Source organism: Argopecten irradians, chromosome 3 (genome assembly GCF_041381155.1).
Source record: "Argopecten irradians isolate NY chromosome 3, Ai_NY, whole genome shotgun sequence".
NCBI lineage: Eukaryota > Metazoa > Mollusca > Bivalvia > Pectinida > Pectinidae > Argopecten > Argopecten irradians.
In genome coordinates, this window is record NC_091136.1 from 22,672,863 (window position 1) to 22,817,041 (window position 144,179).

The 144,179-nt window shown below is 34.4% G+C and overlaps 5 protein-coding genes, 1 long non-coding RNA gene and 1 pseudogene across 6 annotated transcripts; 3 read left to right on the top strand and 4 right to left on the bottom strand.

The window, feature by feature from the left end:
• Positions 1-4,020: 4,020 nt before the first annotated feature.
• Positions 4,021-7,568, bottom strand: LOC138319980 (uncharacterized). The gene is made up of 4 exons (XM_069263085.1): positions 7,434-7,568; positions 6,216-6,305; positions 5,846-6,050; positions 4,021-4,823 (listed from the first exon to the last, which is right to left on the bottom strand). Exons 2-4 carry the CDS (start codon positions 6,243-6,245, stop codon positions 4,453-4,455), a joined length of 606 nt encoding a protein of 201 aa, XP_069119186.1. The 5' UTR covers positions 6,246-6,305; positions 7,434-7,568; the 3' UTR covers positions 4,021-4,452.
• A 695-nt stretch (positions 7,569-8,263) lies between these two features.
• On the top strand, positions 8,264-15,724 carry LOC138317881 (uncharacterized). Its single transcript, XR_011207818.1, has 3 exons — positions 8,264-10,202; positions 14,856-15,002; positions 15,359-15,724. It is a non-coding gene; the product is annotated as an uncharacterized lncRNA (long non-coding RNA).
• Positions 15,725-21,723: 5,999 nt separating this feature from the next.
• Positions 21,724-60,967, bottom strand: LOC138319567 (von Willebrand factor D and EGF domain-containing protein-like). Its single transcript, XM_069262718.1, has 16 exons — positions 60,826-60,967; positions 56,109-56,297; positions 55,431-55,621; positions 54,169-54,245; positions 52,035-52,098; positions 49,380-49,580; positions 30,307-30,539; positions 29,516-29,651; positions 28,788-28,890; positions 27,420-27,592; positions 26,515-26,783; positions 25,447-25,552; positions 24,874-24,985; positions 22,795-22,922; positions 22,201-22,321; positions 21,724-21,899 (listed from the first exon to the last, which is right to left on the bottom strand). The coding sequence occupies exons 1-16, from the start codon at positions 60,965-60,967 to the stop codon at positions 21,724-21,726; spliced, it is 2,421 nt and encodes an 806-aa protein (XP_069118819.1).
• On the bottom strand, positions 30,832-47,082 carry LOC138317882 (uncharacterized). Its single transcript, XM_069259856.1, has 13 exons — positions 46,253-47,082; positions 45,546-45,603; positions 42,895-43,003; positions 42,472-42,539; positions 41,976-42,091; positions 41,293-41,380; positions 40,678-40,802; positions 39,571-39,706; positions 38,811-38,942; positions 35,453-38,257; positions 34,863-34,949; positions 34,066-34,119; positions 30,832-33,875 (listed from the first exon to the last, which is right to left on the bottom strand). Exons 2-13 carry the CDS (start codon positions 45,601-45,603, stop codon positions 33,661-33,663), a joined length of 3,993 nt encoding a protein of 1,330 aa, XP_069115957.1. The 5' UTR covers positions 46,253-47,082; the 3' UTR covers positions 30,832-33,660.
• A 33,180-nt stretch (positions 60,968-94,147) lies between the features above and the next one.
• Positions 94,148-104,395, bottom strand: LOC138319568 (pre-mRNA-splicing factor 18-like). Its single transcript, XM_069262720.1, has 5 exons — positions 104,384-104,395; positions 103,698-103,808; positions 102,135-102,206; positions 95,338-95,451; positions 94,148-94,342 (listed from the first exon to the last, which is right to left on the bottom strand). Exons 1-5 carry the CDS (start codon positions 104,393-104,395, stop codon positions 94,163-94,165), a joined length of 489 nt encoding a protein of 162 aa, XP_069118821.1. The 3' UTR covers positions 94,148-94,162.
• A 5,257-nt stretch (positions 104,396-109,652) lies between these two features.
• On the top strand, positions 109,653-128,452 carry LOC138317883 (sodium-coupled monocarboxylate transporter 2-like). The gene is made up of 14 exons (XM_069259857.1): positions 109,653-109,794; positions 110,958-111,025; positions 111,394-111,474; positions 112,153-112,232; positions 120,589-120,726; positions 121,020-121,155; positions 122,388-122,476; positions 123,240-123,352; positions 124,668-124,738; positions 125,224-125,310; positions 125,798-126,033; positions 126,838-126,941; positions 127,605-127,714; positions 128,129-128,452. The coding sequence occupies exons 1-14, from the start codon at positions 109,728-109,730 to the stop codon at positions 128,186-128,188; spliced, it is 1,440 nt and encodes a 479-aa protein (XP_069115958.1). The 5' UTR covers positions 109,653-109,727; the 3' UTR covers positions 128,189-128,452.
• Positions 128,453-131,122: 2,670 nt separating this feature from the next.
• LOC138319981 (sodium-coupled monocarboxylate transporter 1-like) lies at positions 131,123-141,904 on the top strand (annotated as a pseudogene).
• Positions 141,905-144,179: the final 2,275 nt, after the last annotated feature.

The window sequence follows — 144,179 nt, forward strand, 5'->3', positions numbered from 1 at the left end:
TTTTTTTAACACAATAACTCGTAAAAGTTCACAACTGTATGAATTAAATTAGAAAGAACTCAAAAGTAGGATACAGGTATGGTATTTTTAATAATACAGATTGGAAAATGGTGATGAACTGGCTGAGTTTCAGTTTCATAACAGGATATTGGTTATCTTCCTAAGGTTGACACACACTGATGTCCATATATATATGTGGTTGTACAAGCATCAAATGAAATGTATGGTACTCTCTAAGTAACTCCCCCCCCCCCCCAAAAAAAAAAAAAAAAAAAAAAAAAAACCTTGATCCATCACACAGGGACCAACATCTTTGCTCTTACCTTTGCAGTAATACAATCTAGCAGTTTTCTCAAAGTTTTACTAATCCTCCATTAAAATTTCTGGTTGGCAGTTTATTCAATAACTGATCATTACAGGTAAGAAAAAAATCCTGAAAAGAAGATGAAATATTCATGTCAGATTTGATCATTTTTTTTACATTACTCTCATTTCAAAAGGCTTGGACATATTAGAGACTGAAAAACATAATACAGTATGAAAAATCTTATTCAGCTATTGCAGATACATTGGTGTTTTTAATCTGGTCAGGTATTCCATCCATATATATAAAGTTCAGGTACTGAATCTTTTAAAATGTTTGAAATTAAAAATAAAATCACCATTCCAGTTTCCATCTGGATAGCAAGATTATTCTGGTTCCAATGACTCTAGATCTATTGCCAGACTAAGTGAAGTGACATATCATACTATAGAATGTGGTGTTAGAGTTGGAAGAAACTGGTTACTCTGAGCATCAGGTGCAGATTACATGTATTTTTATTTTATCTTTTTCTTCACAATTTAACTAATGTAATATAATATGTTTTTCTTGTAAATAATTCCTCTGGGTATCAATTTCTGGTATTCTATAGTAAATAATGAAGAGACAGATCATTGAAGTACATTTTTGTGAACCTTGAACTGAAGGATTGATCAACTGCAAATTTGAATACCGCCTACAAATATATACATGGTCCATGTACACCGTACTTGTACATCTTACCAGTTATATATATAATATCACTGAAACTATATACAATTGTGCATATGCACTGTACATCTACTACTTAATTATTTATACTTGTATATTCCATTTCAGAACACTATGACTTGGAAATTTTCATATATTGCTTGAATTTGGACAAAGACATATGCATGGATATTCTGTACATAAATAAATCAACCAAAGGCCAAAGATACAAGATATATGTATGTGTCTACAATTCAGACAAGTCACAACACATATGTGCATGTACATAGACACCACAGGACTTTGGTTCTATAGATATACGGACACCTCATATATGTGTAACACAGTATTGCCCGTAAACAGAGGTGTCTAAGGCCTGTGGTAGACGCCATATATATATATATATCTTGTTTGTTTTGAGTTTGGTATAACTGCAGTATGATCAAGTACAACAGTACGATGTACATGATATGTAGATTACATGAATGTGGTATCAAAGAAAAAAATGGACAAAGACATATATATTTTACGGTGCGAGTGATATCTTACAAAGTACACGAAGTACACAAAACACATGTACGCATTTGTATGGTAGATACATATTGTCTTGTCAAGACATATCATCTAAATATTCTAGTGTGTGTATTCAGACATGTTGTGACACATGTCCCTATGGTGTATTTAATGAGTTTAAGCATGGGTGAGTCCATGGTCCTCTATAAAGTTAGCAGCCCTGCATAGTATAGCTACAAGTAAAAAATGCTATATACATGTTTAATGTAGAGCATTGTAGCAGCAATGCATAAAAATTTAACCTTGATGGTGTGATAAACATTGATAAGTATATATAATAAATGCTTTTATTTTCTGTTTTTGGGTAAAGGTAGCAGGTAACATGCATATTGTGGTTTTCCACTATACATGCATAGTCCCAGACTGTTAACAAAACTGTTTGAGGATTTGTACAACCATAATCTTCTGTATGATGTATTAGTGATACTGTAGTTTTGTTTTCTAAAGTATAAGACAAAGAGTTGAGAACTAGGTTTTCAAAGATAGAAATTGATGTTGCGCCTTAGTGTAACAAGTAAATATACTGGCAGATGTGCACTCATATGTGAATGAGTACGGACATTGCAATTTCGTGTGATTATATCCATATGTAAACCCTATGCGAAACTGATCATACATTAATTGCGAAACACATACGCTAACTGCATTACTAACATATGGACGGAATAGTGTAAGAAATGCATGATAGAACATTATACATGTAATGTTTGAAATAAATATTGACATCCAAAGAACTCTTCTAAAAATAAATATACTGGTGAGCATAAAGTATAAAATATGTTAATGTTAGGTTAAACAGTTAATGGGGACAATAACAAAAAGTGTTGTGTACACATAATAAAAAGATATCTTTTCCTTGTTTCATTCGGACTGGAGAACTCACAGTAAATGAATCTATAATCAGAAATAAAATTCATTTTTGTGTTTTGGGCGCACTTTCGAGTTGCCATGGTTAACAAGTATGAGAACCAAAACAAAAATTAATTTGGTCATCTAAATGACCACGCTCTCTTCAAAACTCAATTATTGCATGTTGAAATGTAACCAAATTTATAAGATACAAATACAATTTTGCTACAATGATAGCTAAGACCGATAACAGCGAGAAATTAAAAAAAAAATTGCAAAAAATCATATGGTCTTTGAATTTTTCGTTGCGTAGACCAAACGTAAACAACCCTAAAACTAAATTGAAAAGGTGACATCCAATGGAACTTCAATCTCTTATTTACTGATATACTTGATTATTAAGTTGTTACATGAACATAAAAATCACTTTCATCGGCTTAAGAGCTTTACATGTAAGAAACTTTAACATTTTTATGAAAGTCCCAAATTCCGGTTGCTATGGTAACGTCATTAACGCAAAAACATAATTTTTCACAGAAAATCGGAAAAGGGTGTGATCTGAAGTTTCTAAATATATATATGGGTTGAATATCAAAAATGTTGACGCAAAAGGGTGAAAAATCACTTTGAAACAAAATATTCGATTTCCGTGGAGTTCCACAAAAAATTCTTGGGAGTTAAGGGGTTAAATCAGAATATTTTCATCAAATAGTAAAAAAGACACACGACTACGTAACGAATCAAAATAATGTTATTTTACTTACATAGGTTACGCTAAGAGGCAACAGTTGGTCCTCCTGGAAGTGTGGCCAGACCGAATTCATTTTTTCGATGATTCCCTGCCAATGGTCTTTTCTTTCTTCCTCCGGTACTTGGTCCCATTTGTTAGCGATGAATAAGACTTTTGCGGGGTCAAACGAAGGGATTTTCCCTTCTTCACGCAGACGTTTAATTTCGTCTAGTATCACAACCCCCTTGGAAAAACGAATAATGAATTCGGACCTTTATTGAGAGAATGCGTAACTATACATCTACAAATAATTATCAAAACAAATGATGATGAATATTTCAGTAATAATCGTTGCAGTATTACACTTTATAAAGCACCTTATGCGATATACTCACTCTGTCATCGGCAATTCCGAGGGACACTGTAGCGTTGAGAATAAAGATGATCCCTATAGCTTTGGGTAGGTACTTCACCAGTGACTTCGTCAATTGTTCATTTTCACCGAATCCAGGTGTGTCCACGAGGTACACATTGTCCTTAAAACATAGTATGGTAATTAAAAAGGTTAGAAATCAAATACTTATCTGATATGAACAAAGATATTAATTGTCATATTTTATGTTAATCCATTCGAGTATCTTCATCAAAATATTGCCAACAGATTTTACGTTCGAAAGAGAATCATCTTAAACTTACTCGACCCTGGAGGCTCATTTTAGATATATGTTCATTTTTTGATTTCAGTGTGGTTTTGTGAAACAGTGATTTTATCTAAGGGTAAAAAAACATTGAATGTATGCATTAGAAAAAAAGTTTGAAATGAAATGCAAATTTCTGGAGAAAAATTAATGCCACTAAAAATCTGTAAATTAATAATGTCATCATTTTAAAGAAATACGGTAAGCACGATGAACAATATAAAATGACTCCAAGATAACAAAGGAAAAACGTAACCAAGACACAAAAGAGCAACGACAAGTCTAAATAGAATAAAATTTGTAAATAATGGTTTAGATTTAATATTTTTTGTTCTATTGTAACGATGATATCAGTATTTGTTGAAGAACATGATATAGTATGTGTTGTTCTACGTAATGTCCTTCGGCAATATGAAGTTAGACTTGTTCTTTGCTTTATAGTTTAGATATTGGGTCCAGTTCGAAAAAGGAGAAACTGTTTACTATTTCGGAGCATCTGAATCTTTATGCGTTTTGTTATATTTTAGGCTTTTTCTTTCTTTATTCCTTTTTAAACACATATTTCCAGTTTTGTGAAATTTAAGATGTGATTATATTCCCATATATGATAGGCTATGAGTTTGGAATACTATTCCTTTTTTGTATCTATTGCTCTTTCTAGTTTTTACCTCTAGTATGGAACTGGGCACTAAAACATCAATACATCTGTCTGCCTCTTCACAATTGTTTTTGTTCACAAGCTCTTTTAAGTCGTCTTGGAACTCCTTTTCAGATTTACCGACCCCACTGATGATTCGGGGCTCGCTCGATTTAGAGCCATCAAACGAGCTGACGTGTGCCTCAATTTCCTTGCCTTTTGTAATGCGACACATACAGTGGGTACAGGGACGGGTTAACACTGGAAGGACTTTTCTTCCTATCAGTAAATTAAGGAAACTACTTTTCCCAGCACTGGTTTCTCCTTTAAATATAAATAAAAAGCACGTAACATCATTATGCAAAATAGTTGTAATAACTTTTTTTTCAAAATCGAATACGCAAATTCCGTCTATTTTACAAGGCACTGAGTTCGGTAAAAATAAATATCAAAATGTAATATTTGGTGGTGTTATCCTGAGTTTTCGAATGCATATGAATAGAAACTTCTTGACTGACGTTGTTGATTTAAATTACTACATGCATTTAATACAAAACATTGTTTATTTGTACAGAAAAAGAATTTAAGAAGTTGTTTAAGTTAGTATCATATAGATAGAGAATACATGGTTATTATCTTACAGTACAAGGTTTATTTTGGTGCGAGACTTAGGAAAGCCGAGATGATGAGGCTTTGCCGAGTCATCTCGGCTTTCTGTGTCAAGCACCAAAATAAAACTTGTATTGTAAGATATTAACCGTGTATTCTGTGTATCCTGCAACCATTATAGCATTCAAAACAAAAGCAAATTGACAGTTATTTACTTTGTTTCGCTCGAAGCGAGACGCTTCTTTGAAGTAAAGATTCATTCACTAAACCAAATGAGAGTGTACTTCTTTTTACTGCCGGGGGAAAATAAGCGCAATCACAAACAGTATCCGTAATCCTATTCAGTGTGATTTGTCACTGAAACAAAATGAAAATACTCAAAAAACAATAAATACCATTAAAGAATTACTTCACAATACACATTTTTGCCATGAGTCAAGACAAAGACGACATCGCCATATGAGATTTTCGATATCGTAAAAATGACCTCATTCCGGTTAATATGACGTCACGTTTTAGCGGGACTGAATGCCGTTTCATTCACCGGAAGGTTCAAGTTCTGGATCAAGTAAGAAAAAGTCAGATATGGAACAAATTCACGTAAACGTATTGACGGATAAAGCACAAGTTTATCCGGCAGTAGTTATCTGTCAGTATGTGGGACAGTTGCAGGATAAATATATATATTAAAAATGAAATCATGCTATCCTTTATTTAGAAGGTAGGTAATTAGTTACCAATGACAAGAATTGGTCGGATGGCTTCTTTTAGATCGATGATGGCTTGACGCACATGTTCAAAGAATTCAGGATCAAATTGCAGTACATTTTCCCTGACCATTGAAATACTTTCTGCATAAAACGCTAAGTGGTTGTAAATATAAAGTAGTAGTGCGCAGTCTCTGTCATCTTTCTCTAGTGATTGTTTCAGCTTTCGTTGGAACTAGATACAATACAAAATATAAATAAGGAAATCAGTATTCGTAATAGTTCAATGAAGTATTATAATCAATACAATTTCTATTATAGATTGTCATATATATTCATAGATAATATAATTCAAAATCGTTTTTTTGGGGAAAAGGAGGAGGAGAACATGTTGATTTACCTCTGTTTCTGTGACAGCTACTTGGACCATGCTGAGAGTTTTAAACAGTCGACCAGCAACGTGATGCAGGGCACCCTAACTTTAAACTTTCTGTAATAACAAAGTTATTAATTTATAATAAAAGTTGTTAATATATGATTGTAATTCTTGTATGAAATATAATATATCAAAATATTCAACAGTATTTCATTAATGTAAGAGTCTGAAATTCACTTTCTTAGCTAAACTCATATGTTCAGACAGGAAACCTGTATGACATATTTAAAGAATATCAAAAATCTTACTCACATGCTCAGGCACAAAATTGTACGACGTGTTTGACGAACACCAAGTAGGATATTTACGATTAAATAGTTTTAAAAGGAAGAAATTTAATCAGGTTAAACAAGGCGGTCCAATAAGCTACATGTATGTATGCATTATATGGTTACCTGTGGTCTATCAAATGCAACAATTGTATTTGAAGTCATTCCCAGTTTCATTTTAGATTTTATCCAGGATGAACATACAACCGAGTTCTTTCTTCACCATGTAAACTCTTGTCGTGAGCTCATATTGTATATACTAGTAATCAATAACATGTCGTGCTTATGTCTGTGCGTTATCTAAAGTAAAGACACAACTATACGGAATGTTATTCTTATACAGATCAGCGATCAATAATTTGAAGGGACCTTTGACCTATGAACAAAACATTAGCTTGATTTCGTATGGCGAGAAAAAAACGATCACCATATATGGACGAACCCCAATCGAATACCAAGAAGCGTCTTATCGTGTGAGGTCTAAGTTTACCTATCTCGTCCACGTACATAACACACATACGTCATGTTACTATGTACATCCACAGTAAGACTGAACCTTAGACAGAACACTATAAACACATTCACTGTTAAACCTTATAATATGTCAGATACTGTATAACATGAAATATTCGTGGGTAATTTCTGTCGTGGTTTGAAGATTTGATATAATTTCGTGGATTGAGATATTCGTGGTTCCGATGGAACAAAAGTTACGATGATATAAAAACCAAAATTCGTTGTTTTTATTTTCGTGGTTTTACGGCAACGACGAAAACAACAAAAGTTTCTACAGAATGAACATTTCATTTTATCCTGATGGTTGTCTAAATAGATATTTTGTAACCTGACAAAATTGTAATTTGAACAAAAATTTTGGGTGGGGGGGGGGGAATGAGCAAATGTGTTGATTTACCTTTGTCTTTTTTATTGTTCCTTATCTCGTGCTGACAATTTTATCCAGTCGATCTGAAAAGTGATGAAATGAACCCTATATTGAAAACATTCTTTAATTCAAATGTATTTATTTGTTATACATGTAGTTCATATGTCATTGCAATGCAATTTCTTGACTCACATATATGATATCAAAATAATTCATTCATGAAAGATTCAGAAACTCAATCTCATTTTTAACTTAAGCTTTTTCTTAAACTTACATCTTCAGGTACGACTGCATAACCAAGAAGCCTATTTAACCGATCTAACAATTTTATAGGTAATAAAGTAATATAATTATATTCAATATACCCCATACACCGATTGCATTTTAAGCTATTTCATGGGTTTCTGACCATTTAGATCGGACGCCAGGTGAACATACAACTGAGTACTTCCTACACAATGTAAACTCTTTTTCTCATTGTATATCCAACGAACATTATGTCTGTGCATTTATCTAAAGTACAGTAAAACCCCATATAGCTCGAATAGCAGGGAACCAGATCAATAGTTCGAGGAATACAAGGTATTCGACTCATCCGAGTTTGGTCACGATCGATTATCCACAGTCAAATTGCCTGCTCTGAAACTATGACAAACAATGCATGTCAATGGCGTTTTAATTACCGTAATTTCTAGCATTTTGAATTTTTTCGAAAGTGGTTTTTGATAGCAATATCAAATTGAAAACATATGTATAACATAAAAATAACATTAGTATGGAATTTCATGAAAAATTCATGCAATGCATGCACGACCAGAGTAGACATGTTACGGGACCGCAGAATCAAACCAAAAAAAGATTCCTGGAAATCCCCTTTTAGGCACAAGATTTCATAGAGAGGTGAATGTTTCGGAGCCTGCTGATTGGGTATTCAGGGCGCATCAGTTTCAAATATTCAATGTGTGGGTTGGGCAATACATGTAAATGTAAAATATGTAAAGAAATTTTAAAATTCTGTCAAGTGTGTGTCTGACAGGGGAAGGTAATCAATATTGGAATTTCGTGAATATTTTGGTAAAGTTTTGGTGCGGTATTCAACATAAGATGCCCCCCCACACACACACACACACACATAAAAGTTAGATCTTAATTTCGTTTTATTCACAGATATGCGAGATGCCATTCTTCAAAATTAGTGATAGGCGACCAGACTTGAAAACTCCATTTAACCTGGACAGTGGCAAACGTTAATATATCGTATATGGCGAAATCATTTGGTTCTGCGGTCTCTACAACAGTTACTGTGCTGACATATTCAGTGTCAAGGGTGGTTGAAAGCCTTACATGTAGCTGTAGATTAGTTACACAATAGCCATAGTTAGCACTGTATATCAGAGTGCCATGTTGAAGTAAGAGAAACACCTCAATTGCCTTCGGGCCACGCATTGTCCATTATCTTGACTAATCTACAGTTTGAGGTGTTTCTCCTATACGTAATCTGAAAAGCTGATCGGCAAAATTAACGACCTCTATTTCTACCGCTTAACGTTTTATAATTATGAACTACCGAAAGAATACCTTTATATATTTGACTGATATAAATCAGTGGTACCGATCTGCCAATTTACGTTATAAATCGGCTGTAAGTTGGTGGAAAGTCCGCCAGTAAGTAACGCTTCGCTGGTTAGTCATATTAATCATCGATATCGGAATTTAGTGTAAAAAAGGTTTTTACCGAGAAAAACATGCTGAAGCTACTTTCATCTTACTTATTTCTCACACTGTTTGAATTGTTAGATTGCCTCGTCCATATCTCTATATAGCCGTGTTCATCTGTTCAATGTGAACGGCGTAATCTAACAAATCCGGCATTGCGTTAACGAAATAAGATGATACATAGCTTCAATATGTTTGTCAGGGCTTCATGTCATGTAAAAACGTAAAAATCAACAGAATTTCAGCTGATATCTAGTACCGACAGACCTTAATATACTTTTCTGGAATCATGGACATCGCATATAACCATCCATACACGGCTTAATAATTTTAAATTTGCCTCTGTTCAGTTGCCATTCATATTCGCTATGAATGCAAACTGAAAGACGTTCAATGCTTATATTTACAATTGGCTACAAATTTATGATGAAATCCCAAGGGATTTTGCATCTATAATGAAATAATCATTCGTTATCGTCATGGATGGAACAGCCATTTGAACAGCCACCACTTTCCGTAATCGCTGGCACGACAATTGTGACGTCACAATGATAATGACGTCATAATGAGCGATTGAAGTTCATAGTTGACTGACAACTGGGCTCGGTAAGGTTTCATAATGAGACTGTAGTGAAAATGTAAATATATACTTTTTATTACCATTTGGACCGAACGTTGTACAAATAATTTACCCGTTTTTTTTGTAAACAAAATACTATACATTTTTTTTTCTTTTTTGGAATTAATCAACGAAAGAAAATTAATCCCCCGATCTTATAAAAACATAAACATTTCAAACACCTTTATCAAACCATATTTTGTTAAAAAAAGTATTATCAATGCAAAAAAGCTTTGCTCCATAAAGGAAGTCTTAAAATTCAGTTTTTACCTGTACTGCTTTAGATAGTTTAACCCATTCCTAGAAAACATGCTTTTTTTTGCTTTCAGATTGTGCAAGGACAAAAAAAAAGCGGATGACCCTGATGACTATAGATCTATGTTGGAAGATTACAGAAATGTTCTTCATAAAATTGAGGAAACAGTTCAATGTTGTGCTTACGCCAGATCAAAAGCAAACAAAAGGTAAGATTAGAGACAAAGTTATTGAATATAACCAATTAAACACAATCATGCGAAACTGTAGATGCATGTAAGTTTCTATAATCTAACTGTTAGCTAGTGGAATCGTTATAATGATTTAGTTTTTTTATCTATCTTTATAAAACTTCATAAAACTCCGCTTTATTGAAACTCTGGTTTCTGTCATCTGGCTGACACGCCATACTCCTTAACCGTTTAGCATAAAAGGGGTAGTTAGGTTACTGCTTTTCCCGTTGTATGTATAATGTGACCGGATGGAATGTGCTGTTTGGTGTTATATTTTTCGAGTGAAAATATCAGTTTTTATTTTTTCAATCAATATTGATCAATCAGAACACAGTATTTACAGTGAAAATAATGTTTTGGTTTTTTTAAATATCAAACCAAAAATATATATTACATGCATCTTTCCATATTTTTTTTTTAATTTTAATTGCTGGAACATACATGTATTGTACATGTATAAGATTATTTTATGTTATGTTTATTTTACGCCAGTGCTATATTATCTCCCCTTTTACTATTATGACGTCATAATCCATCAACTATGATATGACGTCATAATACAGTAAGTAGCTAGGACGCTTGAAGATGCCCAGGAGGGCTGAAAACGTTAGCGGCGAAATAACATTGTTGTTCGATTTAAAGGTGATTTGTGTTTCCTTCATAAAAAAATATAAAAAGATTGATACAAACAAAGATGCATATTGTTAATCGAACATTATCTAAATATATACAATGGTCCTTAAATGTATTGTAATATTCCTCGATGACCAGAACAGCTTTAAAAGGTAGGATACCACGGTTTACCATGCGTATTTCGCCTGTTCTTATTGTAAAAGTTTATATATTGTCTTGGTAAGAAGAATTGGATAATAAAAAAATCAATACTGGAATATGCCAATATTATAAAATTAAACACTGTAATTTTTGTTATTATATTTCACAATAAGTCATTCATGACGACTCAAAATTATTACTTACCTTTGTGTTAAATTAAATTCTTGTTTCTGATTCTGAGTCGCATTTTGATGAATACAGAAGTAATACATAAAGTAGTGTCTTACAAGACAACGATATTAAAGTTGAGATGCTCGACACGTAAAGCCGAGATGACTCGGCTATTAATTTTAGCTATGTGATGAAAGATCGGACACTGCCATGCGATGATTTGTTTCGATATCATAATCATACATTTCGGAGATCTTATTCTCCTTCTTTTCAATTCCTAACTTAGCTTTCTTGCAGTTTCTGGCTCGTTCTGTAACTGCTTAACATACAGGGCTGGTTTAGCCCTTTGTCAGTATAATAGATACCGGTGTGGGGATGAGGGGGAAGCGGTGTGATGCTTAGGGCTTCTTCGGGCAGCATACTTCAGTGATATAACACTAATAAAAAGGGCAACATTTCCGATACACACAGAACGATACAACACGAAACATACCGCAGTGTGTCCCAAAACAGACACCGTCACCGCATACATGGAAAAGCCGTCCCTTGCATAGGTCCTGGCAGTGTAGTATAAGGAAGTTAATTAATCAACCAAACAAACTGTAATTAATGATACATTCATATCTATACTCAAATCTTATTTGCTTTAAGAGGCCGTGCCAATAAGCATCAAGCTTTAGGTGGAAAGTGAAAAAATAACAATTCAAATATATACTTGAAAGTAACCCCCTTTGGCTTAGAAACATATTCCATAAAGAATTAAGTTGTTTGGAAGGCCATTTTTACTAATTGGCATGCACATTTGGTTGTCACGATAACAAGGTCGCATAATTGGAAAAATGTTGAAAAAGAAGAATATATGTATGGAAAATTCAAACAGTTATAAAAATGACATTAGTATCAAAAAATATATATATTCATAATATGAAGTATATTTGATTAAAATAAATCATCAATAAACAATCCAAAATTATAGGATGGTTTGCTATGGTAACAGTAATAGCCAAATCCCTACATTTCAAAAAATTTGATGAAAAATATTACTTTTTTCATTGGTAAAAAAATCATAAGGAAAAATCCGTGCATTTGCCATGCAATTTAATATGCTGAGGATCATAAATAGGATATTTAAGAAAGAGAAGAAAAAGAATAAAATTTGGCAGAAAAATATTATCGCGTTTTTTCGTTATTGGATGACTTGAAATTAAGGTCCCTCATCCAGCTCCTCAAAACTGTATATTTATAATATTAATGTTTAACTCAGTCCAGGTCCCGCTCACACTGAGAAATTTCATAAGATATATGTCCTCGGTCAGTCCTCTAACTGTAAATTTATATGATAATGGCCCTCATCAGTCCTAAAACTGTCAATTTATTCTTTGCCCTCATTAGTCTCCTCACAATTAAAAAAAATACTATCAATGATAAATAGATTAACAGGTCGCTGCAATATACCAACAATACTGAGGAATATTATAACTCGATTATGGACCTAATCAGTCGAGAAAAACTCGGTAAATTTATTAAATTATGTAATAATTGTCCCCAATCAGTCCCTCGACACTAAAGAATGTATTGTCCCTCATACAGTCATCAGCAATCTTTAGGAACATTTACTTACCTCGATACAGTCCGCTTACAGATAATATGATATAATAAGAAAATGGCCTCATCTGTTCCAAAAAACATGATAAATCTATAAGATGATGACCGGCATTCCGTCATCATCAGCACTGCGAAACTTAAGGTCCCCATTAGTTCACCAAACAGTATCACTTGTATGGACCACCATTCAAAATACGCTCCACCAGACCTTCATTAAAATCATTCCTTTCACAACATTTCAATGTCCATCAATAAAAAAATCCACTAAAATGCTATATCCTATCACTTCATTCGTGAAAGTATCCGTTTCCAAAACTGAGACTTAACATCTAATACACCAGTTCCACTTTAAAGCTGATTTAGCTTTAATCTGAATTAAAAAACATGACTTTGTGTCTTTTGATATCATACACTTCAAACCAATACTGTCTTGGACCAGTTTATAAGTTAAAATTCTACAGAACATATCTATGGCTTTGGTGAAGGAAATGAGTATGATATAATGTCCTGCTAAACAGTAAACTTCCATGTAACAATCTCCTTTCGATGGTATGTACAATTACTATGGGTCTCTTACTGGTATGTAGTGGAAATATCTCATCTTGACAATTGGTCATTCAGCTATTTAAAATGTCAAAATATCAATTATTCTTCTTAAGAGAACAATCAGTAACCTATTGGAGTACTTGAAATTATTTCTGTTGTGTCTGACACTACATACAAATATTACTGTATGTAAATGTTTCTATAAAGGAGATGTAGTGCATTCATATACATAATAAATAATCCATGTAACACTTAAGAAATAACAGTAACAAGTAACTGTACAGTACTAAAAGGTATGTACAGGAACTGAGAAACAGGAATGAAATCAATCAAACAATATATTAATAATTAAATTAATTACTTACCTTTAGACTAAGAGGTTCTACTAATCATTGCCTTTTTTTGGAATTTTCATTTCTCAAAAATCCTGAAATACAAAAGGTTAGTATGTATGTTTGATTACTAAAAACCAAGATTATTCTAGATAATATGAAATAATCAGTTTCCTCAAGATTCATCAATTTACCATATACCCCCCTTGACTTTTCTTTGAATCTGCCACTGCTTCATGTACTCTCATCAAACTATATGCAAATATTAAGGTTATGTTATGAAGATAAGTATTTCAGTCAAGTAAATAAAAATATTAGACCTAGGTTACTAGAAATGTATTCAATATTGCAAAAAACACTGGTACAATGTACCAGCAGCAATAATTAATAATTGAGAATAATAATTGATTTTATGTTGGAATTTGTTCAATTTCCAATTTTCAATTCTCCACGCATATTAAGGCCAAAAAATACTTTACAGCAACTAAAAGCAGGCTTGAAAACATGCTGTTCAGTAAATAGATCACTTTTTGTTGTTTTATGAATGGAGAGTGCCAGGCAAGGGAGATAATTATATACTCAATCACTGGCAAGGGAGATAATCCAAATGCTAAATTTCTGAAAATTCACAGCAAAGAAAAATATCATTTTTTCTTTCTGTTTCATTTTTCTACCCAATTCTATTATTGAATATTTTTAACCAATTAACGCTTTATATTTTAGTATAAATAACATTATCAAGCAATGCATGGATTTTGAAAAAAAATTAAATGATTTTAGCAACATTTTAACATATTTTAACTAATATTTTGGGGGTTTCCAGCCTCTTGGATCTTAAGAAAAAAATATGAAAACATATGCTTTGGTTTATTCACACGCCATAAGGATTCAATCTGCTCTATGAAACATGGCATAAATTTTAAGAAATTTCGTTATTTTTAGATTTATGCATTTTTTCACATACATAATTGTATATATACCCCCGGTTGCCATGGATACATGATTTTTTAAACATATCAACCAATTTTTGTATGATTACTTCTTTTATATGTAACAAATAAACAAACAAACATCAACTTCTGTGATTTTCACACTTTCCACTAATATAGTGTACGAAGCTCGATGCTTATTGGCACGGCCTCTTAAATATAATGCTTAATTTTCATTTTGTATTTATTTGTTATATTACTGGTTAATTTAGATACTTGGACAAGATAATGACATATTAAAATCTCGTCATGGACTTATCGGAAACATTTAATCAAGTTAAAAAGCTACGAGGAAAAACACGAGATGCTCAAAACTCTGAAAGAAAACGTAGAAAGTGTGGGGGTCAAATTGCAATAAGGTACTAGAAAATTTACGGTTTTTAATCATTTCACTCTGTCTGCTTTAAGTTTAACCACGCCATCCGGTAGCGCAACTGTTTAGATGTATTTATCTCTGAAATATTTGACATATAAGTTATCGAATTTAAGTTGGTAACTGAGAAAACATTTTTATATTTCAACGTTCATATTTATCATTCTGACTCTTTTCGCAATGATTACGTTAAAATCAATTTACAAATATCTAAATACTTTCCTTTATTTATATCTAGCTAACGTATTTAATGTTTTGATGCGCAAAAAACACGTAAACAGTACACTGATGTAACGTATGGCATATTTGTATCTGTTTTATTGGTATGTGATATTGTTGTAGTGGAAAGCAACGATTGACAACTTCTTTCATCATGCCAAAACCGTTCTGTCGGAGGAAGTTCATCAATATCTCAATAAACCCGAAAACAGGAGAAATATTGTTGCCTGGGTATCCCGCTTCCCGTTGGGAAATTCTTACCGTGATGTAGCACAGAAGGCGTGCATTTACATTCGAAAATTCATTATAGAAGCCATATCTAAATACAAAGCAAAGTCCTTGGTGCACGTGGAACATTTAGGTAGCAAGCTCTATGAATTTACTTTAGAGATGAAAGAAGATTGCCGAAGAATCGAAAAGGATTTGGAAGCCATGACAGGATACTCCATAAACCTCTTGTTTTATGAACCATTACTGGATAAGAGAGCGGAAAAGCCATGAACCATTGAGCTGGATAAGAGAGCGGAAAAGACTAGCAAAAGCAAGATCATGGCAGTTGTTTTATCATATTTAACAGCACCTCTTTGGATTCCACTTAGCATTGCTGGGTTAGTAGCTGCCGTACCTGTAGCTGTCTTAACTAATCATCGGCGGGATAAAGCCAAACTGAAACATTACAGGGAAAATAGTAAAACTTACATTGAAAAATGGACAAATATTATTCTTCAAGAAGAATACTCTACTGAACAACTTGGCCGCATTTTATTTAATAATCTAGCCAAGGACATATCTGTAGAAATGAAAATAATTCATCAGTTCATATCAAGATGCAGATGTATATTAGAATACCTCGAGCAGCAGTTAGAAAAGGAACATGTACCTCTAGCCTTTTCTGGTATGAGAGACTTCTGCTCCTCAGTTGGCGCCTTATTAGACAACATACAGATGAATACTGTTGAATTATAATCTAGGAACAATTCGACTGTCTAGCCAACCAGTGGATGTTTTGAGCTATGTTTCATAACGTATAAAGAGTTCGTTAATATAGATGTTAAACCAGATGATAATTATATTAAATATCAAAATAATGTCACATGGGTCTGTTAAGTGGACAGGGATTTCTCTTAAATTCCCATTATGTTTTCGATATATATTGAATCTGAAAAAAATACCAAATTCAATCAAATGAAAGAAATTATATCCTCATGGCGATATTTCTTAACTAAAATATCATAATTAATCAGGATTGTAGCAATGATGGGTGATTCCGTTGTTACGCTCTGTTGGTGCCACAGTCCACAAGTAGGTAAACATCATATATGAAAACCGTTTGTATAACCTTTGAACCAAGGTATGTTTGTCAACTGATATATATTGACAGACGACGCTAATGCAGTGTCATTTTATTTTCGTCGTTTCTATAAATGGATCTCTTTAAACATTAATTAAAATCCTACTTAAAATCTTTAAATCCTTAAAAAAACTATTATCAGAGATCGGTCATATGAAAATAGTTAGGGAGTTAACCATTGAAAGTCAATTAATTGGTAATGAGTAAGTATTGTAATAAACGTAGGACTTGTTATTTACCAGTAATGTTTATACTCTGGCCATTTGCAATGTGCGTGTGTGTCATGAGACATTCTGATTGTTATTAAGAGCTTAGGATACCAAATTACTGTACATTGGAAATGTTTTGAGTCAGGACATATATTGTACGTATATATATTCACTTAATAGTAATACTTTATCGATAATCATAGATGTGATGCATCTAAGTGGATTTTCTTGGACGACATGGATTCGTGAACTGAAGTGGAGTCGCAGTAACAAAGTTAGTTAATCTTGTTATTTTACATCAAAATAGACTTTCGTCAGTTGGAAGGACTTCTACATACTTGTGCTATTGGATTCTCATGATTATACTACAACATGTGAAGTGTTACTGAGGCATTATAGCCAGTCTATGCGCGATTACCAGAGTTGTCCGATTCGCGGGCGCCTTCTTTGTTTACGTAGCGACTAAGTAGCAGAATAGGGATAAAGAAAGCCTTGTTAAATAACTTATTGTACTATGTAGTAATATCGTAAGAGTGAAATTTGAAAGAATGTTGTATCAAAGTGTGAGAACTATGCGTAGTGTAACGCATACATTTACAGTAAAGTCTGCGGACTATATTTCGTGTCAGAGAGCATCAGTGTACTTGTGGTACTTATTTAGTTACTATACCAAAGTGCCGGACACGTTAGTAGAAATATTGCTATTGTGTACATTCTGACGGACACGTCATATTCTAGTACTTTAATATGTGTAAATTAATCGTAGATCAAACGGACATGCGATAGTTAATAATTTAGATATTTTGTCATGTTATAGATTTTATTGTCCGACGAAGAGATTATTGTACGGCGCCGGACAAGCGGTATTTGGTCAGATTCGGTCACGTGATCGCTGGAAAGTTTATATAAGCGCGCGATTTCAACTGTCTTGTCATATTTGCTCAGCCAGCGACAGCAGTATATACTAATACGGCAAGGTACTTTGCCTAACATCATGGCTTGGGATTTTTGGATATTTTATATGTATTCAATAGGTTTTTATATACCTATATATAAATGAGTCAAAGAGAAAGTAACTAAATCCTAAATAAGATGAATATTTCCTCATAATTCGTGGATTTATCTCCCATTTACTAATACTATATACCGAGGTGGTACATCCGGTCATTCTACGTTTCTATATTTAAAACTATAATGGTATCTGACCAGTCAGCACGGCCGTATATTCGTCATATGTCAATTACAATGCTGTAGAGCAATCTCCTACTACACTAGCGACTTTGAGAGAGACTTAGAGGATGGCCAACACTGTTATGTAATTTTAAACATGTTCCACCTAAATAAATTGATAGACTAAAAAGAAGTTTGTCTATTGTCTTTGAGAAACGGCCTTTGAGGGATCAACGAATCGGCTAGTTCCTGTTACAGTATTAAGCGAACAAACAGTTTTGCACGAGACCATACAATGCACTCTACACAGGTAAGAGCGAGGTGGATACACGCGCTCGATTAAGAGGCAACTGAGGGGTATCCTCTACTTAGTAATACTTCGCTCTTTTGTATTTTTTGCGTACAAGTGCGTGTTTAAAGTCGTCAGAATGGAGTATACAGTTCTACTAAAATATTGTGTGTTTTTTTTTGTGTGTTTTTTTGGAAAGAAGAACCAGTTTTATAAGGATGAACAATGTAAAACATTGAATAAATCTAAACATGTTCTAAATTTCCCCGTGCTGTCGCTGGGGTTTGCTTGGTGATCATCCGGGTACGTACAGGCACGTAGGCTATTTTCAGACAGACACATTTACTTGTTCTATTTATATATATTTTTAATATGCATTTTTGTCGAAAGTGTACATATTTGAACAAAATTTAGTAAAGATAAATTCATAAGGATCATCGATGTTTAGTTTGTAGAGCATTCATAAAAATATAATGGGACTTTAACCCGGACAGGGATATTCGTAATTTTTTTATCTCACCTCTCTTGAGTGAGACAGGATATCGCAACCCTCGGGATAAGAATTTTTAATTGTCAAACATTCGATAAAGCCTCGTATTTGACAACTTAAGATTATTACCCTCTGTTATTTTAGTTCTCTTGTCTCACACCGAAAAGGGTTAAAGATTCTATTAATCTCAATCCAAATAAAAGATTTTGATCCATAAACACAATGCCTTTCGAGTGTTAACAGCCAAACTATTTCACGATGATAGAGATACCTCCGTTCACTTGACAGACGCAATTTTAGCTCACCTAGCCCGAAGAACCGGCGAGCTTATGACATATCGCAGCGCTCGCCATCCGTCCACTTTTCACAAAAAACAACCTAATTATCATATATAAATTGATCTGAAGCTACCGAATTTGTGTAAATGGTGTGTCTTGTCCCCTGGTTCCCGGAGGCCTGAATGACGGAGCCCAATAAGTGAAAATTATTTTTAATGTAGCAAATTCTTTAAAATATTTCATATTCTGTAGGAGTGAAAGAATTTCGTTCAAAGGTTTGAAGCTTTCTTGGGTAACGAGGAATCAATTTTGTACAAACAGATGATCTGGCCCTCCTGCAGGTAGGGCGTAAGAATTGTACCTGCTGTCCCTATTGCATGATCGTAAAAGGCGACTATATTTAGGATCTTATCTTTTCTCTTCTTCCTAACTGACTTTATCTTTCCTAATGCCTCCCTTGGCACCGCCTCACTTTTGGCCTTGAGTTGAGCGTTCGCCCCTGTGAGGAAGGCTCTGGGTTCTATCCCCTGGCCAAGACACACCAAAGTCTATAAAAGTGGTAGTTTCTGCTCCTGTTTAGCGCTCAGCATACATGGAGTGGGACGACTGGTTCGCCCGTTGTCAGTATAATGTTACCGGGTGGAGTGTGCTGCTTGGTGTCTTCGGCGGCATGTTTCAGTGATATAGCACTTTAAAAAGGACAACAGTTCCACTATACAAGAAGACACAACATGAATATACCGCAGTCTCCCAAAACATGCACCCAGAACAACATACACGCAATACACCGCATACATGGGAGGCCGTCCTCACATGACCATAGCTGTTAGTAGGACGTTAATTAATCAAACAAACAAACAAATATTCAGCGGCATGGCCCAAATGGGAAAATCAGCAAAGTCTTAAAATCTGGAGGAATGAAAGAATTTCGTTCAAACTAGGTCTTAAGTTTCCTTGGGAGAAAGAACACCAATTTTGTATAAACGATTGGTATTGCCCTCCAGGGGCCTGAGGGTCTGGGCGCAATCTTCTGTAGGGATGAAGGGATTTTGTTCTTATCTAGTCGAAAGCTTCCTTTGGTAAAGAGGAGCCAATTTTGTGTACATGGTGGTTCTGCTTTCCCAGGGGCTTGAGGGACGAGGCCCAATAAGGGAAATACAGCAATTTCTTAAGAAATCATTCTTCTTCTGTAGGAATAAACGGCTTTGGTTCTAATTTGGTCTGAAGCTTCCTTAGGTGAAGGTCAAGCAAATTTGTATAAATGGTAGGTCTGATCTCCCAGGGGCTTGAGGGTCGGGGCCCAATAAGGAATATGTAGCATACTATTTAAAATCCTTCTTCTTCCGTCTGAAGCTTCCTCGGGTGAAGGGAATACTTTTGTATAATGATGGATCTAGCCCAGGGGTTTGAGGAGCGACACTCTATAGGGGAAATGAAGCAAATTCATTAAAATCCGCCTTTCGTCTTACTGGGGCCCATGTTGCATTTGCCGCTGTCCATTTGATATCCATACTCCCATAGTTGCCAACTGAATGCAGTACAATGTTTAAATGACGGAAACAAATGGGTTAATCAGAAAGTAAGATTCGGCATGAGAACAAAGATTTTTTTATATATTTAGCATATTCAAATAAATCAGAATGGTATAGAAAAATACAGAAAGATTGGTTAAATTGAAATACAGTTGTTACATTGAAATACAATAACTGTAAAATGATTGAAATGTAACATATTAGTCGTCAACATGCTATCATTTTTCCATCCTGTTATAATGAAAATTTACCGAGTACTGTCTCAATATAACTAAGTTCGAATGTATACAGCTACAAAATCATTTCATATTGATACACTTTTTATCAGCCATATAATCAAAGCAGCAAGTGTCTTTACTTAAAATGATGTGGACAGTAAGCCAAATGGTTTTGACCCTAATATGTTAAAAGAGGAATGGAACAGATATCAGCGATATTGACCAAGACTGCTGCTAAACATATTGATCAACACATGTTTTATACATGTAATTGACAATTTTATACTTACATAAATTGAGCACTTTCTAACAATTGTTGAGTATTGTGCATGTTACTTTCATGACGTTCCAAGGACAATGGCCATCAAGACAATATTCACACTAAACCACAATTGTTCAATTGTCGTGTTCGTGTCGTGTCGTGTCGTGTACTCTTGTAGACATTTATCTTTAGTGTAGTTAAAGTTTTAATGGGGAAAAGGCGATGAAAAAATAATTAAGATTGAACGTTTGATATCTACTGTATTATTTTTTCGATTTTAATAATTTACCTCAACCTTTTTCATTATAAATGCGTTTTAATTTAACGGGTACGTTGAGCATAGTTTGTGCATTAATTTAATTCAGAAAATATCCCGATAATATAGATTGAGATCTGAATCAAAAAGTAATATCTTGAATCTTTTGGTTAGTGTTGTTTAATACATAAGCCTCTACGTGTAGTGTTTTAAACTTCATAATAATTTTTAATATTTGAATTTGAATATGCGTCCTTACTATCTTGTTATAACGAGATGACCTATTTCGTTAGTTATCAAGTTGGTTATCTCGTTATTATAACAAGATAGTTAGAACGCGTATTGAAATTCAAATATTAAAAAGAATTATACAGTTGAATAATAAAATCAATATGAAACACGACTATAAAACGTTTTATATTTTATACTTTATTTATACAATAATATCAGGGTAAGAAGAGCAGGAAGCCAGGTCCTCACACACAGTACATAGGTGGGGTTTGACCTGTCCGCACTGACAGCCACTGTTTTTACAACAGGCACAGTCAAACTTAGTCTTATCATAGCCGCACTGACAGCCAGACCTGGAGGCTGTGAATGAGTTGATATCTGTAGAGAAAGGTTTTATAAATTAAACTTGATGCATATGACTTTTTTTATCAAAAACGTAAACCGCAAACAAATTTAAGGTAGCTTTAGGTCTGATATGGCTTAATTAGCATGGAAAGGTTTTGGTTTGTCACATCGGAATTTATTTCGATTTTTTTTTCAAAAAAATAATAGAAGATAAAAATGAATTTCAAATGGATCATTAAGCGTCTGATCATATACATTTTTCCTCGTCTACCTTGACTTGTTTCACTAACGAAACAATTCTTTTATTTTTGATTGATACCGGACTCTATTTTACCAATGAGAGCGTCGTCTTTGGTCCAGCTATGGGGGTTTGTGGACGGTGAACAATAACTGGTACGGTCATAATTCTGCTCGCCAGAAACCTTACAGGAGTTCTCAATGAGGCAAGTGTTGGCCTACAATACATTACAAAACAGACCATGGTAGCATCACTCTTAATTATTTTATAGACACGAAGAAGCATCTATATACGTACGTCACGTTAACATTATGGTTTACGATATTAACCATGTGGCATACAATGTATTGAATTTACAAATTCTAAATTGCTTACAATATCGGTAAAGACTTCAAAATACATAGTACAAGTACAAATTTAATATTCGTTGGGATTTAATTTCGCTGAATTCGTAGATTCATCTAAAATATGCAAAATCTATCCCCACACAAAAATATGTTTCGTAAATAATAACATATTGGCGCTTGTAGATGCTGCACAAAGGATTCGTGAAAATAACTACCCGCGGAAAAGTACCAAACAGTAAATCGCTAAATTTTCCACACAAGAACAACGATACAGTACTAAAACTTAAAACATGTACATATATCCTTAACAACTTTTGATGAAAAGAACGTAATCGATACTTACCTTGATAGTACAATTACCAGTGACGTCACATACTTGGCAGGTACCGTCGTAGACGACGAAGGGGTGTGGGGTACTGTACCTATGTCCGTCAGCTGTCACTGACACCATGAATCCGGCGACAGTGCTGTCTAGATTGAAGAATTGGTGAAGCACTAATTATCACAAGGGTCGTATACAAAATACAATGTGAATAACGAGGCTTCTAAGGCCATCTCATTCCTATTTGCTCACACATGCAGGGATATTGAAAGTGTAATCAATACAAGTTTTATATGACAGTAATGCTGTAAATGTACATATTTTAGCGGTAATGGTATTGTAGCGCTTATCGCGCCAGAATCATTGCGCTAAAATTTTATTGTGCTAAATGATTTTCTACGTAAGTTTTAAAAAGCTTATTTATCCGCTAAAGATTGTGCCAAAACAAGAATGTTAACAGTATATTGAAGCCCTATATTCTGTACAGCCTCAGTATTTCCTGATGACGTTAACACATAAAGCAATGACGTGACATCATGGCGACAACGAAATTGTCACATGCATATTGAACTCCAATCTTCAAAATAGCGTTCGGTATAGCAAACCAAAGAGATAAGCAACTTGAAAACTTTTGAAATTTTGTTTCAATCCTTGATTATCTTTTTTACATTGAAATGGACTTGCGAAACGTGTAAGACGTTATTATAGCAGTATTTTCAACGTGTGAATATCGTATGTTTGAATGGTAAGAATTACAGTATAACTTGTCTAAACCGAACCCTGTATGAACCGGAAACTTGTTTATACCGATTAATTTGTTTGGTCCCGGCAAATTTCTTAATAAACTATAGTACCCAAAACCTGCATAATCCGGAACCTGTCTACTCTGAAAACCGGAACTGTCTAGGTAATGTTACTATACCTTTCTTTGTAAAATTAACTTGGACAAACCGGCAGCAATGTTTTCACATCATTGGACTGATCATGAGGCGCCTAAGGGGATTTACCTGTACCGATATACTAAGGGCTAGATAATGACAACTTTTCACTTTTCATTCGACGGTTTTGTTACATGTACAATGTATTTGTGAATACTTTTCACGGTCAATTCTAACAATAAAACATACACATAACTTCTGAGAGTTCATTTAAATGTAGCACGCAGAGAGAAATGGATCGTACATGTATACACCTCAGAAACCAAGAGAACAGTAGGATGGAATTCTTTGTTCTACCATGTACATATGTGAGAATAAATGTTTGTGCTGTAATAAAAATAATCTTCTGGTGATTTTCATGTGAACATATTGTGATAAGGTTCTATCCTCTATAAACCGGACACCTGTTTAAACCGAACAAATAGACTGGTCCCGTTGACATCCGGTTTAGACAAGTTATACTGTACATTGAAATGGACTTGCGAAACGTGTAACACGTTATTATAGCAGTATTTTCAATGTGTGAATATCGTATGTTTGAATGGTAAGAATTGAAATGAAAAAATAACACGTGAGATAAGTACTCTGTTATATGTGGTATCGGTGTTAAAAAATTCTACATCCGGGATCACGAAAAAATGTGATAAAGAAACGCGTACCACTGGAATACACGTTCCTAACAAATGTTATAACAAGTAAAACGGATACAATTAAATATTCCGTTCATTCCCCGAATGTTCTCCGGACAGATCCTAATCTTAATCTATTTTCAGTGTTAAATGTTCCACCATTCGTTTTAATTAAAATCTGTGAATCATTTCAATTGGTAATTTCGCTACTTTATTAAATGTTTCTTGGTTATCTCTTTACAACCAAAAGCAAGTCAAAATTGAAATGCTTAATTCATTTAATCTAACCAAATTTGATATTGCTTTTCATAATCAATACTATTTTTATTGGCCATCAATGTTAACTCGAAAGTTAAATATCAATGGAAATCGGGGGGAAATTGTCCTATCTGTTCCCAATTACATTTGATGTGAAAACTACGTAAAATGTGTCGCAGGCAGTTACCATTAATTTGAAACTTTGACTTTCAAAGTATCATCATTGATAATGTGTATTGAAACGAGATGTGTAATGAGAAACAGAGACGACTAACCATGAGAAGAAACTCCAGTTGGAGGCAGTGTACATTCCACTTCAAGGAAGCTTACAAACTTGGCTGGTGCCTCGATCACGGAACCAACTGGGTGAAGACTTCCATCACGAACCTGAATAATCAAATATCTAGATGTTGTTTAATGTAACCAATATAAGCCGATCATACTACGATCGATAATGGTCTGTTCTCGTGCTGAATATTTCGAGTAGTTTAAGGGGAATATTGCAAACATGAGATATACATTTGAATTGAATAATGTATATTTTTATGTACATACGCAATGTTAGTATATTACAAAAGCCCTGTACAAGTTTTTGCACTCGGGAGAAAAGGTCGCATACAGAATACCATTAGCGTTGTGAATGGATATAATGGATATAACATTTACATGGCCTCCCACCCAAATAGTACAATGATTGCTCTTTGCATTATGTTACTTAGTAGAGATAAAAATGACAACGCTTGTCTTGTAATGATATATTTAAACTATATTTAATCTATATTATAATTTATTGTTTTTTTAACAAATATATACAAACTACTGATAATATATTAAAAAAGAGTACTTACCTCGATATTTTGGTAACGACATTTTAGTCCTGGTCCATCTATCAAATGCTGGGCTATAACCTGAACCTTCATACAGGCCCGATCTCTGACGTCACAAACTCCGTCTCTATAGCAAAATATAATCACAAAGTCCATCAATTTACAGGTACGATTTATGTAACATGTGTTGTCTCTATAGAAACATGCTGTACATTTTGGTATACATGCCAGATCTCTGACCTCACAATCACCGTCTCTATAGCAACAGATAATACATTTCTTATACAGCTCGATCTCTGATGTCACGTATACCGTCTATACAGTAACATATAACATAAATTTTGTTAAAGGGCCCGATCGCTGATGTCATAATAGCATATACATTGTCTCTATAGTAACGGATAATAATACAGATATATCTCTTGATCACACATACCCCTCAATTGCAGCCTATTCTTATTTTCATTTTGTCGCGTGAACTGGATTCGACCTATACTTTTATGGCATTGCTGTTCACTCTCCCAGAGAACATATTTATTTCTCTCACCACTCACTGATGTGTCACCGTTTTTAGCCGTGGATATTACTCTGCCAACCAAAAAGGTATGACATCTTGCATGCGCTAATCTTTCGAACCGGATGTACGGGCAAACCTATTTTACGATACAATGAATGCATGCGGCATTACCGTGGCGTACATAACGTAGACAACGTCATTAATTTTGAGGTGCAGTCGACCGTGATCATGTGGCATCTGCGTACACATCTTAATTTAAAATGTCCTACAATTTTTCCATTTGGTTAGAAGGTTAAACTGTACTCTTACCACTCAGTTTTTGCATACTTCGTATTATAAAGGTCAGCGTCCGTGATTTAATCACGAATTATCAGAGAGAAGCATACACGTATATATTTTAGATAAATATATATGAGATAACATTCAGAACTAAGCAGAGCTAAGAACAAAAAATAACATAGTAGACATCAATAAAACTTGAAGTAAAATAACACCAGTTTATTAGTGTCAATTATTTGAAGATAATAAAGTGGGCATATTCATGAGTAAATATGAAAAAAAACATAACATACCCGCGAATATGACTGACGACCGGAGCGACACCTACTGGCACGGAGCAGTCAGGACCTGTATATCCGGTTTGACATGCGCAAGTGCCCTGATGACATGTTCCACGTTTGCTACACTGATTGGGACAAATGTGAGTTGTGACGTCAGCTGGTGGGATTCTCTCACGATTTGGACCAATGGAGTAGTTTGTAACATTACGCATCACAGTGTCCTGGCATTCAGTATCATAGGCGTTCATGTGGACAATGTTGAAGTCATCACCATCGGCATACTGAAGTGAAAAGGAAATAATTGAAGTTTAATATTGTCTGTTTAGAAACGTGTAAAAGATTGAGCATTGAGCTTTATAGTTACTAAAATAAGATACCAGGTTTATAGGGTTCAGGCAATAAGTTCATAATGTCCAGAAAAAATATATCTAGTATCTACAATAGCATGACAGATGTCTAGAACAATATGACCATTGTCAAAAGGCTAACAACACTAGTGTGAACATGTGCAGGTCAATAGTTTATGCATCATCTATTGTCTAAAATCGACGCATGCTTGGCGAACAGCAATCTTTAAAATAGCCTACATGTACCACAGACATAAGTAACCAAAAGCTTTTTTAATTTTTTGTTTTGATTCTCATTTCATATTGAATTGTATTAGCGAAAGATGTAAAGCGTTACTAATACAGAATTTTCCGATTATTTTCCAGTTTTTATATAGCTGATAAAGATGATGCGATATTTATGCGAGACAAAACTTGACAAATGACTTCAAAATTCGACAGAAGTCATTTTGTAGAGAATTGGTAGTTTGTTGAGGACGCCACGAAAACGTTTGTTTCATAACATGATTGGCAAAATAATTTGACTAATGAAAACTGCCTTACGACCAAAATTATTTTTGATTGGCTTACCAACATATCCTCTACGCACGCGTCAATGTAGTGCTGTGTCGACTCGGGTGAAAGAACAGTTCGGCAGCGGCTGAACAGGGAGGACATCTGTATATCGTGAGTACAGCTAGAGGTGGCCATCGCTTGGGTAATACCGCTCGGTGTTGGGAATGAAGACCTCTTTGCAATATGTACTGCAGGGAGTGCCAATATAAAAAGAATAATAAACACTGTATAGACTTTCTGTGGAGATTGTCTTTCTAAGGTGATAATTTTGTTAAGATCGTATTTCTGTGGTGGTAATTTTGTCGAGATGGTAATTTTGTTGGGGTAATTTTGTCGAGATGGTATTTTTGTAAGGACGGTATTCTTGTGGAGATGATGTTTTTGTGTTGATGATGTTTTTGTGTTGATGATGTTTTTGTGTTGATGATGTTTTTGTTGTGATATTTTGGGGTTTTTTGTTGTTTGTTTTTGCGGTGACAGTAATTTTGTTATTTTGCAGACAACTGATCGACGTAGTAGTGACAACTTGATGTGTGAAATGATTAAAAATTGATATATGGTATACTATCTAATTGTGAGATCACGATATCTAAATCCGTTAAAAATGTATTGCAATTATTATCAACAAAATCAAAACAAAATCACTGAAATCTACAGAAGCTGACTCAATACTATTTTTGAAATCATGTCTAACATTTCCTCCTCTCAACATTCTACTTCATTTGGGTATTATAGATAAAATATGTACAAACTTATTTCTTTTTTAAATTTTTAAACTTGGATGTAAATATCAATTTTAAAATAAATCAAAATTAAAACATAAATCAGTAGACAATTACGACCTTGATCGATAAATGACTGATATCTACTTATAAGTATGAGACTAATAAGTGTTAGTTATGCTTAGAAGGTTATTTAGTTAAAAAAATCGCAATTGCTCCAAGAAATAAGTCGAAGAATAATCGTATACCAGAAGCCGCTTATTGTCGTATGAATGGTAATTTCGTGACGTAGCAGTTCATCGGCATGGACGCGAAATTTTGATCCGTGAAATATCAAGATTTCATTTTATTATATATACACATAAGTTAAATCGCGAAATTTTTATTAGATTCCCTAAAATTAATTTTGTAGTTTTAATTCCAAATTTCGAAATGGTTTACCAACGAAAATTGCCGGCTATACAGTACTGTAAACGTGGTTATTTTCATTATGTCGTAATTTGCATGAATAAAACTTTCAGCGTGTTGTTATTTTCGTGATAGATACAATAAACATGTAAAAAAAATCTTACGCGAATTTTTTTGTGATCAAGGACCTTCGCATAATTAGCGAAAACTTCCCCCTCGCCTTTTGTATCACTTTAACAGTATATATGCTTACCTGAACTAAAGTCTCGTTTGACTGGAGCCTCGAATGGGTAATCTAGGTCACGCGGATGTGCCCCGCCCTGAAGTTGAACAGGTGTACATTTGCCAGGGCAGTTCTGAAATGTAAATGCCAACCCTTGTATACTTAACGACTAAGTATTTTCCTCCTTGATCCTAACCATAGTAAGTCATAACTATTTCAGATTTCTGATTGTTAACATACATGTCACTATTGAAAATCATTGAACTTTTGCAACTGAACTGAAAACAACGATTTAAGGTCTCACGCAATTGAATCCTGACGGATATACACAGTTGCAAAACAACCATGTATTTTCCCAAAAATACACCGATTTGGCATGGACACATCCGATGTCACAGGCGACAGCTCTGTCACACTCATAAAAGGCCTTAAACATTATACTTATTGAGGGTTTTAAAAAATGTGTATCAGGTTTGTAAAACAGATACGATAAATACTATTATATAAAAAACAATGACGAAGAAGAAAAAATGTGTACAACGTAAAGAATAAAATGTAATTTTAGGTATACCTAAAAGATACTTTATTATGATAAAGGTTCTATTTTTATATATCATAAAGTCTATGTTCTGTTTAGGTAAATTGTGACGTTAATTAAAAATCCATATGTGTTGTGAAACTAGTAAAACAAATCATGTGTTTTGATGTGTTCAATCTAAAGTGTAAGATGTTGGCACTTTTTCTATACTACGCCTTACCGTTTTACTGGGGTTGTTGCCCTTGCCTTTGGTACAGTCAGCTTTGGAATGGTCACATTTACAGAAGGTTTCAGGGCGGTCATTACGCGGGTCAAACATCGGCTGACTGTCAAACAAACTCGTCCCTGGTTTCATTCTGTAAGGAGAGGTATTGTACTTCATGTGTTAATATTTCATGATATATTCAAACGATTTTAACATATGACAGAAACGGCAAAATCATTATAATTATTTTTTTCTTAGTTTTAAATAAATTTTGTTTGCAAACTGTTTTGAGAATCCGTAAAGTTTGCAAACAAACTTTCTTTCATATCCCGATGAAACCAAAAAATAGTGATATCAATGCTTAAGTGCTAAAACTTCTTTATTTAGATATATCTGTAGATCTGCATGTGGCGGCTCTAACAGACTCGTCTCAGATTAGATGTTAGACAGTTTGTATTTTTAAAAATAACAGAAACAAACAATTATCATAAAGAAATCAACCTTATTCAAACATGCGATAAGTTTGAACAAATTATGTCTTTTTCACAGATGTTCGACTTCAAAATTTGTACGTCTTGAACAACATGAATTTAAATTAAATAAATTATGCGAAATTCAAGTCATATTCATGAATTTACCTCTTTACAAGTAAAATTGACCTTTTGACCTGAATTAACTTAACGATATTTCCGCATGTAATATTAATCTTATTGCGTTTTTTTCTTATTTCTCTCAACACTCGGAATATGCCCTAAAATTGGCTAAGCTAAATTAGAAGCGTTGATATCATCAATGAGGAATCTTACAGCCACGAATGGTAGAAGTCGTGTATATGATGGGAGTCATAGATATGTTTATCGGGTCCTTCAAGGTCATTTATTGAAGTGCCATCAAATGTGCCACAAAGTCCTTCAGATTCCTCCATGTCATCGGTGGGCGCTTGTAGCGCCACGCTCATGTGCCCGAGATGCTCGTGTCCATGGCGACCACCAGACACATATGCACCAACATCCAGACGAGCGCCGGAGGCAAAATTTAACTAAGGACACAAACGAAATAGTTTATTGAACTCGTTTGTTTGTAAAACAATATAAACTGGAGAATATTGGTCTTGTTCGTATGCCATCTACTTCATCATATCTGTTTCTTAAAATGTTGTGATTGAAGACCTTTATTAACCTTCCAAAACTTCACAAGTAATAACATACGCAAATTGTAATGGATAACTATAACAGAAGCAACCCCCATACACACGCATACACACACACACACACACACATACACATCTTCTCACTTCCCACATTCTCACATACCCTCACACACACACACACACACACACACACACACACATACCCGTTTACCAAGCAAAGAGAGGTCCAGTTTCTTAACTGATTTCTAAGTAAGTAAGCGAGGACTCCAAGTTATGATAGAGATATCGAAATATGGTTTTGGAATTTCGATGTAAAATACAATATTTAGTATTTATATCACTGCAGATACATCGATATTTAAATTTTAAGAAGTGAATATTTTACATACATAGAGAGGTAAATACATGTACATATGTGATCATATACCTCGGTATGTATACATGTCACACTTTAAAAAAATGCTGACTTATTATATACCAGAAATGGTAATCATCACTTGAATTTTTTACATATTGAAAGTATAAAAACAAAAAAAACTTACGACATAAAATATATATTCCTTTACATGTCACTGAATGTAATTAGCTGGATATAACGTCAGTGATAGTAACCCCTGGGGTATTGAGGGTGAGTGGTAAAACTGTATCCTAGCGAGGTAAATGAAGTTACCTCATTTAAACGGTATATTGTTTACACACAGTGTGGAAAAACTGTCTCAGCCTTGTGAGGTAAATAAAGTTACCACACTTCAACGGTATATTGTTTACACACAGTGTGGTAAAACTGTCTCAACCTAGCGAGGTAAATAAAGTTACCTCACTTCAACGGTATATTGTTTACACACAGAGTGGTAAAACTGTCTCAGCCTAGCGAGGTATATAAAGTTACCTCATTTATACGGTATATTGTTTACACACAAGTGTGGTAAAACTGTCTCAGTCTAGCGAGGTATATAAACTTACCTCATTTAAACGGTGTATTGTTTACACACAGAGTGGTAAAACTGTCTCAGTCTAGCGAGGTATATAAAGTTACCTCATTTAAACAGTATATTGTTTACACACAGTGTGGAAAAACTGTCTCAGCCTAGCGAGGTAAATAAAGTTACCTAAACGGTATATTGTTTACACACAGTGTGGTAAAACTGTTTCAGCCTAGCGAGGTCAATAAAGTTACCTCACTTAAACGGTATATTGTTTACACACAGTGTGGTAAAACTGTCTCAGCCTAGCGAGGTAAATAAAGTTACCTCACTTAAACGGTATATTGTATACACACAGTGTGGAAAAACTGTCTCGGCCTAGCGAGGTATATAAACTTACCTCATTTAAACGGTATATTGTTTACACACAGTGTGGTTAAACTGTCTCAACCTAGCGATTTACATTAAGTTACCTCATTTAAACGGTATATTGTTTACACACAGTGTGGTTAAACTGTCTCAGCCTAGCGAGGTAAATAAAGTTACCTCATTTAAACGGTATATTGTTTACACACAGAGTGGTAAAACTGTCTCAGCTTAGCGAGGTATATAAAGTTACCTCATTTATACGGTATATTGTTTACACACGGTATGGTAAAACTATCTCAGCCTAACGAGGTAAATAAAGTTACCTCAATTCAACGGTATATTGTTTACACACAATATGGGTAATTTGAGCTTTCCCATATAAAAATATTACAAGTCAATATATGAATTTGAATTACTCAACTTTTATTTTTCCCTCTTAGCGTTGACTTACATGTAACGCTAACTTCTGAAGCAAAACAATGTCCCTAATTTATATTGCCCACTCAGGATTAAGCCAAAACAAAAGGCCCAATTAACGATTACATGACAATCAATTCAACAGTACTAGAAATCTGTTGTGAACAATTTCACAAATGGGTGTTCTTTACGTATTTAGCAATGCTGCTCCATATATATACTTTCCCAACTTAGAAAGTGTATAATTATATCTGAAAGTTTATAAAAGAATGTTATAAAGGACCGGCCATACGGGCCAGGTGAGCTAATAATTATACTACATATGTATATAACAAAATATCAGCTGTACAGGTTGCCATGTCCAACTTTGTATCATCAAAAAAAGTAAGAACACTTGAACATTTCAGTTAAGTTTCAGCTGAAGTGCTCTTAAATATGTTCAAAATAAAATTTCAAGGTAAATTTCAGATTGTTTGAAAAAGACTTTGGTCAGGAACATCCCAGGACCATTTTGGGCAAGTTGCAGGTAAATCGTACTTGTGGAACTAGAGTAGAAATTCATTATGAACGACAGACAGCGGACGACAACAGATGACCCTTTGGGTCAGATGACCTAAAAAATCTGAAGTACTTTATGCAAAAAAAAAAAAAAAAAGGCAGTGACTTTGCAATGATAAATCCTATTGAGGGAAAACACAACTTCATTGTATGGATATTATGTAATATGCACATTAAAAAGACTGATTAAAATTGGTATGATGAGATTAGCAGATAAGATCTACTGAGTAAAAACAAACATCAAATGGCATATATATGTACTTTAAAGTTGATAAAATTGTTTTTCTTTGCAAAAATGCTCATGCATTCCTAATATATTCCACCATAATGTTTCAGACATTTTTGTAAGATCTCTCTTACTACTTCATGATACAGATAACCAGCTTTTAAATATCCTTATTTGAAGCATGAAAAATGTTTGTAACTTCATTAAATATTTTGGACACCATTGAAAACATCTGACTAGTCCTTGCATGTTTAAACAGAATCTGAACCTTATATGATTCCAAATAAACTAGAATCACATGACCACATATTACAAATTGTCACCCACTGGCAACTGATTAATACCTGGTATTTACATTCCCAAAATGTTAACTAATAAGTTTCACATAATATCATCTATTTGATGAACAAATTCAATGTTAACAAATGATACATACTGGTAACCTAATAAAAGCTAAATCAAGTTGTTTATTTGCGATATTGCATCTATAAAGTCCATGCTCAATAGAGCCATTTGATCACTGCATTTGCAATTTTTTTGTTTTCCTTTTCTCATTCATAATCCAATTATGTATCGTATTTTTTATCTTTTTCCATCCTAAACCTTTCAGACATTCATTGGCAGCAATGGCATTGATACAGTCTCTCATTTTCAACTCTTTGCGCATCAATATGTTTTCTTTAAACATTTGCTTGAGACAGGTCTGTTGTTTAGTGTTTAAGATGACTTGGCCTGAAAGTAAAGACAAGCTTGTAGTTAGAACATGTAAGGTACCATTATCAGCAGCTTACTTCACTTGTGATCCAACTTTTATATGAAAAGTTGGAAGCCAATGGAGACTTTGTATGTCTTATTATTTAAGAAAACGAAGCAAAAATTATAATGAAAATTATAATGGTAACGCTAAAGATATTATATATACCTCTTTTAGTATGACAGGGTTTCGAATGAGCCGTTGGACTGGATTGAGGGGTTACTGAAATGGAAAATAAAAATATATTGCATTCAAACTGACTTTTATTTAACAATATGTTTATGTACAACAAGTACATGCATGTGTGTAAATTATTGCAGGAAGCATTAATGACCACTTACTTAGTGCAATATTTACAGAATCTTAGTTTTTATTTCATATATGAGATTTTATGAAACAAGTCTTAAGAAGTTTTTATTTTAAGCTGAGCAAAAATCAAAACTTTGAGAAAGTTGAAAATCTCTCCATGTCATATTACACTAGATACACTGTTCAAGCAAATGTTGTAAGGGGACAATTTACACATACTGTAATTAGCCGATATTTAGCTCCCCTCCCCCTATAAGCACCCTCACTTTTTTCTGGAGAAGAAGTTGAAGTTGAACAATGTTTTACAATATGCGCTGACTCTAACATCAGCATTGTATCCCACATTACATGAACTTGTTGGTCTTTTATATGTGAATCACATAATAATGCGTCTCTAAGGTTAAAAGGCATATGTATGTACTATATACTGTAACAGATAAATGTGTCACAAATACAGAAAGAGTTTTAAAAATATGTCTGACTTTTTTCGTTCACAACTTACATTTTGGTTCACTTACAAGCGCCCCCTTTGTTACAATTTTGTAAGCTCCCAGGGCTCTAATAACGTTGAATACAGTATAGAGAAAAAAATATATTGGTAAATTACATAGGTTCTACAGGGGTAGCACAATTTCATTTTATGGATCACACCATACCTTGCTCAAGTTGTAGTTCATTATCATCCGAATCTGTGTCGTCTCTCTCTATATCCTCCCCCTCCTGGTCATCTTCTATGACAACATCTGAAGTACATCATATAAAAGTTGTTTAAAATCATTTATAAACATGCAAAATCTATACCAAAGAACATGAGAATGAAGATAAAACACTTGTGTAAAATACACTAACCTAGATATTTCAAATATTAAACCTAGCTTAGTGTCACCTCAGTAGATTTTCAAGAAAATGAGCTTGGAAGTAAATACCAGACTTTGGTCAACTTTCTTCATTGTATCAAAAAATTAGATATTATATATACAACATAGGAGCATATTAACCAAATGGTGCCATGATCACTGGCATTACCGACACAATCCGACTTTACAGACACAGTGTATGTGTAGCATACACCAACTGGGTCCTGTAGTATCAGTATCATCAAGTTTCACTTTTATAAATATTAACATATAATCGATGTATTAAGAGTTACTGTGAACACTAAGGCCTGTTAGGGAGCCAGATAAAACTTAAATTTAAGTTCAGCATAAATGACTATTAATTTTCTATCTATACTTGCATAGCTTACCATCATCTTCAAGAGTGACATCATCGAGTGTGCAAGAACTGTATTTACTAACTTCTCCGGAATCCAAAGCAAGAAGGAATTTCCCAAGTTTGGCCACTTGGATAGTAGACTCTGGAAGTCGATAGAATGATCTATGGACATCAATGTCATGGCCCATGAATTTTGCCAATTGTTCCAAATCATTTCTGCCAAAATTCATAATCTGGCTGACTGTTGCGATGTGCTTTCTTAACTTTGTCGAAGTAACATTTTCAACTTGTTTAACCCCACACAATCTAGCATATTTTCGTAGTGCATCCGATGCCCTGATTGCTTTATTTGAGCCGTAGTTCATCCTTGCAAATACATAAGGGTTGTCATTGCTAACTCCAACACTCTCCCTAGCTTTTAGTAGCAAATCAATTGCTTCTATCAAGTCTTTTGTAAGCAGCACTGGGACCCTACGGCCCTTCTTTCCACGAATTTCCACCCTTTGGAACAGAGAGCACATTTTCTTTTCCATTGGTGATAGGGAATCTTCAATTTCCTTGATAGGGGCATTATTTCCACTTTTTTGCTGATATGACTCAATAGTTAGTCTCTCTGCTTCACCACCTCTTCTTCTATTAAACATTACAAGCTTTACCAGTGCAACTTCTGACAGTTGAGCATACACATTCTTCTCAGGCTTTGAGTTTTCTATTCCAGTGCTCAGAGAAGCTGAAAGTGTCTTCAGTTTTTCCTTCACTAGTGTTTGAAGTTTGGACACATCCTCTGTTAGAGGGAGAGGGGATGGCTTGTTCCATTTTCCTGCTTTTAGGGTTGTCAGTGCAGCACTGGAAATGTCATTAGGCCACATTAATTCATGGACAGAAATGAAATTCTCTGCCTTCTTTCGCTTGTCGTCATCTTCTTCAATCAAGGCATTTGCCTTTTGAATCAATGCACATTTCTTAAGGGAATACCCTAACTTGAGAGCCAATGACGGATTTCGGTAAGTGTTGGTATCCTCTTCATATCCACATAATCTTTGTGTACATTTGAGTGCAACAGGAAAATGACTTGGCTCAATCAGATCTTCCATGGTTGTAATTTCAGATTCTTCTCTGATAGTAATAAGTAGGCGAGCCATCTCTCTCATTTTTTGTCCAATGTAATTGTACATGTGTTCCAGATGTCCATGTTTTTTATATAACTTTTCTCCAAGTTTGGTTATGATTGTATCATTTCTGGCTACCAATGATATCTGATCTCCAGACATTCTTTGCAGAATGTTTGTCTTGAAGCCTTCCGATACCTTTGTTTCACATGGTAGCAGATCAGCTGCTTTACTAAATACCTTTCTATACTTCTTTTGATCCGAGTCCTTCCTGAACTTGCATACAGTATGATGTCTCCAGAGCTCTGTCTTCATAAAGAAAGCTAAACAATACTCACAAGGTAACATTTGTGATGCTTCTGTTTCCTCAGTCACATTTCTCCAAGGTACAAGTGTTCCTTCTCCAGATTTTATCACTTCATAATTATGTTTATAATCTCCAGCATTTCTAAGCTCCTCTAATGCCAAGTTTCTGTCTTTGGAGTGTAACGGGAAGCTTAAGATCCGCTGTACCTTGCTTTCAGATCGATGTTGTTTTGAGAAATAATGCTTTCTGATATTTGTACTGCTTTTACCACAATACATACAGTAGTGTTTTTTGTCCCACTTCCTTTTATTTCCATTATGAGCCATTTGCACCTTTACACCAGAGTTTTGCTTCTTTTTCCCTTGTTTGCTATTAAGCATAGGAAACACTTCTGATTCAGGATTGGAATCACTATCTGAAACCATAACCTTGCTCTTCCCATCACTGTTACAATCATCTGTTCTTTTCCTTTTGTTGTCTTTCGTTTTTGATTTACTGATGGATAGTGCTTCTCTCTTTATATTGACTTCATCATGATCAGTATCCAGCATCTCATCATCTGAATCAGGCAGAAAATCAGGATCATTTATCTCATATGTGTCAGCATCTCGGCCTCCAAAATCACCGTCACTGCTACAACATCCAATACTATCCTTGCCTTTATCTTTCATTCCACTCATGGACAGTGCTTCTCTCTTTATATTGACTTCATCATGATCAGTATCCAGCATCTCATCATCTGAATCAGGCAGAAAATCAGGATCATTTTTCTCATCTGTATGACCATCTTGGCTTACAAAATCAGTGTTGTTGTTACAAATGTCAATACTCTCCTTGCCTTTAGTTTTCATTCCACTCATGGAGAGTGCTTCTTTCTTTAAATTGACTTCATCATGATCAGTATCCAGCGTCTTATCATTTGGATCAGGCAGAAAATCAGGATCATTTTTCTCATCTGTATGACCATCTTGGCTTACAAAATCAGTGTTGTTGTTACAAATACCAATACTCTCCTTGCCTTTAGTTTTCATTCCACTCATGGAGAGTGCTTCTTTCTTTAAATTGACTTCATCATGATCAGTATCCAGCGTCTTATCATTTGGATCAGGCAGAAAATCAGGATCATTTTTCTCATCTGTATGACCATCTTGGCCTCCAAAATCAGTGTTGTTGTTACAAATGTCAATACTTTCCTTGCCTTTAGTTTTCATTCCACTCATGGACAGTGCTTCTTTCTTTAAAGTGACTTCCGCATTATCTCTATTCTGCTTTTCCTCAGTTTCATTCATTTCATTGTCACCAGTCTGATGCTCCTTATCAGTGATGAGATATTCAGTTAAATCCTGCACTTGGAAGACTGTGATGGAGTCCAATAACCAATCATGAGACACTGTTTGTAATCCCATTGTCATAGTTGTCACTGAAACAATAATATGTTTGTTTATTCAAGATATCAAAGTACATATTTTGAATATCAGAGTACATGAAAATATAGTGTTTTCAATTACCTTATCCCAATACCCCTATTGTACATGTACATGTATCATCAAATAAATATGTAATGTATATAAGGGCTAGTCCAACATTGTCTGTGGGAGAGATGGAATGCATTTGTATTAAACCCTAAAGGATTGTAAGGTTAAACCCCCATTTTAGTAGTATTCACAATCAGTATTTTAATATTTGATGGATGGTAGAGAATCTGGAAAAAAGCTTACCACCGCTAACACCTGTATGATTTTGGAGCAGTGATTAATTAAGACATTTGGAAGATAATCTACCAAAGTTGAACTGAAAACGAAAACTTCAACCAAGTAACTGAAGATGGTAATCCAAAAATTTTGGAGTGCTCTCTTTACACAATTATCAAACATGAATTAAAGTTTACAAGCAGAAATAGACAAATGCCTTTTGTCTAGCAAATGTAATTTAAAGGTTATGTCAATCTTTGAATTTGGTGACCTTTTGCTTACCTTGCTTCTTGTCATAGTCAGATGTAAACTCATCAACACATGCCACGGCGAGTTGTCGACTTTCAGGGGTCAACCGTTTTGCAGAATCTAGCAAAGAACCACCACAAGAAGTTGCTAGATCTTCAAGATCATCTGAAAGACATTTTATTTGGAACATCAAATAATCAATAAACACTGTCATGATGGGCATTGCCTCTTTATATGTTATGAAAGATAGGTATCTAAATATTTCACATAATCTTGACTTCCTTCAATTACAATGTAAAAATATCCATTTAACCAACAAAATTTGAAATGTCTGGTGCATTTACTCTCCAAAGGCGATGTTACTGGTTTAGAAGTGAACAAATGTAAAAAATTACATACTGCAGTATTGTATCAAGATGCCAATATTTTTGTATTCACTACACATAAAGTATTATAAATTATGGGTTTTTAAATACACACTACAATTGGTATATTTTATAATGATTGTATGTTTACTAAAGGTGCCATGTCATGTTTATAGAAATAATTTTGACATATGTATGCCCTGTAGTGCATAAATAATTAAAGGTAGCAGAAGTAAGCAGTCTCTATCTTATTATTAGTCATTCCTAGTTAGCTATATTTGTCAGTATTACTGGTCTGTCTGTAAAGTGTTATTGAGTTGTTAATTTTCACTTTTGATTTATGTTAAAAATGATATAGAACTTGTAATACAAAATATATATATAGTATCTGGTTAGTGGTTAATATGACCTTTCATCATGCAGTTTACCTTTTGATATGTCACATGTTCTTCCGTAAAAATAAATTTGATAGTCTTTGAGAAGTGGTGACTCTGCCAGTCGTGAAATCTTTGGCCCATAGTGCTTTTTTTCTGTGACAGTATCTCCAATCACTTCAAAGTCCTCCTTTAAAATAGTAAGACATTTTATGCAACACATCACGAGAACATTTTCAGGAAAATAAATAGCATATTTTGGTGACAACTTCAACCTTATAACACCAAAATAATTACAACATTATGATCCACCATGTGTGTATTCTATGGTGAGCATATAGGACAGTACTCCTGACAAGTCAGCAAGGGCCTCTATATAATATAGAAATAAAATGACCTTCATCTTTAGCCAGTAACTGTCATCAGTTGACTCATCTTGTAATTCTTACCAATTTTGTATCACAATGTTATAACATTTTATCAATGAAAAGATGTTAAATTTGACCTTGACCTTGAACCACAAGATTTCGACCTTTGACCTCACATATAAAATTCATAATGTGAACATAATTAACAAACTTTCAACATAACGCGTTAATGGATATTGGTATTATTAGCCAGAGCCAATATTTATAGATGATGGACTGACAGATGGACAAATAAAATGATTACTAAAAAGGGCACCTGTATGATTAATGGACCAGGTGTATTACATAGAGGTTCCTCAACAAGTGACTGCCATTGTTTATCATGTTTATCAAACTTGAGTTAGTTAATTTTGAAATTTTGAAAAGACACGAGCTTTAGCGAGTGTCTTTTTAAAATTTGAAAATTAACTAACGAGAGTTTAGATAAACATGATAAACAACAGTCACGCGTTGGGGAACTTATTTATCCCATAACTTTTACTCCATATTTATACCGTGATGACCATTTTCTCGTCTTCATTCAGCGAAACTTACGCTGTACAAAGTAGCCCGAAGTTGAGAGCCAATCGCAATCAAGAGATCTTGGAGTTGACCAATCAGAGGGTCCGTAGGTGTTTATACACTGGAGTGTGTAAACATAAACGATAACCAACTGCTATGGAATTTATCACATGGGATTTCGATTGTGAAACATGCATAGTTATGAGATAAATAACATTGCAATACTTCTAACCTCAGGTAAAAGATGACCAGCAGACACACTGTCAACTATCCACTGGTAGTCGAGGAGCCAGCACTTCTTAGCAATACTTTTGAAAAACTTCAATGTTCGGTCACAAATGCGACTTCCCTCTGGATCTACAAACATGGGAAAAATGAATAATTGACAAAATGAATATCAGATTAAATTCTTTAGAAACAACAATACCAAACTACATGTATCAATCAAATTTCTAATTAGCAATCTGTCTGACATTTTCATTTTCCTAATTTACAAATTTGCTAATGAAAATCTGCACTATTATTGGTCTCAAGAGACCTAAAATTAACAGTTCAGCTACACTCCATAACATACAGTGCAAATTTTTATGGTGCATTGCACTATACTGATATACCAGTAGGGAGAGATGTTTTCTCAACCAGGGTATCATTATCATAGTCATCTATAATTAAGACTTCCAAACATGTTACTGGTAAAATGACATCCTCTGTCTCTTGATTATTGAAAGATTATAAAATATCTGAATTATGTTACCTTAAAAAAAAGGTGAAGGTTATTCAATTGAAAAACTGCTTAAAAATATTTTCACAATTGTGATGATGTCTACCCATGTACAATATAACCTACCAGTCTTTATTACAACATGTGTTACATCTTCTGTGAACACTTCGCTCATTTTTGAACTGTTATTACAGCAAAGCTCGAGTATATTTTTCTGAAAATAACAAAAAGAAATAGTAGATTAAAACAAAGAGGACTAGTGTATCAATCAACTGGCTATTACAATGATTAAGGCAAATTAATTATTACATTTCTACGATGAAAAAGACTTGCAAAGTATTAACTTTTATTAATCATTTCTCTTAAAACTCTGTCAAGTTATTGAAGGCAAAATAATTTGAGACCCAATTTTGAGATACCGGCCGGCCTTTGTCTTCTTCATTCCTATGATAATTTAATTGATCAAATTTTATATAAATTTATCAAACACTTTATGAGTAGTGGTTAATTAATTCATACATTCGTTACTTTATTACTAGCAGCGATTTAAATGAAATATCAGTGACGACAGACAGACGACAAACGCCAGGCCATGACATGAGCTCTTCGGCCATTCGGATGTGCTGAAATTCTACGAATGTATTTTGTTTAGCAAGAAAATTTATTATACCAAACAGAACCTAAATGAAAGAATCTCTGAACAAAGCAACAACACACTTGGTTAGATTTGGTCTTCATTTTTGCAGCCTGGTAATGTAATTATACGGAAAAAACAAGTCAATACCATTTGATATGATGCGATTTCATACCTTTTTGTCATTAGTTAATCCACTTGGACAAATTACAATGCTAGGTCTCATCTTCCGTCTAGCCCACTCACAATCTTGAATAAACATATCACGCATCTGTGAATCCTTTATTTTTCCTGAAAAAAAAAATTCCTGTGTATTTTTTGCATCTTTTTGCAATACTGATAATTTATACTTTGACATGAATTCTAGCTACTAAGCTACAGATAAGTTGACATGATTTTTTTTTTGGTTTATAGTTTGTGTTAGTTTAACGTCCTTTTAACAGCAATGGTCAGTTGAGAATGTGCTAGGTTTGTTGGTGGAGGAAAGTCCCGGAGAAAAAACATCGACCAGTGTCAGTAACTGGCAAATGCCTAAAATGGGATTCAAACTTGCAGCCCAGCTAGATGTAAAGGACTTGTGATAATTTGTTTGGACATATCTTAACCACTTGGCCACTGTGACCTCATGATTTCTAGGCTTTAATTATAATTAATTAATTTTCTTTACATACTTGCCGTCTCATTCATCTTAGTTTCATTCAGATGAAATGGTTTTACTTTCTTCCTATTAAATGTAAATCTGCAATGTAAAATGTCATTGTAGTACATAGTAGATGTTTATGTTTTTTAAACCAATAAAACTATATATACCGGTATAGAGAATATCTTTTTTTGATAATTGACTAAATATTGGCAATATTATCAAGTATGGTACATAAATGATGTGTTAATTCTTACTTGCTTTACAGTAACTGACAAAAGGTAGTGGTACAATGTATAATTAATAAGGGTCATGTGATACTTTCAGTTTTGTTTAAAGCGTTTATTAATTAAGTTAAGGTACATGTACATGTAAATAATTATTAATATAAGCTAGATCATATAGATGTTTACTACAAGTTAACTGAAACTATATGTTATTTGTGTATACATACTCATCGTCGTCACTTTTAAAATAGACAATAATATTGTCAGTAGAAACCCTTCGGACAACACCTGGCCAACCATCTGGGTAACCTTTGATATTTGCACAAACCACATCACCTGAAATACCACGAGTACATTAATTTATACCAAAATGCAAATGTAGTACATGTAGTAGTAGAGATGTATCAGGGGTGTAATTTTTTTTTTAAAGTCACTAGCCCCGGGCAAGTAGCGCCCAATCATTCACTTGCCCCACATTAAATTCTAATCTCCCCTTCCCAAAAAAAAAATTATTTTTTATCGCAGTACTGTAATAACTAGAAAATAACAAATCAAATCTTTAGAATTATCTCATAAATATTTCTAATTCTATTTCACAACATATTATTATAAGAAAAATAAAACAATTAATTTGCAGCATTATTTGCATTTTTTAACTTTCTTTTTTGTTTCTCTATTTTTTTTTTTTTCTAAATTCCCGAATTCCGGAAACTGGATTCAGGCTCCATTATTAGTTACCAAATGTTACTTCCTACCTTGAACCGAGATAGTTTTTACAGAGAAAAACTGCTTGCTTACGTCTAAAAATAATGGTTAGACAACTTCTAATGTAAGTTAACTCTAAAAAGCATTTCTATGTAACTTAAATCGATTAATTATTGTTTTTATCAGCTTGAATGTCTGAAAAACGTCTCTGAACTGAAGATGCCCCTAGCGACCTAGTTATACCCATTTCAATTTTTTTTTTCATTTTGTGAAATAAAAATTGTTTCTAATCCCAAATTATTTGTTTTTTAGTAATTAATATCTTAAGCAGATATGTTTACACATGTATTTAGTTAAGAGTATGATATAGCATGAAACTTGGTGCAACAGAAAAATTATGTCCAGAAATTCACTCAGCTGTCCCTTGCCCTGGGCAAGGATTTATAAGTGAGAAGGATTCGTCACTGTCTCCTATTACACTACTAAACACCATGCGAGATGCCTATGAATCCGGAATAAAAACCGTTTTTCTCAACAAATATTTGTCATATCAAGTCAAATGAAACACCAATGTAAAGTTAACAAGGACATAGTCATTCAGATCCCCCGCCAATGGAGATATCAAAGCTGAAGTAAGTTTGATTGTGGAGACTTATGTGTATGAAAAAAAACCAGAAAAAAAGGAAGTTGAGCTAAAGAAAGATGGAGTATAATACAAGTAGAGCGGGGCTGTAATTGTTGAATCAGGTATACAGCCTTGACATTTATATTAGGGTGGAGTTTTGCAAAGTAACATTTACCATTTACCATGATATTTTCAGCAATGTTTCCATGGTAACGGAAAAAGTGCAAAAAATGAAAACCTAAAAATAGCAAAATTAAAGTACTACTAGACCATAAAAAGAATGTGTCTATAAAGTTTTGTGGAAATATCTCTGCTGGTTTTAGAGTTATGCTCTGGAAATGAACCTGCTACAAAAATATGATATTTTCAGCAATGTTTCTATGGTTAAAGAAAAAAGCACAAAAAGTGAAAACCTAAAAATAGCGAAAGGCACTACTAGACCATAAGAACAATGTGTCTATGAAGTTTCATGGAAATATCTCTGCTGGTTTTAGAGTTGTGCTCCGGAAACGATTCTTACACAAAAATATGATATTTTCAGCAATGTTTCCATGGTTACGGAAAAAATGCAAAAAATGAAAACCTAAAAATAGCAAAAGGCACTACTAGACCATAAGACCAATGTGTGTATGAAGTTTCGTGGAAATATCTCTACTGGTTTTAGAGTTATGCTCCGGAAACCATTCGTACGGACGGACGGACGGACGGAACCCATTCTTCGTTGGGCGGGGGATAATCAAATTTCACAACGTTTAGTACTTGCTTTTAGGACGAAAGATTTAGAAGAAATGTCTTAAATTTTCGTTAAAAAAAATACAACAGCTCATGAAATGAAGGCCCGCTTCGGAAAGTAAGACGGGAAGCCTGGCACCCGCTAGCTACATCAAAGGCTGCGCTGGCGGATATCAAAGGAAAATCAGTCGTCGCTCAGTGCACAAACACAAAAGCTCCTGCGCCGCACTTGCCCAAAACCCAGTGTGACTTATCCTTCTCATATACGTCCTTGCCCATGGCAAGTAAATTTTTACACCTCTAGATCTGTATATTTGTTTGTTTGTTTGATTAATTAACGTCCTATTAACAGCTATGGTCATGTAAGGACGGCCTCCCATGTATGCGGTGTGTTGCGTGTATGTTGTGCTGGGTGCATGTTTTGGGAGACTGCGGTATATTCATGTTGTGTCTTCTTGTATAGTGGAACTGTTGCCCTTTTTATAGTGCTATATCACTGAAACATGCCGCCGAAGACACCAAGCAACACATGTGAGTGACGAAACATATTATTAAAATATACATATACTGTATATTAGTTACACCAGGTTTTGATTACTGTAGCTATAAAAGTGTTCTACAAATGTATTATTGGCAATTTAGCAACCAATTTGGTTGCTTATAATTAGATTTAAAAGATAAAAAAAAAATGTGATATCATATTATATCATCATATTGCATCAAGGCCAAACATTTATTAACTTAGTTTAACTTTGTTGAACCAAGGACTTATAAATCTATGGTTAAACTTATTGATACCAGAACTTTGATACGTACCAATTTTATACTGATTCAGATCTTGTCCCTTTTCAGTTGTCTTTTTTCTCCTCATCATCTAAAAAATGCCAAAAAATTATATTTGGAATTAAAAAATGTACATGTATATTATACATTTGTATCCGAAATAAATAAATAAAAAAAAATAATCAAGATAAATAAATAAATATTTGGAAAGCAACTTGTAGATAGACAATGCGGAATTTACAGGTTATGACTTGCATATTACATTTGAGTGCCAACACAAGTAATCTTATTGTATTAACTACTGAATTCGTTAAACACCCATGAATGAAAGAAGTAAAATTGTTTTCACTGCCAAACAGGAAAAAGTTGAATTTATAGACCTTAGGAAGTAGACCTTGATGAAATTTTTTTTGCCCAATGGTACAAAATTCACAACTTGCTCTCGTCATTTTGTTGACAGGAAATGAACTCAGAGTGAGACCAAGCATTGTTCCCTTTATAACTTAACTGGTGTTTATCGATAGGTTTTACTCAAAGCGGTCATATTTACTAATTATCTAGAATATTATTAATCAATAATCAAGTTTCCATATTGGCCCTGTTGTCTCGGTCTATTACATTGGCCTTCAGCCTACAGCCTGACATCGGGCCAATACAACAGACCTTACAAAATTGGCCTAAATTACAGGGCCAATATGGAATTAGCCGATTAATAACCTATATAACATGAAACATCCTACCGTGACATGTCCCCATGTCTGTCCGTGCGTTGTTAGTGGGACACTTCACACTTTTTTTTAATTGTTACTCAGAACATGTCGTATTATAACGTGGTCACCATGATGAGTCTAGAAATGTGCCGAATGCTGTGGTGTGCATTCGATTGGCACGCTTTCAATATTGGCCCAGTTTATCTCGTATTGGCCCAGTTTTGTTACAATACTATATTGATGGAACAGTTTCTCATATATATTGTTACCAATATCGTGAAAGTATAGTTAAAGTTTTTTTTATTTTACATCAGAAGATGCCTAATGCTGGCCATCTGTGAAAACCGCCAAGTGTTGACAAATACATTATTTGTATGCAGGCTACATATTGTAAGCTATTCAGAAAACAGCATGTTAAAAGCTGATCGAAGTACTCTCTTCCCCTGCTAAAACTTTTAAATGCATTTGAAGCCTAAAATATAATCATAAATTTTACATGTTGTTGAATATGTCTCTATCCTCTTCTTTCTCAACTGAAATACATTGCATCCTTATATATGTACCAATATAGATGTATAACCCGCCAGTGCGGATACAGAATTTGTCTTACAAAATCATAGAAAATGTCTGATTTTGCTTCCCATGGGGTATGTCCTACGCGCATCATGCAGGAAATTATGGTAATGTTAACTCGGAATATCCATATTGGTATTGTATTTTTATTCATTATGGTGGGGTATCCAAGATTAATATGCTATATATAAGCTAGCTTGTTAAATATTGGCCACTCCGAGTTTAATACTCAAAATACTGGCTGCCATTTCACAGAATTTCGGTTAGTGTAAGCCTACAATTCGGTAAATAAATAAAGAATATGTGTGCATGAGACATAATTTTAAAACCAAGCCAGACTCATGTTTTTAAAGTGAAACTATGTTTTTACTTCCAGAGGACTGAGATTTAAAAAAAATGTTTAAATTAAGCGTATAGGTTCTCAGAAAGTGGCAAGTGATAATAACGACTAAATGTTTTAAATGTTTTAGTTAAAGAACTTAAAAGCAATACAATGTATTTTTTCCATACTGTAGAACTGGGCCTAGTACACTATAATAATAAAATAAGCACCCCCCAACACCAACACCAAACAGCTTAAACCTCGTAAAGATCAGACAGCAGCATATTCCGCGCCTTACCGGAATATATATTTACACATCTGTATTTCAAGCCAATGTTGTGACAATAATGAGCGAACTTAAGCATTGATTGGAAGTTAAAGAAATAGACGCTGTATCTTTCGTAATCTTCGGAGTAATCCAGTCCTTTGAAAACACAGTAATTAAGACTTGCTATAAAGTCCTTAAGTTGGTAAAAGATGACATATCCAGTGGCACGTTTCGTAGATAATGCTCTTTCTGCCATGTTTGTTTCAGAAATTGTGCATTACAATACCTCATGAGATAAGTAAATAATCTGAATGGCCTAGCACTCACCTTCGTCTTCTGTCTTCTGTCGCCGCGATGGCGAGGCTGAAGCGTTCATAGGAAAAGGCGCGAGGATGATGAAAATCACGATGGCTTCCGAAAGTTGTTTTGGCGGGAATTACCGAGTGTGTGTGTCATATGCAGCTGTTGCATCGATACACCTCGTGTATGGCGACACACTGTGTGATGACTTACGAGTGGTGGAGTGAGGTATACCCTGAAATTTTGACTGCACACTCATTATAAAGTTTGTAAGCATATACCGAGGTGGCCAAAGTGAGGTAACGGGAAAAAGTACCTCGCTTTTTTTTGTTACCTCACTTCGTGGTTGTGTAGTCAGGGTCAGTACCTCATTTTGTATTGTAAACCAACACACACACACACACACACACCCTACACACACACGAGCGCGTATCTCCCCCCCAACGATTCCGTACCATTGCATTCACTATCTCTCGAGTCCCTTATATCCCATTTTACACTAAAATTTACTAGTTTGTAAAATTTTAACCAACCAGAAGCTTATGTTTTGTTACCATGGGAACACTGTTTTCGGAAGTGGTGTCACTACTTAAACACATTTTCACTGCATTTTCTACACCTTTATGAAGACATTGAATAAATTGTTTGCATATTAACATCAAATATTTATTATAATATAATAGTGGATGATATTTTTTCCTTATTAACACCAAGGACGTATATGGTTTTTATTCCTGGTTCATAGGCGTCTCGCGTGGTGTTTAGTAGTGTAAAGAGACAGTGACGAATCCTTCTCACTTATAAATCCTTGTTAACACCAAAAAACGTAATGTTTATAACTTTATTCTTTTTAATTATAACATTATACTGGACAATGTTTTCTTATTTAATTTAACACTGAAAATGTAATGTTTATAACTTTTTTTTCTTTTTAAGCACTGGTTGTCATATTTTTGACATGCATTGGTGTGTATCATACATTGGGTGGTTTACCATATCCAGTGGTGCGCGTTAGCGTACCATGATAGATATGCTAGATCACCCAATGTATGTTACACACCAATGCATTTCAAAAATATGACAACCAATGCTTATATTTACATTTAAAGTAGTCATTATCGTTTTAAAAAAGAACACAGGTAAAAAATAAAGCATGAAAATAAAAATTATACGTTTGCATAAAGTTCCAAATATCAGTCGATGGAACAGCCTATTTAGCGGGAAAAACTGTGTGCCACTAATGTTCGGTGTGTTATCATGGACAACCGACTAAACAATAGCAGTAGGTGAAATAGTGTTATCGATAACCCAGATATACAAAGATAAACACTTCAATCCATTTTAAATATTTCAATTAGAATACATTTTCATATTGATCAATTTAAAGAATATTTTAACATTTTTGCAGTGAATTCTCACACTGAGTTAAACCCAGTGTTTTCGTGACCTCCTGAACTCTGATTATGGTATTAGTACGCCAGAGCCTAACTGCCAATGTTAATATTGGAAAATATCATACATTGGGCTTAGTAGCAACATATGGGTACTGTGCAGTGGTAATGTAAATATTTTAGTATAACATTTTATTGGATAATGTGTTTCACTATTTACACTAAATAAGTAGAGTTTATAACTGTATCCTTACTTCTTATATCTTACACATATGAATTGATTTTATTATTGTATATACGTACGTAAAAGTGTTTGCCTGATGGGTCGCGGTCCACGGTCATGCTATGAAGAGGTCCGTTGGAGAGGACCTGTAAGTCTGGAGCACCGATTTGGTTCTTCCTCTTCTCACACATATCGATAGACACTATGTCGTTACCTTCTTTCGCCACAATGGCACAGATACATGGATGGTAACTTCCGCACGACCAGGTCCTGATATCGATCTGTGAAAGAGCATTTTGTTACGGTGCTCGGTAATGCTATAGTTAAGCCAAGCAATAATGTAAGTTATTCAAAATACATTTTTAAAACGTATTTATTATCATATTCGTGCAAAATCTGTCTTTCGCAAAATGGATTACATTCTTTATTTTGTGAACGATTTTCTAATACAACCTGTAGAGAGTTTGTATTTTTTTTGCCACCGTGTCAAATCAAAGAAACAAGTGTATAAAACTATATTAAGGTTTAAGACCTTGTTTAAACTTGTGATTTTTCGCATGCCAGTATATCACTTCTTTGATGTAGTTGAACATAACTTAGTTACTAAAAAAATGTCTATGTGTCCGTCCTAGTAAACATAATGGCATTGTTATTTGGTGACAGAAATGCATGCTGAGCCCTGTGGAATTGCAAAACAGAAAAGTACAATTTTTTGCATCTTTTGCCAAAATTTACAAACATCACAACAATCTACGAGTCAGCAATAATATCTAAGGTTAGGACGAATGTATATACAGTTTATATTAACTAAGTTATGTTCAATTACACCTAAGTAGTGATATATAGGCATACAGAAATCACTAGTTCAAACAGGGCCTTAAACCTTAATACAGACATACAATGGAATGATATAGTTTATACACGGTCTGGTTTGATTTAGTTCGTACGACCTAGCTTGTAGAGGAGAATCACATCTATTGTAATGTTTATTAATATACCTACATGTATATATCTATTTTTCTTATCTTAAAGATGCACACCCGCTGACAAATGATATTTTTTCACTATCAAAAACAAGAGCACACGATTTAGTATTTTTCTTCATTTACAAAAGCTACTTACTTTATACCATACTTTATACCATTACCACTTTTGAAAAGTTTGAGCTTCTAATTTTACTTCAAGTTGAAAATATAAAAAAAAATTAATTGCATCCCGAAACAAAATCGTGACACTATATCTTATATGTAATGAGGTACTGATAACTCATCCACCAAAGCCAAAATAAATTATTTTATATTATTTTTTGAGTTAAATAGACGTATATATGTTAGGGAGATAAGCCTCAAAATGTACAATATGTGGGATAGAGAACTATATTGAGGCCCGTCAGAGCCGAGATCTGTTCTCTATCCCACACATTGTACAGTTTGAGGCTTATCTCTAACTTAAAACATAGCAAGTCTTTGTGTTAATAAAGTACACTTTTATTTCTAACATAAGCCAGGTTTTTTTGCCTTTGTCTATGAGCTAAGGTAACTCTACCAGTGTGCATTCAACCATGACAAATCCGATATAGACAATTGCAACATAGAATTACCTTTGCCTGTGTTATACGTGATGAATAGCAATCATGAATGGAATGCATGAAGCATGCTTTTGGGTTGGACAACTATCTTTAAATTCAGTTTCATCATGTCCACCGACAGTGATGGAGGGATATTATTTTCTCAATTTAAGCGATATATTAAGGTGGTTTTTACTAAAATGACATTTCTTTCTAATATCTGGTGTGACATATGAAATAGACTTGCAATTGAGGCGTTTGTTTGAAAGCGTCTTGCTTAAATGATCGCATATAAAGGTGATTTCCAGGCCAGTTCAAAACAGTCGGTGCCCCCAGAACTTTCATTGAATTCAGGGGATTTGAAATTTCGACCTCTCTAGGGACAGTTTTGGATTTATGTTCAATTTCTTTCAATGGGATTTAGATAAAATTCAAAAATATTGTTGAAACAATATCAAAACAAGTGTAAAACTACAGTGTAGATGATTTGGATATTTAAAATCAAAAGTGGTGTAGCAACACAACATGGTTTCAGAATGTGGAAATTACCGGTAATGTTATAGATAAGTGTTAAATGGTGAAATCATAATAAGGAGGAAACCCCTATCTGGGATATATACAGAAATACTGTGAATGTGTTTAATTCCGCATCAATAGAGGATTAATTTCCCTTCATATTCATTGTGTGGGATTTTTTTCTTTGTTTGGATTTTTAAAATAATGGAATATAAATATTCTGGCAGGTTGTGTGTTGTGTGTTAACATTATTATGGGATTATGCCTGGAGATATGTACCCGTATTGTGTAACTCTCCCATATGCTATCTTTTACTATCTTATAAGTGACTGTCTTATATTAGATTCACATATAAGACAGTAAAAGGTAACATATAGGACAGTTACTGGTAATCATCTGATAATCCGGGAGCTAAAGTACAGAAACAACAATAGATGACATCACAACTATGTTTTAATTACGATTAAACACAATTATTGTTCAAATGATGAATATCATTTATGCTCTGTCGGCGGTGGAGCATCTTTAACAATGATCTTAATTTTGGCTACAAAAAATGAGAGTTAAAACATACTAATATACTATTGATTTATGTGACCAAGGTACCCAGACCACTTTTGTTTCAATCGAAACAACAGTTGTAGATACATACCTCAAATGGTCTGACTTTGCTTTTGTACATAACGAAATCTCCAACTTCATAGACGTCTAATCGGCTGCAATGTAAACAGAGTGTGATTCATTATTCAATACTTGCATATCACAGAGTTATCTGCCCTTGCTGATCGGTATCGGTGTTTGCGAGCGTAGCGTCATGAATTTCAGAGAAAACAATGTACAATCCTTGTTTGAATCCATACAGGGTGTTGTGGCGTTGATATTGATTTACACTTCTGTTCATCTTTTTTTTAGTTTTTGGAAAGAGGAATAACAGCAAATATATTATATAGAGTCAAAAAATCATACTTTAGATTTAAAATCGGTTTAATTGCAATTCTGGCGTTCAAATACGTTGATTTCAGTTAGTGGTTCAACTATAGGCCATATTGTATCCTCAAAACAAATGGAAACAACATCAAAAATACTTTTTGCGTATTTATAATAATTTTCGTCAGATTGAATAAGAGTCTATATTTAAGCAATAAACAGTTACCAAATTGTAGTATATAGTCAATATGAATACAATTTGTGTGACAGATAAATTGAATGTCGCCCGTTAGGGCGACATGATTATTTATCTGTCACCCAAATTGTATTCATATTGACTATATACTACAATTTGGTAACTGTTTATTGCTTATATTTACATTCAACTATTTTTTTTGAAGAAATATCGCTTATAATGCGTTTAAATTTGCCGCTCGTCACATCGCTGACGTCAGCAGGTACAAATACCGGAACAGCGGATATTTTCCAGATATAATATAGTTCCTCGTGGTATCATAAATAAAGTAATCAAAAATACATTTTATACCACATCAAACTTTATTTCAGCAATAATATCTAAAAATCCACAATATAACATCCACTTTCAAAATATTTAAACATTATATCTCTTAATGTGACAGCTAATATCGCGCAATGTAGATACCCTACTATAGTAGTGATGTGGTTCCGAATCAGCGCTTGAGGAAGGACGCTGCTGAGGTGATTTATCTGATGATGGAATTCTATTCCGCGAGAGACAAAGTGGACACAGTGATTTATTTAAACCACATATTTTGACGTAGGATAATGGGATTTTTGTGACACTAGAAAGGTAAGATGCAATCTTATTTAAATCTGACTTTTCTATGATAGTTTTGTAGGATAATGAGTGTGCCTGGTTTCGCTTTTATGAACTCTTTAGGTTTCTATCAGTCTGTCAGATATCTGTCGATATTAATCAAAGAGTTCTTGTGATAAAGCTGGTTCTCATTAGCACTGTCATCGTTTTTCTTCGGTCTAGCCTAGCTTCGGCATAATACCATGCCGTGGGCCTCCCCCAAGACGTTCGCAGTGATGTAGAGTCTACTGTACTCAGTAAGGGTTATCCCCCTTTAATCATCAAATTCACAACACTAAAATTTAATTTCTGTTCTCGGAAGGCACATGTATTACAGTCACTCCGGAATCAGTACATTTTTATGCTGTGTAAAGTTCAAACGATGTGATTGTTCTCAAATTAAGTTGAACATTCCATCAGTTTAAGCTGAGTTTATCTCGAAATTACACGGTGTAATTCTACTTCAAACAGTCAAAAGCTTACCAGGTACCTTGAAAAACTCTCAACTCAAGCCCAATGCTGTATTTTTCCTTGTGTTTTCCAATCAAAGTAGACAAGTTTTTAATTTTCTCCGGTGTTCCGGACACAGTAGCAGACGACGTTCTAAGACGCTGGACGATGTTTTTATGACGTTTTAATTAATTTGGTATTTTAAAAGCGTCCAAATTAATTACTGCAATTTTAAATATTTTCGTCTTGATTTTGATTTTAATTTCATTAATGCCAACATTTTTGAATTTAAAGTTTATTTTTTTCAAATACAAATCATATGTGATGCCACGTTTGTTTACATTGTTTGTATTCCTACACAGAGACCTCATCACTGTTAATTGCAGACATACTCTCATATACTACAATTAGGTATACTAGTGATATATAGGCGAATGCAACATGGAATGTAAATATATATATATATATATATATATATATGGAATAGACGATATTTATTCACGAGTTTACCATTACAATGTTTGCTTGTGCATATTAAGGAAAACAACAAATACACGATGGGTAAACTCACCCTTTACGGTCGATCTGTCCAAAGTGAGGGTCGCCGGAGGCGGAACATAGAGCGTGTGGTCTGTCACGTGATGTCACCTGATCGTAACATAAATATAATATATTTTTATATATATTTAGGGAGATAGACCAACGAGTATTTTTCGCTTATGTTTCACTCTTCTGCCATTTTCTTCTGTGTTGCAGGTTATGCGTTTTTGTATATTCGAAATATAACGTAAATTGAAGTACACTGTATAACTAAGTTATCATTGATATTTTCTTTTAAAAACTTTTATTGAAGTATTAATCTGTCGGTTTGTATTGGTCTTGGGATTTAGAAAAAAAAATATTACAAACTCATAATTGGAGTTACTTGTTTTACACAAAACTGATTGGAAAACACACAAATTGTTTGTAGAAAACGACAATTGAGTACAAGCAAAAACAGGCGATCAGCTATTTTTAATTATAATTAGGATCTATCAATACGATTAATCTCTTTAAGACATCGATACTCTTCCTGAAGGTTACTACCTTAAGGGTCATCAATTCTGTAATCCCGATTGTAGGATATTGTGATCTATTATATCAATACATAGGTGGGCTTAATTATATTTTATCATACATGCAAATATTTTTCGACTCTCAAAACTCTAAACTATAAATGTTTTTTATTCCATGAAAATTACACAAAAAAGACTTTGCTTTACTAATGGTTTCACAAAACATCAAAATCAAATTACGCAAATGTATTGCATGGATAACTACACAACATGTAGTCAGTGAACACATTAAGTATACTGCATCGGATGAACCACCACTACAGTCAAAGGTACAATAATGTATAATAACAAAACTTTACACATATTGTATAGTTGTCTAATTTCGCGGATGTAAAATTTCACGATTAACTGCTCGCAGCTTATTTGCGGGAGTTGTTTTCGCAAATAACCTTTGTAGTCTTTAAAGCGTTATTCACGTAATATGATGTCATATGTAAAACCTAGATTTTTTTTAACAATTTCGCGAGGTTCTTGATTTTGCGAATTTATCGAAACTAAAACTAACGCGAATATTAGCAACTATACAGTATTATTAATTTTTGTCGACGCTATATTGAAGTCAGTCAGCTCGTTGTAATCCATTGTATGGTTGTCAGCATTCTGATCTATCAGAGTTACTTCCCTTCGTTTGACCCCACCAGTACTGACGGAGTGATTCCAAGGGAACTAACTCAGATAGATCGGATAGGAAATCTGCGGCTGACTGTCATTGGCTTACCTGTATGGGATCTATCTTATATCCGTTGAACATTGGGTTCGTCCATGTAAGGAGCGGACGGAATGCAAGCTCGTGAATCTGGTCACCGTCCTTGACAAAGTCACGTGTGGCCGTGACCTTGATCGTCGCCTTGTAGGTGTGACTGGCATTGTCATATTTCAAGGTATACGTACAAGACGTTGTAGAAATGTCTGTTGAGAAAGAGAGAGAGCAATCAGTAATTATATTAGTGAATATATCGAAGTGATATGATAAATCTTCAAACCTAGTAAGTGTTCTACCACAGAAAAACTAAGTCAATGCAAAACAAAATATAAGATTCGTTACGAAACGAACTTTACAAGATAGTTATTACATTAAAGTTCAATGATCAACAAAAAGTAATAAAGTCATAAAAATACATTATTTTTTTTCTTTTGTGTTGAATCTGACATTATGATCAAGATAATGAACTAAATGGCATACAGACCTTTTATATGTTTTGATACATAACGAGAAGTAGACTAAAATGTGGATTTAACGTGATGTTTTAATACAACTGTCCCAAGACTAAGATAAATTATTTTCAAGACTCAAACCACATGAAATTAACACACTCAACATGGATTATCTTAAATTCTTAATTTACGTTTTCGTTTATGAAGGCTATGGAAGATGTAATGATGGAATGATATATACCGAATGGGTCCTTGGATGACATCATCTCTACTTGGACGGAGCAGGCCTGTTTGTGAGGGTCGTTACAGGGTATGGGTACTGTAGATTCTAGTGTCACCTCCTGTTCCGTACCTTTCTCGTCTGTTACAATAGCATTGGTGGAGGCCTGAGGTAAAAACGGGGGATAAATCTGATAGCATTGGTGGAGGCCTGAGGTAAAAACGGGGATAAATCTGATAGCATTGGTGGAGGCCTGAGGTAAAAACGGGGGATAAATACAATAGCATTGGTGGAGGCCTGAGGTAAAAACGGGGGGATTAAATACGATAGCATTGGTGGAGGCCTGAGATAAAAACGGGGGATAAATACAATAGCATTTGGTGGAGGACTGAGGTAAAAACGGGGGATAAAATCTGATAGCATTAGTGGAGGTCTGAGGTAAAAACGGGGGATAAATACAATAGCATTAAAAACGGGGATAAATCATAGTGGAGGCCTGAGGTAAAAACATTGGGGGAATAAATCTGATAGCATTGGTGGAGGCCTGATAGCATCATATAAAAACGGGGGATAAATACAAAGCATTGGGAGGACTGAGGTAAAAACGGGGGATAAATTATACATTGTGGAGCGAGATAAAAACGGGGGATAAATACAATAGCATTGGTGGAGGACTGAGGTAAAAACGGGGGATAAATCTGATAGCATTAGTGGAGGTCTGAGGTAAAAACGGGGGATAAATACAATAGCATTGGTGGAGTCCCGAGTTAAAAACGGGGGGGGGGGGGGGGGGGGGGGGTAAATACGATAGCATTGGTGGAGTCCTGAGGTAAAAACGAGGGATATAAATGATAGCATTGGTGGAGTCCTCAGGTAAAAACGAGGGATACAAATGATAGCATTGGTGGAGTCTTCAGGTAAAAACGGGAGATAATTATTATAGGATTGGTGGAGGCCTGAGGTTAAAAAAACGACGGATAAATACGATAGCATTGATGGAGGCCTGAGGTAAATCGAGGGATGAATACAATAACATTGATAGAGGCCTGAGGTAAATCGAGGGATGAATACGATAGCATTGGTGGAGTCCTGGGGTAAATGGGCCCGTTGTTTTCAATTTGGAAAACTGATTGACAAAATCATGTTTTAAAAAAATATATATAAATAAATTATTTTACATGTATAAGGAATGAATTATTTATTCCCAGTGTCACACAGGATTTTTTTTTTCATTTTTCTTGTTAAGCAAAAATTCACAAATGTCTGGATATTGTTAAAGTTTACATTGATTTCTATAATCTACACATTCCAAGCTGTTTGCTGGTCATCACCGAAACTCTGAATATACTTGAATTAAAAAAAGGCTTTGCGTTGCAAAAAGATCAAAATATCAATAAGCACTGCAGATACTAATGAATCACTTGGAAGACTTTCAGTTTGAATTTAGAAGATTGAAAAAGACAGAATGGAATAAACACGAATATGATTCCAAAAACAAATGTAAAAGACAACTTCAGTATACTGAATGTTATGTTTCAACCTTGGTTATATCTAATACGACTGTTTTAGATTCCACAATGAATCTCAACGACTTGATGAACAATCGAAAAAGTCTATTCGTCAACACTCTTATAGAGGACTGATGAATATATAAAAAGCAATATTTTCTCAACTCTTTAACTTTTAGGATAAAACTAAATGGTTCATCGGCTTCAGTGGTAGATTTCGGCTCTGTCTTCAAAACAAAGCTCAATAGTTAAGATCCTAAGTAAAATGTACAATACAATTTTACAATTTCAGTAATCAATATTTACATAATCATTTTCTTGTATCCTAGTTACCTTCAGCCCTATTTCTCTATCAATATATGGAATACCATGGAACTCAATAAGAAGCTGTTTACCACAACTCCCTAATATAATCCCCGGCCCAGAATCCGTTACTACTAACTAAGCGAGTCACTTTTAATTCCTGGAGTTGATAGGTGGTAGGATGTGACATTGCATTTCAGCTACAAGAGAAGGAATACTAAAGTGAATTATATAATATGAACTAATTAACTAACATGAAATTTTGCATTATTTTGTAAAAAAAATATTTTACATGGATTATAAAATAAGGATATAAGATTTACTTCACCAAATAACTTCCAACAGGCAATTACGACAAAAGCTAAAAAAGAAAAGTTAATCTAAAACGATTGTACTTCACTTCACTTCGGTTAAGAACAACAGTTTTGGTTTAGTGTAAAACTCGGTAAATGAATAAATTTGGTTATGAAAATTATATTCCTCCGAAAATAAATGCGTTTTTTTTTATTTTTTTTGCATTGTTTTATATCTTAACCGACTGAACAACCGTTTTTAAAATAAAAGTACAATTTCAATAAAAAAAAAATTGTGAGTTAGCATGGTGAGGAAGGGTTGAGCCCCTAACCCTTTAGCAGATTTTAAAAAAAAACCCATGTGGCCTTCCAAGTGTACCACAGACCAGGTAAACGCAATCTCTGCTGTCCCCCTGACAATTTTGACGACACACAGGCGCGTCTCGAGTTGTGGTTCAACTATGTTCTGGTCCGTCAACTGACCACGTGGACGGGACCAAATCCTACATCAGATAACGATCAACAGGCTCGCCCTTGATGGTGACGTAAAGGTGACATGTGAACTTCACGTTATAGTGTTCTTGGTCAATGTATGGTTGCCTCCAAGGACGGAAATTTGGGGTTCATCTTTGGATAGAAAGTCTTTGTCAATGTGCAAAAAAATAATAAACAATAAATTAGGACAAATAACACCATTCCGGTGATCTTATAGTATTTTCAACTTCGAACAACATAACGTAAATCATGATAAAAACAATTAGGATTTTTTAGAGATTCCAAAAATTACAAAGAAGATAACAGTATAGTTTCTTATATTTTTTCGCGTTGTTTTTTTAATTTACGCAAAATTTGCAGAACTAACCCAAATACTCTAAAATTAACAAAACATCGCAAAATTTATTCAAAGATCATGGTTGAACATATTCAATGTTAGCCTGTTGCATGAATGACGGTTACAAAAAAAGTACTACAAAGATAGTCTCGCTCCGAATTAAAATCCAAATAGTAAAGTCGTGAGTAGAGTTTTACATACTCGTAGAACTCGGGCGAACTTTAACAATCTATAGCAGAAATAAACATGGCCAAGTGACATGAATGACTATGCAAAAAACAAGGATTTCAATTAAGAGAATTACACAACACTGTTGTGTTACAGGATGACGATTTTATTCAAACAAGGAAATGGCACATAAGTATGCATAGGTTTAACGACTTGAAATTATAAGCTAAATGGAAAAGTAAATATCATACCCTGAGCATTGAGTTGGAGGCAATGTATTGTTTTGTCCAAATGGGGCAACACATGGCTGGCATCCCTGTAAGTCAAACAAACGAATACAGCCCCATATTTAGGTGTTATGTATACAAACAATAAACTGAGTTTCTCTTATTTACAATACATTAGTCAACATTAAATCAATGGACATAATTGGATACATTTATGACTTCTCTTATCAAAACAAATCTGATAAAGTAACATTTTTCAACCAGAAAAGTGGATATATAATAACCAACTTTTATTAACAAAAACCATGAAGCCGCTGTAAACATCACTAAACGGAGGAAAACTCTTAAAACTCTTAACAGTAATAAATGGGAACTCTGATAAGAGTAGAGGAAAAGTCAACAATCACGAATAATAAAATAATCATTTTAAATTTGATCAAGGCAAACACATGTAAACAAAAACAAAACAAACAAAAAATGGAACGAAATAACCACTGCCAAAATAATTAAGGATGATGAGCTACACAATGTTTTTCAAGAAGAGCAAAGCGTTTCTGATAGAATCATTCGTCACTCAAAACGCGTTAAAACCTAATACAATCTGGACAATGTCCTCAAACTCTAAACGACAAGATAGTCCAAGAGAACATAAAACTATTAGCATTGAATAAGGCTATATACCATATAATGGACGAACCACAACTTTACCAAAAATGTTCGTTACACAGAACATATAAAGGAATCTATACCCGCCCCGATTCAGATACGATGCCTTTATTTACCCTTTAGCTCGAACTGATTGCAAGACTAAGCAAGAGAACCATGACATATTCTTGCTGATTACTTGAATGTCCGCACATGTGAAACTTTCCCTTGGGTCCTATATCAAAATGGTATTGTAAATTGAATACACATAATAACGAACTTCATAGGCTTTTGAAAACGAATTATTTCCGAAATCCTATAAAACCATGACATTTAAAAAGTAATGTTGGTAACATTCGATTTACATCTTACATATTTTAAAAACAATAAAGAAACGCAATAGGTCGAAACGAACAAGTTGAATGGTTGTTAAGAATTAATTACTATACTATAATAAAATACCTGCACTATAGAGCCATGAAGCATGCTGGAGTCCTTGGCCAGATTGATACACGGTTGTACGGTGCCACATTTCCTTATACCATGGACGAGCAATGAATGGGTGGACAGCACGCGGTACCGTCCATAATAAGCGCCTGCCGCTGGCGGCTGACCGAAATAGATGCATGCTTTCCCCCCCCCAGTGATGATACCAGGCTGCTGGGGAGGTGGGCAGCGTGCCGTCAAACCAGATAGGGTTGCATTAGTGTCCACAGTGATAGGAGGGCACACAGGATGTGTGGCATGTCACCATTACTAAACCTGAAGACCAGTCTGTGACCAAGGCTCGGTCACATAGCAGTCTGTCCGTGCCCTCGGGTACAAACATCACACTCCTGTGGGGCTCCTGGATGTCCCTGTAGCTGTGGCAGGGATCCGTAGCCACAGCAGCTACAAGTAACATGTATATGTTATAAGTAAATAAAGAAATTAATAAAATATTAGGGAAATTAATTAATCAAATGTTCAACGTAAGACAACACAAATAAAAGAAAAATGGAAACCAATAATACAATGCTCAAAGTAATGGACAAAAGAATATGGAAGCCATCAATACAATGTTCAAAGTAAAGACAAAAATACTAGAAAAACCATTCATACAATGTACAATGTAAAGACAAAAGAATATGGACACCATCAATGCAATGGTCAATGTAAAGACAAAATTATAGGAAAGCATTCGTACAATGTTCAATGTAAAGACAAAAATAATAGGAAATCATTTATACAATGTTCAATGTAAAGACAAAATTACAGGAAAGCATTCATACAATGTTCAACATAAAGACAAAATTATAGGAAATCATTCATACAATGTTCAATGTAAAGACAAAATTATAGGAAATCATTTATACAATGTTCAATGTAATGCTAGGTTTACACTATGTTCCCGGCGGCCACGGCAGCCCCGTTTCAGGCTACCGTAGACAAAACGTGGTGACCGCGAGACAACGTGAGACAACGCAGAAAGACGTGATAGACAAACGTGAGCGGTCGTGATTACCGTGGATGCCGTGCCAGATTTTTAAACTGTCAAAAAAATTGCCACGGCAGTCACGGTACAGATGGTGAACGCCACAGGACGTAACAGAAAGGGATTGACGTAACAAAACGTAACAGCGCGTACGAGGCCGTAACAAAACTTCCAGACGGTCCGTGGTGGAACGGGTATCAAGCACGTTCCCCGGAATCTCACGTTGATTTCAAGTTTTGTGACGTTCTGTTGCGTTTTTTCCACGTTTTATCACGGTTGATGCAGAATGGATGCACGTTTTGTGCCGTTTTGTCCAGGTTTGTCAAGGTTTTGACGGTAAGCCAAGGTGGATGATAGCCGTTTTTTGATGCGTTCTGTCAAGGCACATCACGGCTCGTAGCGGTTGAAAAAACCCGACGTGATACGGCGTGTTACGTCTTATTACGGTCTTACGTTGCAAGCAATATATGATAGAGTATCATTGCCTGGCCTGGTACATATTTTGCAAATACTTTTTTCGAATTATTTGTATTAATAAATAGAAATAGTCATTATCAAACACATTTAAACCATCAAAATTATACCAAAGAGGCAGTTTAAGTGAGAACCATTACAGAAAAAAAAAATATTTGCGTAGAAAACACTTCGTGTTAAGATTTTCTTTTCTTTTAACACATTTTGTAATTAAAACGTGTTTGAAATGACATGTTCCGCAATTGATATTGTTTCATTTCCTCCAAAAAAAGCCCGTCATCAGACTTTCATCCCTAGTTAGCCATGGCGAACCGTGACAAAAAAACGTAATCTGAGCTTGATCAAAACGTGTAAAACGTAACAGACCTCATCAGATCGTAACAGGCCTAGTGAGAACGTAGTGGTATCCTTGATAGACCGTGCTAAAGCCGTAGTGTGCCTTTAACCCTCCGGGAAAAGCACTTTCCCCTATATCCACGGTCCACCACGTAATCCGTAAAAGAACGTGGCAAAACAACTTTATTAGTCTAGATTTAAGTTATTTATACTCAATTTTTTTTTTTTTTTTTTTTTTTTTTTTTTTTTTTTTTTTTACCACTCAGAGATTGAGAATATTAATTTTTTTGACATTTTTACATTTATTCTTTTCATTTTCATAAAAAATACCGATTCATGCAATATACACACACAACATACATACATACATACATACATACATACATACATACATACAAATACATACATACATACAATACATACATACATACATACATACATACATACATACATACATACATACATACATACATACATACATACATACAACGACATACATACATACATACATACATACATACATACAATACATACATACATACATACATACATACATACATACATACATACATACATACATACATACATACATACATACATACATACATACATACATACATACATACATACATACATACATACATACATACATACATACATACATACATACATACATACATACATACATACATACATACATACATACATACATACATACATACATACATACATACATACATACATACATACATACATACATACATACATACATACATACATACATACATACATACATACATACATACATACATACATACATACATACATACATACATACATACATACATACATACATACATACATACATACATACATACATACATACATACATACATACATACATACATACATACATACATACATACATACACATACATACATACATACATACATACATACATACATACATACATACATACATACATACATACATACATACATACATACATACATACATACATACATACATACATACATACATACATACATACATACATACATACATACATACATACATACATACATACATACATACATACATACATACATACATACATACATACATACATACATACATACATACATACATACATACATACATACATACATACATACATACATACATACATACATACATACATACATACATACATACATACATACATACATACATACATACATACATACATACATACATACATACATACATACATACATACATACATACATACATACATACATACATACATACATACATACATACATACATACATACATACATACATACATACATACATACATACATACATACATACATACATACATACATACATACATACATACATACATACATACATACATACATACATACATACATACATACATACATACATACATACATACATACATACATACATACATACATACATACATACATACATACATACATACATACATACATACATACATACATACATACATACATACATACATACATACATACATACATACATACATACATACATACATACATACATACATACATACATACATACATACATACATACATACTACATACATACATACATACATTACATACATACATACATTACATACATACATACATACATAATACAACATACATACATACATACATACATACATACATACATACATACATACATACATACATACATACATACATACATACATACATAACATACATACATACATACATACATACATACATACATACATACATACATACATACATACATACATACATACATACATACATACATACATACATACCATGTACATACATACATACATACATACATACATACATACATACATACATACATGTACATACATGCACATACATACATACATACATACATACATACATACATACATACATACATACATACATACATACATACATACATACATACATACATACATACATACATATACATACATACATACATACATACATACATACATACATACATACACAAATATCACACACACACACACTCACATACAAACTTTACATACCTACAAACACACACACCCATCACACACACACACACACACACACATACATACATACATACATACATATAGTACCACATTTATTATCAACATCTAAATACCTTTTGTAACATTTGAAAATAATCACTCAATTCATCAAATAAAATAATTGATTAGTTTAATTTGCTCACTTAATATTCTCACGTTTCATCATAGTGGGTGAACGATTATTATTTAAATTATTTACATATTTTCAAATATTTAATAACAATAAAGAAATCCAACGTGGCAAAATACATATAGCTCTACACATACAGAAGAAAAAAACAGTCATCAACGGCGGTCGCGCTGTCGCCAGTTTTCGGGCAAACGGTGGCTGGCCGTGACACCAGCCGGAAACATAGTGTAGAACCTATGCAAAAGATACATGTTACAGAAAAAATAAAAAAAAAACATTCGAAATTGGGGCAAAAACGTAAGCACTATCTGACCCCCGCATTTTTCCAACAACCCAATCCCTATTGATAATGCAAAATAATAGTTAAACAAAAGTTTAATACCGTAAGAATTTTATCTTTAAACGGTAAAATTTGGGTGTCAAAAATGTGCATTTTGTAGCTCAGAAATTAAGGAAGTAGGGGTAGAGTAAATGTTGTTATTCTGTAGAAAAAAATATGAGTCTTATTAATTAAAAGTAGAAATAACTGGTAAATATTAAAAATTATTAAAGAAGAATATCTACAAACATCCATAAATATCACACACTAACAATAACCACATAAGGAAATGTACTGTTTACATGGTCAAGTACCGGCCAAAAATTTGAACCCATAACAACTCCAATATTTATTTTCAACAATGAAACCATAGAGTGACCAACAGCATCAAGAACCGAGCCCCACGGGGTCCTAGTTTATTATTCTTTCCAATTTCTAAAAATGGTAAAGTACACAACCAATTGATAATTTAAATGTTAAATAATTTAATTATCTTACTATACCAACAAACATAACAAAAATACCAAATGTAAAAAAAAACACGAACGAATTTTGACTAATCTACAGAGGAGAACCAACCTTAAGTCTTATCGTAACTAGAACCTTAATACAACTCAAAGAGGACAATAATATATAAATGAAAGAATCAAATAGAGCTAAATCACCTGAATATATTGTGCTGAATTCAATTTGACCAATTAACTAGGCCATAGTTGAATTTTAGTGATGTTAGGGTATAAAATTTCTTTAAAAAAGTATCACATGATTTGAAAAGCCAACAAAAAACAAGGAGAATCATGCAGTTCTGGAATATATTGTTGTGGTAAAGGCTGGTCATATAAGTTAACGGTATATTTAATCATCTCCACCAAAACATGCCTAAAATAACCGAGTTTCTGTATAAACGATTGTAGATAAAGATTTCGTATGATTTTAAATGATCGTCGGCATGGGTTTAGTGTTATAGAAAAGATTATAATAAATAAGAAGTTGTTTTTGTTGAAATGGATTGGGGTTAAAAAAAAAAAGTCTACAACACTGACTTAGCATACAAAACCTTACAGCGGTGAAAGTATAGACATATCACCATCCTCGAAAACTCCTCCAGGTGGTTCCTGATCACAAACGATGCTCAAGCAGCCCCTGGTCCATCATCATAGTAAAATCGGATTGCAGCTCACAGCTGGTAAAAAATTGACCAAGATCACCAGGCCAGCAAGGATTACCTATTAGACTACTACAGATATGAGCGATGCGCCCAACTTCTAAAGCCACGTAAGGTCTCAACCACAGTGTATTTTAAACTGGCTCATATTTGAACGTACCTCAAATGGACAAGTGTAGCCACGCAATTTTACTATGAGAAAATGTCCCAGTGGGTCGTTACGACGAATGTTTACGTAAAAAAAGGTATTGCAATCACACATTTTCCGTTATGTTATTCAAGATATGCTTTCCAATCACTACTGTTTGTTCAGAATTGAGCATATCACACTTTTCCGTACACACCACCTGTCCTACATTACGTACTACTGACTAAGTGTAAGGGACGAATAACGATCAGTTTCGTTATATCTTACATCAATATATTATAAATAATCGGATACGATTAATTTTTTGTATCTACGCATCATACATTGCCTAGTAACAACGGCGACGGTAACCAGCTTTACTCTGTCAAAACCAAAAGTGAAAACAGGAATGTACATATAAAGAATGATCATCACATTGACTGCGTATACGATAGCATGAACTCAATTTGACAACGAACTTATCCTATAGATCACCAAGAGCAAAGTTAGTGACTTCAATGGATGCAACCTGCGTTCATACTACTGTTACTTAGTTAAAATTGAAGATAAAACTACCTATAGAGTATAAGCACTTACCTACTCTCGGAAGTATGAGAATAATAACAGTGTTCGGTCTTCACCTCGGGTAGGCAGTGGTCCTGCTTATTCTATTTATAGAACCACAATGAGTAAAATTCCATTTCGTATGATTTCGTAATGTATAACAACAGATGATACCGTGCGTTGTTATACATACAATATTAGAATTAATGTTAATCTTTATTTCTATAAATGCTCACCTGCAGGTAAATACCGGTCAACATTACACACACTCTGTATCGATTAACCTTGCTTTCAATGACTACATAACTGTTCCCAATACATATACGACTACACATATTACATGAGTATATCGACCTGTAGTACAATACAAGGATTGGCGTGCTAAATTATTTATATTATGGGGCTTCAGCATTGAAACTGTATGACTGAAAAACTAATTTAAAACCAATACACGCCTAATGTAGGTCACGGTGACCCCAATTTTAGTGGTTGAATGTCAAAGAAATTGTATGTCTCGTACATTATCTTGATCCACAAGATGTGGATAATGTCAGGTTTTATCAGAGAACATTGATTCACAGATGTTGGATAATGTCAGGTTTTATCAGAGAACATTGATCCACAGATGTGGATAATGTCAGGTTTCACCACCGTACCTTGATCCACAGTCCTAGTTGGGTAATGTCCAGGGTTTACCACAGAGTATTGAATCCACAGAAGAGAAATGACTTAGCATAAGTCAATAAACGTATTGTCTGGACACGATGATAAATGTCAGCAGAGCGGACCCAATACGGTACATGACAATACATTGCCAAAAATTCAGTACTACATTTGTGTTTCAGTTATAGAATGCGACAAAAGGTGATCACCAAAGGTTCTCCAATTTGGCCATATTTTTTCAATCTCCTTCACAATCGCACAACCTAACTTTATTTATAATTACACGCAAATTTCAGACGAGTAAATGGAATGAGTTTTGATCAACTTTGTTCAGATAATTGTTTTTTTGAATGTTGTTTTCATATCACTCTTCGGAAATCGCTGCTCAGCGTCCATCTTGGCGTTATATTTCGAAAAATACATAATGATCATGTGCAGGATAAACCAGTGTAATGTGTCGCCGGTATTCGAAACAAAAATTGCGACAACACGTTAACTCAAATAAAAAAAAATGATTAATCACATAAGTCAAAAGCAGATTTATGATAATATTAAGAAGTGTTTCTATATGTGAGTATGCTAGGTTAACATTCCCATAACAACAACGAAAAAAAAACAAAAACCCAGAAACAAACAACACCAATAAGTAATTATTATAAGAATGTGTTTTAATTGTTTCTTCTTTTCTGAGTTTCCCATCCACCTCTATCACGTTCATCAGAACTTAGGTCTAAGGAAAATTCCATGAGGATAAAATGGCAAAATTTCAAAACAATGGTTGTTATTAGAGGAGTGAAGCTAAGCATTAAACAGAGAAAATCTTTGAATTAGCTCGTAATAATAATAACGGTTGTTAAGTGGTTACGGTATTTTACTATGTGCATATTTTCTCACAACATAGTAATTCACCTTTGGGTTGGTTTGGTGGTTTATTTTCGGGTATTATTACGACTTTTCGTCATCTCTTTAATTAAATTGATCGAGATTTGGAATGGTACCGAAAAACAGTTTTGCTGTTTGCAAATTTTCTGTGGTCTAAATTTAAATGATATATTTCAAAATATGTAGTGTGCTTAAAAAAATATAATATATAAATGACATTGTAATAATTATGGACAACAAAAAACACTGTAGAAAATAGCATCAAGAGATTGCACGACAATGTAGACTTTTTAAAGTGATAATACCCGTCCATTTAGCCCCTTTTACTTCTTGATATTTTACGATAAAAATATGCTCTCCTACGGTAAAACAGCTATGGATAAACTTTGAGCAAATATGAGCATGATTAAATATTTCGGACGCAAGCGAAAATTTCTACTCAAAGTACGTTATTAAAGTTAATTAATAAATTAAAATGTTTTACCCAAAAAGCTTACATACTGTTACGTTGATATATCAAAAAATACAATTCGATTTTGTTAAATTCTTAGACCTGTGAGCAGGATCCATGGCCAAGACGGACATCGTATGACGGTGGTGGGTGCAATCTGGAAAATAGCTAGGAAGATACATTTAGCATGCAGGGGTAGTGGGTAAGTATGAGCAAGTAGGATTCACATACTTGATGAGCAGGGGGTACGTCAGCAGGGTCGGAGTATTCAACAGGAGGGACTAACGGCCTACGTATATCGTTCTGGCCTAGCGATTGGAAGGAGATGGACCTGTCTATTGTGTAATTGAAGAGTTGTGGCAGACTGGTTCCGTCCAGTGTCCATGGGGGTGTCTGTAGAGGAAGACAGATACCATCCATTGTCTAACTTTGGAGGGATGTCCTTTACAGCGCCAGGTTGGTCGACTTGAGGTGGGGGGGTCAACTCTGGGCCGGGTGGCTGATGTAGACGAGGACGAACCTTGGGATGGTGTAGCATTTCTACCTGAAATAAAGACAGAATCCATGAATAAAAGAGGTACGTGTGGAAATCGATTTATAGAATATTATCAGGATGAAAATAATTCGACATCCAACCCAACGATACTGACGCACACAATTTAACTGCGTAAGTTCTATAAATTTGGCAAACGTATTTTGTCTAAAACATGAATTGAAATTTAGCGTATTAATTTGCTATCATCTATTTATAGGTTTATATTCGATTATTTGCTCACTACAATCATTAGTATGTCACATATGAGGTTAATCTATTTGAACACCGACACTATGCAGAACTATTCTCTCATACCTACAGTGTAATACTGGTGTATCCTTTACAATACACTCATGTCGGCTGAGTTTTCTCTCATACCTACAAGTGGTAAATACAGGTGTATCCGTTACAATACTGTGTATCCTTTACAATACACTCATGTCGGCTGAGGTTTTCCTCTCATACCTACAGGTGTAATACTGGTGTATCCTTTACAATACACTACATGTCGGCTGAGGTTTTCTCTCATACCTACAGGTGTAATACTGGTGTTACTCCTTTACAATACACTCAAGGTTTTCTCTCACACCTACAAGTGTAATACTGGTTATCCTTTTACAATACACCCATGACGCGGGAGCGCTTAAACATTTTTCTGTATTCATTATCATTACTACCCATGTGATTCAAGCTTGTGTCATTAAATTAAAAAAATTTAACTACTTTCTAGGTAAATTTTTTCACGTTATTTTCAAACCTAGACTGGTTTTACTATAAAGAGACACAAAAAAACCCCCGCAGTTTTCATGTTATGGTCAATTGAGGTCGAGGTATATGAGAGAAAATTACTCTTTTATCTATGGATACTAAAGGAATAGGGATATCACACCTTCGGGATCACAAAGTGCTGTGGAAAAAAATACTATGGCAGGCTCGGGTTTACAACATTTTGTTACCCTGCCTCAGTAGAATATCCCTATCCTTCCTATACCACATATGACGGATTCTTGGTAATTATCTTATCATGGGCTAGTGACTATGCATCATAGTATTGTAGAAGGATGGAATAGTGGTTCAGCTCGAGCACTATTCTATCGTGTCTTCTCAACCAGCCCATAATGGGTTTAGTACATCACCTTCACTTGTGTATAACCCCTTTTCATCGAAACAGAAACACTTCAAGGGACACCTCGCTATTTTCATTTCAACGCCATGTTGTAACATTATCAGTAAAACATATCAATTGTCGCAGAAATCTGTTTTCTTAAAACGAGATTCGGTTTCATGTAGATTGCAAGTAGGTCAATACAGACTAACAATCCGTCTTCTTTAGAAAAACACAATTATATGCTATAATGATGTCAGGTAATAGTGACGTCACAATAGATTCACGTTCAATTTTCGCCAACTTTTAGCACAGACAGGGTACTGACGATTAAAAAATATGAATGACAAAATCAATTTAAGGAAATAAAACTTGTGATTTATGAAAGTCATGCAATTTATACAGAGAAATAGCGGAAACATAGGCAAAGAATTCAAGCGGAAAAATACTTTGGTGCTACAGTTAAATTTTGTGAATGATTCATTGAAAACAGCAAAATAAAACGTTGACTGAAGACCTACCTCGCGCATTAGTGTTGGAGGCAGGAGATGGTCCCGTGGATCGATTTTCTGTTGCATTTTCTTCTTTATATGATTTTTCACGAGACAGAAACAAACGCCACTAAAAACCCCTACTCCTATGAAAACAAGAAACAACCCTGTAAATAAAAAAAGCAACAATAATTAATTGACGTTCAACAACATATTGGCTAACGTATTCGAGGTGAACAACATCTATATATGAATAGGAACGTCCTGGACCACAAATATTTAGTTGATATATTTATTTTATTTACAGTTCGCTATATGAAGTACAAACATTCATACCCGCCACACTGTGAAATGCTAGCTAATGTCTGGTCAGATACGTCATTTAGGTTAATTCTTTCGCAATATGTAACATTTGAAGGTGGCTGATATAAGTCATTTCAATTCTTCGTCTTTTAGTTCCGCATAGCGAAAACTTGGCGAAACTCAAAAGCTTGTAAATTGTTGGTTTAATCATCAGTACTTTGGACTTCAAGGTAAAAGGAACATGTTACAAAAGAGATCTGATAGGTAGTTTTTGTCTTTAAACATTGGTTTGTATAGATTGTAGGGTAATTGTGTATGTCATGATCCTAGACCATTAAAAACCCGTAGCCTTCTTACCTCCTCCTTCATCGGACTTCCACAAGATTGTAACACGCTTGACTAGAAGTGATGTGCCCGTGTAGATGTGATAAAATCGAGGTAGACCGTTTGTTGTGAGGATATACAATATTCCTCCCCTATCACTGTGGTATTACAGTCATATGTCTGAAAGAGCAAAAAAAGTCAAAATCTAAATACCAAATCATACCACTCGGTCATATCTTACTAAACTCCATCTCGTCGTCAGCGTCAAAATACAATTTCACACAATTTTCTGACATTGAAATATAGAGATTCTTTTGTTTAATTCACTACTATTGACATTTTGTCAACAACACTGCACGGCAAGTTAACCTTGATGTATTTTTAAATGAATCATTTTAGGATACATCCTACAATTATATGTTCACATTTCAATTGAGAATGTTAACGAAGAGATACTATGAATAAACGTATTAAACATGAAGTACCTGGGAGTAATGTTATAACTAGCGAGTCGTTATCACAGCCATATAATTGTTCATAAAGGCAGATATATTAATTAAACTACCACCGCCAAATGGACGGTCTAGACTAAAAGTATCAGTCATGAGGTCAACTCGATTTTAGCTCTAATCATAGTTGGTCACCAACAAAAGGGCCAAAAAGGCAAAAGGCAAGTGAAATCTTGTGTGAGATCATCAACGAAAGCACCAAAGATGGAATGTCCTGTATGATAGCATGATTGAAGGGTGTCAAGAAGGAAAAAAACAGTAAAGTCATGGGAAGTGTCATGAACGAAAGGAAAAACATGAACAAAAAGCCCAATCGACAGACTCACTTTATGATGGATTGGGAAGATACTTTAAAATACGATAAATCAACATTTTTGCGATGTAAAAAAATGTTGTTGCTTACAAAAAATGACGTAACTGTTGAATTGAAACGTAGAAGCATTCTCATACCTCACCGATTTTAACCATGATCGATTTCATTATCAACTCTTGAAGGTGACAGATTGGGTCTTGTTTTAACCTGACTTTTGAACCAAGTACACACAAACCAATTACACATGCAGTGTTACCGTGGTGTCGTAACGTCATTACTGATGACGTGTAGTCCATGGACCTATGATCATGTTGTGGTGAAAATCCTTCTTCCTGGACTAAATGAACATACCGTCTTTGCATATTACAGACAATCCAACATATACAGCACGTATAAATGTATCCGAAGATAGTTTTTGAAACGGCATTGGATCCTTACTTTTGGCCCAATGGCGTTCTCGTACGCGAATGGGAGGATCGTGTCGACAACCGATATGGAAGCCGCGAAGGTGAATGGTCGAGAAAGAAAAATCGACGATTTGACAATCAATATTCATGGTGATAAAGTATGTTACATTGGGTGGTTCTTATTTATCCTCACCGTGAAGCTTCTTACGTGGAACACTCGTGGGGTAATGTATGGAGCCCCACTGCTCGCTGATATTTTGAGAGATACAGACATTGCTGTTATTACCGAGCACTGGTTACTTCCAGAACAGCTCAACTTTCTCGATACTATTGACAGTAATTTTGAGTCGTTCGGACGAAGCGATGCACGAATTCCAATCGAATTGGAACTGAGGACGCATCCCCGAGGGTTTGGTGGAATTGCGATACTGTGGAACAAATGTTTGAAGGTATCTCCTCTTATTAATGAAGGAAACGATCGTATTATAGGCGCGTCGATACAACTCGATGACAAAACGTTTGTATATGTGTTTGGTGTTTTGATGCCGTCAACTAACTTATCGATGGTTTTATATCGAGAAACTCTTCAGACTTTAAATGATTTATATCAGTTATATAGTGAACAAGGGCAAGTTATAATTCTTGGAGACTTTAATGGACACATATCTAAACGCTTCGGTAAAAAGAATATGCGCGAAACCAACGACAGAGGAGCACTTATTGAAACTTTCATCACTGAGAATTATCTCGTATCGGTCAACTCACAAGAATGGTCGAAAGGCGGCAATGTAACGTACGTTTCATGGGATGGATTGAATAGTTCACTGATTGACCATATTTTAATAGAAGCACAATACATCGACAATGTAACACAATGTGTTATACACGACGATCATTTTCTAAACGCGTCAGATCATCTTCCTGTGTCCTTTGAACTCCGATGCGCAATACGAAACAAGCCTCGAAACACTTCGACTACGGCAATACATTGGAGGAAAATATCCTCAGAACAGAAAATCGTTTACACTGAGAAAGTCTCGCAGTCGATCAAAAAGGTTATCAATAATTACGAGAAAAACTGTAATGAGCTTGACAGATTCGTACAGGACATTGTCTGTGTTATCAATGATGCATCGAAAACGCTGCCAGTTAAGCAATATCGTAAATATTTAAAACCCTACTGGAATTTTGGAAGTGTCAGACAATATCACATGAACATGAGACAATTCCGTAGAGCTTGGATAGAGAATGGTCGTCCGCGCGGTACGGAACATACAGTGTACAAAGACTACAAGAATTCTAAAAAATATTTTCGTAACGCATTAAAAGAAGCAAGAGAACTTTACGAACAACAGCAGCTCGATAAGCTACAGGAAGCGGCCGAAATCGATGTCGGCACATTCTACAAGGTCGTGCGTGCACGTAGATGTTCAGATAAAAAAGGTTCAGGACTAAAAGTTGAAGATAAAATTATTCGTGACTCCGATGAACTGAGGAATGTGTGGTGTGAGCATTACAGGCAACTAGCTCTACCATCTGAGGAAAACGATTTTGATGATATTCATAAGACCAGGCTACAAATGGATATTCAGAACATGGTTGTCAATAGCTATGAGAATGAAGATGGCATTTGTGATCGCTCAATAACTTTAAGAGAAGCTGAAGCAGCAGTCAGAAGTATGCAAAATGGTAAAGCCGGAGGCCACGACGGCATAGTAATCGAACATATCCGTTATGGCGGCAAAAGCCTACTAGAAGCGATTGTTATGTTGTTTAACCAAATACTAATCAAAGAGGAATATCCCGATCATTTTAAAAAAGGTATAGTTATAACACTATTCAAAGGCGGAAATAAAGATAAACTGAACAAAAACAACTACAGAGACATTACATTAACATCGGTTCTACAGAAGTTATTTGAAAAAATTCTTTACCAACGCATATCAGCTCGTTGTGCCGAAATTCAGTTCCCACATAAATTACAACAAGGATTCAGACAGGAATGTGGCAGTATTATGGCCGCATTCACGGTAAAGGAATCAATCTGATATTACATCGAAAATGGGTCCAACGTATTCGCAGCTTTCCTGGACAATGCCAAAGCATTTAATAGTGTATGGATAGACGGGCTTCTACACAAAGTGTACAACTTAGGTTTCAATGGAAAATTCTGGAGAATATTAAAGAACTCATTTCAAAACGTAACATCACGCGTATTATTTGAAGATAAACTGAGCGAACCCTATCCGGTCAAGCAAGGGGTCGGTCAAGGGAGAACATTGTCAGCCTGGATGTTTCTCGTTATGATAAATGATCTTGCGCGTGACCTTGATGACGCAAAATTTGGCCTACATATTCAGACATTACACGTTCCTTGTGTTTTGTTAGCCGACGACACTCACGTATTGGCAGGTAGTATTGCAAATCTACAAGCTCAACTTAATATCGTTAGTGCCTATGCTAAAACCTGGAGGCTAAACTATAACTCTTGCAAATCTTCGCTGATGCAATTTTCTCACAAGAAACGAAATGCCAGTTATCCTACAGCAGTGTGCTCACTTGGAGGCGCAATAATAGAATGGACTAACTCGAAAGTTTACGCGGGAATTACCTTTTGTTCTGACCTTAAAGCTGACGTTGGCATAGTAAACGCGTGTAACAAAGGTAGACGGAACCTCAACAGTTTAATAAGTGTAGGTATTTATCCTGGCGGGATAAACCCTCTAAAAAGTGCAAAACTCATTAAGGCAATTATCATACCAGGTATTCTCTATGGATGTGAACTTTGGGCGAATACTACGCAGAAATCGAATGATATATTGAATACAACAATACGGTACGCTGCGCGAAGATGCCAAGGCTTTGAGAAAACATCACCCTCAGCTATAACTGCCAGGGCTATAGATCTACCTGACGATATATGGTCGGATGTGGAAGTTAGGAAACTGTATCTATGGAACAAGCTGTGTCGTGCTAAGTCGTCTTTTGTTTGGAAAACTCTCTTTATTATTCGTTTATGTACATTTATGTTTACGCCACAAAAACTTAGAAACGTCAGCTTTATCGTGGATATCCTCGACACAATGGTGAAATTTAGCATTGAAGCCTTCTTCTTTGACTTTGTTATCTCCAGTGAATTTTATAGAGAATTTCAGTGGAAATCATTCATTAAAAACGCAGTGACAATTTTTTACTTTGATATATGGTCGGAAAAAATGTAAAAATCGTCCTAATTTATCATATTATAAGGCAGTTCACCATTTTCTCGGACCAAATCCCTTATGGGATTTAACACTGAAATTTCCAAAAAATACGTGGAAAATTTGTGAATTGGTCAAACTTTCGTACCGGGTTGAGCTTAAAGATGTAATTTGCAAACTGTGCAACAAACGAGTGGACAATGACGTAAAACATTTCTTAGTTGAGTGTCCATCACTGTACAAAAGTAGGGACAACTTATATGAACAAATTGTAAACTGTGTTAGTGTAGAGAAATACGTTAGTTTTGACACATTAGAGCCAGATGAAAAGTGTTCATTCATTCTTGGCGGAAGGACACTTATTCAATTGGAGGATATCGAATGGCAGAATATGATGGTTGCTCTAAGCAATGCAGTGGAAGGGATGCTTACGGAGATGAATGTACTCCTCAATGACTGAGTTCTTGTAATTATAATGTAAATACGTCCGTTCTGCAGTTAAATTGAAATGTTAAAATGACATGTACGCAATCTCGATTCAGAGGAAATAAAGAATGTCTGTCTGTCTCATGGATTGTATAACTGTCGTACACTGACCTCGGACGTGACAAAAGAGCATCCATTTTGAAAATAAGGGACTATTTTCATAACAATTGATTGCCAGATAAGTGGTTACATTAAATTTCTTAAAATGCTTCTATAGAAGTTCAACAATTCACTAACTATTCACTTTCTTATGTGCAGTTAGAGTAATTAGGTTTTCACAAGAGCATCCATTTTGAAACTAGGGAATTGTTCCATATTCTTACACCTATCACATCCAAGGTTATGTTTTACAGTTGATATTGTGGGTGTTGGTTGTGGCGTCATTATTTTGTGAGTGGAATTCACGTCGTTTCCTCTAAAACGTATGACGGTACTTCACGCAATCACAATAGCTACCAACAAGGACAGAAAACTCTGTAATATACAAATACAGAATATTATATTTGTCCTTTGCATTTAAGAAAACAATAATCATTCCCGACCAAAAAACTCTTACCCCTCGGTGAATTTCATGAATTTAAACCCAAGGCAAGCATAGGTGTGGACATTCATGTAAGACCCCTCGAGTTTTCATTTCGTTGTCGCGCCCCAATGTAGGGGTTCTTTTAACATACAAATGAAATTACATAGCCACAATGACAATTCGGCAGCAAGACTATGACAAGATGGTAGCCAGGTCAATACAAAGTCAGAATCATCAAGCTTTTCTAAGAATCTGCTCTTTTAAGTTACGGAATATCGAATCATCATATCTTACCTTGTTTTTATGCTTGACTTGAATTTCAAACACGCATTGGTATATGATGAATTGCTCTACTTGCATACAAATGGTCGATTTGTTGTCTGGGGCCGAGAATCCCACAGAACAGTTGGCGGGGAGGTCTGTCCCAGTCCATTTCACATCCAGACTATCACCATGGTCTATAGAGTAAGACTGAAAAATAAATGTTTAATTCATATGAAAATATCCCAAACTTCAGATCAAACTCAAAACAATAGATCATTTGACTGATATGATAATGGTCACTTATAGCTGTTTCCTTTTTGGTCTTTCCAGTCACTCAAAGCCATCGTATTTCGTATATAATATCAATCTCATATTTATAATTTCAGACGTTTATGCAAATTCAATACCTCCGAAAGTCAAACAAATAGAGGGAGTTGTAAGTGAATTTTGTAAAGTGCTATGCATTTCCCTGAAAAGTCAACCATTGTCTATTTGTTTTTCAGGTATTAATTTTAAAAATTGGCGCTAAACGCTGGTTTCCTAATTTCTTTACTTTCTATACAGAAGATGTGAGAAGTATGCATCGTATTTTATGGTAATAAAGTATTATTGACATATACGTAAAAATACAACGGAGTGATTTGGACATATTTACCCGTCACGTGTTTGTTGGAGACATATGGTCACCTAAGGAAACCTCCTGGTTGTAACCGTAAAACATTCAACGAGTTCAATATTTTCATCTTAATGTCAGCACCTCGATACTCCAGGGGATACTATGACTGACGTAGATATAACGACAATACCAGTAACTCCTGGAGTACTGACGTAGATATACCGACAATAATAGTAACTCCAGGAGTACTGACGTAGATATACGACAATAATAGTAACCGAGCACATGACGTAGATACTACACGACAATACCAGTAACCTGGAGTACTGACGTATATACCGACAATAATATACCTCCTGGAGTACTGACGTAGATATAACGACAATAACTAACCTGGAGTACTGATCCGTAGATATAACGACAATAATAGTAACTCCTGGTAGTACCGACTAGACCCGACTGACGTAGATATAACGAACGACAATAATAGTAACTCCTGAACAGAGTACCCGATGACGTAGATATAACGACAATAATAGTAACTCCTGGAGTACTGGACGTAGATATAACGAGTACTGTACTGACGTAGATATAACGACAATAATACTAACTCCTGGAGTACTGACGTAGATATAACGACAATAATAGTAACTCCTGGAGTACTGACGTAGATATACCGACTACTAGTAAACTCCTGGAGTACTGACGTAGATATAACGACAATAATAGTAACTCCTGGAGTACTGACGTAGATATAACGACAATAATAGTAACTCCTGGAGTACTGACGTAGATATAACGACAATAATAGTAACTCCTGGAGTACTGACGTAGATATAACGACAATAATAGTAACTCCTGGAGTACTGACGTAGAATATAACGACAATAATAGTAATCCTGGAGTACTGACGTAGATTATATACCGACAATAATAGTAACTCCTGGAGTACTGACGTAGATATAACGACAATAATAGTAACTCCTGGAGTACTGACGTAGATATACCGACAATAATAGTAACTCCTGGAGTACTGACGTAGATATAACGACAATAATAGTAACTCCTGGAGTACTGACGTAGATATAACGACAATAATAGTAACTCCTGGAGTACTGACGTAGATATATAACGACAATAATAGTAACTCCTGGGAGTACTGACGTAGATATACCGACAATAATAGTAACCCTGGAGTACTGACGTAGATATAACGAGAATAATAGTAACTCCTGGAGTACTGACGTAGATATAACGACAATAATAGTAACTCCTGGAGTACTGACCGTAGATATAACCGACAATAATAGTAACTCCTGGAGTACTGACGTAGATATACCGACAATAATAGTAACTCCTGGAGTACTGACGTAGATATAACGACAATAATAGTAACTCCTGGAGTACTGACGTAGATATACCGACAATAATAGTAACTCCTGAGTACTGACGTAGATATAACGACAATAATAGTAACTCCTGGAGTACTGACGTAGATATACCGACAATAATAGTAACTCCTGGAGTACTGACGTAGATATAACCGACAATAATAGTAACTCCTGGAGTACTGACGTAGATATACGACAATAATAGTAACTCCTGGGAGTACTGACGTAGATATACCGACAATAATAGTAACTCCTGGAGTACTGACGTAGATATAACGACAATAATAGTAACTCCTGGAGTACTGACGTAGATATAACGACAATAATAGTAACTCCTGGAGTACTGACGTAGATATACCGACAATAATAGTAACTCCTGGAGTAACTGACGTAGATATACCGACAATAATAGTAAAAACTCCTGGAGTACTGACGTAGATATACCGACAATAATAGTAACTCCTGGAGTACTGACGTAGATATAACGACAATAATACTAACTCCTGGAGTACTGACGTAGATATACCGACAATAATAGTAAACTCCTGGAGTACTGACGTAGATATAAACGACAATAATAGTACTCCTGGAGTACTGACGTAGATATACGACAATAATAGTAACTCCTGGAGTACTGACGTAGTAATTATAACGACAATAATAGTAACACTCCTGAGTACTTACGTAGATATAACGACAATAATAGTAACTCCAGGAGTACTGACGTAGATATACCGACAATAATAGTAACTCCTGGAGTACTGACGTAGATATACCGACAATAATAGTAACTCCGACGACGTAGATATAACGACACAATAATAGTATCTCCTGGAGTACTGACGTAGATATACCAGACAATAATAGTGAAACTCCTGGAGTATTGACGAAGAAATACCGACACATAATAGTAACCTCCTTGAGTACTGTACGTAGATATAACGACAATAATAGTAACTCCTGGAGTACTGACGTAGATATACCGACAATAATAGTAACTCCTGGAGTACTGACGTAGATCTACCGACAATAATAGTAACTCCTGGAGTACTGACGTAGATATAACGACAATAATAGTAACTCCTGGAGTACTGACGTAGATATAACGACGACAATAATAGTAACTCCTGGAGTACGCTGAGACGTAGATATAACTGACAATAATAGTAACTCCTGGAGTACTGACGTAGATATAACGACAATAATAGTAACTCCTGGAGTACTGACGTAGATATACGACAATAATAGTAACTCCTGGAGTTCTGTACGTAGATATACCGACAATAATAGTAACTCCTGGAGTACTGACGTAGATATAACGACAATAATAGTAACTCCTGGAGTACTGACGTAGATATAACGACAATAATAGTAACTCCATGGAGGTACTGGGACGTAGATATAACGACAATAATAGTAACTCCTGGAGTACTGACGTAGATATAACGACAATAATAGTAACTCCTGGAGTACTGACGTAGATATAACGACAATGATAGTAACTCCTGGAGTACTGACGTAGATATAACGACAATGATAGTAACTCCTGGAGTACTGACGTAGATATAGCCGACAATAATAGTAACACCCTGGAGTACTGACGTAGATATACCGACTATAAATAGTAACTCCTGGAGTACTGATAGATATTACCGACCATAATAGGTAACTCCTGGAGTACTGACGTATATATACCGACCATAATAGTAACTCCTGGAGTACTAATGACGTAGATATAACGACAATAATAGTAACTCCTGGAGTACTGACGTAGATATACCGACAATAATAGTAACTCCTGATGTTACTGACGGTAGATATAACGACAATAATAGTAACTCCTGGAGTACTGACGTAGATATAACGACAATGATAGTAACTCCTGGAGTACTGACGTAGATATAACGACAATGATAGTAACTCCTGGAGTACTGACGTAGATATAACGACAATGATAGTAACTCCTGGAGTACTGACAGTAGATATAACGACAATGATAGTAATAGTAATCCTGGAGTACTGACGTAGACATATGATAGACATGTAATATCCACAGTCATGGATACTGACGATAGATATAACGACAGTAATAGTAACGACAATGATAGTAATGTTAGATATAACGACAGACAATATAGTAATAACGAGTACTGACGTATGATAACGTTATATCCACAGTAAACTCCTGGAGTAACTGACGTAGATATAACGATATCCACAGTAAATATAACTCCTGGAGTACTGACAGTATGATATAACGACAATGTACATATACTCCACAGTAACTGGACGTATATAACGACAATGATAGTAAATGTATATCACAGTAAATATAACGACAATGATAGTAACTCCTGGATAATACTGACGTAATATACCCGACAGTAATATATAACGACAATGATAGTAATGTTTTACTCCACGTAGATATAACGACAATAATAGATAACAGTAAATATAACGACAAGTATCCTGACAGTAATAATATAACGACAATAATAGTAATCCTGGAGTATAACGTCCAGATAAATAACGACAATGATAGTATGTTATATCCACAGTAGAATATAACGACAATGATAGTAATGTTATCCAGTAACAGTAGAATATAACGACAATGATAGTAATGTGTATATCCACAGTAATATAACGACAATGATAGTAAACTCCTGTATACTGACAGTAAATATAACGACAATGATATAGTAATAACCTGGTAATATCCACAGTAAATATAACGACAATGATAGTAACTCCTGGAGTACTGACAGTAGATATATAACGACAATGATAGTAATGTTATCCTCCAGTACTGACAATGATAATATAACGACAATGATAGTATGTATATCCTGGACAGTAGATATAACGACAATAATAGTAACTCCACAGTAAATATAACGACAATGATAGTAATCCTGGATATCCACAGTAAATATAACGACAATGATAGTAATGTAACTCCTGGAGTACTGACGTAGATATAACGACAATGATAGTAATGTTCCTGGAGTATCCACAGTAAATATAACGACAATGATAGTAATGTGGAGTACTGACGTAAATATAACGACAATAATAGTAAAACGACAATGGAGTACTGACGACGATAGTTATATCCACAGTAAATATAACGACAATGATAGTAATGTTGTATCCGACAGTAAATATAACGACAATAGTAATCCTTATATCCACAGTAAATATAACGACAATGATAGTAATCCTTATACTGACAGTAAATATAACGACAATATAGTAACTCCTGGAGTACTGACAGTAAATATTATAACGACAATAATAGTAATCCTGGAGTATATATTCCACAGTAAATATAACGACAATGATAGTAAACTGACAGAATGATACATCCACAGTAAATATAACGACAATGATAGTATGTTATATCCACTGGTAAATATACGACAACGTAGATATAACGACAATAAATATAGTAAACTAATGGAGTACTGTGTAAATATAACGACAATGATAGTAACTCCTATACCACAGTAAAATATAACGACAATATATAGTAAATCCTGGAGTACTGACAGTAGATATAACGACAATGATATAGTAATGTTATACCACAGTAGATATAACGACAATGATAGTAATGTTGGAGTCCACAGTATGATATAACGACAATAATAGTAACTCCTGAGTATATTCCACGTAGATATAACGACAATGATAGTAATATATACTCCAGTGGAGTATAACGACAATGATAGTAATGTTATCCACAGTAAAATAATACAAACTCCTGGAGTACTGACGTAGATATAACGACAATAATAGTAACTCCTGTTAGTACTCCACAGTAAATATAACGACAATGATAGTAATGTCTATAGTACCACAGTAAATATAACGACAATGATAGTAATGTACTTATCCTGGAGTAAATATGACGTAGATATACCCGACAATAATAGTAACTCCTGGAGTTGACGTCCACAGTAAATATAACGACAATAATAGTAACTCCTGGAGTACACAGTAGATATAACGACAATAATAGTAATCCCTGGAGTACCACAGTAAAGATATAACGACAATGATAGTAATATGTTATATCTGGGTAGTAAATATAACGACAATAATAGTAATGTGGAGTATCCACAGAGTAAATATAACGACAATAATAGTAAACTCCTGGAGTACCACAGTAAATATAACGACAATGTATAAGTTGGATACTCCACGTAATATAACGACAATATAGTAATGTAAATATCCACAGTAATATAACGACAATAGATATAACGACAAATATATACGACAATGATAGTAATGGTATATCCACAGTAAATATAACGACAATGATAGTAAACTCCTGGATGTTATACTGACACATAAATATAACGACAATGATATAAATGAGTAATGATGAGTAATATATCCACAGTAAATATAACGACAATGATAGTAATGTTATATCCACAGTAAATTAACGACAATGATGAGTACTGTAGATATCCACAGTAATATAACGACCTGGAACGACACAGTAGTAAACGACACAATAATAGTAACATCCACAGTACTGACGTAATATAACGACAATGATAGTAACTGTGGAGTATCCACAGTAAATATAACGACAATAATAGTAATGGTATACTGACAGTAGATATAACGACAATGATAGTAATCCTGGGATACTGACGTAGATATAACGACAATGATAGTAATGTGTATATCCACAGTAAATATAACGACAATGATAGTAATATGTTAGTATCCACAGTAATATAACGACAATAATAGTAATGTAGTATATGACAGTAAATATAACGACAATGATAGTAACTCCTGTTGTATCCACAGTAATATAACGACAATAATAGTAATACCAATGGAGTATCCACAGTAAATATATAACGACAATAATAGTAATATCCACTGGTAATACTTTGATAGTAATGTTATATCCACAGTAATAACATGGTAATGTTATGACACAGTGAATATAACGACAATAATAGTAACTCACAGTAACGTAATATAACGACAATGATAGTAACTCCTGGAGTATATAACGACACAGTGTAATATAACGACAATAGTAATGTTACTCACATGTAATATAACGACAGTATAGTAATATACGACAATAATAGTAACAATCCTGGAGTACTGACAGTAAGATATAACGACAATGATAGTAACTCCTGGAGTACCACGTAAATATAACGACAATAATATAATGTTATACAAATATAACCGACATATAAATAGTAATGGAGTAATATCCACAGTAAATATAACGACAATGATAGTAATGTTATATACCACGTAAATATAACGACAATAATAGTAACTCCTGGAGTATCATGACAGTAAATATGAACGACGACAATAATAGTAATGTTGGAGTACACAGTAATATAACGACAATGATAGTAACTGTCTATATCCATGAGTAAATATAACGACAATGTAAAAGTAATCCCAGTGGAGTTATGAACGACGTAATATACGACAATAATATAATCAGTATGATAGTAACAATGATAGTAATCCACAGTATTGAAGTATATAACGACAATGATAGTACTAATGTTATATCCACAGTAAATATAACGACAATGATAGTAATGTTATATCCACTGGACGTAAATATAACGACAATGATAGTAACTAATGGTAGTATCCACAGTGTAAATATAACGACAATGATAGTAATGTCTGGATACTGAGTAGATATAACGACAATGATATAGTAACTCCTGAGTAGTATGTTCCACAGTAAATATAACGACAATAATAGTAAATGTTAGTACCACAGTAATATACCGACAATGATAGTAATGTGGAGTACCACAGTAGAATATAACGACAATGTCCCAATATAATAGTTTACTGACAGGGTAATATAACGACAATGATAGTAGTAATCCTGGAGTAACTGACGTAAATATAACGACAATGATAGTAATTTGGTTATACCACAGTAAAATATAACGACAATAATAGTAACAAACTCCTAGTACTTCCACGACAGATATAACGACAATAATAGTAATGTTAGTACTGACAGTAAATATAACGACAATGATAGTAATGTAATATATCCACAGTAATATAACGACAATAATAGTAACTCCTGGAGTACTGACGTAACGATATGATAGTTAGACAAATAATAATATAACTGGAGTACTGAAATATAGACAATGAATATAACGACAATAATAGTAACTCCTGGAGTAATTTGTTATCCGTAGTAAATATAACGACAATGATAGTAATGTCCTGGATATACCACAGTAAATATAACGACAATGATAGTAATATAGTAATATCCCAGTAAATATGGAGTACTGACAGTAAATATATAACGACAATGATAGTAGTAATCCTTAATAATGACAGTAATATAACGACAATGATAGTAATGAGTATATCCACAGTAATATAACGACAATGATAGTATAACCCTGGAGTATGAACGTAAATATAACGACAATAAATAGTAATCCATATCCTGACAGTAATATAACGACAATGATAGTAACTATCCACAGTAAATATAACGACAATGATAGTGTTATATCCACTGATATACTGACGTAGATATAACGACAATAATAGTAACTCCTGTAGTTTTGAAGATTACAGAAATATAACGACGACAATAATAGTAAAATGGATATCCACAGTAGATATAACGACAATGATAGTAACTCCTGGAGTACCACAGTAGATATAACGACAATAATAGTAACTCCTGGATATCCATGGTAGTGAATAACGACAATGATAGTAACTAACCTGGAGTCCACTGAGTAAATATAACGACACATAATAGTAATAAACCAATAGTTATGACGTAAATATAACGACAATGATATAGTAACACAGTAAATACTGACGTGAAAAATATACCGTACAATAATATAATCCAATGGAGTACTGACGTAATATAACGACAATTGTATATCCTGGATCAGTAAATATAACGACAATGATAGTAACTCCTAGTATCCACAGTAGATATAACGACAATAATAGTAATCCTGGAGAACTGATGATATAACGACAATATAGTAACCTGGAGTACTGAGTAAATATAACGACAATAATAGTAAATCCTGGAGTACCACAGTAGATATAACGACAATAATAGTACTAATGTTAGTATCCCAGTAAATATAACGACAATATAACGACAATGATAGTAAATATATATACTACGTTTGTAATATAACGACAATAATAGTAACGAACAATGTATGACGTTATATAACACAGTAATAGTACAATGGAGTAATGTTAGATATCCACAGTAATATAATAACTCCTGGTAAAGTATGACGTGATAGTAACGATAATAATATCCTGGAGTAACTGACGTAAATATAACGACAATAATAGTAACTCCTGAGAGTACTGAGTAAATATAACGACAATGATATAATAGTAACAATCCTGTAAAGTAACTGACGTAGATAAAATAACGACAATATAGTAACTCCTGGAGTACCACAGTAAATATAACGACAATAATAGTAATCCTGGAGTACATTGACGTAGATATAACGACAAGTAGTATAGTATAACGACAATAATAGTATATCCTGGAGTGTTACTGACGTAATATAACGACAATAATAGTAACTCCTGATAGTAATATGTACTCACAGTAAAATATAACGACAATAATAGTAATCCTGGATACTGACAGTAAATATAACGACAATAATAGTAACTCCTGGATACCACACGTAATATAACGACAATATAGTATGTTAACTCCTGGAGTAACGTAGATATAACGACAATGATAGTAATCCCCTGGAGTCACTAATTCTTACGTAAATATAACGACAATCAATAGTAACCACAGTAAGTACTCAACGTAGTAACATATACCGACATTATTAATAGTAACTACATATAAATACTGACGTAGACAATGACGACAATAATAGTAAACTCCTGGAGTACTGACAGTAAATATAACGACAATAATAGTAAATGTAATGGAGTACTGACAGTAAATATATAACGACAATGATAGTAATCCTGGAGTATATCCACGTAGATATATAACGACAATGATAGTAACTCCTGGAGTACTGACAGTAGATATAACGACAATAATAGTAACTCCTGGAGTACTGACGTAAATATAACGACAATGAATAATAGTAATCCCCATGATTGATAAGTACAACAGTAAATATAACGACAATAATAGTAAGTAACTTATGGAGTACTGACAGTAAATATAACGACAATAATAGTAATATATACTGACGTAAATATAACGACAATAATAGTAACTCCTGGAGTACTGACAGTAATATACCGACAATGATAGTAACTCCTGGAGTATACTGACGTATGATATAGTGACATCCATAAATATAACGACTGGAGTAGTAATGTAGATATAACCGACAGTAATATAACTCCGAGTACTGACGTAGATATAACAATAAACAATAGTAATTATAATCCTGGAGTACTGACAGTAGATATAACGACAATAATAGTAAAATGGAGTATAATGACAGTAAATATAACGACAATGATAGTAACCCTGGAGTATCCTGACAGTATATATAACGACAATAATAGTATACTAATGGAGTATGACGTAGATATAACGACAATAATAATAGTAACTCCTGGAGTACCTGGAGTACGTAGATATAACGACAATATGGATAGTAAAACTATGGACGTACATGACAGTAAATATAACGACAATGATAGTAATAGTAATATCCACAGTAAGATATAACGACAATAATAGTAACTCCTGGAGTATCCACAGTAAATATAACGACAATGATACTCCCTGGATAGTAATGGTGTAGATATATCCGACAGTTAAATAATAATAGTTAACTCAATAATGTATAAAGACATATAATAAACTGATGTAGTACTATGTTATATACACAGTAATAGTAACTCCTGGAGTATGACGTAGATATGGACAATAATATAACGACAATTGATAGTATGTAATAGACTTGTCTCAAGATATAACGACAATAATAGTACGACAATGGATTACTGACGTAGATATCCGACAATAAATAAACTCCTGGACAGTATGTTAAATGATAGTAGATATAACGACAATGTAATCCCATGGAGTAGTGACGTAGATAACGACAATAAATAGTAATCATGGAATACTCCACGTAGTATTGAATATATAACGACAATAATAGTAACTCCTGGAGTACTGACGTAGAATATAACGACAATAATAGTAACTCCTGGAGTATAAATGACGTAGATATAACGACAATAACTATTTAAAATAGTAACTCCAGTACTGACGTAGATATAACGACAATAATAGTAATATAGTATTGTACTGACAGTAGATATAACGACAATAATAGTTATATGGAGTATCATATAACGTAGATATACCGACATAATAGTAACTCCTGGAGTAATGTAGATATGACGTATATAACGACCATGGAGTACGACGTAGATATAACGACAATAATAGTAAATGGAGTACTGACGTAGATATAACGACAATAATAGTAATGGAGTATCCACAGTATATATAACGACAATATATAGTAATGTTATATCTGGAGATACTGACGTAGATATAACGACAATGATAGTAACTCCTGGAGTACTGACGTAGATATAACGACAATGATAGTAACTCCTGGAGTACTGACGTAGATATAACGACAATGATAGTAACTCCTGGAGTACTGACATGTAAATATAACGTACAATATAACGAATGATAGTAAATGGAGTATATCCACTGAGTAGAATATTAACGACAATAATAGTAATCCTGGAGTACTGACAGTAAATATAACGACAATGATAGTAATCCTATCCACACGTAGAATATACCGACAATAAAGAATAGTATAACCTGGAGTAATGTTATAATACAGTAAATAATAACGACAATAATAGTAACTCCTGGAGTACACGTAAATATAACGACAATGATAGTAATGTTATATCCACAGTAAATATAACGACAATGATAGTAATGTTATATCCACAGTAAATATAACGACAATGATAGTAATGTTATATCCACAGTAAATATAACGACAATGATAGTAATGTTATATCCACAGTAAATATAACGACAATGATAGTAACTCCTGGAGTACTGACAGTAAATATAACGACAATAATAGTAATCCTGGTAGTACTGACGTAGATATAACGACAATAATAGTAATCCTGGAGTACTGACAGTAAATATAACGACAATAATAGTAATGTTATGGAGTACAGTAAATATAACGACATAATAGTAACTCCTGGAGTACTACACGTAGATATAACGACAATGATAGTAATGTTATATCCACAGTAGAATATAACGACAATGATAGTAAATGGAGTACGATCCACGTAGTATATAACGACAGTATAATATAACTCCTGGAGTACTGAACGTAATAATCCAGTAAATATAACTCCTGGAGTACTGACGTAGATATAACGACAATGATAGTAATGTTATATACTGACAGTAAATATAACGACAATATGATAGTAACTCCTGTTAGTATCCTGACAGTAAAATATAACGACAATGATTAAAGTAATAGTTAACTCCTGGAGTACTGACGTAAATATAACGACAATAATAGTAACCCTGGAGTATCTGACGTAATATAACGACAATAATAGTAACTCCTGGTGTATACTCCACAGTAAATATAACGACAATAATAGTAATGGTAGTACTGACAGTAAATATAACGACAATAATAGTAACTCCTGGATACCACAGATATACTCTGAACAGTAAATATAACGACAATGATAGTAATGGAGTCCACTGACGTAAATATAACGACAATAATAGTAATGTCCTGGAGTACTGACAGTAGATATAACGACAATAATAGTATATGGAGTACAGTAAATATAACGACACAATAATAGTAACTCCTTATAGTACTGACAGTAATATAACGACAATAATAGTAACTCCTGGAGTACTGATAGTAGATATAACGACAATAATAGTAAACTCCTGGAGTATCCTGACAGTAATATAACGACAATAGTAATGTATATCCACAGTAGATATAACGACAATAGTAGTAACTCCTAGTAATGATAATACAACCGACAATAATAGTATATCCTGGAGTACTGAGTAAATATAACGACAATGATAGTAATAACCTGGTAGTATCCACAGTAAATATAACGACAATGATAGTAATCCTGGAGTAATATGTATAAATATAACTGACAGTAAATATAACGACAATAATAGTAAACTTATGGAGTACCACAGTAGATATAACGACAATAATAGTAATGTTAGTATATCCACAGTAGATATAACGACAATAATAGTAACTCCTGGTAGTACTGACGTAATATAACGACAATGATATATATATCCACAGTAAAGATATAACGACAATAATAGTAATGTTATATCCACAGTAAATATAACGACAATGATAGTAACTCCTGGAGTATCCACAGTAAATATAACGACAATGATAGTATAATCCTGAGAGTACTGACGTAGTAATATAACGACAATGACAATGATAGTAATGTTATATCCACAGTAGATATAACGACAAATGATAGTAATGTTATATCAACAGTAAATATAACGACAATGATAGTAATGTATGACAGTAGATATAACGACAATGAGTAGTAATGTGGATATGACAGTAGATATAACGACAATAATAGTAAATATATACGACAGTAAATATAACGACAATGTTAGTATCCACAGTAGTAGTATATAACGACAATGATAGTTAATATATCCGACAGTAATAGTATAACTCACAGTAGTAAATATAACGACAATGATAGTAATGTTATAGTACACAGTAAATATAACGACAATGATAGTAATGTATATCCACAGTACTGATAGTAATATAACGACAATAATAGTAATGTTATATCCACAGTAAATATAACGACAATGATAGTAATGTTATATCCACAGTAAATATAACGACAATGATAGTAATGTTATATCCACAGTAAATATAACGACAATGATAGTAATAACTGACAGTAAATAGATATACGACGACAATGATATAATGTGTAACTCCTAAGTAAATATAACGACAATGCAATATATGACAATAACGACAATGTTATAGTAATCCACAGTAGTGAGTAAATATAACGACAATAATAGTAATGATATATCCACATGTAGAATATAACGACAATGATAGTAATGTTATAGTACTGACGTAGATATAACGACAATAATAGTAATGTCCTATATAACTCACAGTAAATATAACGACAATAATAGTCCTGGAGTATGAGTAGATATATCCACAGTAAATAGTAACGACAATGATAGTAAGTACTGACGTAATATCCGACAATAATAGTAACGACAATGATATAACGTAATATATCCGACATATCCACAGTAATATAACGACAATGATAGTATGTTATATCCACAGTAAATATAACTCCTGGACAATGAGTAGTAATGTTATCCACAGTAAAATAACGACAAATATAGTAATCCACAGTGACGACAATATAACGACAATAATAGTAACTCCTTTAGTATCCACACGTAAATATAACGACAATGATAGTAATATCCTGGAGTAACGTAATATAACGACAATGATAGTAACTGTTATGATCCACAGTAAATATAACGACAATGATAGTATGTTAATCCCATGAGTAATATAACGACAATAATAGTAATGTTCCTAGAGTAATGTATAGTCTCACAATGGTAGTAATGTTATATCCACAGTAAATATAACGACAATGATAGTAATGTTATATCCACAGTAAATATAACGACAATGATAGTAATGTTGTATCCACGTAAATATAACGACAATGATAGTAATGTTATATCCACAGTAAATATAACGACAATGAGTATAGTATCCTGGGAGTACTGACGTAAATATAACGACAATAATAGTACTCCTGGAGTACTGACGTAGATATAACGACAATAATAGTAACTCCTGGAGTACTGACGTAGATATACCGACAATAATAGTAACTCCTGGAGTACTAACGTAGATATAACGACATAATAGTAACTCCTGGAGTACTGACGTAGATATAACGACAATAATAGTAACTCCTGGAGTACTGACGTAGATATAACGACAATAATAGTAACTCCTGGAGTACTGACGTAGATATAACGACAATAATAGTAACTCCTGGAGTACTGACGTAGATATAACGACAATAATAGTAACTCCTGGAGTACTGACGTAGATATAACGACAATAATAGTAACTCCTGGTAGTACTGACGTAGATATAACGACAATAATAGTAACTCCTGGAGTACTGACGTAGATATAACGACAATAATAGTAACTTCTGGAGTACAATAGATATAACGTAATAGTAACTCCTGGAGTACTGACGTAGATATAACGACAATAATAGTAACTCCTGGAGTACTGACGTAGATATACCGACAATAATAGTAACTCCTGGAGTACTGACGTAGATATAACGACAATAATAGTAACTCCTGGAGTACTGACGTAGATATAACGACAATAAATAGTAACTCCTGGAGTACTGACGTGAATATAACGACAATAATAGTAACTCCTGGATACGACGTATAATATAACGACAATAATAGTAACTCCTGGAGTACTGACGTAGATATACCGACAATAATAGTAACTCCTGGAGTACTGACGTAGATATAACGACAATAATAGTAATCCTGTAGTACTGATATAACGACAATAATAGTAACTCCTGGAGTACTGACGTAGATATAACGACAATAATAGTAACCTCCTGGAGTACTGACGTAGATATAACGACAATAATAGTAACTCCTGGAGTACTGACGTAGATATAACGACAATAATAGTAACTCCTGGAGTTACTGACGTAGATATACCGACAATAATAGTAACTCCTGGAGTAGTACTGACCGTAAATATACCGACAATGATAGTAAATAGGACTGTCAAGGTCAAGGTCATTCATTTGAACAAACTTTGTGTAGCCTTCGTCCCAGCAGGCTTCAGGCCAAATATCAGTACCCTTGGCCTTTTGGTTATTGAAAAGTCTTTTAAACATATTTTAGCCTTTTTGACCCCTGTGATCTTGACCTTCATTCAAGGTAATTCATATAACAAACTTGGTAGCCCTTCATCTTAGCATGCTACAGGCCAAATATCAGTACCCTGGGCTTTTCAGTTATTTACAAGAAGTTGTTTAAAGATTTTAGCCTATTTGACCCGTGACCTTGAATGAAGGTCAAGGTCATTCATTTGAACAAACGTGGTAGCCCTTCATCCCAGCAACCTACAGGCCAAATATGAGTACCCTGATCATGAGCCTTCCCGTTATTGAGAAGAAGTTGTTTGAATAAAAAGCTTAGTACCGCACACGGTTTGGGTCAGATGACCTAAAAATGAATGCAACAGCACCGGATATGTATAAATTTCAGTGTAATTTTATGGCATTTCTATCTGAAATTATTATAATAGTATCTAAAACCTTTAGTATCCAGAAACCTGGCTTTACTGATCAAATATGACAGTCCTGGTGATATCTGGATTAGATAAGTTACACTGTATATCTTGGACACAGACAGCACATAGGCATAAAATGCATATAACATAATATAGATATGGGGTCGTGACTTTATGTGCATGCTGCCATTAGCTACTGTGATAAAATCTATACCAGTACATACATTTGGTGTTGGGTATATTTAACAATCATTGACTAATTCCTTATCAATTTAATAACAGTTTTAATTTGGGCTGCCTGTGTGGTAAATTCTAATCATAACTGGAATAATCATATAAAACAATCAATGAATAATTCCTTATTAATTAACGATTGTAGGTATAAGACTATAAAAAGGCTGCCTGTGTGGTAAAATCTAATTATAAGTGGGAATTAAATTTTCCCGTGACCTTCACCTTGATATCTTCCTCAGTTGTTCCGTCATCCCTAACGGCCACATTATTGGAGGACTGCCCTGATCCAGCATTGATGATCTCGTTGATAAACTCCTGATCTACTCTATCCATAGCAGCTTTGAAGTCATTTTCATAACCTTCACCCTGTAGAAACACGAAAACATAATTTGTTTATGTATATGTATCATATACAAATGTATATCCATTAAACAATCTTGAACTTCATTTCTGACTTTCAGGGTTTCCTATGTCATTTCAAGGGCAAAAATTCTACTATTTAAGTATTACATGGTGACTGAACATGGATATATACTGCAGCCTCCCAAAACAAACAGCCGAATACACACACAACCCACAGGTGGAGGTCATCCTTAAATTACCCTTGCTGTTAGTAAGATTTTGAACCAAACCAAGTCAGGTAATGATAATAAAGGTATGTATATCTTGATGAAGACGAATATTTCTAGGTTAGTTGATGAGGTGTAACGACCTTTAGCAGGTAAGGTATTTACAGTATGGCATCTTCTGTATTCAATGTGTTATATACATATGTGAATGTCTGTAAGATATTCACCTATAGGGTAATTTAAGGAAGTCCTTTAAGTTGAGGAATGATGGTAAAACTAAGGCAAGAACAGTTCCATCAGGGGCTTTAACTCTTGACCAAATGACCATGCAATTATAGCCGTATATATATGTTTACTTATCCCGGCTCAGGTACTAATCTTGTATTCCTATTGGTTAAAAGCATGTCACATGATACCCAGATATAACCTGTATTAAGTTGATAAAATCTCATATCTAATTCAAATGATACAAATGTCATGTACCATATTTGACCCAATAAGCGCCCATGTCCATATAAGCGCCCTTCCCCCTTTTGAGGCCTCCACTTCAATTGTCTGGGCATAAGACCAAGACTATTAAAACTGTATAGGTTTGCAATAGTTTCGTCTTATTTAGCACCTTTTCAATTTTTTATTTTTTAAACCCCTTTAGCACTTATTGGGTCGAATACAGTAATTGAATTATCGTTCTTTGCCACGAACATAATCATGCAGCAAGAAGATGGCGCCTATTTGTGTTTTTCTTTTCTGAATTTTCTTATTCAACTAAACATATATTATAATTAAACTTACCTTTTTAATTTCTGGCTCAAGCATTTCCAGTTTCTTAAGTCGCTGAAATGTGTCATAATCATTTTCCCCGAAAAGTCTGATTGGTTCATTACGTTCTCTTAAACGGCGAATGACCTATATCAAGGAAAAAGATAGCATACATGTAATATGATGAATCACTTAGTCATGACCAAATAACACTTGAAGTAATTGCAATTATTTCTGTTATTGTGCCCTAGTTGGCGCATTACTGTGGATGCAGAATTTAAGCATTGACTGTCCTTCAGTTGGCATTCATTTTGGCTATGAATGCCAACTTAAAGACGTTCAATGCTTATATTTACATTTGATAACAATTTTATTATGAAATACCAACAAATTTTGCATCTATATCAAATGAAAATAGAATTCACTATCGTCAAAGACTATACAGCAATTTCAACAGCCATCATCCAAGAACGCTTGCACAACAATTGTGGCGTCACAATGATAATTACTTCATAATAAGTGATTGGCAGTTCATAGACTAATGAATGCCAACTGCGCTTGGTAAGGTTCCATAGTGGGGCTGCAGTGAAAATGCAAATATAGCGTTTTGACATCATAGAAAGAGTGATTTAAAAGCAAGATGGTAGCAAGATGGTGACTTGAAAAGAAAAATGCAGCATTTTTCTTTTATGAAGGCTATATGTAGCCGAAAATTTGGAGTAAGAGACAGTTTATTATGAATATCGCTATTTATACAGCTACAGATGTAAGACAAAACAATTATCTAAACACATGAAAATATTATTGATTTGGGGCATTGATTCATATTATATACTGTGCGTGGAAAAATCTGGTTATTACGACTACATGTATTACACAAGACATACTGTAATACATTAGTCCAACAACACCACTATCAAAACAACAGATTATATTTGCGGGTTCTTTTGTTCATGGGTATTAAAAATTATTAGGTAACCAGTGTACCTGAACCGGTTTCCTGCAGACTTAAATGACAAACCTGAAATTTTACACCTGCTGGCATTCTAATAAAGCAGACAATATTCAACAAATTATGCAACAAGACCAAAGATCAACCTTGTCATGAACAAAACAAGCTGACAGATTTCGTGATAAAGTCTTAATTCTTGTTTGTTAATGTATTGATAATCTGATGGCCCAACATGTACAGCCGTCTACCCAAGATAATCAAGTTTCCAATCAACCCAGTCAGACTTAAAACTTAGCTTACACATAATGTGATCATGCTGAGTTCAATGAACATGATGATCACTGCTATCTTTATTATATGTTGATTTAATGATCTTTAACCAACAAGAGCGAGGCCCATGGGCCTTAATGGGTATCTGACTTTTGGCACAAAACAATATAGTCACAGTATACAGTAGGGGCTAACAATTAATGCAATACAACAGACCCCTTATTTGAAACTGTAAGTTTCCAAAATATTTCATGATTTTGATCTTAAAAGTACATAAAGGTCATTCACTTAAACAAACAATGTAGCTATTTATCCTGGTATGCTACAGGCCTGATATCAGTACGCAAGGCCTCTTAAATATTCACAAGAATTTATTTAAAAATTTTAGTCTATTTGACCCCTATGACCTTGAATGAAGATCAAAGTCATTAATTTGAACAAACTTGGTTAGCCAATAATCCCAGCATGTCACAGTCTCAATATGAGTACCCTGGGACTTTAAGTTCTTGAGAATAAGTTGTTTAAATATTTTATCCTACTTGACCCCTGTGACCTTGAATAAAGGTCGAGGTCATTCATTTTAACAAACTTGGTAGTCATTCATCCAAGCTTGTCACAAGCCCAATACTAGGTCTCTTGGCCTTTTCATTTTTCACCAAAAGTTGTTTGACCCCTGTGACCATGAATGAAGGTCAAGGTTATTCATTTGAACAAATTTAAACTTTGTAGCCCTTCATCACAACATGTCACAAGCCAAATGTCAGGTCTCTAGGCCTATTAGTTATTCATAAGAAGTTGTTTAAAGATATTAGCCTACTTGACCCCTGTGACCTTGAATGCAGGTCAAGGTCATTCATTTTAACAAACTTGGTAGTCATTCTTCCAAGCATGTCACAAGCCCAATATCTGAGGTCTCTAGGCCTCTTCCTGTTCACAAAAAGTTGTTTAACCCCTGTAACCATGAATGAAGGTCAAGGTTATTCATTTGAACAAACTTGGTGGCCAGTCATCACACCATGTCACAGGCCAAAATGTCAAGTCTCTAGGCCTATTAGTTATTCACAAGAAGTCGTTTAAGATTCTAGCCTATTTGACCCCTGTGACGTTGAATGAATGACAAGGTCATTCTTTTGAACAAACTTGGTAGCCCTTTATCCCAGCATGCCATAAGCCCAATATTAGTACCCCAGGCCTTATGGTTCTTGAGAAGAAATTGTTTAAAGATTTTATCCTTTTCACCCCCTGAACTTGAAAAGAGGTCAAGGTCCTTCAATTGAATAAACTTGTTAACCCTTCATCCCAGTATGCCACAGGCCCAATATCAGGTCTCTAGGCCTCTTAGTTATTCACAAGAAGTTGTTTGAAGGTTTTAGCCTATTTGACCCCTGTGACCTTGAATGAAAGTCAAGGTCATTTGAACAAACTTGGTAGCCCTTCATCCTAGCATGCTACAGGCCAAATATCAGTACCCTAGGCCTTTCGGTTATTGAGAAGAAGTCATTTGAATGAAAAGTTTACACACGACAACCGATGGTGCATGATGGCAATAGTTCATCCTGATCCTTTGGGTCAGATGACCTTAAAATAGATACAGCACCATGACAAAAGTATTCGCGATTTTTTAAAATGGCGGCTCTGGCGCTGTGCGCTTCGGGCGATTAAAGGGGTATAACTCGTACAGAAATGTATATTTTTGGCTAATTTTTTGATATGACGTCGCAGATGACATAACTGACGTCATTTGTCAACGACAGACGTCAGCTTACTAAAAATACCAAAGTAAACAAAGCCACGTAAAGATTGGGAGGAAATCGGCGGAAGTTTCGTCTGATATGAAAAAAAGTTATAATAGAAATGAAGTCATACGGACATAAAACTTCAGAGTTGGTGAAGGCAACAGGAATACCAGAATCTACGATTAGATCCATATGGAAAAGGTATTTGGAAAGTGGAACTCTGGAAAACAAAGCAAGAACAGGTAGGCCGTCCAAGTTGTCAACGAGAGACAAAACATGGCTTTTTCGTAACACAAAAACAACCAGAGGCAAAGTATTGACGGAAATAACTAATGAATTAAATGAAAGATTGGATGTACAAAATATAGTAAATAGTCGAACTGTTCAAAGATTTCTTCATAAAAAGGATTTGAAGCACAGAGTTGTCAGAAAAAAGATGGCTGTTTCGGAAGTAAATCGTAAAAAACGTTTAAGCTGGTGTTTAGAAAAAAGACGACTTAGTGTGGAACAATATTGGAAAACTATAATATTTTCTGATGAAAGACAGGTTGTAATAGGTGATAATCACCGTGTATATGTGTGGAGAACAGCCCGTGAATCTTTTCTACCAGAGTGCATGTGCCCTCCCCGTCAGCGCCGGATATCTGTTATGGTGTGGGGATGCATCACATATTATGGTGTAGGAACTCTTTGTAAAGTTGACGGAAATATAAATGCCCAGAAATACATAAATATACTAGATGATAATCTTTGGCCTGTTATATCGCTCAGCATTTCGCCGACAAAATATATAGATTCCAAGACGACAATGCCCCCGTACATCGGGCACATGTTACAAACGAATTTAAGCTGCAAAATAATATACCAACCATTATCTGGCCTGCACAATCACCAGAAATTAATATTATTGAAAATTTGTGGCTTAGAATCAAAAGGACTTTGCAAAACAACGCCCGGAACATCGGATCTGCAGACCAACTGTTTCTAGCGATTTCCGATATATGGGTTTCATTCACTCTGCAATACGTCAGATCTTTATATAATTCAATACCTCGCCGTTTGTTGGCAGTTATATATCAAGTCCAAAGGTCACCTCACAAAATACTAGGTAAGTGCAATTATTTTAATGTTGTTTGATATGACGTCCGCCATCTTGGAAAATCGCGAATACTTTTGTCATGGTGGGGTAAGTCCATTTATACAGTTTAAATGTGAAAGCAAACAGAGATATGTCTCAATTTGTTTTTACTGTAATTCTAATGTGTTAACTGGTATCGAAACTAAAGATGCAAGATTTTGTATGCTACGCTGCTTGACGGTTGTGTTTAGCACTGTCTAATGTCACTGTTGTTAATTCATAGTAGAACATCGCCGACAGGTATCTCTTAGTATATGTTTTTAAGGTTGGTGTCACTAAATCGGTGAAATCTATCTATTAAACCAAAAACATACATGAGACGGTATCAGACAGTGACTTCTGATATATTGCATTCACAGTTGGAATCAGCGCACAGCGAATGTACACACCCAACAAGGAAAACAATAGTGCGAGAGGACGCTTGCGCTAATAGTTTGTTAATAAGTTGTTGGTATACAACATACAAGACTCCCATGATCTTGAATGAAGGTGAATGTCATTCATTTAAACAAACTTTTTAGCCACTCATTTCAGCATATTACACTCCCAATATTAGGTCTGTAGGCCTAAGGCCTCTTATTAATATAGTTATTGACAACTTGCTTTGTCATTGGTTGTTTTAAAAAAAAAACTATTTGACCCCTGTAAACTTAGATGAAGGTCAAGGTCATTCATTTTAACAAACTTGGTAATCCGTTATCTCAGAATGCTACAGACTTGATATCAGATATCTAAGCCTTTTTGTTATTGAGCAAAAGCTGATTAAATAAAAGGTTAACACACTGTTCAGGACTTTTTTTCAGCAGGATTTGGGCCTGATTTTCGGCCCCATTCTCCATGGCAAAGCCTCTAAATTTTTCCCAATTTAAGCCTTAAATTTCCCCAAATCAAAGTTTCTTTAAAACTATCCCAAAATGTTGCATAAACCTAGTTGGTTAAGGCTTTAAATAATGTGAATTGGCTTTAGAAAAGTACATAAACTACACTGGGAATAAACAAGAGGCCCAAGAGACCTTGACGGTCACCTGAATGCTGATACAGAAAGAGCATTGAAAAGTTGGTTCAAATCTGTAAAAGGTATGTACGAATTAGAATAAACATTAAAGTTTGAACCTTCATATCAGAATTTTTATTTTTTTTGTGTTCATTTTGATAGTTAGTGTATTATGTTACCAAACCTTATGCTTAAAATTCCAATTTGCTTTGCCAATGTTAAACAATAAAACCAAACTAGAGGTCAGTGATTTAATAAATTTCACTTTTTAATCTATGAAGATTATTTGGTTCCATCAAACCTGTGAATTCAGAAGAAGATATTTGAAATTTTAGCCATTTTGACCCATTTTGGCCCTGTCCCTCTGGTCTCTGGGGGTCAGCCAGGACCAATATGGATATGGTGTTAAAATGCTATTTCAGGCTAATAATTCAAACCCCTTTTGACTCATTTCCTATTAAAACTAAGCAAATAATGTTCATAAATGTGTTTTTCCTATACAAACTATAGTAAATTTGACCCCCTCCCCAGGAGAAAATCTGAGATCCAAGGGACATGAAATTCACACATTTTGTAATGGGCCTTAAGACCTTTCAATCTATGAAGAGTATTTGGTTCCATCGAATCTGTGAATTCAGAAAAATGGTTTTTGAAAATCTAGCCAATTTGACCCCTTTTGCCCCCCCCCCTCTGGCCCCTGGGGGTTGGCCAGTACCAATATGGATATGACATTAAAATGGTATCTCAGGCTAATAATTCTAATCCAGATTAGCTAATTTCCTATCAAAACTAAGTAAATGATGTTCAAAAATGTGTTTTTCCTATATAAACTTGTAAATTTGACCTCCTCCCCAGGGGAATCTGAGATCCCAGGTCCATGAAATTCACAATTTTTTGTAAAGGGCCTTAAGACCTTCCAATCTATGAAGAGTATTTGATTCTACCAGTTCCAGAATTTCAGAAGATTTTTCAAATTTTAGCCTATTTGACCCCTTAGGCCCCTGGGGGTCAGTCATGGAAAATTTGTTAATAGGATTCAATGTTCCATCTCATAGGGATATTTTTGACAACATATGACTAATTTCCCATTATTTTAATGACCAAATACTTCTCAAAATTGTGTTTTTCCTACATAAACTATAGTAAACTTAACCCCCTCCCCAGGGGAAACCTGAGACCCCAGGGTCCTATAATTCACAATTTTTGTAAAGGGCCTTGAGACCTTTCTATCTATGATGAGTATTTGATTCTACCACATCTGTGAGTGGAGAAGAAGATTTTTGAAATTTTAGCAAATTTCACCCCTTTTGGCCCCTCCTACAGTCCCCTGGGGGTGGGGGTCATATAATTTCCAATTTTGATTGGCCCTATGTGCCTTAGAAAGTTTGTGCAAAATTTCATTAAAATTACTTCAGAGGTTTTTGAGAAGATTTTTGAAAATGTAAATTGTTTACGGACACACGACGCACAACGATGGACAAAAGGCGATTAGAAAAAGGTCACCTTCGTCTCAGGTGACCTTAAAACTTATTTGTTAAACTTTATTTCATACTTTATAATTTTTCCCAAATCTTTTTTGAGTTGCCCATTTTCCCAAATTGAAATCCAAAGGCCCCATTCCCAAGGCAGTGAGAAAAAGCTCTGCTGTTTATATCAGACCTAGGACAACAACACACAGAGCATAATGACTTAATATTATCTTAACCATTCAAGTATGATGACCTGAAAATTTAAATTTACCTCTTTTCTGGGAAGCTGGGGTACTTTTTCATCTTCGTCTTTTGTTTTGTTTTCTTCCTTTTTAGATACAATCTGAAAATAATGTTTAAAATATTCTCAATGAGTGATTATTGATTAAGACCACAGGGGGCCAACTCAATGAAAATGGATGTTGTCATACATTTTTTTTGTATTTGGTGGATGGACTGATGAGTATATATGTGACAGTCATGTGATTTTTTTCAGAAAATATGAAATTTGAAAAATTATTTAAAAAATCGGGATATTTACTGTTTTATAATAAATATCCCGATTTTTAAAATAATTTTTCAAATTTCATATTTTCTGAAAAAAAATCGCATGACTGTCACATATACTCATCAGTCCATCCACCAAATACAAAAAAAATGTATGACAACATCCATTTTCATTGAGTTGGCCCCCTGATTATTGATCAAGACTACCTTATGTATGTTAGATCACATGCTTCAATAATATTATAGAGTGTTTCACACTAACACTGAACACACAGTCCACATCAAATTATTTTATCACATAATCTGCCTATCCAGTGATTTCACCCATGTATTACTTTTTGCATATGTCATTAAGTGTTATATATAACCTGGAGCGATTTTCAATGGCTGGAAACCCATTGTGACGTCAAGACAGAAACACTAAAATGATGTGAGGAAAAATGGCATGACATCAGGATTTCGAGAACAGCGTGACAAAATGGCAGCCACCACTAGATTTTAGCAATATGTTTTGACGTAGGATTCTTCAAAATGTATAGGTGGTTGTATTTATGTGATAAAAAGCTAAGTATCATAAATTTGTGTTAATTTTACATGAGATTTTACAAAACGAGTCTTAGAAGTTTTTACTTTTGCGAACATTAATTACTCATTTATAATAATAATTTTCTTTCTGTGTAAGACCTATAACATCTTTTTGAAGTTTATAAGTCTTAGTGTAGGTTATAGTAGTGTTATTGTCAGTGTTAACTATATGTTAAAATCACAATATTTTCATAATACATTTCACTTCTATAGTTTCCATTTTTGCATGTTATAATTAGATACAAGGTCATATCAACTGAAAAACAAAAGTGTCAAAAGTCATTAATATTAGCCTGAAAGTACATTTCATACATTAGCATATCACATATTAAAAGTGAACAGCACCACATACCAAAAATAAAGTCTACAAAATTACTATGTACATTATGTACACAACTCACTGGCAACATGATAAAGAAACCATTCATTCAATAAACATAATTTTTCAATATATTTTTGTTTTATTTTTCATAAAGAATATAGAACAATACAGTTATGTCATATTTTGCTTCATGGTTATGTAACAGAATTAGCCTCATTGAATTGTCCCTTTAAATACCAGGTATATTAATCTTCGATACATACATGTATATGTTCTAAGGGAGTGATTAACACTTGGCATACTTATATATATATTCCATTTATCAAAACAATATTATCTTCAAATGTCAATTGTAATTGTTAAAATGTCATTTACACAATGAACTTAATCCAGCCATCATGTAAACAACCTGAGTAATACCTGTGATGATGACTGTTGATCCTCTTTAAGCTGGCGATGTTTTTTTCCAATATTCATCCTCTTGTTTGGCTGCAAGGTCCCCACGTTTTTAAAGTACTTTTTGTTTGGTGCCTGAAGTAGTAATTTCACATGTTAGTAAATATATGGTGGTTATAGGATTTTTTTTTTAATAAAAAAAATGAACAAGTTCTAATTGTGACGGGTGTCGTCACATAAAGTTCCCCAAATCTCAACAGAGCCAAATGTGACAAGAGTGACCTCCCCCTGAATGATGAAATTGTGAATTGTTTTAATTACTGTTAAATAAATTCTATTGCGCAGAAGAAAAATGGTTTTTTGAAAAAATTCACATCATTTAAAGTTAATATATTAGGCACAGCAATGGATTTATAATTGTATAAGATTTGTGTTCTCAACCCTGTTCCTTTTCGTTCAATTTTGACCAATCGCATTTGCATGCCGTGGCGGCCCTCTTTGTTCCTGGTCCATTCCCAATGGGGTAACTAATAAAAAAGTTTTTGTTTATTCAAGAAACTCATCTCACCTGTTCTGTCACGTTCAAAAGGAAACAGAAAGTTATTTTCAGTTGCAACAAGTTTAGAAATCACTTAAATATTTCAGCCTATTTGACTGTGAATCTGTGATGATTAGAATATAACCTTGATAGCAGGAAAACGTAAGTTTACCTCTGTAGCCATTTCACATTACAATTAAAGATTGCTCCACCGCCGACAGAGCAATAATTGATATTCATTATTTGAACAATAATTGTGTTGTATCGTTGTAGATATATGTTATGATTAACACAAAAAATAATATAAAAATAATTTATTTTGCGTTTGGTGCTTGCGCAATCAGTACTTCATTCAATTATAGAATATAGTGACACGTATTTTTTTTCGGGATGCAATTAATTATTTTTCATATTTTTAAACTTGAAATAACATTAGAATCTCAACCTTTTCAATGTTGGTAATGGTGTAAATTAAGTAACTTCTGTAACTGAAGAAAATTGCTAAATCGTCTGCTGCTCTGTTTTTGTAGTGAAAAAATACAATTTGTCGGCAGTGGAGCATCTTTAAGCTTATTACAAGTCCAAAATGAGACCTTTGTCTCTTTGAGCGATATTATGCAATTCTGACTCTGTAGAAAATGGAAATAGATCCTTAACACAGACTCAGAGTATAAGTTCTCTGAACCTCTTGCAATCAGTTTTTAGCTTTATAATGATATAATCTTTAATTTGACCTTGAAGGAAGAAAATGAATGTCATTCTGATTCATATATTAACAAAGAAAGAGTGCATGCATGCATCTGGTGACTATCACCAATCAGTTTTCTTTTGTTTATTTTATAATTAAGGCCTTATTGGACCTTGTTGGTGAAATTCATGATTTTATTTGTTAAAACCCTCATCTAAGGTCTTTTTAAAATCTGGATTTACTTGATATAATTACTGGTACATTTTTAAAATGGTTGAACCAAAACGCATAAAAACATCAAGGTTTTGTATTAGTTAAAAAATATATAGTCATGATTAAGTTCTGCTACTAGACTGTTACAGAGGGAGTAGTTAAGTATATAGTCCATAAAACCTCATATTTTCTCAATCTTACTACTCTTTAATCTTCAACTTTCATTTTCTTCAAAGACATGCCACTTGTAATATGCCGATTCCAGGATACAAAGAAATCTGCTGGGAAGGAAATCGAAAACGATGATTTGGTCATGTGACCAGGAAAATTTTTAGGGCACATATTTCTGTCATGGCGGCGACACTTATATATAGGTGGAGAATACCATAGGTGGAAAATACCAGTGTCCAAGTAAAGGTCATTGTCGGTAACACTTGCCCGATAATGGAACTTAGATAAACTGTTATGTTTTGTGTTTCTTACATGTTATTAATTTTTGGAAGAAAGTACCTAGGTAAGTTATGAAATATTTGTGAGTCAGATGTCAGATGCCATTGATTTCCAACTGTTAAATGACATATTTATTTGATGCCATAACTTACCTGTCATTTCCTTGTGAAGTGTCTAAACTAATTTTTCATGCATGTTTTGATTATATTAAGTACAATGTGTTTTGATAATTAATCTTAAGTGTTTTGTCATAATATGTTATTTTCCACCCGTGGACAATCATTACATATGCCGCAAGTTTGTTTCAAATGTGTCCTAAATAAAGTCAAGTGGTGATGAAAGTCACATGACTAAACTGACTGAACGTTGTATTCCGGAAACGGCGTATTGTACACTTTTAACACCTTTGTGTAACAAATTTAATAATTCTAGCTGACATTTAAGTCATCAGAATCCTCAGAAGTAAGTACAATATCTTTTCCAGCAGAAAAACCCTGTATATTTCGATCTAGATCTGTATTTGATATAATATCTACATGTAGCGCACATGTACATATGTATAGGTTGAAAACTTGAAGGTCTGAACTGGCTAATGCATTCTTTTAATTTCCTATTATAAGCATGTGACTTAACATGTTGTAGAACCATTTATGGTTCATGAAATTGAACTGGATTGATTATTCAGGTAACCTGTAGGCTTAATTAGCTCAGTGGGTATTTTTCTTGCATTTGTTCAGAGGTCTGGATTCAGTATCCGAGTTTTTAACCCCAGTCTGTAGTCCACTCACTTACATAAATAGGATGATGTGCATGTGAACTTGCATTGTGGGTATGGTTGTGTCTTTGGGAGCAAAAACTTGGAAAACGAGGAAGAAATTTTTCGATCATCGGTGATGTGAGGTACAATTTTGTAGCTGAGCTCATGATCATCAGTCCTGATTGCGAGTGTATTTACTATTATATGTGATGTATACAACTAGTATTCAGATGTCTTGGGTTTGATCTCTGGTCTGGCTGCTACATTTAATCTCCTGTTACACATACCTGCCACCTGCTCTGCGTTGTGTATTTTCTATCTGTTGAAATTGGTTTGTTTTGTGGGGATCCCATATGTGGTAGAGCAGTATTCCAGTGTGGGTCGGACTTAAATAATTTGTATGCATGCCTGTTCTTTTATATGTGGTGAATTAATTTTAAGTTTCGCTTTAAAAAACCCCAGTGTGTTACTATTGTTTCGCCAAGTGACGAGTACCGAAAAGTCTTGCAGTCTTTTTCGGTACATGCGCAAGATTTTTGTGGTTCATGATATAAAAAAATTTCAGTACGAACTTTTTTAGTGGTTTTTACTGAAAAAGTCTTTATTTATTTAATGTTTTCATGGCATATTAGCGACTTTTCTTTGCATCAAACGAATGGCATTAATGTAAATTCAATATGTGTTATCGATTTCAATCGGCAAAAACAAAATTCTCCTCGATAAAATCTACAGAACACTCGTAAATTATTTTACAAACAGAGTTTTATTATCATGCAAATTTGCATTTTATTTCCATAATCAGAACAAATAATAGAGCTTTGAAATGACATTAGTGAAGTATATAATCAAAATAACAATTACAAATAGTGTACCATAAAACCGCTGTAATACTGCATTAAACAGTATCAAATCGTATCAGATCAACACACTAATCGGGATAAAAAAAAAAATCTTAGATAATTTTACAACATATCTTGTGAAACTGACTCATATGCATGTACTCATGGGACTTAGATGACGATTGCCAATGATGTTTTGAATGCGGAGAAATCTAGTGTCGCATGCACAAGACCAAATTTGATTAAATTTTCACAGCTTATGAACTCTACTCTTTAAGAGATTTATGTAAATTATCAAAGTTTTGGTTTTAAAAGTTATATCATTTGTCCTCTATCTATGTTGGATTTATTGAATGTAAATATTTTTCTGTACACAATGTATTTTGTAAAGCAACTAATAATAAAGTTTGAAAGGGAAAAAAATACGAATCTTTAATCTATAATGTAACGTACCCCTTTTTTATCCCCTTAATATCAAGATCATCATGAATATTGTTTGACATTTCCACAGCATCTCATTACTTAAAATGCTTCAATAAATAATCTGTTTTGATAAAGTTGCTGATAGAATCACAGAAATGTAGACGGTTGTGCGACCTTATTTTGACATAATTTTCATTTCCTGTAAAGAATTTTATTGTAAACTAATAATGAGAAATTTTATGACATAGATGCAAACTAAATTTAGGTTATTTTAACAACGTTTAGTTGTGGCAGAACTGATAAGAAGACATGAACGTGCATCAGACAGTGACATTTCTGAGCTTTAATTTCCAATTTTGCACACAAGATTTTACAGTAATCTAAATATAAGTCAAATTTGATGTTCATTATTTAAGCCGTTCATCAGTTGTAAGGCATTCTAAAAATTATGACGCCCTTTTTTGATAATAATTTTTAAAACCACAGTATACGTTTTCTTATCACATAACGAAATGTGATGAAAATACATATTTATTCTAAGAGAGAAGGTCTTTATTGTTGATCGTTTATTGGATGATAAGCTATGTTAGTCACGCTCTGGTTCACAGCTCCAAATGAATAATAAATTATGCAGTAATTCAGCTCCCACTAAAGTTATTGTAACAGTGGCTATTCATAAGCATTCTTCCCTTTATTAAAAAAATTGCAGATTTATCGTAGTGTGAGCATGCAAAAATCACGCACAGCTGTTGATTTTTTTGATAGATTTCATTTTTTTACAAAGCAGGGCTAACATTTGATTATGTATGCTATCTAAAATGATAACATTACTTCAAGTATTCAGGATGTGATCAAGTGGTTTGATAACATATCAATAATCTCTCACCTCTGCGTCGCAGGTTCGAGGCACATATGGTTCAGTTGCTATATATTACCTATATTGCCGTTTTCTGTCAGACTGCTGTGGCTCCCTTTCTTCAATAGTACGTTGCACATCCTTTAACACTGACGAAAAAATAACTCAAACTGAGAATGTAAAATGTAAAGATATTAACGTCAAAATCAAACGCCAAATAGATACGATAGATCATTAAATCTAAATTACAAAATTCCTGCACGATTATGATACATTTTTTAAGAAACTCTGAGTCCATGAAATTGTGCGACTGTAAGTGTTGATAGTACTGACAAAGCTAGGAGGAGGATGTAACGATATAAACTAAACCGGAATTGTATTTTTATATTAGCCCGACGTATACTTTAAATACTTTAGAGTTATAAGGATGTGAAAATGTAATGTAAAAAATAATCTATGGTTTAATGTTCACTTCAAACACGCTTTACCATATCTTTAGCCCCATAACGGCTTAAAACAGCAAGCTATAAACATGAGAGCCTTGGGTCTGGTTGTAGATCGAAATCTGTGTTGGAGGTATGAATATAAGATGCGTTCCACTGCCTATGTATATACTATATATATATTGCTTCATGAATATCTTACTGTAATGTCGACTCTTATTACATACACCAAGTACATCAATTAAGTAAAGTATAGCACCATCACCTCCCTCTCTCTGTATCCTCACCACAGAGTAGCCTTTCAAGTTATATGTGCCCTAATTTTTATACTCACCAATCAAGAAGATTTTTTTTATGTTACCAACATTTGAGAATTATAATACTAACAAACATAATGTTTAAATTGTAAATTATCAAATAAGAGATCAAAGAGTTTGGCAGTTCTGCCAAAAAAATAATGATATTTTCGTCTACAGGGATGTGAAATGAGTACATATGGATATGGTCAGATCATGTACCAAGTTGTGGTTTACAATTTCATTGCATATTTCCACAGTGTTATCAGTAACTGTAAGGTGACTTCTGCAGATCATTTTCATCTAAACATACATAATGCATGAAAACAAGAATTTTTATAGTGTAGATATTCTCTGATACAACTAATGTTTATAATGCATAATGCATTTTTGTCTGTTCCATTCAATTATTTCCGTAGCCTAATTCATCAAAACTTATGGGTTTCAATAGATTACAGAGGAAGTTATATTTTTGTCCACTTACCACACCTAGAACTTTAAATATAATACTTACACTGGGCTAGTTATTGATATATTATACCTATTGTTAAATGATTGTTTTACAGATTGCCTATATGGGTGTTACGCTGTATGCGCCAGCCTTGGCCCTGCAAATCGGTAGGTCATTTAATCAAATCTATTCATAATTATCTAAATATACGATTCTGTAGACATTAGTCATAAATAAAGTGCTGGCAGTTTAATCATTGCATTAATACTGGTTAAGTACACGTGTCACAATATCAGTTAGTTACAGGATCAATAGGACCAGCTGGGAGGATGCAATATTCAGGTGGCCCAATATAACACTTACCAGCCCGTCAACTCTGGCTTGCAAGTTCGAAAATTATATGGGGCAATTGCTAAATACTGACCGTGGGTCGATGGTGTCTCCTAGGGTACTCCGAAATTACAACAATCCTTAAGATGCTAAATAACTCACAAAACATTATTGTTCAATATGTACTTTACACTTTCGGTTGATATGAATATACCAGAATATTTTTTTTTTGTAATTTTTATTTCCTCTCTTTGTAACAAAAACACATATTTACCATCGATTATTTTTATACATTTCTTTATATATTTCAATTAGTTTCATAAAACTGATTGGATGTAATGATTACAAATACTTCTGCTATGACTCACTCACATTGAACCTTTAGCAAATTATCATTTTGCATAGCTCTCTTATAAAGGTACATGTTTTATTGAAGCACAAAATGAAGTTTTCGGGATATTTATTTTGAAAATTAGGACTTACTAAACTTGATGTTGTTAACGATTTCTGCCTCACCTCTTATTGTTTTCATAGTATATCTACTTCTTGTCATAACATAAACTTATCTCATAAGGGCACATATCTCTTATTATGTCGCAAGTATGTTGGTAAATGTAAAACAATTTCAAACAATAGCAACCATGATAGTAATGAAAAATTCAAGTATAGGAAGAGTTGTTTGTTATGATTAATTTAATACTTAGAAATATAAATAACAATGTATAGTTTCATTTTTCCCCCATGTTTTTCTTTAACAATTGCATCCATTGAGTTGCGTTGTTCACCCTCTCATTTCTAATACAAATACCATCAGTATACCACTTACATTGGCTATTTTCTAATATTTATGATGCTTTTTCATTGTCTTCTTTTTTTCAAAAATAGATATGTGCTGAAAAATAAAACCATTTTTTATATGCCTGAGCAAAGTTTTCTTATCTTAATTTTCATGCTTTGACATACTTTTCCATATGAGTCTGAGTATTGATCTATGTTACAGTGGCTGGGATACCACTCTGGCTCTCACTTGTCGTTATCGGCCTAGTAGGCACTGCATACACGGCCATTGTAAGTATAACAATACTATGACTACCCATGTCTACAGTCTGTAAGGTTCATAAAAGTGAATAATTTATCTTTTTGGTCGATTACCAAAACAAGTCTACATATTTAGAAACACACAGAGACAATTTTCTGTGTAGCTACTTGAATAATTTATGTTTAAAAACTAAATTTTATGATATGAATTTTAAGCTGGCATTTATGAATTGTATTCATACGTTTTTCTGTTTCCATTAAATGCAAAGTTAATCATTTCAGCTTGACGTTACGTGGTTGCAGTCTTTTGAAAGAGGCGTGTCAAAAGTTAATAAACGCTTATCAGAATGTTGCGTTTTGCATCCATATGTTCATTAAACGTATACTTTTGTCCTCAGGGTGGGATTAAGAGCGTGGTATGGACGGATGTTTTCCAGTTTGTCATGATTTTTATTGGTATAGCGATCATAACTATAAAGGTACGTGTTAATAGCTGTTTGTTATACTTCTATAACCACCCCTGTTCAACGAGATGTCATATGTAACCTGAAGTATTTAGAAGTACATTGACCTGGAAGAAAGAACTCACTGACTGCTCTCCTTTTTCTCGTATTTTTCACGATGATACCTATGACACACAGGCGTACGTATCACTAAATTTGTGGAATGCTAAATCATTGTGTAAGCTGTGTGGTGTGTACCAAATATAAAATATAAACGCTGCCATGTTTATTGCAGCGGCGTTCATTCGTCCCTCGTCAAGAGAATTCGAACTCTATTAACTGATTACATATTTCAAAGGCTCAGCTATGTTTGGCGAGCCTCGGTGACACATCGCAGTAAACATTTGAAAATTAATATGCTATAAATAAAAACAAGGAGAATGAATTATCATATAAACAAGAGAGACCTTATTTATTGTAATATCATCATATAATATATATATAACATATATAACATTTTTATAACATATTTATAACATATATAAAATAACATTTATAACATATTTATAACATATATATAACATATATAAAATAACATTTATAACATGCATAAGCCAAATATTACGCGCGGTATTCTTCCCTGCTAGCGTATACATGTATCTTCACGTTTGCTGTGTTGAAGCATATTGAAAGAAAAATGTTCTTCCTGAACAGGGTAGTATTCTTTTGGCGGGAAGTAGCGGCGATTCAGTTGCCGAGATCGCCACACGTGGACACAGACTCGACTTTATCAAGTAAGTACCGGTATAAATTAATTATTATTTATACGTTATGGTGATATACGGCACCGTAATTCACATGTAACTCTTTTCTGTATGATCAATTAGAATGCACCAGATCTAGAGCGTACAGCAATAATGCCGAAAGCTCGAATTATCACCGATATCTTTGAGAAGCTGTTTCTATATCTTTTAAAAAGTCTTGAGTCCCATATCTTCGATCATTTACTTTCCTCCAATTGATCTCGTCTAATATGTCATACCATCCCATCTCTTAATTATTGTAAACCACTTTATTTTCACTAAATAGAAAATTTCGCACAATATTGTGATAGTTCGAACGCAAATTCTAAAGTTACTATATAGAAACGCGCGATTATCTGTGAAGATTGTCGCGAAATCATGTATTTGCGAAGATATCGGAAGTTACGATGACGCGAAATATACGGGATACGGGAAAACAAAGTGGTTTTCGTTATCAATCGAATTATTGGAAGGTTTACACATGATTTACCGCCTGCTCCATTGGGTTTATCATCTCAAAAACTAAGCAAAATAAGAGGTTAATCCATATTAACAATATTTTCTTTAAACAATAGAATAAACAAAAACGTCAGAGCAATCATTTACCTGTGTTATTCCCCGTCAAAATTATACTGCCGTCATGTTGATCAATGCACAACAGCCATTCAAAAAAGCGCGCCGTTGACTGACAGCTTCAAGTTATATTGCTGCTTATTTCACTGTAATTATATAGTACTATTGTTACATGAACGAATAACAGAAATGAGAAACCAGCAGCTAAATTCAAAACACAATTTAATTATATATACAATATTATACAGAGATGGTTTACAATATCTAAAGTAATTGGTGGTGGTACAAGAGTAATACGATGATTTAAAGTGTTACTTATCTGTATGCGAATGTCCTGGTATAATCCTTGATCCTTCCAGGTTTCAAATTCACAATACTCACAAATCCACAAGGAAATTGAATGTCCACCGGTGATTTGTAAAGTTCCAGGCAATATGAATAAATCCACACAAAGTGTTGTAATAATCCACAGATAAAGTCACAATAGCTCTCCCAATAGAATCTTATATGGCGCTGTACAATTCTTGATATGTCTTATTACAGGTCTCATTACAGTTCTGATTAGCTTTGGACAGTTGGAGTATATATAGCTAAACCCTAATTCAAGAATATTGGAGAACCTTCTACTTCTAGAAATATCTAACTAAAAACAGTAAACAAATAAACACACATAACTTTCTGGAAATAGATCATTCTAGATCTCTACTTAAAATCAACATGTTTACAAACATATTTGTTTATACATGATTATATTCTAGAAAGTTCTATAACCTAAATCAATGATATGACCTTCATAGGATGTATTGAAAAAAAAAACTATAGGAGTTATCTCCCTTATCTCATAACTACATGTATTTAGTGCCATACATAACACACCCCTCCTTAAAGAAAAGAAAGTTTTCTTGAAAAGGAAACTTTCTTGACATATCAAGTAACATTTAAATCCTTGATAAAGCATCAGCCAGAATATTGTCTTTCCCTTTGATATGTTTGATGTCAAGATTGTACTCTTGCAAAGTCAAACTCCACCTGAGAATTCTTTGATTTTTGTTTTTCATTTTCCCAATGAATGTCAAAGGGTTGTGGTCGGTGAAGACCAACACAGGCACAACTGTAGTGCAGAGATACACATCAAATTGGTTCAAGGCCAAAATCAACGCTAAACATTCTTTCTCAATGGTGGAATAATTTCTCTGGTGTTTGTCAAATTTTTTCGAGAAATAACAAATTGGATGGTCAATTTGTTCAGTACCTTCTTGCATCAAAACAGCACCAACACCTACATCGCTGGCGTCAACAAATAGTTTAAACTGTTTATTAAAATCTGGAGCAGTCAGAACTGGTGAGTTTGATAGTATGGCTTTCAATTTCTCAAAGGCAGACTTACATTCGTCTGACCAGACAAATTTGACATTTTTCTTTAACAAAGCAGTAAGTGGAGCTGCTATAACAGAGAAATTTTGACAAAATTTTCTGTAGTATCCAGCCATACCAAGAAACCTCATCAGCTCTCTCTTGCCTCCAGGAGCTGGAAAATCTATAATTGATTCTACTTTGGCCTGAACAGGTTTAACCTGCCCCTGTCCTACAACATGGCCTAAAAATTCAACAGTTGCATGACAAAATTCACATTTCAATAAGTTTACAGTCAATTTCATGGTAGTGAGTCTTTCGAAGAATTCACGAATCCCGCGTAGATGGTCTTCCCACGTGTCGTGGTAGTTGATGACGTCATCAATGTATCCATCGCAGCCTTCCAGGTCTGATATCACGCTGTTAAGAAGACGTTGAAATGTTGCCGGGGCATTCTTCATACCAAATGGCATAACTTTGTACTGGTACAAACCTTGTGAAGTTACAAATGCAGACACTTCTTTGGCTCTTTCTGTTAATGGCACCTGCCAATATCCTTTCAACAGGTCAAACTTGCTTACGTACTTGGCTTTGCCAACTTTGTCAATACATGAGTCAATCCTTGGAATTGGATAAGAGTCCAATGAGTTTAATGACAGAGTGTTTACTTTTCTGAAGTCAGTACAGAACCGGTATGTCTTGTCTGGCTTTGGCACCAGAACACATGGAGAGCTCCATTCACTTTTGCTTGGTTCAATAATATCATTGTCCAACATGTATTGAATTTCTTTCTTTAAGTGTTCTTCTTTCAAAGGATTGACACGGTAAGGATGTTGCTTGACAGGTGGCGCATCGCCTACATCCACGTCGTGATAGATAGCATCTGTTTTGCCTGGTGTATCCGGAAACAAATGTTTATACTCAAGTATCAAATCTTTAAGTTCATTGCGTTCTTTTTCCGATAGATGACATAGTTTCTTGTCCAAGTTCGCGAGCACATCTGAATTCCGTAACTTAACACCACAGTCTAAACCTACATCTTGTACACCACCATCTAAGTCTAATTTACAAATATCAGCTGTACTTTCACTTTGTGATGGTACAGAGGCCAAAGTAGCAATAGGTTGAGAGGTCTTGCTCTCTTCTCTATCTACATATTTCTTAAGCATATTAACATGACATAATTGAGTTTTCTTGCGCCTCCCTGGAGTTTGTACAATGTAGTTAACATCATCGACCTTTTTCTCAACAACATAAGGTCCAAAATATCTAGCTTGCAAAGGCTGACCCGGTATTGGTAATAGAGCCAAAATTTTGTCACCTGGATCAAAACTTCTTGCACGGGCATCTTTATCATACCATGTTTTCATTTTGGTTTGTTTAAACGGCCAAATTTTCTTTTGCCAGTTCACATGCCCTTGTCAACCTTTGCTTAAAGTTAGACACATACTCTAAGAGATTCACTTTAGAATCTTCGTCCAAAATTTTGTCTTTCAAAATTTTCAAAGGACCACGTACAGTATGTCCAAACACAAGTTCAAAGGGACTAAAGCCAAGAGATTCTTGTACAGATTCTCTAACGCCAAACAACAACATGTGTATACCTTCGTCCCAATCTCTTTTGTTTTCAAAACAATAAGATCTCATCATATTCTTCAATGTCTGATGAAAACGTTCTAAAGCACCCTGAGACTCTGGATGATAAGCACTAGACTTATACTGCTTGATCTGGAGCTGGTACATGACTTGTTGAAAAATACCAGACATGAAATTTTGAACCTTGGTCCGACTGGACAGCTTTTGGAAGACCAACCAATGTAAAGAATTTAACCAAAGCCTTGACTATGTTAGGGGCCTTAATATTTCTGAGTGGAATGGCTTCAGGAAAGCGTGTGGAAGCACACATAATAGTTAAAAGATACTCATTCCCAGACTTAGTTTTGGGTAGAGGACCTACACAGTCTATAATGACTCTACTAAATGGTTCCTCAAATGCTGGAATGGGGTGCAAAAGTGCAACAGGGATTTTCTGATTAGGTTTCCCTACCACCTGACAAGTATGACAAGACCTACAAAAATCAGCCACATCCCGTTTCAACTTGGGCCAAAAGAAGTGATCTAAGATCCTGTTATAAGTCTTGGTCACACCTAAATGCCCTGCCATAGGTACATCATGAGACAAACTTAGAATATCTTGCCTATACCTCGGTGGGACAACTATTTGATTGACAACCTTCCAGTCTTCCTCGGGAGACACATCAGGGGGACGCCACTTGCGCATCAACACACCTGACTTACGGAAGTAACAAACCGGGACTTTTTCAGCCTCTTCCTCACTCAAAGCCCGATCACACAATAAGGAGATTTCAGGATCTTTTTCCTGTTCTACTATAAGCTCCTCTCTAGACAAAGATGATTTGCTCATCATGTCAGACAAAGAAGTACCCTTGTTAGGAACAACTCTATCACTATCAAAGTCTACAGGATTGCTCAAAAGATCACACTTGCTCCCGACATCCTCTATATCATGAGCCAAGAAAGTGTCACCTAACCCTGGACTATAATGATCCTCAACTACTGCAACATCAGAAACCTTCTTACTCATTGAACGAGTTACAGCACAAGAAGGGAAAATACCAGGAAATTCCTGTTGAATAGTCTCAGCATCATCTGTTTTATCAGGGATACTGGACACTAAGGGATCTACCCTAACTTTCTCTCCAGCCAAGTCATTGCCTAAAATGAGCGACACGCCCTCTATGGGAAGTTCCGGTCTAACACCAATGGTGACAGGCCCAGTAACCAAGTCTGACTTTAAATAAACAGAATGGAGAGGCACATTAACAAAACCTAACTCTACACCTTGAAGCAAAACACTACTACCACATGAGGTCTCCTCAGACAAAGGCACTACGCCATCTAATATCAAAGAATGAGAAGCCCCAGTATCTCGCAAAATCTTCACAGGTTTCAAGTTGGTAATATCACTAGTAAGTGAAACAAAACCTTCAGAAATGAAGGGAGAGTACTTCTCCAAGACGCTATTAGACTCAGAGCTCTTAATCTCAACAGACACTTTAAAATCTTCCACAATATCACTAAGTTTCTGACTAGGCTTTGACATAGCTAACACAGAAGGAACTGACTGTTTACGCCTTTGCTCCTTACGCTGGAGAGAATAACATTCAGACATAACATGCCCTACTTTCTTGCAGTAATTACAAACAGGACCAGAAGGAGACCCCACACCTGCCCTATGATCTGTTTTAGAATCAGACTTAGTCTTATCACCTAATTTAGGTTTGTCGTTAGAAGGGCCACTAAAGGTTGGGTTCCTAGGCTGACCAAATTTACTAGTACCTGTGGTACTGTTTTTGTCTTGAGAACTGTTTTTAACAAATGAGCCTTTGTGGGTGAGAGCGTAATCATCAGCCATTGTAGCTGCTTCACTAAGTGTTTCAACTTTTCTCTCATCTAAATGAGTTTTTATGTTTGTGTGGACACAACGTTTAAACTCCTCTATCAACAATAATTGCCTCAATTTACCGAAATCCTCATCAATTTCTTTAGAATCACACCACCTATTAAATAATTGTTCCTTTTCTCTGGCAAATTCTACATGAGTTTGTTCATCTCTCTTTCTCGAGTTTCGAAATTTCTGGGCGGTAAGCCTCAGGAACTAACTCATAAGCTTTCAAAATAGCTTTCTTGACTACTTGGTAATTTGAAATCTCATCTACAGATAAAGAAGAATAAATGTCTCTAGCTTTACCAATCAAGACACTCTGAAGAAGCATTGTAAGCTTATCTTCAGGCCATTTCATACTGTCAGCTATTTTCTCAAAATGCAGAAAATACTTGTCAACTTCTTTCTCTTGAAAAGGAGGAACTAACCTAATGTTTCTACTGACATCAAAACCTCTGTTTCCTTGTAAACCCCTAAAAGTTAGATTACTTGAACTGTCTTGAGAAGCTAGCTCTAATTCTTTCATTCTAAGTTCTGTTTCAGCTTGAATTTTCTGCTTCTCTAGCTCTAACATCTGATCTCTCTCAATCTCTTTTTCTTTTAATTCTCTTTCAATTTCTTTTTCTCTTAACTCTCTTTCTTTGTCTATTTCTTTTTCTCTTAACTCTTTTTCTATTTCCATTTGTCTTAGTTTCATTTCATGTTCAAGTTCCATTTGTCTAATTTGGATTTCTGAAGTGACTGTTTCCTCTATATTATCTAATGCACTAGAGTCAAATTTGTCATTGTCAACAAAATATCTTATAATTACATTCCTAATTTCAGCTTTCCTCAAATTAGTTTTGATAGTAAGGCCTAAATGTTTACCCAATAACAGTAAATCCTTCTTACTAACTTGCAAAAGAACTTCCAGGGATGGCGCTTTAACAAACTGTTCTACCTGCATAGTAGTCATGTTTATCTAGCTGTTGGTTTCAAATGTAAACTCAAAGTTTGTACACAAATTTTGAAAATTTCTTAATTAATTTTTCAAAGTTAGATTTCACAAATTGAATATCGATCTCGGACACGAGCCCCCAAATTCTGTTACATTAACGAATAACAGAAATGAGAAACCAGCAGCTAAATTCAAAACACAATTTAATTATATATACAATATTATACAGAGATGGTTTACAATATCTAAAGTAATTGGTGGTGGTACAAGAGTAATACGATGATTTAAAGTGTTACTTATCTGTATGCGAATGTCCTGGTATAATCCTTGATCCTTCCAGGTTTCAAATTCACAATACTCACAAATCCACAAGGAAATTGAATGTCCACCGGTGATTTGTAAAGTTCCAGGCAATATGAATAAATCCACACAAAGTGTTGTAATAATCCACAGATAAAGTCACAATAGCTCTCCCAATAGAATCTTATATGGCGCTGTACAATTCTTGATATGTCTTATTACAGGTCTCATTACAGTTCTGATTAGCTTTGGACAGTTGGAGTATATATAGCTAAACCCTAATTCAAGAATATTGGAGAACCTTCTACTTCTAGAAATATCTAACTAAAAACAGTAAACAAATAAACATACATAACTTTCTGGAAATAGATCATTCTAGATCTCTACTTAAAATCAACATGTTTACAAACATATTTGTTTATACATGATTATATTCTAGAAAGTTCTATAACCTAAATCAATGATATGACCTTCATAGGATGTATTGATAAAAAAAACTATAGGAGTTATCTCCCTTATCTCATAACTACATGTATTTAGTGCCATACATAACAAAATTAAACATTTGATATTTAAACATTGACATGTAACTTAATGATTTAGCTCCCCAAAAGCATATGTCGGCCTATAAGAGAGTCGAAATCTAGGAATCATATATTCCTGGTTTTGAATAAAGCGCCTTCAATCACCGCCATGTTCAGTGACTTCGGGTTTTGTCGGATTTCGAATCGTATCACGTGGCTGACGTTCGACACGACCTGCACGTGGTGAGCCAGGTAACTATCGTAAGCGCATATATCTTTGTTTACGTTTTCCTTCTGGCTAATATGAGCAAATCATGCTGGTATACTGTACCAATTTACACGTTGCCGTAAAATATTGTGTGTATCAAATATTGTAACGTGCGAGCATTATTCTCTTTGTAAATAGAGTCTGCTGAGGTCTATCACATGTTTTATTTATGAAAAATTGTTGACATTTTCTATTGGTTTCACAACTCTCGTTTTATTTCGAGATTGTCGCGACGATGTTCGGAAGAGTTCGGAATGATTCGGCATCTTTCGAGCCTATTTTTCACGTGTACGCGTTAAAAAGTTTTTTTTACTTTTATAATTAAAAATACTTCCAGTGCTGCAACTTTATAAAAAGTGGTAAAATTAGAAAGTTTGAAACTCAGACAGACAGAGAAAATATGTATAACATTTAAACAGTTTTCAATATGACAAAAAGAGCGAAAGTTATAGACCATACAACTTTGATCCCGTCCTTTTTTCCATGACGTCATAAAACTAGTTCTCATATTTCACTCATTTTATTCATGTCAAATAACAATAACACATCAAAAAATAAATGTGTTTTATTGTATGTCTCGGATTGCCTCGTGCATATGTTATTTGTAAAGATTGGCACGTGATTTTGTAGAATGTCAAAGGAAGTCAACCAATGTTTACAGGTATTCATATGCACTGAATCGGGTCACGTTCTACACTCAAATTATTGGAAAATAAACAGATCTGCCCCAACATAGTTTATCGATTCAGACACAGTGGCAATTGCAAATATTAATACTATAACACAAAAGATATAAATTATTCAAGAAAACAAAAGTTGGTCCAAAGTGGCGGATACAAAAGCGACACTTCTTCTTCAGAGAAGAAGATAATTAACATTTCATAGTTTATTTCATCAATATTTTTCCGATTGTCTTTTATTGACAGTGTCGACCTTGACCCGAGAACCCGCCACACCATTTGGGGTATGTTGATAGGACTGCCATTTGCTCTCCTCCCTAACTGGTGTAACCAGTCTAGTGTTCAGAGAGTAACTTCTCTCAGAAGTCTCACGGCAGCCAAAAGGTAAACAAAACTTGGTCTTATGACATATATATTATAACACAGGATCCGGACGTTTACATGAAAATGAAAATTTGAAAATTTTAATGTTCAAAGCAATTTCATGACCGCTATTATGGGAATTTTAATAGTTGATATATATTTTTTTTCTAATTGTTCAGGATGATATGTGAAGTATTAACGGTAAACTAATATCTTTTGGGATTTTACAATATTATCAGAAACGTTTTAGAATAACAAATTAACTTAATTACCTTTAAGTAAGTACACGTATGTCCTTGATATGTATATTCTAGGGCCTTCTGGATGCTCTGTCCGTGCATGACACTGTATTATATAACTCTTGGGTATCTGGGTATCCTTTTGTATGCCTACTACAACACACTGCAATGTGACCCTGTTGAAGCCGGATTTCTGAGCAACTTTAACCAGGTGATTAATGCACTGCCACAATTTTCTTCATAAACCAGATATCATTATCCAATTCAATTAGAAAGAGTTAATGATCAATTTTCTGGCAAATATTATATATCGTCGATATTTTGCTTATATTCTAATGACGATAGATAAAATCTTTATGTTTAAGGTAAGGCACATAAAGGTTTTAAATATCTTTATATATCAATTGCTTCCAATCATTATCATTATATGAGTTTTAAAACGAAATGCTTGTTGATTCTATTCATTGTTTTGATATACATCTATATGGAGATCGCAGAGAGTACGAGACTATACATTGACGCTACCCTTCTTGTGTATATCTTATTATTATATTATAATAACAGGTAATTAAATTGTAATTATTAAGTTATATAACAAGTGTTCGGCTCAAGGTATCTCCTTAATATTAAGCAAAGGATTACTGTATCCTTTGAATTGCAGGTATTTTATAGGAATTTAATAGTAAGTGTGTAATTAGATATACATTTGACACTTCATCCTGTACCTATCTCCTAATAATTATTTCGCATTACAATTTTATCTTAGCAACATACCAAAGAGATTAAGAGTAATGTTTCAATATTGAAGACGTGATCTGTTTTTATTTTGTTCCATTCTGGGTAGCGTCGTGTCAGTTATATACCCACAGATAGTGCGCTGTTGTGAGTATATAGTAGTCTCGGGATGTTAGTAATACTATGCAATGCTAATCCCGTGCTTCATTTCAGATTCCATATGCAATCTCTCCACGAACGGGTAATACATGAGAATGTATACACATGGAAAAATCGCCACGTGAATGTATGATTATGTACGAATTCAGACCTTAAACCAAACATTATAGTAAAGTTATAAACACAATTCCTTGTAGTGATTATTAAATGTGAGTTAGTAAACACATTATTGAAAATGTAATTTATATTTGAAAATGTTGTTGTAAATGTATTTCAAACTGATACTGTATGTTATATTTGAAGCAAATGTAGCACTATTGACATGAAGCTTATGTCACATATTGTATTTGAAGCTAATGTAGAATTTTTGTATTTGAAGCTAATACTGTGTTCTTTTTTAAACTAATGTTGCACTTTACATTTTAAGCAGACGCTGCATTCTATATTTGAAGCTAATGTTGTATATTTTAATGAACCTTTAAATAGTATTTTAATTTGACGCCATGGTTGGCATCAGATGGTGATACAGGATTTTGTTTCAATTTGAAGCTGATGCCTTTCTTTGTGCTGGACGTGTTGCGGTCACTGCCTGGTCTATCTGGGATCTACATCAGCTGTCTGTTTAGTGGGGCGCTTAGGTACTGTAATGGAAAGTTTTACATCTTTGATAACTTAGTGAATTCAAATTAATTCATTCATGTCGTCAAGCCGGTGTTTTTTGTTGATCAAGACTGAATGGTAGAAGGGCGATAACCCACATAAAATTCCTTCAGAACGAAAAATTATAGATCTTTTAGTTATTTGATAAGCCACCTGCGTGTATTGTTATATATGAGAAACAATTCTTTTAAGGAGAGTTTTCGGTGGTGGATTCTGATAAAAAAATATTTAAAAAAAATAACCAAAAAACTTCAATCTAACAATCTGAGTTATATAAAAAAAAAGTTGAAGGTTTTCTGAAGTAAACGGTATTTTTGTTTATCATTTTACTTCTTTTAAACAATCGTTAGAGTATTCGCACAACTGTGCTGTTGTGCATTTCTTATGTTTTTACGAACTGAATACCTGTGACAGTAATGTGTAAATTGAAATTGACTTTTATATGTGTGACAATTGCACAATCTACCAGATACGCCTTTGTCGGTCATTGAATGGTTATGGTAGTTGAAAAGGAAGGTTTAGATTGTTCATCTTTTAAGACTTGGTAGACCCAAGTGTTATTGCCTTAATTTTCTCAACAAGGTCTTGGCTACGGCGGAGATACTAAATCTTTTTTTCTTCTTTTAATTTTGCCTAGAAATTATAGACTAGACAAATCTACAGTGTTTGATAGTTCATGCAATATCGGCTTCTGTCAGAGCACAGCACAACTTCTGATATTAAAATTTCAATTTTGTTCAGCACACTATCGTCGGGAATCAACTCCCTAGCCGCCAACACTGTAGAAGATATTCTCGGAGACATAGTGAAGAAATCGAGGTTCATCTCCCAGACTACTGCGGCCAAACTATTCGGTGAGCTATGTATATTAAGACCTTTTCTTACTTCAGTATTTAATCTGTTTGTGTTACATAAACGTTAAAGCAGCATTTTGGTTATGTATGAAGTCATGCTGGCCGAATGGTTGAAGTGCCCTAAATCTTTCCATTACACTTCAAAGTGTCGAGTAGGAAAGCGATTTAGGGAGTAGGAAATGGTCAGCTACTGGGAATGGGCTAATTTCTTTGCTGTTGTCGCTGGCTTGTTCATATCAAAAAACCAAACACGTCGACAAAACATGGCAGCTGTAACCTGGGAAAGGAAACAACCAAGTTTAATCCACGATGATTCGGTTCTTTAATCCATTTCATTTTTAATGTTTTTCTCATAATTTTGTGTACTCTATCACGGAGCAAGTAAGTGAAGGCAATGGGAAATCTGTTTTCCACATATATATGTGTGATGATTGCGTGAATTCTTTTTAAAACAAATCAAGGTCACTCTCTCTATCTCTCTCTGTTAGGGCGGAAAACATTTCACTTCTTTATAGTTCAATACTGAAGCTTTTCGCCGAAGGATACCATCCCACCTGGTCACATTATACTAACAATGGCCTAACCATCGGCAAACAATTCAGGACCACGGCTTGTTTTCATTTTCCTTCCATTGGGCGATGAAAAGTAAAACTATCACCACAAAGAATAACAAATTGTATTACCACTGCATGGCGATAATCATTTTGCTTTACAAAATACTAATGTTTTTATGCAGAATTGTTTGTTTCTAAAGATATTCCAGGTTCAGTAGCGAGGGCGACTTCTTGGATACAATGAAGGTAACCGAGGGGCACCTCTACTCACGATGGAATGCAAAATATTAGAATAAGTCTTTATCATCATAAAACAAGTATTAGTCTGTAACTTATGTACCTCAGCTAATACTGTATCAATGTTATCATTCAAAATAGCATTGTCACTGTCAACATAATACACATTCGTAGTCTATGAAAACCTCCTCTCTTTGGAACGTATGAATTAAAAATAAGCGCAGAAAATGACAAGTATTAGTTAAAATTTAAAATGGTTTACCAATTCGATTTGTGGTGTTTGCAGTCATAAAATTTTATTTGATTATTTGTTTTTTACTGAATAAAATGTATTAAAGGAAACATAGATATATTAAAGATTTAAAAAGGATTAAGAAATAAATTACATTATGAGACACTGAGAGGTATAAATACGTGTTATATCACTAATTGGCATTGGTATGTCAGCTAAACACACATTAAACAGTAGAACGTAAAAATGTCAGAAGTTCTTCCAAAACTTACAATAATGTTTCTTTTCACAGTGTTTATGTACGGAGTGATCGTCATTGGTCTTGCGTTTGCCTTCAATTACATGTCTGGTTCCATTCAGGAGGTAAGATGGAGAATGAGTCTGAGTCTTAATTTTTCTTGTAGTCAGAATCATTATGTCGTTCTGTTTTATAAAGGCTTCGGTATAATCAAGATATCATATCGCGAATTATTATCATGTACATTAAAACGCATTAACAACGAACACGTTTACAACAAATTCAAAGTGATAAAGAAGTAGTATGCATTCCCAGTCGAGTTTCCTATAAGATGTTTATAACATTTGTATAACGAACTATGCTTATAACGAAGTGACTTCATTGGTCCCAAGGGATTCGTTATAAACGTGGGTTATAATCTTATAAATATGTTACATGATAATAATGTATGTCAATGATTGAGAATTTTCGCGTATCAACAAATTAGAGAAAATTCATTTAGTAAAATTAGTTCTTCGAAGAAAGGCCTTTTCATTTGTAAAGGTGAATGACCTTAACGAGCAAGTTTTGTTCATTTAACAAATAAAACCACTTAATATCTACCAAATAGATGTCTCTCTCGGTGTTCGGGGCGTGTGGAGGACCTCTGGCCGGACTTTTCTTCCTTGGTGGAATGGTACCACGAGCAAACTGGAAGGTATCATTTTTAAAATTATGTTAATTTCCCTCAGCAGAAGTTTGTTATCAATGAGAGGATTTGTATAAGTTGAGTCTACTACCCATGTCCCAGTATAACCAAGACCTGTGTTATACAGTACTTCAGTCTGATAGTGAAAAGAGAACTTACTGTTTGTTAAAGAATATGAAAGAAATGCATGATGTTGGTTGACGTCAACGTAATAAAGTTATTTCACTCTTTAGATATCAGATATTACGTTTCTTATTTTTTTTATTACATTATCATGTTATAACGATTTTAGTTGAGATTATGGTGAAACACATTACCAGTGTTATTGCCTCTTACGACATATAAGTTTCAAACTAGTGATGATAATCTAGTAGTCGAATTTTGCTGCGAAAATCTTATCATTAAGTTAGGGTCAGTAAGCCAGTGATACATATCTACGAAAATGCTTAAGAGCCAATATTGGAAAGTTTCTAAACATATCTCAACATAATTTCAGGGAGCCATGTCTGGCAGTCTAATCACTCTCGCGTTCAACATATGGATTGTGTTAGGCGCACAAATGACCGTCAGAAAATCAGCAAAGTTAGTCCGGAACCCAACAGACGGCTGTTACCCTGGTAACGATACACTAACAATGAACGTAACGTCACTATACAGTTATAGCACTGCAACGTCTTGGACATTCTACAATACAACTGGACTGCCAGGTGTTGTGTCCGACAGCCCTATTGTGTAAGGAAGGCTTTATTTCTGAAATTTTGATTTACTAAGATAAATGTGTCCTTCAGTAAATCATGACTTAAGCTAATATTAAGCAAAGGAAAATGTTGTTGTAGACTTAAATTAGTTACTATCACTTCACCTTTATGATTTGGTCAATAATCCAACTGGGCAAGCCATAGTGACCTTGTGTTCATACATCTGGGGACTTTTGAAAACACCAATAATAGACCGTTATTCGCCAAACTGTGTCCTTATGACTTGAAATTATTTTGACTTGATTTTAACAAAATATGAATCGGCATAATGTTGGAACATATGTCATTCATTACGAAGAATTGCACAATAAAATCAATGTATTGTAACTGTTTATAACAATTTGTCGCCATTTGGGCCATCTTCTTGGAAATACAACCAACTGTGTGATGTCCTTCTTGAATGCTCAATGCATCAAAACACAGTGATATAATTTTTATTTCATATGGTTATTTCCATCAAAGCCTTCTTGAAAAGTTATGGGTTTAAACACATTTGCAATGAAGTATTTTGTCATAAAAACGTTAGCACTTTAAGATGTAGAAATTTATAAATATATGACTCAAGAATAATGTACTTCATTTGCTTATACTAAAACATGGCATTTGAATATGAGTACCTGCCTTTTTGTAAGCAAAACTTTAAGCGGCCATCAACTCATACCGGAAATGGCCAGCAGCTTTTCTTGTCATATCACAAAGCTATAAGTTGTTATATTGGTACATGTAGCTGTGTTTTACTTCCAGTTGAAGTAATTCCATATTTTCTTTAAATTTCCAGGCAGGATGAAGTATTCTTCCTGTATAACCTGTCCTATGTCTGGTACGGTTTCATCGGGTTCTTCGCAACTTTAATCATCGGTACTCTGGTCAGCTTGTGTACAGGTTTGTGGTATATTTTAATATTTAAGATGAAATTGTTTAAGTTATATTCTTTAAAAGAATCATCCCATTCACATTTTAATGCAAAGTTCAATACCTTCCAATCCTTACTCGGGAATGATAAAACTGTGGTTAGTGTGTCATTTGGCTACAAAACCTTCACTTAGTGCTGTCTCTGCATATTCAATGTTGTTTAACCTATATAACTCGAACACACGTTTGAACTTATTATCTAAGGCTGGGCAATTTATAATGTTTACTCATGTAGTGATAACCACAAGTCTCTGACGAATCCGGGTGTGAATACTAAAAGCCAATTTATTTTCGTGGCAACATAATTTTGCGTTTTCATATTTTGCGATTTTTTCAGTGTTATTGAAATCTGCGATTGATATTCATTGAGTTGCAATGTACCTGTTTTCGATGCATGTTTTTTTTCAATAAAAAGCTTACAAAAAAACTTATGTTAATGAAAATAACTTGTTTTGTTGTAATACAAGCTAGCTTTATTGACAAGATTTTGTTTTGGTGTAATACAAGCTAGCTTTATTGACAAGATTTTGTTTTGGTGTAATACAAGCTAGCTTTATTGACAAGATTTTGTTTTGTTGTAATACAAGCTAGCTTTATTGACAAGATTTTGACAAGATTTTGGTTCTTTGAAAGGTGGCGATGGTGGCGAACCCGTGGAAGCTCATCTTATCTTCCCCATGTTTAGAAAATTGTGTGGTGTGGAATCAAAATATAAATATGACTTAACTGAACTGGATGAGAAGGTAAGTGGTCATTAAGAGAGTAATTTTAAATAGGTTTTATTAAGAAGGCGATTAATTGTATTACTGTTTGTCTTTCACTTTAGTCTTTATTATACGATCTCGATATAGATTGAACTATCATGACGGGCCTACACCTCCTGGCATATATGTGCATGTTAATATGTCTACTCGAGCCTCACGTGGGAATCTATTATATAGAGATTACGATAGTTTTTCGATCTAAAAATCTACTGAAATGAAATTGGAGTTATCCCCCTTCAGTTAAACAAAATGACTATATACATCTATGATCAGAGTGTATATTAATTGAAAATTGAGATAGAACTGTATTTGAGATGAAATACATACGTCCATGAATATAAATCTTGTGTAGTGTCAAATAATTAAAAGATATGTTCATATGTTCATTTTCAGAACAAAGACAACGGACAGACCAGTTGCTGCCGTCCAGACGAGGATAGCGATTCAGTATAATATGACGGGTGCCTTATATTATTAGCCTATTTTAGCAGTAGCTTTTAATACTCAAGTGACATGTTTGTATGTAGTATATCATCTCTTATTATTTGTAAAACGCAATGTGATGACTTTGGTGCGTAACTTTAAACATTTTTCTCTTTGTGTTTGAAATATGACATTACAACCGAACCGTAAGTGATGACCACAACACAGCAGAGCAGTCATCTTAGTGGATTTATGTGTTATACAACACAAATTAAAACTTTTCTTTTTATTATATACATGCGTTTCGAATGTTCTTTTACTAACTAAACCAACTTCATTTCTGATATATAAAATACGATTCTTTCTGGCGTAGTTCTGAGCACATTTACAAAGTAAGACACCCATTTTTCATCTATATTTTAACTATATTTTATATTCATATTTCAACATAAGGATCGTCAACAGCCTATTTATCACATGTATCATACGGCCATGTCATAAATATTGTACGACACATGTGTAATAGCACTATTATGACGTCATATTAGTTTTGACTTCATAATCTATATATGACGTCGCGTGATTGTTTCAGTAGACGGAAACGCCACATCCGAGCCAGATTTCTACTGTTTTATATAGAGACGAAATTTAAAGTTTCACTTATATTTCTATTAATAAAAGTTATGTCATAAATATAATCTTAAAGGCTCGTGGCATATCAAATTATTAAACTCTTTCGATAAATTTCATATCACATAGGATCCTCTATATAAGCCCTCTCTTTCTTAGCCCGAAATTTGACATTCACACATAATGATATATACGGATTGGATAAGAGTTGTTACAAACAAATACATGTACAGTTAACAGAGAATGATTTATGCGTTATAGAATCAGCGATGCACTTATTTATAATACTGAATATATTCAATGTTACAATAACAAAGCAGTACAAGGGAGGTAACTTCTTTAAAGACTATGAACTAAGCCAGAGAGACTATTGTGCATAGAGCATGCAAAGCCAAATAATAATACCCGCACTTATCATTATTACGACGACCGACAACGACCGTCAACTAATACATACATAACTAAAAAACTGAAGAGACCATTTCAAGATTAGTAGATTAGTGTATAAGATCTTCTCTGGATATGTGATTATACGCACTTTTCTGATATGTATGTAGAACGAATATATGTACCCGGCCTACTATACCTTTCAGCCAGGTACGAAATCGTCCCTATATGTCGTAGTGGAGCACTGCATCAGAAAATCAGTTGGACAAATTTTTATACTTTGTTGTAGGTTTCCAATTATTTTATGCGTATCCATGCATTTATATAACACTTTTGTTCAAAACAAACATAACGACCATTCTATCGTACAGCTCACAAGAGGTCAAATTCGCCATTTGTAGACTTGCCTTATATTTTTCCTTCGCAAAAGACCATCGATCGTTTTATGTGTAAAAACAATTTCTCGCTGTGAATTTGATTTTTTATAAGGTTCAGTTTTGTTGCCTAGTTGATAAGTGATATAAAACAAGTAGGATAAAATGCAAACAGACGTTTTAATAATGATTTGCACGATCATTACTTTGCTCCATGAGCATAAATATGCACCAATTGTAGCTCTAAAGACGACACCATTATCTGTCTAAAAGTTTTTTGAGCTACAATATTGCAGCTAATATTTATGTACTAAATGTTATAATGGTACACATTTTCAAGCATGTTTTTATCTAATTCGCGTACTAAGTGTCACGGTACGCATTTTCTAAATTACACATTTATTTCTAATAGGCATGTGTTAGTTGACGGTCGCTGTCGGCCATCATGTTAATAGATTAAAGTATGACAAGTACAACCTGTATATTACTTACGCCGTCTGTAGTGCTATCTGGGTTTGCTGATCTAAAAACGGAATTGAATATACATAAAATGTGGCATATTGAAGCATACACTTGACCAATATATTACTTTAATCTCAAATCTATTGCTGATCTTATTTGAAAATTACATATATTACAGTAATAAAATCCAAATCCAACGTTAATAAGGCAAATGAGAGCAGAAAAAAGTTGTTTGAGCACTTCTGTAGAAAAGTTTCATGATGATAGAACACGGTAAACTGCATAATCAAGCAGAGAATATCTACTTACTACGTTCAATATTTTTGACATAGGAATATGCTCGAGTAAGGCACGACTTTTCACTCCAAATTATCACTTTATCCTTATTTTTCACTTTTAAATGAAACATGTAAACCAGTTATCCACTAAAATGTAATTTTAGCAAATGAAATCACATTTTACTTTCCTATAAGCATTCACTCCCTCGAATCTTACCCAATTGGTTGAAATTTACCTGGCCTCGTTCTCAAGGAAGGTGATGATTATTTTTCACTTAACCTCTTCTCGTTCTGATGCATTTATTATTGATATTGCTAAAAAAAATATTAAAAAAATAGAATAAATTAAAAAAATGACGTGATGCATTGGATCCAGGGTATATTCTTTACAAATAATGTATTTTCATGATTATCCTCCACCACCACGACCTCAACCACAAAACTTGTTGAACATATATGTCCAATCATAAACGAATAAATATATCATTCTATGGTAAACACACATATTATGTATGTACAATATGTACAACTTGAATGACTGATGAATATTTACAACTATGCTGCTTGTTTCAATCATTATAAAGAATGGGTTTATAATGAGTACTATAACACCAACTACAGTGTAAAAAAATCGTCTAATATTAGCGCGAAATAATAAAAACCCAAATATTTATAACGATGCTGGTATTTTCATTCATCGAAGTAAAAAAAAATTATGCGTCATCCACATCAAATCAAAAATATAGCCAGTGCTTCATTTCCATGTATGTTAAAGCAGGGTACTTGAAAATAGTCCATCATCGACTGGTTACACCAAGTGTTGGAGTTTTTTCCTTACAGATCACTGTTACTTTAATAACTAACTGTGCCTTGTCCATCAGCAAACATGGATCCATCTTCTATATACATTCCACATCCGCATGTTGCTGATTACATCGTGATTGCTAGTTTCCTTTGTATCTGCATGGGAATAGGAATCTACAATGGACACCAAACCAATAAAAACCCAACATTGGAAAACTATCTACTTGGAAATCGTCGCCTTCTGCTCTTGCCAGTCTCTATGTCTCTCTTTGTGACTTTCATGTCGGCGATTTCTTTAATGGGTATCCCTGCGGAGGTGTACGCCTATGGCATTATTGGGATTCTGGTTTTCGTTGCCAACATTTTCTCTGTTTTAATAGCGAGCAATACCATTGTCCCATTGTTGTTTCCTTTGAAAGTAACCAGTGCTTATGAGGTAAGTAATAAATTACACTAAAATCCTTAACTAAGTTACTAAGTAATTGCGCATCAAAATACCAAGTATATTATTTTCAGAAGGTTTTGTAATTTCCGATTGATTTGAATAGCATAACCCCATGAAATAAAACGAAATATACTAAATCAAAGCCTCACATAACGATTATGAGGGGGAAGCCAAGTTCAGGTGATAACATGTTAGATTAAAGATAGCTTTCAGTTATATATATGTTATAAAAAAAATCAGGGAGTTTTGAGATCCCAAACGACAAAATCCCCTACGGGCAAAGTACGATTTACTGTTGATAAGTCCCACCTTCCGGTGATTATGACGTCACAACCACCGGAAGGTGGGGCATATCGACGGTAAATTGTAATTAAGCAACGTCGTTTTGTATATCGAAACCCCCGTATTATCAAGAATGTCAGATAATTGTTGCTTTATAAACAGACGCACTATTACCTGCAAGTACGGCAGCCAAACACAGATATATTTACCATTAATCATATTGAAGCAGGCAAATTAATTAAATTAAGACTGTCCGACGTGAATAAAGTTGGGCTACCTTTGTGTAAGATACAATATTATATTTCAATTAGTTTCATTGTGATTCTTGATACTTACCGAAACACTGTAATCCAGCTTTGCTCGCGTTTTTCGTATCAAATTATCCTTTCGCTGCAATTTAGTTTTTCGACGTTGCACGTAGGTATCTACTGTGACGTCATTACTTTGTGAGCTAAACTTCTGGCTTTTTCTCTGAAAACTCTGAAGTTTAGCTCCCAAACACCTGACGTCACCATCAATACCTACCTACAAAAGCAGATATAGATAACTCTGTAATTCCGCCTTTGCATATTACAGAGTTAGCTCCCTTGTGGGTAGGTATCGATTGTTACGTCATTATTTTGTGAACGCAATTCACGTCCTTTTCTCAGAAAAATATGACGTTACGCTCACAAACACGTGACGTCATAATCAATACCTGTAATATGCAAATTCAGAATAGAATATGCAGATACATAATAAATTACAAATTTTAGTAATACCTTAAAGATGCTCCACCGCTGACAAATGGCATTTTTTCACTATCAAAAACAGGAGCAGACAATTTAGGTTTTTTCTTCAGTTGCAAAATTTACATACTTTACACCATTACCGCATTGAAAGGTTTGAGCTTCTAATTTTACTTCAAGTTAGAAATATGAAAAAATAATTAATTACATCCCGAAAAAAAAATCCTTGGCACTATATCCTATAAGAAGTACTGATTGGGCATGCACCATAACGCGAGCTAGCATTTTTTACGGTGATCAAATGACGTTACAATGTCAACATTAGTGACGCCTTAATGGGTCACGTTTTGGGTGTCATTTATACTTTCATAGACTTCACTTTGAATGTATTTAAATAGTATTTTCGTTTAGTATCTGCAGCTGCGATTCCGTTCTAAAGGCGTGCGTACTTTCGGAACAATCATTGGAATGCTACAAACGGTTTGTATGGGAAAGTCCACAGATATCATAAGTATTAATTAGATTGTACATGTTTGAAATGTATGTTAAATGGTTTCATCACAATTTTCCCTTATAAATAGATCCCTACGGTTTATGCTCTAATCGTTTTTTAAGAAGTGACATTTAATATAAAATGTTCATTGTTTATGAATTCTGGTATGAATGTTTTCATTCCGCTGACCACAATGTCAATTAATGTTATACCCTACATTTATTTAATAGGTCAGAAATTGTTAATGATATGATGACGCCAAAACAAATTATATCTAAAACTCATCAACCTTCTAACTTTATATTTATATATTGATATTCATTTGATTTCTGCTTCAAATCAAGCCATTAATTATATCTATCTTATGTATTTTTCATTTTGTTTTCTAAATGTTTTCATTATTGATAACTGGTTTTGTCTATGAAATTTTCACAATAACCACTTTTTGGCCTACCTGAGAGATAGATCATTTTGTCTGCCTCGAGCATGCGTAGCTAACTGAATGTGCTTTGTGTGTTTTATTTCAGTTAGCCTATATGGGAGTGTCGTTATATGCACCGGGACTAGCTCTCCAGATCGGTATGCAAAATTATGTATCTTCTCTCAGATTCATTTTCGCCATTTGTTTTGTAACTTATACATGCTTTCCTTGTTACCATGGAAATTGTGTATAAGAAGTCTTTAGGCTAGTATGAAAACAACTATGGTACCAAAGTTAATGTTTTTCTCAGTACTACAGGAGTTACTGTAACGTTCGTTATAACAACCCCTAGACTATGCTAGAGTAAAATTGAATACATTTCAGGAGGAAAAATAAATAATAACAAATAACAACCTCATTCGTTTTGACTTTTATATGTTTACTCATTCAATAAACAATATTAAATCTAGTAGACTTCGGGTTTATCATAATATTAACAACCCTTTGATACAAAATTATTCCCTTTCAGTTGCCGGAATACCTTTGTGGCTTTCAGTCGTTTTAATAGGCTTGGTTGGCACTCTCTATACTGCAATTGTAGGTATATCAAATATTATTGTCATGGGGATCATAATTTGCATGATGAAAATGTATGTATTCCAGCAATAATGATATCCATTAAAAAGTCATCATTATTCTTATGTATTCAACATTTGGTATAGTATATTATGTGAAAATATGGGTTTGAGTTTTGTTAGTTTAACGTCCTATTAACAGCCAGGGTCATGTAAGGACGTGTCAGGTTTGTTAGTGGAGGAAAGCCGGAGTACCCGGAAATAAACCACCTATCATCGGCCAGTACCTGGCAACTGCCCCACATGGGATTCGAACTCGCGATCGAGAGGTGGAGGGCTTGTGGTAATATATCGAGACATCTACACCACACAGCCACCGCGGCCCCTAAATATGGGAGATTGTGTCATGCTAGAAGCGATTCGGTTATATGGGTATAATTTTACATTGTAGTATTCAAATGCATTTTCCTTCTTATCCACAATAATTAACTTACCGCCTTAAATTGACATGGCTTCGAACTTCTTATAACGACGTCATCATTGCCGGCGATCATGGGAGATGAATTGATTGTTCTGCTTGTTTTCTAGATAATCGCCTGGTTTGTTTTATTAATATTACATATGTAATTTATTTATCTACGGTGCTTAGGGAGGAATCAAGAGTGTGGTATGGACGGATGTGTTTCAATTTGTGATGATATTTGTTGGACTAGCAGCGGTAACTATTCAGGTACACTTCATTTTTGACATTAAGAGATACGTAAAGCAATTATATTATGGAAAATTACAAGTATAGAATAAGATCTAAAATGAGGAACCGTGAATGGAAGAATGATATTTTTCTCTTTCAACAGGGCACTGTCCTCGTGGAACCGCGTCACTCAATAATCGAAATCGCTAAGAAGGGGAGGAGGCTTGAAATCACTAAGTATACGCCTGTTGAAATACATTTTTATTTCATGCTGACGTTTAGTGCTTACGCAAACATTTTGGACATCGGGAAATAGTTTTTATTTTTTTTTGTTTTATACTATAAAAGAACTGATTTTCGCAATCAAAATTTAGAACAATATTAACTTTTTTAGAGCTCAGCGCAGTATATGAATTCGCACGTTCGTAACAATAGTTGGACTATTTACATGTGTTTGCAACAATTTTGCGTCGATTTCTTTTGCCGATTCCTTGTCGCTCGCGTAATACCATATTTTCGAGATTTCGCGGGTCGTCACCTCCGTCGCGACATTTTAATTCATGAAATATTGAGAATCGATTGAATTATAATCCAAATTATAATTCAAATTATATTACGAAATTTTAATTCGCTAAGATTTGATTTTCCATTTTTTGGTCAAAATTCCAATTTTTTCACCTGCAAAAATAACCGGCCATGCGTGTTATCAAATGTGAATTTGGTATTAAAGTATTCATAAAGGTATGAATCTACTTAAATGGTGACGTAACTTACTGAAACTTACTTTTATATATCTTAAATACGCTTTATAAAATCCTTTCTGTTATAGTTTTGATCTGAATCCTAGAACACGGCATTCTGTATGGGGTATATGTATTGGCTTGACATTTTCTCTACTTCCAAATTATTGTAACCAGGCTAGTGTGCAGAGATTGTCTTCTGTCTAAACGCGGCTAAAAGGTAAACTCCTTTTCTCTTACCATATACAAAACAACTAATGACGTACCAAAATAACGCTGGATTTTAAGTCATCACATACGAACTGCTTATGCAGCTTGTAGTTTTCCACCTTCAAATGAAACACAAAAAATGAATACGTATATTGCAGTTGAATTGCACTCGCAAAAAAACGTCGATGTTCCTTCAGTATTTAAAGACTTCGTCATTCTAAACAAGATATTAGAGGTCGGTATTGTAATTTTTTCTTTGGTTTGTAGAGCGTTCTGGCTTCTCTGTCCCTTTTTGACCTGTTACTACGTAGTCCTTGGGTACCTAGGAATCCTCCTGTACGCCTACTACAACACGCTCGAATGTGACCCCGTTCAAGCCGGTTTCCTCACCAATTTCAACCAGGTAGCACTCTGCTTTGGTTCTGCATGAAAATGTACTAGGTGACTGCACATCGCTTTGAAATTACATCAATGATACATGTAATTGAAATTAATGCCTGTGAATCTTTTGAAAATGAATGTCCGCGAAAACATCCGTTGTCATGAAAACGGGATATCTTAAAGTGAGAGTTTCTTTTATATTCTACGATATTGAAAGATATCGCTGTATTTTAAATTTGAAGCTTATTCCGCACTTTCTATTTGAAGCTGGTGCCGTGTTATGTATTTGATTACTTGAAGCTGAAGTCGTGTTATGTATTTGAAGCTGATGTCATGTTATGTATTTGAAGCGTATGTCGTGTTATGTATTTGAAGCGTATGTCGTGTTATGTATTTGAAGCTAATGTCATGTTATGTATTTGAAGCTGATGCCGTTCTTTGTGCTGGACGTGTTACGATCATTGCCTGGTCTATCTGGAGTCTACATCAGTTGTCTGTTTAGAAAGCAAACAGTAAAGTCAGTTAGTGATAATCGCTGTAATATGCAAATACAGAATACTATGTTTTTAAAAATAGTTTTTATTGAATACTGCCAAATGAATGGAACAAACACTTTTCTCTAAAGGATGAACATCGAATATCCTAAGCCATCTTATATATCAATAAATTAAGAAACTTAGCATCTCTTGTATCGATGCAGCACACTTTTCATCGGGAATAAACTCCTTGGCCGCCAATACCGTGGAGGATATCATCGAAACTGCCTAAAGAAATCTAAAATGATTTTCTCAAACTACTCTGGCAAAACTATGTGGTGAGTTGTATTTAGATTGCCGGTAATAAATGATCGTTTTAACTCGTACCACAAATCAGCATATACATACAAGTAATACAGACAAGAACATATATGCTGGTTTATATAATATTATTATCTCATTATCATTCTGCTACATGGGTTACAATCATAGTGAGAATACATTACCATAGAACCAGCGAAGAATCAAGGATGGTACTTAGTTATCGAGTCTCAGAGAGACGGACAGGGCAGCCCCACTCCTATTCTGTCTAAAACTTCTAAAACCATGATAGATATAGTTCAATTCATTTGCATCAGCGTTGGCTTTGACAAGAAACACTGGCTTGATAGACAAACATTGATACTAAGGTTACATGAAAGATTATTGGTTGAAATCCTAATCAAGACCACCTTTACATGTATGTGTTAAAATATCTTAAGAATCGTCAATTAGTTCTTTGACCTTCTGTTTGCAGTGTACGTGTTCGGATTTGTAGTAATTGGATTAACATACGCTATCAACTCAATGTCCGGAACAATTACCCAGGTAAACTAAATGAATGTTTGGCGCCTTAACATAATCAGAGTGTAGGAAGTGTTAATGCATGGGACATATGCATGTCACCACTAGTTCTGTTCTAGAAGACAAATGTAGGGTAGCTCGTAGGAAAGTCATTGTTGTTAGAAACGCCTGCTTTTCTGACCACCAAATTTTGTGGCATGCGCCTATGGTTAAGTAAGATGTGAAAGGTAAAAAAAAACATATTTAGGAAAAACGTGATTTTACGTTCACGGTTGTATGTATAAAATAGAAATTGTTATAATGACAAACTTTGATATTAACGCATTACATGCAATGTGTCGCAACATCTATGAAAAAATATAAGTCCTACAAAATACATGAACTACGGAAAGTAAAAGGGATAAAGCTTTAGTTGAAATCACATTTCATTATCAATCTTTAACTATTATCATCATGTTGTCTACTCTCATGGCAGATGGGACTTTCAATATTTGGCGCGTGCGGTGGACCTTTAGCGGGACTCTTCTTTCTAGGTGAAATGGTACCGAAAGCAAACAGTAAAGTCAGTCTTCTTAAATTTCGAAAGAAACTACAATATATTTCTTTGCTTGCAACTGCAGGGTAGAAATGCTTCCAGTTTATAACTTTTGCAAGCTAACGAAACATTCTTGAATATTTGCCGTTTCATAATGATGAATATATGGTGCACATAAAAAGCCAAATACGTCAATACGAACAAAGAAAAGTACACTATGAACAAAGAAAAGTACACTAAATAATATATATAAATATCCAAGCAGAAACGTGGTCCTTATTATCACTAAGTCAAAGGTATACAAGCCATTGTAAAAAACACAAATCAAGGAAGGATTTTTTTTTCAGATTTTGTTCATTTGTTTCCCCATTTATTCCAGGGTGCTGTTTTCGGTGCCGTAGCAACCCTGGTTTTTAACTTGTGGATGGCGGTAGGATCACAAATGTACGGAACTAGACCTAGAGCGTTGACCCCTAACCCAATGACTGGATGTTTCTCGGACAATATCACGGATACGATGAATATTTCCTCCTTGTACTTTCTGAACACCACGGAGTATGCTTCCCGATACGATGTTTCAGGAAACCTGAGTGTTCCTGTTAACAACATAACTACGTAAGAATCACAGTGAAGTGCTGTATGTAAGAGATGTATAGGGTCTTCTTGATATTTCACTAATGACTATGAAAGGACAACGATACTCATTTTAAAAACCTACAAAGTTTAAGCGGTACGCACATAGCACCATTTTTGCCTATTTGTCACTGCACTACATTCCAGTAGTAGGCAAAATCCATGTCCATATTGTTACATTTTACATCTGTTTTACATCTGGGTATGAATAAATGTTATAAAGTGTATTACATATAGTTTGACTGGTTGTATTTACAGACCTGAGGAAGGATTTTACCTGTACAATGTATCCTATGTTTAGTATGGTTTACTTGGCTTCACTTTGACTCTGATCATCGATACCCTAGTAAGTCTTCTCACTGGTACGTAATACAAATGACGTGAGTGAAGTCTTTATCTGTTACTCATGTTTAGGTCTATATAGATATAGCCCCTTCCCATTTAGAAATTGTTAGCAGCGGAGGATGGGGAGGTTGGATGTGAAATTTGTTGGTACTTCCTATGTTAACTTAATCACTGGTATATATTTGGTATATATTATGTTTCTCTTTCCTACGTATCTGATATTGGTTTTCCATCGCAGTACATCCCAATTGTTATACGATTAATACTAATTTTTAACTTATATTTTTCAAACAATGCGATATTATTTGCAATTCATATGAAACTTGTACAGTAGTTGTTATTTCCAGGTTTTTTTTCCTGACGAGTTAAGCATTTTATTAGTTGAAAGTTGTCAAGATTTAAGTCAGGCCCTTGCTTTAGAGAAAAACGTTGTTTCTGTGAAAATGAATAAAGATCAAGATATATTCTCAAGATCAGAAAATATGACAAAACTGAAGCCGAGACCTTTATCCTACTCTGTATCCCTTCGATCAGAAAATCTCATATTCCATAGCTACCTGTGAAATGTTGTTTGATCACATAGATTTATATTACAGGCAGTAATGGTGGCAGCCAAGTGGACCCCTGTTTGATTTTCCCAATCTTCAAGAAGATGTACGGTCTTGAATCTAGCTGTAAATACAATAAAGCTGACACTAATGACAATGTACGTAATCCAAACAAAAATAAGATTCAACAAAATGTTAAGGTGACTTGTTTTTCTGTAAACCAATTATTTTTACTTGAACTTGATTTCACTTAAATCAAATTGATTTAGATATATGTTAGTATATAGCTAGATCCATGTTACTGTAAGCACACGTGTTCTCGTGGTATGCATCTTTTAGCGCGTTGTACGTTTCATGACATCAGTAACTTATAATATAAAGGACTTTGTATCATTACCTTACTTTTCTTGTTTTATACAAAAGATACACAAGATCTTGATTTGGCAGCTTTTTAAAAGCAATACTTCTTAGATAAATGTTTATGTGTGTCTTAAATACACGAAAACAACTGGATGAATCTGCACGTGTCTTTGAATTTTCTAGTATGACAGCTATACGTCTCCGCCCTAACAGCTTAGCGAGCGATTGTTCTTTGCTTTTAAGAGTACAACTTAAACAATACCTTCTTTTCTTTGTGTTGGCTGGATGGATAATCGTCCTATGAACAACTAAGGTCATTTCATGACGGTCTCCTTGTGTGCAAATTATTGCATGTATGGATTTGATTTCAGTATCTTTCTGGAGGCTGCGATATGTTCATGCTGTCTTTCCTTTTCTACTTGAGTGGGACTCTTGTCCGTTTTATTGTACTATCTCAGTTGCTTAACTACCAGTTTTTATATACACTATAGTGTGTCCTAGAAAGGGATTTCCTAAAGGCCCTACCAAATGACAAAAGTGAGGCGGTGCTAAGGGACACGTTATGTAGAAGTGTAATATTCCAAATTAAGTCGCCTTATAGTATTCTAACTCCCTACATGCAGTTCAGATATCAAACAGAAATGTCCATTAAATGGATAAGTTTATCGATCGTAGAGTTTACTGTTCAATGTTATAAGTATTGTGTCTACTATATAGGGATTGGATTTCGTTTTTATGTTAACCATGCTTGTATGGAGCAATTCCTCTAAGAATATATTCTATGGGGCGCGTTAGCGCCCCATATTGAATATATTCTTAGAGGAATTGCTCCATACAAGCATGGTTAACATAAAAACGAAATCCAATCCCTATATTTACACTCACACGACCTTTTATTTATATTTTATGCAATAAAATCGTCATTTGAAAGTGACGTAATTATTCAATAAAAGTCGGTCAAAAGTGGGAGGAGCTTACTCAATTGAACAGCGAATGATGACGCTTCACGTAAGGTAGAATTATTCATCCGCGACGACAAAAAAGTTCAATATTTTAGTGTAAAAATAAACATGACAAACAAAGTAAATTTCAGAGATAATTTTATTTAATCAGATCAGAAATTTAAATATATATTCAATTTTGCTAAAAGTTAATATATAGCGTAATAACATAAAGAATTTGTACACGGCCACATGTGTGAACTCGGTGACCGTTATTGTGCAGCGAGGCGAAGCTGACGCACGCTTACACACTTTAGTTTGCGGAAGTTGTGAAAACACCGATTTTCAAGTAGCTCAATGTGTTTGAGATGTCGTCTGACTTGACGATATTACATCCTTGGGAGCCATGTGATTATATAATCTACGTTTAGATCCATATCGCCATCGATAGATGAAACAAATTCACTTGTGTTCGATGGATACAATGTATTTGTGGTGACGCGGAACTGTCAACACGTGGATTATTAGCGGTGCATGTTTTATAATACACATGATTAAATACTCAAAGAGCAAAGACAAGAGGATATGTTTATAACTGACCTCTATCAGAGGGTCTCACACCCGTCCACCCCAAAGGCTCGATCGTAGGACGAACATAGGCACAGAGGTAATGTTTACATTTGACACCATCATTTTTAACAAAAATGAAAGCACGTCGCCCCGGTCGGGATATTTTTCCGTTTCTTTATACAATTGTTAATTTAAAAATTGTTTGAATCATATATAAATATAAAACATGTATATATTGTTTACATTTTTCCAAAATTCTATGAAAAACAACAATATACACGTAATGTTTCGTCAAAATGTAAACAAAGCCATGTGTTTCTTTTAAAAAAAGTAGTCCTTTTACGTTGCACAGAACATTTCCTTACGCAAGTTCAAAGTTCAATGTTACCATGCAGTTATGGTAAACAAAATCGGCTAGTATTAGCGTATAGTGACCAAGCCTAGCAAGTGTGTAAATATAGAATCATTACGTTGCACGATTCTCTTTTGTTTTGTAGAATTCTGCTTGCTACCCAGAGGCTTAAAGGTTGTGAAGAGCAAGAAAACAAACTTACCCAGCTGCGGCTGATCTCAGCATCCATTTTTTCAACAACCGTTTCGATTTGCACATAACTGTAATTTATTCAATAAATGAAAGACTTCTACAGAAGCATAATGATATTGTTTGTCTATAACAAACCAAACTGATAACATGGACAGTAATTGGCCACAGGTTCATGCATTTGAAAAGTCGTTTTAAGAAAGAAAACACATAAATACTCCTTTAACATACCGGAGGTCTCGGTATAATAGTTTACCAAGATCACATATGGCATTCGCTGGTAAGTTGATGCATAGTAACTGTGTGTTTGACATGTACTAGTATCACTTGGATATCTATATTTATGAATACAGATACATCATTAAGCGGCAGATTTAATTAGTTGAACTGTCCCCGCATGTGACAGTGAACCAAGAATATACAGTACAGGCCAGGTGGACGGGCCTCTTTCCACTCTATCCAGTGGGCAGAAATCAGCTGTCCACTCAAATGTCCACCCTGTGGACAAGAGTGTACAGCTATCCACTCCATAAAGTGGACAAGAGTGGACAGCTGTCCTCTCCACAGCTGACCACCGTATCCAGTGGACCACAAATATGATGGTACAGTGTAGTCCACTGGACGCAATGGACCACTATATATCGTGTCCGTTAAGGTAAATTTGTGTAGCATAGAGTATTGTACTATACAGACCACAATCTCAGTTCTGATATCGGTAAAAAAATTCTAACAATGCATTATTTTAATAGTGTCATGATCCACCTGTCTATCTATTCAATCTATTTATTTTTATAACGTCAGTGTATTAGTATCCATAGATAACAATTTTAGCTCTAGCATAACGAAAAATTAAAATGGCTATCAATGAGGAACAAAGGCATGTGGGAACGGCGATGAACGACCTATAACCCTGTACAATTTTTACCTGGAGGCGGAGGCTGGTGGTAGATAGAGGATTATGTAAATTTAATGGGGATACAATGCAACTTTTGTTCAGATTTCTTACTTAAGCCCTTTCTGAAGAGAGTAGAATAAGTAACACGTTAATGTTCTTTTCATCTTACGATTAACTTTTTTACAACTGTACTACTCTCTCCCTCCTCTCTGAGTGTCAGGTCATTCAGTTATACATGTAGGTTGTCGCCATGGTTACTAATGATAATTACGTATACACTTCCCATGTATACTGCATGGACCACATCAGTCCGCAGGTGTCACAACACTTGGCCAATAACACAGGATTTATAATACGTCCTTGCCGTTAACCGACTAATTAATCACGAAATTATTGGTATTTGGAAGTCGTGGTAAATATCATGTAGCTTTAGCTGACCACAGGGGTCCATCTCCATCCATACAGGTAAGGGTGACACGTGAGCTGATCCCCTCGTTGTGCCTGGAAACAAAGTACCTGGAAACTGTCAATCAAACTGATATTATCGACAAATCAAAATAATGACTGCACGGTCCATGACTCAACTGCTACCACTGGTAGCCCTATTCTGTTAATTTTCGTTCTCAAACTGTTATTTTAATCATATTAGTTATTATTCAAATATTTACATTGGTTATAATTGTTTTACTGTTATTATTCAAATTTTAGTTATTTTTTACTAATAGCACGTTATCATTTTCTAGCACACGTTATATGTTTGCTACTGACTTATCTTTATCTTTGCATGCGTTAGTCTTTTATAAATGATGTTAGATTCAGTGGCTGATGTTATTATTGATTGTGCATGGTTATTATTTTAATTTCCCTTGTTATTGCCAGCATGTTACGTGATTTTTATGTGGAACTTTGTTAGCATCAACAGAACATGTGATTATTTACATGACCACGTTACGATTAAGTTGAAAACGTTATTTTTCAGTGAAAGCGTTATTTTTCCATGCAAATACCGCTTCTCCATTGTTCTCAGTGACCCCCTATGGCGACAGCGCAGTGAGCCGGCGGGCGAGCTTCGCTAGTGTGTTGATCACCGACCATGACGAGAGCACGGCTTGCAATATAAGTCGACTATATCGCTACCGCATCGCATGTGCTGTGCGATCTGTGCAACACAACATGGAATACATGTATATAGTTTTCAGTTACTATATTGGAGTTTGCATTCATTGTTTAAATTCATATAAAATTCTTTTCCATTTCTTGGTCGTCTTTGTAATGATTTACGTATCAGGATTTGTGTTGGATTCGGTCATAGTAGTAGTTCTAATTTGACACGTACCTTTTCCTTGATGATTGGTTTGACGTCACAAATAGCGTAAAACATAGTTCTAATTTGACACGTACCTGTTCCTTGATGATTGGTTTGACGTCACAAA

Bases quoted from the DNA above. Each gene is read 5' to 3' on its own strand.
- LOC138317883 (XM_069259857.1), top strand. From the start codon at position 109,728: ATGATTGTTTTACAGATTGCCTATATGGGTGTTACGCTGTATGCGCCA. The intron at 120,727-121,019 runs GTAAACAAAACT...TGTATATTCTAG, and splicing joins AGTCTCACGGCAGCCAAAAG to GGCCTTCTGGATGCTCTGTC. The intron at 124,739-125,223 runs GTAAGATGGAGA...TCTACCAAATAG, and splicing joins TGTCTGGTTCCATTCAGGAG to ATGTCTCTCTCGGTGTTCGG.
- LOC138317882 (XM_069259856.1), bottom strand. From the start codon at position 45,603: ATGATGAGGAGAAAAAAGACAACTGAAAAGGGACAAGATCTGAATCAG. The intron at 38,943-39,570 runs GTAAACTGCATG...AATGTCTTTCAG, and splicing joins AACATGTGACATATCAAAAG to ATGATCTTGAAGATCTAGCA. The intron at 34,120-34,862 runs GTATGGTGTGAT...TTTCCATTTCAG, and splicing joins TGAACTACAACTTGAGCAAG to TAACCCCTCAATCCAGTCCA.
- LOC138319567 (XM_069262718.1), bottom strand. From the start codon at position 60,967: ATGTTACTTGTAGCTGCTGTGGCTACGGATCCCTGCCACAGCTACAGG. The intron at 56,298-60,825 runs GTTTAGTAATGG...TTTTTACCTCAG, and splicing joins GGTCACAGACTGGTCTTCAG to GCCTCCACCAATGCTATCAG. The intron at 25,553-26,514 runs GTATGTTATGTT...ATTTTGCTATAG, and splicing joins GTCGTCAGTCATATTCGCGG to AGACGGAGTTTGTGACGTCA.
- LOC138319980 (XM_069263085.1), bottom strand. From the start codon at position 6,245: ATGGTCCAAGTAGCTGTCACAGAAACAGAG. The intron at 6,051-6,215 runs GTAAATCAACAT...TATTGTATCTAG, and splicing joins TAGCTGTCACAGAAACAGAG to TTCCAACGAAAGCTGAAACA. The intron at 4,824-5,845 runs GTAACTAATTAC...TTATATTTAAAG, and splicing joins CCGACCAATTCTTGTCATTG to GAGAAACCAGTGCTGGGAAA.
- LOC138319568 (XM_069262720.1), bottom strand. The intron at 102,207-103,697 runs GTATTACTCAGG...CATTATTTTCAG, and splicing joins ATCAACAGTCATCATCACAG to ATTGTATCTAAAAAGGAAGA. The intron at 94,343-95,337 runs GTAAGTTTAATT...GTGTTTCTACAG, and splicing joins TTGAGCCAGAAATTAAAAAG to GGTGAAGGTTATGAAAATGA.